The 106,735-nt window shown below is 39.9% G+C and overlaps 7 protein-coding genes across 12 annotated transcripts; 4 read left to right on the top strand and 3 right to left on the bottom strand.

Annotated features, from left to right (window-relative positions):
• The first annotated feature begins 3,199 nt into the window (after nt 1–3,199).
• On the top strand, nt 3,200–19,144 carry LOC134538953 (phospholipase A2 group XV-like). Its single transcript, XM_063380576.1, has 7 exons — nt 3,200–3,584; nt 5,208–5,350; nt 7,362–7,593; nt 8,708–8,935; nt 10,376–10,547; nt 15,690–15,812; nt 17,284–19,144. Exons 1-7 carry the CDS (start codon nt 3,473–3,475, stop codon nt 17,525–17,527), a joined length of 1,254 nt encoding a protein of 417 aa, XP_063236646.1. The 5' UTR covers nt 3,200–3,472; the 3' UTR covers nt 17,528–19,144.
• An 8,175-nt stretch (nt 19,145–27,319) lies between these two features.
• Nucleotides 27,320–51,858, bottom strand: LOC134538954 (TBC1 domain family member 20). Its single transcript, XM_063380577.1, has 8 exons — nt 51,481–51,858; nt 51,183–51,302; nt 49,873–50,022; nt 39,666–39,760; nt 35,872–36,065; nt 33,822–34,038; nt 31,815–31,924; nt 27,320–30,856 (listed from the first exon to the last, which is right to left on the bottom strand). Exons 1-8 carry the CDS (start codon nt 51,644–51,646, stop codon nt 30,661–30,663), a joined length of 1,248 nt encoding a protein of 415 aa, XP_063236647.1. The 5' UTR covers nt 51,647–51,858; the 3' UTR covers nt 27,320–30,660.
• Nucleotides 51,859–52,184: 326 nt separating this feature from the next.
• On the top strand, nt 52,185–61,868 carry LOC134538952 (eukaryotic translation initiation factor 3 subunit H). Its single transcript, XM_063380575.1, has 5 exons — nt 52,185–52,371; nt 54,518–54,671; nt 57,326–57,493; nt 58,875–59,260; nt 61,569–61,868. The coding sequence occupies exons 1-5, from the start codon at nt 52,294–52,296 to the stop codon at nt 61,797–61,799; spliced, it is 1,017 nt and encodes a 338-aa protein (XP_063236645.1). The 5' UTR covers nt 52,185–52,293; the 3' UTR covers nt 61,800–61,868.
• Nucleotides 61,869–65,100: 3,232 nt separating this feature from the next.
• On the bottom strand, nt 65,101–70,349 carry LOC134538987 (SPRY domain-containing SOCS box protein 3). Its single transcript, XM_063380648.1, has one exon. It carries the CDS (start codon nt 70,347–70,349, stop codon nt 69,645–69,647), a length of 705 nt encoding a protein of 234 aa, XP_063236718.1. The 3' UTR covers nt 65,101–69,644.
• Nucleotides 70,350–77,715: 7,366 nt separating this feature from the next.
• Nucleotides 77,716–87,425, top strand: LOC134538949 (CBY1-interacting BAR domain-containing protein 1). 3 transcript variants are annotated; one of them, XM_063380566.1, is made up of 7 exons: nt 77,716–77,835; nt 79,353–79,454; nt 79,784–79,912; nt 81,487–81,667; nt 82,264–82,488; nt 86,699–86,845; nt 87,222–87,425. In XM_063380566.1, exons 1-7 carry the CDS (start codon nt 77,804–77,806, stop codon nt 87,318–87,320), a joined length of 915 nt encoding a protein of 304 aa, XP_063236636.1. In that variant the 5' UTR covers nt 77,716–77,803; the 3' UTR covers nt 87,321–87,425. The 3 variants fall into 3 exon arrangements, with proteins under 3 accessions (XP_063236636.1, XP_063236637.1, XP_063236638.1); XM_063380567.1 differs by having other exon boundaries at nt 77,732–77,835; nt 86,699–86,849; XM_063380568.1 differs by lacking the exon at nt 81,487–81,667 and having other exon boundaries at nt 77,732–77,835; nt 82,274–82,488; nt 86,699–86,849.
• A 933-nt stretch (nt 87,426–88,358) lies between these two features.
• On the bottom strand, nt 88,359–92,374 carry LOC134538951 (heat shock factor-binding protein 1). Its single transcript, XM_063380574.1, has 3 exons — nt 92,063–92,374; nt 90,662–90,728; nt 88,359–88,578 (listed from the first exon to the last, which is right to left on the bottom strand). The coding sequence occupies exons 1-3, from the start codon at nt 92,162–92,164 to the stop codon at nt 88,490–88,492; spliced, it is 258 nt and encodes an 85-aa protein (XP_063236644.1). The 5' UTR covers nt 92,165–92,374; the 3' UTR covers nt 88,359–88,489.
• Nucleotides 92,375–94,504: 2,130 nt separating this feature from the next.
• On the top strand, nt 94,505–102,086 carry LOC134538950 (spermatogenesis-associated protein 17-like). Of its 4 annotated transcripts, none has more exons than XM_063380573.1 (7): nt 94,505–94,638; nt 96,084–96,255; nt 96,827–96,994; nt 97,079–97,221; nt 98,265–98,355; nt 98,705–98,817; nt 100,233–102,086. In XM_063380573.1, the coding sequence occupies exons 2-7, from the start codon at nt 96,175–96,177 to the stop codon at nt 100,390–100,392; spliced, it is 756 nt and encodes a 251-aa protein (XP_063236643.1). In that variant the 5' UTR covers nt 94,505–94,638; nt 96,084–96,174; the 3' UTR covers nt 100,393–102,086. The 4 variants fall into 4 exon arrangements, with proteins under 4 accessions (XP_063236643.1, XP_063236641.1, XP_063236640.1 ...); XM_063380571.1 differs by lacking the exon at nt 94,505–94,638 and adding an exon at nt 94,808–95,337 and having other exon boundaries at nt 96,025–96,255; nt 101,960–102,086; XM_063380570.1 differs by lacking the exon at nt 94,505–94,638 and adding an exon at nt 94,810–95,337 and having other exon boundaries at nt 96,025–96,255.
• Nucleotides 102,087–106,735: the final 4,649 nt, after the last annotated feature.

The following is a 106,735-nucleotide window of genomic DNA, read 5'->3' as shown; positions in this document are numbered from 1 at the left end:
TCTCCTCGTCTGCAACATGACTCTACAGGACTTTAAAAATTGACAATGTAGACTGCACTTCTCTATACCACTTACAATAAATAATATAGTATAAGCGAAAAAAAAGGGCTCTTAAATGCAGAGGTAATGAGTAGAGGCAGGCATTTTTCGCGAATAAATCTGAACGCCTATTAGACTGCAACAAGGTATGTCTGCACCAGCGGTTTCTTCCTTGTGATTGGCGGACGTCTGCGAGGGAAGTCGTTGCCTTTTTTGTCCTGAGCCACTCAGGACGCGTTTGCTTCCGCGCTGACTCACTGTGATTGGTGTTGTAACAATCGATATTGACCTGAAAACAAACTCACCCAATCACGAGACACAGACGATGCTACAGTGTTTTAACTTACAGGCTAGCCTCGGAATCTTTTCGCGAAAAACGCATGCCCCTAGTAATGAGACACTTAGAAACGTAGAGCAGCTTGTAAATGGTTCGTTGACACCCGGGTCTCTACGCGCCGTCTGGCGACCCCCTCTACCGGGCACACGCGCTGTGCGTATAGCTTCAGAACAAACACCTCACGTGGGTTGAAAACAGCTCAGCGTAACTGATCAGGGTCTGTTTACGAAAAGCTTTTAAGAATGCGCTGAGGGGCAGGTAGGTATTCTGGTTCCGTATTTATTTCTTAACTGCATTTTTTAGAAGAGTGTTGATGTCTAAAACCATGTATTTTCATAATACTTTTTAAACAAGAAACGCCCGGTAAAGATTTTTGAAAGCACCCACCTTTATCTTCATTTCTCCGCCTTCTGGTGTTCTGGTTACACCTCACGGAGAGAAGACTGCGCGCCAGCCTTGCGCATAGAGGCGACACCGCGCTAGAAGCACTAGCGACCGTCGCACTTACCATCCCGCCTCGCCGACACAGATACGCCCCTGACTTGGCGGGCCCCTTGCTGCCCTACACACGTCTATGCTCTTCCAAGTCTTTTGTGGCTGGACCATTGCCGGCAGACCTCGAGCCAATGATGGTCACTCAGCCATCGGCAGTGCTAATACTAGAGACAAAAATTCGTGAATTCATTGTGATAGGCTTGGATTCAAACACTTATGCATTTGTTCTGCTTCGACCATAGGCTGGCAGTTGAGCTGGAGTATCCTGGGCCAATAACAAACCCTCAACCAAAGAAGTATCGAATCACAGATCACACAAATGAAACGTCTCACCAGTCAGCAGCCAATGAACAGGCGACTTTTACCAGAGTAGACAGACGATAATGGAGTCAATTCTAGAGGTCTCTGAACCCGCAATTTTTTACAGTCCCTAGCTAATACCAAGAGATCAGAGAGAGACGGAGATGGCCCCCAACACAAGCAGCAGTCAATTAATGTCAATAGTACTGTGGAATCTAGCCTGACGGGCGGATACACAGAGGAATGATTGTAATAGGTAGAGACCAGAAAATTTCGAGATTTCAACTACCTCTATGATAGACTCCATGATACTCTGTGCACTCAGAAAATTATGGTACGAGTACCATAACACTGGCACAAGTACCACTATAAAGCACAAGAAAATAGCACAAGTACCATGACAATGGCACGTCTGGCACTTCGCAGGCGGCGCCATTGTTGACTCGCCCCAGTGGACTCCGCGCTGACTGCTAACAATGGCGGAGATAGCATCACGCGTCACAGCCAGGCTACCCCAGCGAGAGAATGGCTCGCTCTAGATACGAGCTGCTGCTTGCCGAGAATTCAATTAAGCGCTTGTGCCCTGCGTCGGCCACACTTACATTAGGTCGGTAGTTCGATAGTTAGGAATTGAGAACACCACACGGAGAGTTCTACCAACCAAAGCAGTAAGAATGGGCTGCGGTGTTTTCAGAAATAACGTGACACGTTTATTCTGAAAAATGTTTGTAACTCGTTCTTACTCCTTTCGTCGGTAGAACAGTTTCTTTTTTTTCGGACTTGGTAATTTCCAGACTACTCACTAGTAATGATTTTTGTTTTCCGCGGGAAATACTGCAATCAAATTGCAACATTCTTTTCTTTTTTTTTCGCATTGGCTCTAATCGGCGAGAGAAACTCGTCCGATCTTGTATGGGCCATCAAGAGCGGTGCGGTTGTGTTGTAGAACATCAGTGAATCTGCTAGAACGTTAAAAATACATCTAACAAATCTAAGGCAGGGTTATACCATACGCAAACGCAAAATGTTCAATAACGACGTTTTCAAATAAGGTTTGTAAACTACGCAAGACGTAAATACGTACCGCAACCATCGCCAAACTTTCAACATGTTGAGTTTAGGTATGCATTCCGCCTTTCATATCTGAAGAGAAGTGTTCCGAAAACATTTGAAGAGTAGATGTTACGAGCAGGGAAGGCCAATGTTGTTTTATCATAGATAATTATCCGTCATGTTTTCACCAGTGAAAGAGAATAACATTTTAAAACCAAATTATTGACAATTTTAAATGTATTCATAATAAACTCAAATTATATTTTTTTAAAAGCCCTAATTGGCAGTACAGCAGCAGAACATTGAGTTATGAACGATGCACTGTTATGCTGAGATTGTTCGATGCTTCCTGGTGCTTCTTAGGGAATTGATGCTCGAACCAAAATGCTTTATCAAATTTTTTTTCCCGTGCAGGTGATTTTAAACTCGGAGTAAAATATTACGTATGAATAGCTTTCACCCCCCCCCCTCCCTCTTTTAATAATGGGTAAGGTCATGTAGATATTTTTTGACCCCACTCGGGGCCCTTACGTAATTAATGAACGGCCCCTTAGCTCCATGTACCAAATACATACAATATTATTTGTTCAAAAAGGCACATGAAAATATATCATTTTAGTCAACTGGATTTATTTCTAAACAATATACTTAATTAAGCAGTTAAATATTGTAATTTAGTCAGATGGAAAATAAATTAGTTACGCGATTTCTTAATTTTTGATACATTTGAAATATCATGCCGACTATGATTCTTTGTTAAATTTATTTTCCATTTCGTAGCCTTTGAACGTAACCACGCCACGAGGCCTGAGCGCTACGGAGTTTAAAGTTCAGACAAAGTCTATCAGCTGTTCACCATCAGGCCATGGTCAACAGTGTTTGCGGTGTGCAAGGGCGCATTCGGAAAGTGGACTGCGATTGGTCGATCGGGAGCACGTGTTCGGACGTGAAACGGCTTTTGATTGGTGTTCGCGCATCGAACTATTTCATACGTCGTAAGGTTGCGGAGCAGGTACAATCAAAACAATGCGTCATAGGCAAAACATTTGTCGTGTCTAAAAGGTTGTGTTGTTTGTTTGTCTGCTACGGTGGTTTAAATAACAGTTTTTAAAGCGAGTGGCTTACTTCCATTGTTAGTTGAACTGCAGCAGGAGGTGTTGGTGCATACGAAGCACGATATATATATTTTTTTCATTTGGTGTATCTTATCATTACACTAAATTAATTCTGTTGTTTCCAGAATAAATAATGTGCCTCGGTGACTTTTTGTTATTTGCGTTGTTTTTTACGGGGCATTTGCATTTAACAGTTTCTATGTCCAGCGTTGTTGCTGATGTCGATGGACCTCCCTTTATTTTGGGTAAGTTTTTGAATCTAGGTAAGCGATTTTTTTCATTTGCTTTTTTTTGTTACTATGGAAACAAAAACACGCACGATTTTTTATTTTCATTTAAATTTATTATTATATCCACACACTGCGTGGCGATGTTACTTAGTTCGTGTTTATTGATTGTTAGCTCGTAAGTTTTGACCTGGTTTGGTGCTGCAGTTAAACAATGAAGCCATTAATTGCAAGTCACACGCTATCCAAAACAGTCAAATTAGAAGTAGAACGTACTGGAATGACCCACCCACATAACCCTTTGTTCTTTAGTACTGAGTTGCGCAAACACTTTTGCAACCCTATTTCTTTCAAGGTTATTATGCAATCAGTAAGCTAGAACTTCCTCTTGCTCTTTAAAAAAATTATAACATTATAGTTTATTCTTTGATTCAATACACTCTTCTTAAAATCCAGTTGGTTTTAAGTTAGAATAGTACGTCTATTTTACTTTTTTTTTTGTGTACAGGTATGCTAAAAGATTTTGGAAAAGTCATGCTATACAAAACTACAGTAATAAAATTAATGACATATTAAAACTAAAAAAAAAAAAAGTGTTTTTTGCTGTGTTTAAATTAAACAAGTATGTGTACTTACTGATCAAATAAATTTTAGGTCTACAAATTTCAGACAGACACTATGCTTGAGTTAGATGTGTTTTCTAGAGATAATTCTGGACAAATGGGGCTTATCTGTAAGAATTGAACCAACAAAATTATTTTTGTGCATTAACTTTTTAACATTGTTAATTTATTGAGGGATTTTAATTGATCATGTACATGATGCTTGCTGTTTTAATTTAGTGTTTAGAAGATTCTTAACGTAGCAAAAATATTACAATACAGCAATGTTAAAAATAAAAAAAATAATTTTCGGATTTTTAACTTTATGTAATAATACGATCATAATTCATTGTTACATCACAACTTTTGTTACTGTCAGGAGCTTTCGATCTACTAAATTAAAACAGCAAGAATCATGGAGGTACCACAGGAACAATGTATTCAAGATTCAGGGTCATGCCATTAAGAACAAGGGATAGACTTGGATACACGATAAAAAACTTTTACCTTTGATGATTTTACAAGTAGTTTTCTACCTCATGATAATGGTGAAGGTGGTGAAGTAAGAGGAGTTCTTTAAAAACTTCTCTATTTTTATATTCCACAAGAGGGTATAAACCTTTGTTCCTCATTAGTAGAAACCTGAAAAATTCACGGGTTCATTTCGTATTTTTAAAAATTTAAATAATTATACCTTAGTGCTTCTTCTGCAGTTGGTTCACTGTTAATCTGGAGGACTGAGGGCCAATTAGAGACCCTCACTCATATAAGTGTCGAATCACAGACCACCCAGTCGAGACAACTCGCAAGTCAGCAGCCAATGAACAGTTGGCATTTGCCCGAGTGTAGAAGTGTCGAATCACAGACCACCCAATCGAGACGTCTCACAAGTCAGCAGCCAATGAACAGTTGGCATTTGCCCGAGTGTCTAGAGGATATTGGAGTCTATCCTGAAGGTCATTGAACCCGCGAATTTGTCCGGTCTCTAGGCATGAGTAAAGCAGGTGTTGAGGAGCAGGGTGTGTGTGTGTATGTGCAGTGCCCGGGGACGGGGGCAGCCAGGTGGAGGCGCGCCTCAACAAGACCAGCGTGGTGCACTACGTGTGCGAGAAGACCACCGACGACTTCTTCAACATCTGGCTGAACATGGAGCTGCTGGTGCCCCTCATCATCGACTGCTGGGTGAGCAGCCTCGTGCGGGGATGTGCCACTTACTTACTTACTTACTTACTTCATGGCATCAAAGATTTTTGAGTGTTGAGTTTCACAACGGTTTGTCAAACTAACGCAGATCCACATACAGTAGCACGCTTAACCTGAAGCTGATACTCTTTCTCATAGTGTCAGGTATGCACAGAAGAGAAAGGGAAAACTTGATCTGAAACAACATTATAAATACTTACCAGACTATACCTAAAAAGATACTTCAGTTAAACGATAGCCCGGCTATGTCTCTGTGCTAGCATCAAGTGAACTGGTTACAAATTCTAGTTCACTTTTTACTGGCCCTCGAACACACGGCACTTTGTGTTGTCTGTAGCTTTCTAGTGGCATTTTCGAGGGTGAGTAGATACAAATGAAGCTGATGTGTTTTCTTCTAGAGCAACGTTAAACGTTAAAAATTGTCAGGAATATCTGTAGCATAAAAGGGAAAACCTCGAAATACCAGAAAATTACAAAATTAAAAAATAGTGCTAGCCAGATAAATAGGGGCATGTATTTTAAAAATTGGATCGCTCATTAAACTTCGCTAGCAATTGTTCCCTTGTAATTGGCTGCAGTCAGCAAGAGAAGCCATTGCCCTATTTTGAACTTTAAAAAAATATTACAAAAAGAGGCCTTGTCAGGTTAAAAGCTAGAATGCTGGGTAACCGTAGGGGATGCTTTTCATCTACACCTTAACAAATACAGAAAAGTAAAATGACCGTCATTAAGGAACAAGTTATCATTGGCTTTGTATTCTGATTCTATGATAAATTTTTCCGTGGTTTGTAATCTCGAAATAACTCCAAGCAAATTTTGAGATGGTTCCGTAATCATTATTACAGGCCATGGACAGTTCACTACCCAATGACCTAGTTCTGTATCGCCTGTGTTACCGTCTCTAATGACCTCGCTGGCGACAAGGTGTTAGATCTACAAATAAAAGAAAATGTGGGTGTGTGTACCCGTGTATGCATGTTAGAAGTTATAGCCTACTTACTTAGCGTGATAAAAAAACTAACTTTAATTATGCATGCATTAATTAATATAAGTAAAAATAAATAAAAGGACTGGAGTGATATTATTGATACAGTTGGTTGAGTATAGATTCAATCAAATTAAAACATTTAAATAAATACTCTATATTCAATATTATTATAAGCATGTGCATAAAATTATTATGGTATTTAATTTTGTTAAAATAATTTATAGATTTTAAAAACTTAATAAATAATAATTATATAATATTTAAATTATATAATATATAAATACACATGAAACAATTTATTAACAATTTCTAGTTCTGCACTAGCTGTCTCAATGTAGACACTGTGCAGGTGTGTTACAGTCAAACCTCAGTAATATACACTTGAAGGAACCATTGTTTTGTCACTTTGTAATAATGAGGTGTTAAACAAACTATAAAATAATTAATCACGATTAAATTATAATTTCTAAATGTAATTCAAATAAAGTTTAAAATATTGTTTCCTTTTAGTGCGTGCATAACATGCCTAAAAATTATAATATGCTCCAAGGAAACTTTCACACAATTTTATACAGTCCCAAATGTGTTGTACTACTACTTTTTTTAGAAGGATTTAAGACAATAATAAAGTGAAGATTAAACCATCACTTTAGATAAATATGTCATTCCTAAGCTTTGTTCAACTACACTGAACCAAAAAAATTATATCAGTATTATTTTAGTTGAAACTTCACTTTGTTTCTATACATTACTATGTAATATTTGTATTAACCATTCTTTACTGCATTTATTTGTATACATTTTGAACAAAAACCAATTTTTTATTACGTGATAACCATACTTTTGTTATTAACAAATTACTTAGCAATATGACTCCTATGTAAGTTCTACTAGCAACTGTTGCAACACTTTATATTAATGAGGTTTTTGTATCAACAGGGAGTTCATTAGTGGGGTCTCACTGCACTGTGGTCGCCGGCCGGCCGGCTGTTTGCTCGGCAGATCGACAACATGAAGCTGGTGTACGACAACGCGTCGCGCACCACTCGCAACGTGGACGGCGTGGAGACCCGCATCCCGGGCTTCGGCGCCAGCTACTCCGTCGAGTGGCTGGACCCCAGCCACGCCTCCACCGGGTCCTACTTCGCCAGCATCGTGGACGCGCTGGTGGGCATCGGCTACCGGCGCAACATCACCGTCCGCGGGGCCCCGTACGACTTCCGCAAGGCCCCCAGTGAGTCCCTGCCTGCTGCGTCGGCCCTTTTCTTGGATTGGTTTAAATCTGTGGTTTTTAATTGTCGATCCCACTCGGATATTACTCAAGCGTCTTGTTAATGCTCTTTATCCCGCGTTCTTTGGTTCGGTACATCTGTAGTCCGCTGCCAATCGAACTGCTCGCGTTCAGGATTTTCTGGGATATCGCAGCTTGGTTGCCAGGTGGCATTACTGCACCGCCTGCGTTCTTAGTTCGCTCAGAGTTCATCAACACCGTCTGCTTTCGTTTCAGTACTGTGTTTCCTGTTTTATAACTGGTTACATTTCCATATTTCAAACTTCAATGGCATACAGTTTTGATGATTCCGTCTATTCGTTCTTACGAATGAAGTTTAAACATAACAGGTCTGCATCAGACATCATGCTGTCTGGTTTTGTGACAGAAAGAACTGGTCAGCGAACTACGTTTCTACGCAGCTCGTTGTTGGTTTCGCACATGAATTTGTGTACTTACATTCTTTCTGTACATTTCATTCGGCATTTCAGGAGAACAAACAACTGCAAATTTGGTTTTCGCCAAGTCTTAACCATTTTAATTCTTGCTACCATTTTTAAAATTTTTGTTTGTGCAAAGATCTATCTGGTGATGGCTTTCATTATTTCTCCATCGTAGCACATCACAAACATGGTGACGAAAAAACCTGAAACGGTAAACAGTTCAAGGTAAGGCCATGACATACTAGATTTGTCCCCTGGTAATATGTAGATGATTCTTTAACTTTCTAAATTGTGTGAAAGAATCCTTAGGAGTAAATGTTTTTTGTTTGTTGAATTAAAAACCCAGAAGTGTCATTCATGGTGCCACACAACATCAGAGTTGTTTTCTCTATATAGTTTAACAGCGAAGTGGAATGTAATTATTTTTCAGGAATGTATTTTAAATTGGAAAATATAATCAAGCCATTGTGAATATACATAAATGTTGTTTTTATGGCAATTCAACATGATCTTCAAATATCTGTGAGAAGTGATAAACTCTGTGAAGATGGCAGGTCTGGATATGTTGCAGTCGGAGGTGGGGCGTGTGCTGGCTTCACGGCCGAGACTGGGATGTGTGCGTGCGTGTGTGGCAGACGAGAACGCGGACTACTTCGCCCGGCTCCGTGCACTGGTGGAGGAGACGTACGTGGCGAGCGGGGGCCAGCGGGTGGTGCTGCTGGCACACAGCATGGGCGCCCCCATGTGCCTGCACTTCCTTCACCTGCAGTCGCAGGCGTGGAAGGACGCCCACGTCCGGGCGCTCGTCACCCTCGCCGGCGTCTGGGGCGGCTCCATCAAGGCCCTCAAGGTCTACGCCGTTGGTGAGCAGCCGTAGCCGGGGCGATCCGGGGGCTACCTCCCCCCCCCTTCCTCTCCCCAGGGATCATGAAGCCCCCCCACTTGTGCTTGCAAAGTCGTGACTGTGAAACAGGCTTGATAAACATAAACATATTGCACGCATACAAACCAACACATGAGCAACGTACCACATACCAGAACGGTATCCAGAGATTAAACCCACGCGCAAAACGCCCAGGCCACGCGAGGTTCGATAAACATAAACATCAAAACTGGTTTTTGTGGACGACTTATGGTATAATGTTTTCTACATATTGCACGCATACAAACCAACACGTGAGCAACGTACCACGTACAAGCACGGTATCCAGAGACTAAACCCACGCGCGGGTTCCTTGAGGATCCCACAGGTTTGTGCCCTTTGGGACCGTGCAACCTTTCGCTAATAGATTTATAGACCGGATGTGCGTTAAAAACTTGGTCTTGGTTTTTTCGTGGTTGGCTGGGTTTATTTTGTGTGCAGTCAAATACACCAATCACAGGCGTCCAGTGTGGCAGCAAATGCGTCTTGAATGGCCCGGCCGAATAGGGAAATGGCCTCTCCTGCGGACGGCTGCCAATCGCAAAGGAAACAATTACTAGCACGGGCGTAGCTTATTTCAGTCTAATGGGCGATCGGGTTATTTCGCAAAAAAAAAAGACATGTTCCCTAATGATGGGTGTTGCTGTCAGCCTGTTGGTTTTTGAATGGAAACTTCTTACTGCCGGTAGGGTAAATCAGAGTGATGGCACATCAGTGTGTAACGAGAATCGCAACTCCCAGGAGTGGCCACTTGAAGCCGGGGAGTGGAAAGGGAATGTTGAGCTCTTCACTTTAGGGCAACAGTTAATGAAGACACATTACAGCGCTGCATTTTTTATTTATGGTGGAAATGACAAATGAGTTTTGTCTTTAACAATTCAATAAAACTAAAATTATTTTAAAATTTGATAAGGCTCTCTCCCTCCCTCCTCCCTTCACACACACAGAGACACACATTAGTATGTTACCTATTTTTTTACAAATTAGAAATATGTAAGTTTTTGTTTTTTATTATCGGGTATTTTAACGTTTTTTTGGTTCTTATTTTAAAAGAGATAATATAATAAAGCCGCTCTAATGAGATTTGTTTGTTTCTTGGTTAACAAAAACTGTTAATTATCAAATATTGTTAATTGTTTATATTCAATTTATTATTATTTACGCGACGTCATACTGTACGTATACGCAATACGACTCGATTCGTTGCTGTAACATAACATAGATTGTTATGCGGTATCAGAAGTAATGAGTAACGTAACGATACGATAGTAACGAGTACTAATTGTTATAGTAACGAATACATATGGGTATGCTTGTTTTCGTTACTTTTACACTTCTAATGAAGTTGCAGTACAGAGCAGTGACTGGGGGCTGGTTCCAGGCGACGACCTGGGCTCGTACGTGCTGCGCGAGAGCACGATGCGCGAGCAGCAGATCACGTCGCCCAGCCTCGCCTGGCTGCTGCCCTCGCGCCACTTCTGGGCCGACCCCGAGGTGCTGGTGCAGACCGAGGTCCGCAACTACACCGTCCGGGACTTCCGGCAGTACCTCGTGTGAGTGCCCGCCCTCCGCGCCTCGTGCTGTGTGACCGTCGCCAGGGTTCTGGGCAGTTCGTGGAGGCCCTTCATTTCCCAGTTTGTAGTCACACGGCCTTCTCCTGGCCTGATTCAAGTCCTTCAATTCATGTTTGTGAAAGTAAAATAATGATATATAACATCAAAGTGTGACAGATTGTTAGGTATTTTTGCCTTGTAAATTACTTCATGCACAGTGTATGTCAAGAGAGTAAGTACTTAGAAGCTACTCAAGCATTCAACAACTGTCCCAAGATTGCCTCTTTGTAAAAAAAAAAAATTGTGGACAATATATATATATTAACAAATGTCTTTAATACTTTATGTAATTAATATGTGCTGAAAATGAGACACTACTCTTAACTCACTACCCACTCAAACAACAAATTCCTCACTGGGACATCAGATAGTGACAAGGCAAATAAAGAAATATATACACTGTGAAGAGAGGATTTTAAATTTTAGCGTGACACAAAAAGGATCCACAAGATATCCAGGTCTCTTCCAAAGCAAAGCAGAGACTGAGTGCGTAGTCGGTGGAACTGAAGAAGAGGAGGTAAACACTAGTGACGTCCATCACTAGAGGCACGATTATATGGTAATGCGCGATAAAACGAAATAACACCGAAAACAACTTGAAAACACGAAATAAAACGAAATTGTGTGAAATCCGCGATATGTCACGAAATTTCGTCTATCCTGATTATTTACGTTTTTTTCCCATTCTGTAATGACAATTCACTATCTTCAGCACAATAAAATATTTCTGACAGTAACTAGCAGCCATATATATTATATGCGACGGTGATTCATTATAGATTTTAAAATGATGTCTCGGAATTAACGTAATATTTTCTTTAAACGGTAATACTGTGTACCATAATAATTTAAGATGTTGATAACTATGATACAATGGCCGCCGTTCACTTTCTGTAAATACAAAAATAACAAACGTCCAAAATATGTTTTTCTAAGATTACATTTTTAATAATTAAAATATTACACACTAAAGCGCATTGCTTTTACTGTTTATTTAAAATAAAGTACGTAGGGTACGAAAATAAAATTAACCCTGCTCAACGTAACGATTGTAAATAATAAATAGTACATGTTTATGTCGGTATTAATTTTCACGTACGTATGTTGGTATTCGGTATGCGTTTGTATTCACATCTATTCTCCATTGTTTTGATCTTTCCAGCACGGCAAGTTTTTGCGTATTGAGAGGTTAAATTCTTCCTATGTGATTAAAATTTTTTTGATAATGCGAATGCCTAAAACGAAGGTTTCTGCCAGTGACCGATCGAAAGAATTTTCCAGCGAAGGATTTTATTTCAGTGATAAAATTTTAATGTGCAAATTCTGTAACTGCAGGCTAGACTACGAGAGACGCGATACGCTTGTGAAACATGTCACGAGTGATAAACATAAGCGTTTGAGGCAAAACTCATCTGTTAAACGACATCCTTGTCTAAGAGTCTTCAATGCTATTAATTTGCTGTTCAACCCAAGAAATGTGAGTAAGGTTAGCATAGAAGATGCAAACCTACAGAAGTCTCTGCATAACTTGCCTTGTGTTTCCCATCTTCCCATTGATACATTCATACATGCTATGTTGCTTTCAAAAAAATAATTGAGGATGAACTTTCATTGCCAGAAACAAGTCAAATTGATGTTGCAAAGGTACTGTGCTCCCTTAAAGGGGACTACAGTGAATTTGCTCAAGCCAGTTTAAGGGCAATCTGGTTCCCAACATCAAATGTTGATGCAGAACGTTCATTTTCCAGGTACTCACTGGTAGTTAGTGACAGAAGACAACGTCTCACTCCAGAAAATGCGGAAAATTTAACTATGATAGCATTTCAATAAAACCGTCTTAATAGTAACTTTGGAAGTGCTTAATTGTGTAATTTTGTAGTGTATGTGATTGTAATTAAGTCATGAAATTTTTAGTAGTTATTTAAAAGTTTGAATTTATGAATTTGCAAATGAACTTAATTGTGATTAGATCATGAGGTTTTAGTGTTTATTAATATTTGTTTTAATAAATTTGCATGTCGTACAGAAGAGCAAGAAAATTTTGCCGTGGGTATTTTGAGCAAAAAAATAAAACCATATAACACCAAAATCTTTATTTCTTTACACCGAAATTTGTCTTAAAATAACACCACAAAATCTTGACTCTATCCATCACTTGTCCCATGCGCTGTGTCTTTTGGGCTCCTCACTGGGTTACAATCAGGTATCAGCCAATTTCTATTCATGTGCTCAGAGAAGGTTCAAAGAACAAGCGATTCATTGCTTCCAAGTAAATAAATTTACATTAAAGTTTTTTACCCCACCTTTTTTTTAATTTTTTAAACTAAAATAATAAATTATAAATAATTTACTTAGTCTGCAGTATAATTAAGTGAATCAGCAGTGACAAAAATACGTATTCAGGGTGTCCAGCGACCTGGAAAACCTTGGAAACCTGAAAAAGTCAGGGAATTTTGGTGTTCAGGGAAAAGTCAGGGAAAATTGTGAAAGTTCTGGAAATGACCAAAACCACTAACCACTTGCTTATCATGAAGGTTTTTCTCAAAGTTTTACAGAATACACTCTTTAGTTTTACTATTTGACAAATCAAATCATATTTAAACTAATGTTTTCCTTTACGTATCTGGACTTGCGACATACAAGGGTGCTGCTTTCATGAAGTCTATAAATACCTACCGTATGTATGACATGCATACCGTATTTTGATGATAATACCGCACCCAACATTAGGAAGAGGGCAGATAATACCATAGTTTGTAAACTTGTAAGCTACTGTTCATAGTTAGTCTGCCTAATATATTGCTACTGTACCATATTTTGGGTTACAACATACCATTCGTTTGGCGGTTCTTGAGTGTACCCGAAGGTTACCGAAGCTGGCTGAACCGACCACCGGCGCCATTACTGCAGTTTCCTCCGTTTGTTTACACGTTTCGTCAGTTCTCTCAGATTGCCAAACATAATTTTCTTTGAAAGATACAAATATTATTTTGGAAATTTTTGTACTCTAATCATAGCCAAAATACTTACGAATTTTAGAGCTGTGATCTTAGGAAGTTATAAAATGTAGCATATTTCTGTACACTGTATCGATGTGCATACAAACTTACGCTTTGTTTATTGCGAATATTTCGTGGTCTTTCTGCTAGATTTTACTGGAGCTGTGACTAGGCCTCTATAATTTCGGTGAATAAAGTCTAAATTCAACAAAACATTGTTGAATCCTACATGGTTACTTGACCCAGCATTTAGTTGGTGCGTGGAAGTGCCGGGCGATAAATTTTTTTTTTTTTGTAAATTATGCAAGACTGTCGTTTCCCTCAGTAATATGGGCAAACAAGCTCTTTCAAGCCACATGAAAGGCCAAAAACACCAACGTACAAATAATGCAGTGAATTCTTCCAAGTCAGTTGGTATTTTTTTCAAATCGGTTACTGCTGTGTCTTAAGTTACCACAAGCAAATTCGATGGACAAGCTTCTAATGAACAATTTCATTCGTCAGGTAACGTCAAATCATCTCAAAGCTCATAATAATGATTTGCCTAGCAGATCCCAGTCTGTGAGTTCTCGAGGTGTTGAACAATATTTCAGGAAAGACAGTGTTACAAAATCAAAAATTTTGTGGTGTTTAAATGCCATTATGCAGCATTTTTCTCTTAATGTTTCCAGATAGTGAAATAGCTGCAGGAATGCAATTACAGAAAACCAAATTAGCATACACAATTGTGTCAGGTCTTGCTCCTTACTTTCAAAAGGAAATGTTAAATAATGTTGTTGACTGTCATCATATTGTTGCTTTTGATGAAAGTTTAAACAAAGTTGCTCAAATGCAACAAATGCATATTTACATCAGATTCTGGGACAAGGAAAAGGAAGCTGTTGGTACACAATATTACAACTCTGCATTTCTGGGTCACACAACTGCAAATGATTTCTTACTTTCATTTAAGAAATCTCTGAAAGATATTAATCTGAAAATCTGAATTTTTCTGGAAAAATTTTCATTTTTGTCTGGAAAACCTGGAAAAGTCAGGGAATTTTTCTATCCTGGTTTGCTGGACACCCTGGTATTATACTTTTCCCTCAGCAGAAAGGCAAGTATTGTATGAAGAAGTGTTTCCTCTTGACAGGTTTTCTTTGTTAATCAGCTTGGATTTGTCCCTTTTTCTTTCCTTCAAAAATAATATTAGTTTTATTTTATTTCAATGAACATGCTAAATCCTCTACATCTGTCATCCTAGCCATACTCACTATTCTTTCTTAATTGTCTTTTAAATCAGTAAACCAACATAACATTTTAGAACATATGTCCATTTACTGTATTTACCTGCACATGGGTTGCACTTTTTATGCTGATTTTTAGTTTAAAAATGTAATGCAATCCTTATGTAAATTTTTAACTCAGGGTTTAAAAAAAATATATATTCCACTGTGTGGTTGAATATGTGCACAATTAAATTAACCTATGTGGTTTTTAATAAATATTTCTCCTTGATTTAGGTATAATTAATTTAATCACACTATCTCGGCAGTCGTGTGAGCTCCGAGGACAGCGCAGTTATTGTGTGTGCATCTGTGGCGCGGCCGGTCGGCACAGGCGCCGGCAGATGACGTGTGTGCTGCGCTGTGGGGCGCGGAAACGAGGGGGAAAATATAAAAATAAACCAGCTAGAGAGACACAGAGGGAAGCAAGAGAGTGTATGTCGTGTGCGTGAGGCAATAATCAGACTAAGAAGAACCGAGAATCAACGCCTGTGCTGCGTTTCTTACGCTCCATTATTACGGACAATATGCTGCGACCTGGAATACAAAGACTTCACTTGTATCCATGGAACTCTAGTGAAGACACGAAGACTGATGTATGGCGCGACCCGTCTTCAAGGGTGACCCTTACAATGAAAATGTTATATTTTTTTGCCCAAAATTAAAGGTGCGAGCAACCCTTCTGTGGTAAATAGAGTATGATTTTCATGGGCTTGGAATTTTTTTACACTTTTATTGCATTTGAAATGTGTCATGAAAGGCAGTGGATGAAAGTGAGGAGTGCAGCGACGGTAACACGGTGTGCTTGTCCGTGGCAGGGACCTGGACTACGAGGTGGGCTGGGAGATGAGGAAGGACGTGGAGCGCTACGCCGAGGACTTCTCCCCGCCCGGCGTCGAGGTGCACTGCCTCCAGGGCTACGGCGTGCCCACCGTCGACCGGTGAGTGTCCGCCTGCGTTCTGCTCACGTAGTGGTGTAATAATTACAGACATAATAATTATAATGTGAGTGACATAGTGCTCGGATCACTTGCCTCCCCACCAGTGAGGCCAACCCTGATCTGACGCAGGGACTAAACTAAGCTTTCCTGCGCCCGCGGCAGAAATCGTGGTTAACACACGCAACCCACTTCATCCCGTCCCAGCAGCAATTAACATAAATCTGATCCATTTACAACATATGTAAGATTTTTAATCTGAATTTTATTGATTTTAATGAGTAAAATCACAATACCGTGTTTTATCGCAGAATCGTCGCACGCGCGTAATCGTCGCAACCATATTTTAGGCTGTCAAAATTGGGATAAAAAAACTTCTCGTGTAAACGTCGCATGATGTTTTTGGTCCCGCTAGTAGATGCCGAACGCTTTGTGTAGGTATCTTTTCCGTATAAAACAATGTATTTTAAAGTGGAAATCTAATATTTATTCGGTCATTACCACTTACTTAATAAATTAACGGAAAAATATGACGTTGTTTGGCGTGTAAATTTTCTTATAAAGACGTTTTTAAAAGTTTTTTCCTTTATCTGATCGTCTGCGTCACTGCGGTGTAGGTATAATCTAAATCTAAAATTTAATTTCGGTCATTACCACTTATTTATTTAATTAACGGAAATACAAAGTTGTCTGGCGTGTAAATTTTCTTTTAAAGACGTTTTTAAATGGTATTTCCTTTATCTGATTGCGTTACCGCGGCGTACCGCTTATAAAAATGTAACCAGCGCATCATTTGTTGCTTCCCGTATAGAGCCCGCGCACGTAGTCGAATATCAATATCTCGCTGATTGGATGCAACGCGCGCTCTCTGTCAGGTGCCGAGTTAACTACATTTGATAGCCCGCATTCTTTCGTGGCAAGTGTGTACTACGACACGTTAGTTCACGTCAGATTCAAGCGACTTGCGTTCGCGTTAGTTTTGGTTTTTCTTTTTAAAGTTGAAGAAAGGTTTTTGTTTAAGGAATTATTAATATTGATTGTTTGGCGTGCTCTTGTATACTCCGCCTTTTTTTTTTAAATAAACGTACTTTCCATGAAAGGGTTATGTTTTTATGAATAACTTTACCTAACAAAAAAAATTTTTTCCTCACAATGGTGGCACCCCTACTTTTCAAACTTGATTTTAGAATAAAATCTGCGACAATTATGCGAGAAAACACGGTATTAGCAGATGTATAAATTTTTTTTATTTTCTATTTTCCTTTTATTTCACACTTCTTGTAGTCTGCAGAAAAATTTTTCGGCATACCTAGCGCCAGGGAAAGGCTGCCACCCTCCCTTCATATCCATCCCTGATTTGCATTACTGTGAAGTGTAGGTTATCTAGGGTTTTTCCACCCATTCATTCTATCGGCACTCTTATCATCTCGGACAGTGTGACACCGTGGTTCACTCCCCGATGTGTTGCGGGCAGGCTGGTGTTCGCCAAGGGCAAGTTCCCGGACGGCTACCCCGGCTTCGTGTACGGCGACGGGGATGGCACGGTGAACAACCGCAGCCTGGCGGGCTGCCTGCGCTGGCGGGAGCGGCAGCCCCAGCGCGTCTACCACCAGGCCTTCCCCGGCGCCGACCACATGGGCATCCTGCGGGACGCCCGCGTGCTCGCCTACGTCTCGGGCCTGGTCGCCAAGTTCCGCGCGTTCCCCCGCCGCCCGTAGCGTCGCTGTTTCCTTCTTGAGGGCTTTCCCCGTGGATTCAACAACGTGATAGCTTCCCTGCGTTTTGTGTTCTGTCCCCAGTTTTCTCATTACTGCTGTTTGAGGGCTTTCCCTGTCAATTCAACAACATGATTTTTCTTGTCATTACTGTTGTTTGAGGGCTTTTCCTGTGAATTCAACAACATGATTTTTCTTGTCATTACTGTTGTTTGAGGACTTTTCCTGTGAATTCAACAACATGATTTTTCTTGTCATTACTGTTGTTTGAGGACTTTTCCTGTGAATTCAACAACATGATTTTTCTTGTCATTACTGTTGTTTGAGGGCTTTCCCTGTGAATTCAACAACATGATTTTTCTTGTCATTACTGTTGTTTGAGGACTTTTCCTGTGAATTCAACAACATGATTTTTCTTGTCATTACTGTTGTTTGAGGACTTTTCCTGTGAATTCAACAACATGATTTTTCTTGTCATTACTGTTGTTTGAGGGCTTTCCCTGTGAATTCAACAACATGATTTTTCTTGTCATTACTGTTGTTTGAGGACTTTTCCTGTGAATTCAACAACATGATTTTTCTTGTCATTACTGTTGTTTGAGGACTTTTCCTGTGAATTCAACAACATGATTTTTCTTGTCATTACTGTTGTTTGAGGGCTTTCCCTGTGAATTCAACAGTATGATTTTTTTTGTCATTACTGTTGTTTGAGGGTTCTTCCTGTGAATTCAACAACATGATAGCTTGCTTGCATTTTATGTTTTGTCCCGAGTTTTTCTCAACAGATATTTTCTAAATACAGTAAATCCCTGTTTATAAATGTCTCAAGGTACTCAGCATTGTAGTCTTACCAACAGTGTAAAATTCTACGTATTAACAAGTCAAGTGTTAAATATGTTAAAACCTATTATGCAGGAAATGTCCTGAAGAGGGTTTAACTGTTGTATTATGTAATAGCGGTAAAAAGTCACACACATGTTAATAATCATGATTACTTCCTTGACCTTTCAAAGCATGAAAATAACACTTGGTAAGTATCTGGTGTTCTGGAAAATCCCTCCACGTGTGAAATTGAGCCAGAAGGAAAACGCAATATACGACATTTCTCTGCCAGGGTTCAACATTTTTGTAAGACGACCAATGAAGTGTTAAGTGTTACACTGCTCTACTAATCCCGTTTCATCCTTACTTCACAGGGAATTAACTGTTGTAATTGGTCAGAAATATATAATAAATGGTATCATATTTGCTGCTCCATTAATTTTTAGTTCTGATTTTGGTATCTGGTGGCATGGTTTCTTGGGTAAATTTAATTTTTATGAAAGGGATTTTTTTTATTATTTAATTATTATTTAAAAGGTTTGAAAAAATGCTAAACCCGAACTTAAAAGTAAAAATTTCATTGCCTTCCTGTGTAAGATGAGCAGTTTTGAAAATATCTCATAATTTATTAGTTACTTCATTAGAAAAAGTATTGAACTATCAAAAGTTTTAAATTCAATATTTTCACAATAATTAAAAACTTACCTTTAATTTATAAACTAGACTAAGTATGCAAGTTCAGTACATCCTTGTTAAAACTACAGATGGTGGTGGTGGGGGGGGGGGGGGGGGGGGGAAGGGCTATACTAACATCAAAAAACTTATTATTGAACTGTTTAAACCATAATTAAATGCACCCCATAACCTATTTTCACCAATTTCTAGTTAACAAACAAAATTTAGGCTTTGGAAAAAAATGTATTTTGGAACTGACAGAAATTACTCGGTGTGTTTTAATCACACAAGCACACTTTATTAAAAACTACAAGATGTAATGATAGTTGCGAATGATGTCACATGTTGTAACAGGCGGCGTAGTGTGTTTACACAGCTGTAAAATGATAGTAGTAGATCTTGAATAAACCTGAGGTTTACAACTCCGACTGCCACGACCAGTCAACATTGACGGAGAAAACACTATGAGAATTCTAAACAATGTACTAAAATAATTTTTTTTTTTTATGCATATGGTAGAAATGTATGTATACAAAACACTAAAAAGTACAGTTTTATTATACATATGAATTGTTTTATGTTACACAGTGTTTGCTGGTCTGTGATTGGTCCTTAGAAACTGTTATGAACCACCAGTAGACTATTTTTCTAACTATTTTCAAATATCTCTGTGACTTCCTTGACAAACAGTTTTTAGCTCGAGCTTAGTATTGTTTCAGTTCTGCCAACATTACATACGTAAAGTTGTAAATTAGTATTTGGGTGATTTCAAAAATACGTAAACTCCTAAGGCCTGATACCCTGATAAATTTACAAAAGCTTGCATAATTTAAAAAAAAAAAACCTGATTAATTAAAGACTTAATTTTTTTATTGGACCCCCAGTTGATCAAAAAACTTGTTAATTGAAAAATTTCTGTTTAATCTGCTGAAAATCCTAATTGAAGTTATCCACATATTAACTTTGAGGTACATATTAAAATATAACACTCATAATTTCAAGATTTTTCTGTAGTGAAAGAATTCTCATCTTTGATTTAAAAACTATTACATTCTGAATCTCTCAATCTTTTTAGAATCATTAACTTAGTTCCAGAATAAGAATTGACCCAACTATTGTAAATACGTGCTTTAGAGTTACTGTTCACTAGTAATGCATTATTCCTGAGATTTTCCATTATAGTTGTATATTTTTGTAAAAATTTCAATCCACCCACATGCCAAACATATTTGTCTTGACTGGCAAACACTGTTAACAATGACCAGAAATCATTAGAGCAAAAGGAGGAACATAGTATTTTCTGCGGTTTAAAATATACACAAGTGTACAAAATGTGTCTTCCTTGATTCAAAAAAATAATTTTTATTTTAAGATATATGCAATTTAAAGTTAGAATTTTCCTTAGGCATATTAGGTGCAGGTTTTAAGCCTAAATCCAGGTATTCCAGAAATGTAGTAGTGGTTTTTGGTATTCAAAATTTGTTTTAACAGAAATTAAATATGTAATTCTAATAGATAATTGTACATAACAAAGCTAGTTTAATATTTTTTTCTCTATTGAGCTTTGTTTGAATGCTAAATTTGAATTGACCCAGGTCTTCATGTTTATAAAGCTAGAAAGATTTTGATATTTTATTTTGACAGAGACATGGTAAGCAATGAGTAATGCTCAAAAGCGAGAGTATGTAAGTTTATGAAAGTGAAGTGCTTAGGTAGTTTTGTTAGTACATAGTAAAATGATGCATCAGTTGTGCTTCGTACGCAAAGCTGCGATATTCGTGGGGCGAGAATGCTGCTCAACCCTTCCTGGGTGTCTTCGAGTGACGTTCTTTGCCACGCTTGTTCTGAAAATATTTAATGAAGAATTTAGGGTCCCAAAGAATACTGTAGAATGTTTTTTAGGCTGTATGGTTTCAGTTCCTTATTGATTTTAACTGCTGTGTATGTGTGTCTGTTTCGTTGTGTTTTGAGAGGTTGTAACGTTTGTGACTGGGTAGAGTTACTTTGAGAGTTTATTTTTTATTATTTTTATTTTTTACTCTAATGCACTAAAAAGTTTATCAATTTTTTTCTACGGGAATGTTGATTTGTGCTACTAGAAATAAGCAGTCGAAATTTTACTGTACTAGCAACATATCTGGTATTGAATTTTAATGAAGCTTCTGAAAAGTTGCTGATTTCAATTAGTAATAACCTATTAACTAATTAGCATATGCTAACCACAGGGCTGTATATAATATGATCAAAGCCACCGTCTGAGTTATTCATAGTGTGGAGCAAATATAATGCATGGCTAAAAGAAATATGTTATGTCAAGTTTGAAGACAACACTTTTGTTAGTGAAAAACAACTCTGAATGTTACATAACATGAAGATATTCAAAATATTTGAGAGAAATGACATAAAACTCACTCTGAAAGGTGTGTGTGTTTGCACACACACACATTTACTTGTCGTGTGCAGCATGTATTGTAAACAATTTATAACATATTAATTATGTTTTTACATTGCAAACATGGATCTGGTATTTATCACACAGATTCACATATGTTAATGTTAGTATTTCACCAGCTTCATTGCGTCCATTTCCGCACGAGTGCCATTTACGAATACTCCTTTACGTGGCTAACATTTACATACAACGTGCGTGATCTGTATCTGCTTCCATGTGTAGAACGAGCCTTACTACTGTATGTATTGAAGAACCTGTATTTCTGGTTATGACCATGTGGTTAGGCTTCTTAGACACCACTAAAATATCTTCCGAACCTCCCATTCTTGCGTACCTAGTCTTTAACATTTGATCTCGGAGGCATCTTGAAATGTATACAGATTTTCGTAGAAATTTTGAAAGAATTTTTTTTTTTCAATATATAGTTCTAATTTGTGAATATGTTCCTATGTATTTTTTATTTGTTTTTATTAATTTAGTGGAAGAAACAGTTACCTCCCAACAGTTTAAGTCTTATTTGGCAGCTTGTGACCTGCAAATCCATGTCATGTTGCTTGTATATTCTGTGATTGGCTAGATGAGTAACGTGGTTACGGTCATATCCAAACCGCACTTATATATTTTACGTTTTCCGCATTTGAGAGATTTTAGGGGATCATTTTCACGGACATTGGCATTCGTTAGATTGGATACATTTTGCAACTAAGAGTTATTGCAGGATAAATTTGGAAACAGTAGTAAATTATTCTTTGCTTTGTATTCACACATTACTTAAACTTTTTTTTTTTGTAGCCGATACATATGGTGAGCATGCTGAGTTCTATAATCTTTGTTGTATTGTACGTCAACAGTATTTCCGACTGGCGACCACATGCAAGGTATTATTAAACATGCTCTAAGCAAGCACGGTCCTGGTTGTGCGAGAAATATGTCAGTGGTCAGTAATCTTCAATAGGTGTGTGTAAAGATTTACTTGCTTTAGTGACTTTATTTGTAGTAAGTGTACTCATCAAAGTTTATAGAGATTAAATTTTTAATATTTTGTGAAAATTAAAATCAAATGAGAGAAGCTGTAAGGCAATATTTTTAAAAATGTAGTGTCATGAAGTGCATTTGGTTTGTATGCCTGCGCAGTGTATAAGGACCAGTATTAACGTACTCCGTACGGAGTACCGATGGTAGAGTGACCTCTTGTGTAAATTAGTTCCAACACAAACACCAAATTAAGTACAGCAATATGCAATGGCAGTACAAATAGGAGAGAACATGTAAAGACAAGGTAGTAAGTTTTTTTTGTAACGTTTTTTTTATTATTATTTATCAAAGTATTTGTTTTAGGTTGCATGTTGGTGTTATATGGTTTATTAACACTTGCTTCAGATTCATTTTAATGCACTGTCACTTGTATGATCAATTAATTATCTTGCCATGAAGCTAACTGTATAGTTCAGCGCAGCAATACAAATTTGTGGTGGATTTTTTTTTTTTAATTTATAACTGTTTGAAATGTAAAAATAATGTATACCTATTTAAATACGTGTAAAGAGGCTGTGTTCCACTAATGGGTTTATTGCCTTCTTTTTTTTTTTATATACATATATATTTTAATGGATAGAGAAATCAAATTTATTTAAACTAAACTATTATTTTGTTTGTGTGTACAAACTGTATAATAAATATAGTAAATACAAAATTGTTTGCAGGTGTTTGTTGTCGAATGTGATCCTTCTCTCTAACCAGAACAAATGTGTTGCACATCTAAGAGCTCTCTACCGCGCAGCCTGGAGGAGCGTGAGCGGACAGTTCACTGACAGTTCCGTCCCACCCGAGCTGTGGCAGCAGTCGGCACGTCAGCTGCACTCCTGTTGGTCCCTCGACGTTACGGGAAGAGTGGTGGACCTGTGCGAATAGTAGTTTTTTGATGCGAAGCAAACATCAAATTGAATATTTAAAATGCTCATGAAGTCAAAGCAAATTGTAATTACCGTATTTAATCGCATAATGTCTGCACATTTCTTTTTAAATACTTGAAATGGAATTTTTTTTAATCCGCATAAAGTCCGCACCAGACAAAGCAACCTTGGCCACCCCTGAAAGGCACAGTAACGGGATGGAAAATTACCGACGCTGTCAACAATGCTTTGACCTTGAGTTTGCTTTGACCTTGAGTTGTTCATTTCTCCAGAGCAGTCACTGAGAGGGTTTTGTAGCGTGGTGAAACCACCCGGACTCAGAAACTCACACTCCACTGCGCAGCTGCCTGCGACGTCACGCGAGTTACAAGGGGATGGGCTATATATAGCACAAGACAGTACAGTCAACTCACACTACGTCACAAAGTAGGGGAGGTAGCGGAGAAGTGGTGGGGGTACATGCGCACGGCGGGCAAGGGACAGGGAGGGAGGCTCGCCGGCGCCGGCTAATGCAGACATTAGACATCTGCCCCGTGCCGTCAGTGGTCATCTCAATGAAAGATTAAAAAAATATCTTTTCACGCAAAGCATTTATTTTGTGTAGGCTGGCTACGGCTTCTGAAGGTAAGAGCGCACAAGCGAGTAAGAAAAAGAAAAAAATATGAGTAGTGGCTTCCACTAATCGCGGGCACCCAATTACCTCAACACCTGTCACATTTCTCACGTCTGCTGCGGAGGGTCGCCAGTCACCAGCGCTCTGCTAGTAAACTGATTATGAGAGAACAATATTTTTACTCTACACAAAACGTGAAATTTTGAGGAAAAAAATTTTTTTTCCGACTTCACCTCAATGTCAGCACCCCATTTTTTTGGTCAAAAATGTAGCCAAATTACTGCAGACATTATGCGAGTAAATAGGGTATTGTTCTCGGCAAGTATGTTACATTTATTTTATCAAATTTTAGTAAAACAATTACGTATTAATGTTTATAATGTTTGAACTAATGAGGTGATTAACCAATTGGGCCACACACACACACACACACATATATATATGTATATATATGTGTATATATATATATAAACACCATGCATGATATTAACCCCTTCCCTTACAAATAAAATCAACAGTGCTTATCCAAAAACATCAATTTTTTTTATTGCATATTCAAAAATAACTATATTTGCCTATGACATTGCACATAAGTTTGATACATTTATTTATTAATTTCATATTAATATTGAATTTTTTATTTTCCAATAGTTATTATCCCGAGTTAACTCGTGTCATAAATTTCCACGCACAAAATTGTATATATCACTAATTCTTTGTAGACTTATTCACTTCAAACACTAAGGAATAAAACACATTATACCATGTGGTTCATTCTACCTTGTGTGAGGTATGATACACACGAAAACACGGCACTACACACAGAGGAACATTGCAGTCTGCACAGAAGTAACGGCTTTCTCTGCGGATTTTCTTGCCATTTGAGTCACGTACTCTGCTGCACATAGCGCATTGCCTTGTTGGGTTGGCTTTCTTCTCAGTAGCTGGTATCAGATCAGGAAAATGCCTTCCTGTCAGTCGAAGAGGATGTGCTGTGGTACCTGGACGTCCCTGAGATGGAGATGTAACAAACGGGCGATATTTTTCAAATATATCCTGGACAATTGTCATTCTGTACTGTAGCGGAGATTTTTTGCCACCTTGTTTGCAGTACATAACGTATGAATTCCACAATGCTAATTCCATTAGGTGGAAAAAAATCTTCTTATAATATTTCTTTCCACGTTTCCTAGGAAGTGGATAAGTGGACATATGTTGATCAACTAAATCAACTCCTCCCATTGTGTTGTTGTAGTCAACTACCACCTTTGGTTTTGTTACAGTTTTAGAGGCAGTTTTCACTTCGACCGTATCTGCATTGTGGATGGTGCTGAGAAGAACGACATCCTTTTTGTCTTTCCATCGAAGAGCCATCACTTTTCCTCTCTGAAAAGCTGTAATTTCACCCCTTTTCAGTTTTTTTGTTTTAAGTTGGGCTGGCATTTCTTTTCTGTTCATTTTTACTGTGCCATAAGTGTCAGTGTTGCGAGAAATCAGAATATCTGCAAGTTGTGGTGATGTATAAAAATTGTCTGTAGTGAGACAATATCCCTTGTCTAAAAAGGGCTTCATGAGAGTCATCACAACTTGAGATGACATCGGAAGTTCTTTGAACTCTTCATTCAGTGAAGTACCTTTCCCTGTGTATATGATGGTAGAGACCACGTAGCCGCTTTTCGACTCGCATAACATGAAAGTTTTTATTCCAAATCTGGCACGCTTTTTTGGAATATACTGAACCCATCCTAGTCTCCCCTTGTACAACAGCAAACTTTCATCAATTGTAAGGTCTCTTTCGGGTGTGTAGAGACCAAAAAATTTCTTCTCTAGGTTCTGATACACTTCCCAAATTTTATTTAATTTTGGGTTGGGGTGAGTTTCAGCATTGTAAGATTCGTTGTTAGAAAAATGTAGATATTGTTTCAGTTCAACAAAACGACGGTAGGACAGTATTTTTGAAAAAACTGGCACGGAAACCAAAGGATTTTTCGACCAATAGAGCTGTTGTTCAGGCAACGTCACAATGCTCTGTAATATTATCACAGCCAAAAAAACAATAATTTCTTCTTTTGTAGTGGGACGAAACTGTTTTGATGAACCTGGTTGTTTGGCTTGAGTTTGCTCTGCAAATCGGTTTGTTTCAGAAACAATGATTTCGAGTAAATTGTCATCGAAAAACAACTTGAAATACTCCAACAAATCATTGCTTTCATCTCCTGGTAGCTGGAAATTCATTGTTGGAATACCTTTGAACGGATATCTTGGTGGTGGTGGAGGACGAGGCTGTTGTGTTTTGTCTATCTCGCACCACTGTCGCAAAGCCGACCAGTCAACAGAACTGTCGGAGTCTGAACTGCACTCACCTTCTGAACAAGATGATTCGCTACCAGATTCTTCAACATCGCCATCGATACTTACTATTTCACTATCACTGCAATTACTATCATCACTATCCATTTTAGGATGTAAGAACTGTCAAAACTTCAGTTTATTTACATTGAGTTATAAAAAAAATAAACTGTCAGTAAAAACATATATTCTAGTCACTTATAACAAACAAATAATAAAAGAAACACGTAATTATGATGATTTCAATTTTTACAATCATGGGTATTCACTTTCAATATGTAAACTGAGCACAAAACCAAATACAATTTGTCGAAAACGCGCGCAATCGAAACGGCGCAGAAGGCAACACGCAGTACACGAAAGAATAGCAGATAATACAAGCAGCACAACCTTGTGACTGCTTGCGGAAGCAAAACAAGCCAGCTTCGCTGGCTCGGTAGGCAGTAAAATTTTAGTGGAGCATTGAGTACCATTTATACAGTAAATATACGGAATATACGGGTTTATTCGGGTTAGTAAATTTTCAACCCGAAAACCACATAAAGACCGAGTTAACTCGGGATAATATATTTTTATTACGATTAATAGCCCGAGTTAACTCGGGATAATCAGGGAACGGGTTAATATTGAGCATTCATTAAGGTAAACCTGAATGCCCTATATATATAAAGTAAACAACTTTATTTGGCAGAACCTATACAACATTAAAAAAATCCTAAATATTTTCAAGAGCAAATCTTAGGCTTTCATGTTTTAAAGCTTCGCAACAGATGCCTAGCTTCACATTGCACACAATGTTTTGCATCACAACTGAAACTTCATATAAATAAAATATCAAGTTTCCTTGCTGGCCAAGTCAAGTCTATTATTATAATGAGCTTTGATTGGTTCGCCAAGTCGAAGCTTCGCACAGGCCGAGATGAGGAGACTACAACTGGTGTTACGACACAAACTGCAATCAACCCAACAACTTAACGGTACAGCGTGCGTGGTTTATTTTCAGCAACACAGTCCTGTTTGGGTAAATACACTGCAAGCAACCCCTCGCTGTTTGCAGTTCACTCAACTCTACCAATGTCGACACATTCTTGCACATAAAAAAAAATAAGGGAGACAACTGCAACAATTAACAAATATAAGAGTTTGTCCTCTGTAACTGTACATAAACATGGTCTATGACATGCACAACAATAATATAATACTGTACAAAATATGTACACAATATCACACATAAAAGCTAACTACATAACACTCTTGTTACATATGCATCATTTTATAACACCTGGGCCCTCTGTACCATAACACACATTCAAATGTCTTGTTCAACATTTTTTTGTCCATTAATGTTGCACTTTAATAGACACAATGGATGTGATTTTTTTTTATTGGTGCTTAATCAAGATTTCACGTAATCCTAAGGAAACATTTCAAAAACAATGCTGTACATTAAATGAGCACAGTCCGCTCTTGTAATGACTGGTGTTTTCATTGGTCGTCCGGAGCGACTACCGCACACTTGCCACATGACTGTGAGGGATTGCTCCCCTTTTGTTTGTTAACCCAGCCCTCTTAGCCTAAGCCCTACCGGTTTGGGGCCCCCCACGGGCATGGATACGGAATACGCCGTACACGCGTAACAGTAGAGGTGTTGGAGATCCGGCTATGACCAGAGGCCGAGGCTACCCATCCCAGCATAGACACCACCTTCACTCCCCGCCTCCCTCAGTTAACCAGACAATTGGCTGCGTCCTGAGCTCTTAGACGTTATCAGCGCTGCTGGCGCATGCCCCGATCTGGGACCCCTCAGTCACCCAGTGAACCCATGGTCCGGTGGAGGCCTAGCTGTCCAGGCTAGCACCGGAGCTGTGTCGTCGCTCACCACATCGACTCTGCATCGGGCTAGGGAACCCTCGGAGCCTGCTCCAAGCGATCGGAGCACACTTGCCACTGAATGAATCTGCAAAGGTTGGCCGCTGCCTTCTGCAGTGAGGAAGTGAAGGGATGATGCAACTCCCTGTCCCGATTAGAAATCCCGTCCGATGTAACCCAAGAAAATGATGATAGGGAGAGTACGTCCCTGAATGATTCCTGCCACGGGGAATATTGATTTGAAATATTACCATGCTGTGCCATTACTGGTTTACTCTGTTTGTCATGGAATGTACAACATGAATGCATGAACACATGGGAAACAACTGATGTCAAATGTTGTGTGCAGTGGCATAATCAGAATTTGTGTATGGGGGGTGTTAAGAAGCATGCCCCCCCCCCCCCCGTATTAAAGCGGGGGGTCCGGGGGTCCTCCCTCGGGAAAATTTGGATTTTAATGTGTAAAATAGTGCTATTGTAGCAGTTTTCGGTAATTAAATTTAAATATTGGTATGGTAAAAATTTTATTAATTTTAATATGAAATTTGTTTGTGTAATGAATAAGAAATTAATTAAATATTTGGTGCTAAGGGGTGTTTAGGGGTGTTGAACCCCTAAAACCACCCCCTGGCTACGCCCCTGGTTGTGTGCTCAGACAGCAGAGTTACACGGAAGGAGTTTAGTCAGAAATGACTGCACAGATGAACACAGTGGGGAAGTGTGTGGTTACCGCTCACACCTCACCGTTGGACAATGCACGACGAGAAGACTGTGCAACAGCTCAGAGGAGATTCCGTGCTTCGACTAGGCGTGCCCCTTGACTGCAGAGATCTGGCCACCGCGTGGACACTGGCTCCGTGCTCGTTGAAGGTAACTCGCCGAGCGGCCATCCGTGAACTGTGTGTCCGCACAGTTAGGTAGCGGCTCTTCATTAGGTGCCTAGTTGCAACCTGCTAGGGGTTCAGCTACTTGCTTCAGGCTCCTGGCTGGATGACGACACGCACGCAACCTCGCCTGCATGTGACATCAGTTCGCACTTGCATCTCGCAAACACCTCAAAACGTCGCAGGCATGCGAAGCCGATAATGCACACCACAATATAGCACTTACGTATTTTGCCACATCTAAGGACTTGACAAGCCTTCCTTTCCAATCCGTGAAACAACACGACAGGTACTCTGAGCCCCCCCCCCCCCCCCCCCCCCCCCCCCCCCCCTCCTTCCTTTTTTTTTTAAATTTATACTCCAGTAAATTGCATTACGTTCTTGGTACAGCAACTAACATACTCAGTAAGCTGGTTGCACAGTAGGTATAGTGCCAATGTTTGTTTATGCAAATAGAATAAATACGTGGGAAACATTCACACACTTTCAACATAAAAAATACAGCATCCCATTTCTTTATGCAAATTCACTTCTCACTCAATTCAGAAAACAGTGCACAATATAAAAATATGCTATAATATGTGTGCATATGAAGTGGAACTTGAGTAGTAGATAAAACTGACCCTTTTCTTTTGATTTTTTTTTTTTTTTTACATATTGGATTAATAATACCTAACATGATGAAAGATAAAATTTAAAAAAAGGATAAAAACACTGTGACAAAATCCCAACAAAGTTACAAATAACTTTAAGGCAGAGATTAAGTGTAGGTATGTATTTAAAGATGAAGAGTGGACTTCATCACAAACCACTGACCTACACATATCAAACTTGCAAGACTTGATTCGCAGGGTCCTGCTAACACCCATACCAGCGCAGTGAGTAATTCCACTATGTAACGGAAACCTAATGTTTGGTATCCTTCATGTACCTAACTAACGGACCTTTGTTCTCGACCAAGTGATCCGTGCACTGAAAGGCACCATCTCAGCTCGTCACAGGTTTCTCAAGAAATGCTTAGAAAAGGAAAATTTAATAGAGAAATTTACATACAACAGTTCATAGTACGAAAAAATAACTTGTATCGAATAAACAGCGATTGCTGCCTGACAGCTTAATTTTTTTTTTTAAATTTTGTTAACACAAAGAGTGCGGAAAATTTTTTATATGATTTTGGAACCAGTAAAAGGAGTTAAATAAAAATATAAGAAAAAAGTAAAAATGTTACTGCGCTGGTGTCCGCAGACTGGTTCAGATGAAGAGGGGAACGGCTCACAGACATAAAACACAAAAATGAGGGCAAGATAAAAGGGGAAAACTGAAAAATTAAGGCCCGTGGAAAAAAAAAAAAAAAGGTTTCTGCTGCAAGTTCATCCTCTGAAGGGTACCGGCCAGCGTCCCGATCTCTGTCCTCGAGACCGAGAGCAGAGCGTCGTCGGGTGGCCGAACCGGAACAGATCAGTTGGGAACTGTACGTCGCGTCTATTCTCGACTGAGAGCAGAGCCGGGAACGGAGCGCCGCGACCGGACGTCCGGGAGACAGCAGTCTGGCCGCGCCACTACCTGACCGCGCCGAGGGCGTCGGCCATGCGCAGGTAGGCGTAGATGCCGACGAGGGTGGCCGTGACGAGCACGTAGCGGTAGTGCAGGCGCTGGGGCAGCAGGCGGGGCAGCGCTGCCCACGCCGCCGTGGCGAGGCCCTGTCGCGCCGGCGCCGGGCGTCGCTGCGCCTCCCCGCGCCGTGCGTGCTGCTGCCTGCGGGCACACGTCACATGCTCCCTCACCACCTCTCTCCACGCCGTCACCGCTTCAAATACATTACACATGTTTATTTCTTAATCAGTCAGTTTACAGTGGCGTAGCTGAGGTGACTGGCGCCCCTGGCCAGACTTGAAAATGGCGGGCCCCCCTCTTGGATTAAAAACAGAAGGGGGGGGGGGGGGGGGGGGGGGGGGGGAAGCGTTCGGTAACCGTGAAACCGTCGCTGCAGCCTCCCTGCCACCCGCCTGCTATGCCACTGGCAGTTTGTATGTACCTTCAATCTTTCGCGCACAGTCATGATATGCAAATGTCACATTTAATAAGTTTTATATATTAAAAAAAAAAAATTAAAAACATTTTCCTCAGAAGTTTGTTTGCAATTATGAAACGGAAAACTGCATTAAAATAACTTATCGACCATTTAAAATAGGTAAAACTACGTACTTATTTAAAGGTACACATGTTAACTAAATATTTAGCGCTTAAAAGCATTTCAAAAAATTCATTAGCTAGTTTTTGGGATACATATGAGCACAGTGAAAGCACTTTCGGCCATCCAAAATTACTTATTCATAGAACATGTCTTCAGGAAGAGTATTGTGCAGGCAACAGGCGACAGGGTCTACACCCAGTACGGGCAGAGGCGGGGAGGACCGCGGGGGAACATAACAGCGTGATAGGCTGAAATTCAAACATGGGTACAATTCTGCTGGATCTGCTATTGACTCGCAGTTTAACTAGAGCTCTCTGGACCAAAGAGAGACTATCAACCAATGAAGCGTTGAATCACAAGCCACCCAGTGGAGACGCCTCACAATTTAGCACCCAATGAACACGCGTGTTTACTTGAGAAATGCAGAGGATAATGGAGGCTATCCTAGAGATCATCGAATCCGCAAATTTTTCCTGTCCCTACATATACGTATAACATATGAGCGGCGGGGACACTCACTCCCGGAGGACGCGGTCGCGCACCTCCCGCTCGATGCTCTCCGGAGGGAACTCCTGGTAGAGGCGCTCCGTCCGAACCAGCAGCCGCTCGAAGGGCAGGTCGTCCGGGATCTGCAACCAGACTCCCCCGCTTGCAGGCGCCTCCACGGTGAGGTGGAGAGGAGAACACGATGGGTAAAATCAGTGGCGTAGCCAGGATTTGTGTATGGGGGGTGTTAAGAAGCATGCCCCCCCCCCCCCCCCCCCCTCTTTAAAGCGGGGAGTGTCCGGGGATCCTCCCCCAGGAAAATTTGGATTTTAAGGTGTAAAATAGTGCTATTTTATCAGTTTTCGGTAGTTAAATTTAAATATTGTAATGGTAAAAATTTTATTAATTTTAATATGAAATTTGTTTGAATGGTGAATAAGAAATTAATTAAAGATTTGGTGCTAAGGAGGGGGGGAGGTTTGAACCCCTAACCACCCCCCCCCCCTCCTGGCTACGCCCCTGGGTAAAATGGACAGTAGTGTTGGGTGAATGAGAAAGACGAGGACTCGAATGTAGATTGCACGCTTTCATGCCTAGAGCCTCGTAACTACCTCCGAGTATCATTTGTTGGCTAGGAACAAGATTTTATGGTTTTATTTTAGGATCAATTTTATTTTCAAAAACAGGAGATTTCTGTGTTACCGTTTTTATTTTTAACATTGTCTTTATTCGTAAAAAATAATTCAACAAACATGAAATTAAGATATTTCTTCCCAAATAGTTTCGTTTTGAGTGACACAGTCATGATGCTGTTACACAACAAAATCATTATTAATAACAATGAACATGTCTAGAACTGAACTACTCAGAAAAATATATATCAGTAAATTTTTGTGTTTTTTGAAAAATCTGTTAACGTAATTAAAGTAAAAATGTGTTATTAATAAAAGGGATGCATCAAATTAGGTAATATTAACTTTTTTTTTTCCTAACTATTTAGTTCATACATTTTGGTACAAAATAATAGTTAAATAAATGAATCCAATGAATTTATCATACTAAAATATTAAATCTTTGTGGTTTGAGTTGAGTTTTGTCAAATTGCTAATCGTTTTCATAAATGTCTGAGCTAAATGGTGTATTAAATGGTATTTTGGTATGGTGTATTGTCACGCTTTGCGGTGTTATTTCGGTTTTCATCGCAATTCACCATGTAATCATGACCCTACTGATAGCGTGCCTGACATTTTGGCACGCCTTGTTTCAACAGTCTTTGAAAACAATCAACAACTGTTGTCAATCATTGTGTGAAGCTTCAACCACGCGAATCAATCGAAGCTCTATTAAATTAAAATGCATTACAACATTACAAGTAATTTTTTTTAATAATTTATAATAACATGAAATTATTCTACTACTAAAGCTTCAAGTTTCCTTATTCCATAATATTCAAACTTTGTAAATTGTATATTTCAAACCAATAATATTTTTGTGATAGATTTATGTTAAAATGCATGGCTTCTTGAAGTAATTTACAATTTTATTACCTTTTCCTGAAGTACGCATAACAGTGAGCTCGAATCGGAATGACTCCCGGAATGACCGAGGTGTACCCCAGTTCGGGCACGACTATAACATCGCAGGTCCGGTCGCATAAGGCGTCTGTGCATAACCATGCAACCAGAGACAGCCAAGGAGGCAATGTTCAGATGAAAATAGTTACCATATTGGCCCGAATATAAGTCAATTTTTTTTTTGGAGGAGTAAAAAATAAAATATTTTAAAAAAATTTATAATCGATAACTTTTGGTTTTTAATTATTTACTTAAATACTACAAACAATATAACTAGGAAACAAATTCAACTTTCCTATCTATCATTATTTTTTCTACCCAACAAAGAACTTGGCAAAATAGTTAGGTAATTGAAGTGAATCGACTATCATGCCCGCCACTGGGCGTTCCCCGGTGGCCAGGAATACCCTGAGAGCCAGCGCGGGGGGCGAGTGGAGCGGAGAGAGGGGCCGGGGGTAGTGAGCACCTGGGACAGCAGCGAGTGCACGCTCGCCATGTCGCACTCGACGGAGAAGACCTGGTCGGCGCGGTGGGCCACCAGGACCGCGGCCAGGTACAGCGGCATGAGCGGGGGCGACACCAGGAAGAAGTCGTACAGCCGCACCACGTCGCGGTACCGGTTCAGGCTGTGCCCGTACCAGGTGAGGAACCACGGCAGGCAGAACATGGTCCCCACGCCCGACCTGCGCACACGGCTCCAGTTCCGGTTCCGCCCGACACAAACCACGGACACCTAGCGAAACATAGTTTATAAGTAAAGACACGAGAAAAGCACGAAAAAAAAATAAGAATTAAAAATTCTTTCGAGCGGCAAAAAAAAGACGAGCGCATTACTACCTACCCTGGTTACTTTGAACTCTTCGTATTTTTTGGACCAATAATCACTGTACCGCCCAATTTCACGCCCTGTAAGGCTATGTGCATCGTACGTACTTGTTTTTGGATAATTAGTAGCAACACGTTTACATAATGATTTTTGATACATTCAGTAACCTGATAGGTTTTATAAATATGGTTAAATTAATGGTAAACATAAGGTAGGGTCTCTCACAACGTGATGATTTCCACCCCCTCCCCTTCAATTTCTCATCGCTACTGTTAGTTAAGAGCTATTTCTGTAAACTGAAAACCATACATCTTTTGCCTTTGTTGCTACGTTACAAATATGAATTATATAACTATTGTAAAAATTTGCGCACATGATTTTAATTACAAACACTAGCACTACTTTTTACACACATTACATAACACTTAGAAAGTATGCATAGAAACCTGGAAAACGATTAAAAACCGAGTAACAAAAAAAAATCACATCAATAATAAAGCAACAATGTAAGACAGAGAAGACAACACCAAAACACCAGACTTCAAGCTCAATACCTTTTTTGTTATTGCTTGTCTTCTTTGAAGGTATTTATTCTATAATAAATTTCCATGGTACTTTTATTTATAATTTTACCTAAGTATTTGTGCTTTTTTCAAATTATTTCTGCACATAGGTACTTGACTGTTAAGTATCTCTGCAGAATGGCATGTAACATTATTTTGTTTTGTCCTGTGTTATTTTTTATAATGTGTGTCCTTTCGCAGTGCTTAATGCTTATCGACTCATGTCAGGAAAATTACTGCTTTGGATGGCATGTCATGGTTGATATCTAACATGAACACGATACTTTACTAATCTTTACTGTACTGGAAAGGAGGAAAGTGAATCTGTGAGCATTAAGGTTGGGTCTCACACAACATATTTATTTATTTTTTTCATTCTCTTGTCATTACTAATTGAATATTAGTAATAATCGCTGTAAATTAAGCTATTTTAAAACAAAGTATCCTAACCTAGATTTCCTTTAAATTTCTGTGCAATATTTATGTAACTACTAGCTGACGTACCCAGCATTTCCTGGGCTGAACCACCTTGGAAGTCAAAATCCGAGTAGAAATATTAACCAATCGACAGATCCAACCTGAACTGCTATGGAGACGCAGGAGGTATTAACAATGAGAAAGCCAGTTACAATGGATATTTAGCATGAAAGGGGTGATTACAGAATTAGCTCCAGACCTATCCCACAGGAAGCGTGCAATTTTCCGGGATAAAAAGCGGCCTACGTCGCTCTCCAGCCCATGAACTATCATGTGGATCCGTTTGCTCTGTCACTGCGTGAAAGAAGGACCTTGAAGCAGGCAGTGGCGTAGCCAGGATTTGTGTATGGGGGGGTGTGTTAAGAAGAATGCCCCCCCCCCCCCCCCCCCGTATTAAAGCGGGGGGGTCCGGGGCTACCTCCCCCGGGAAAATTTGGAATTTAAGGTGTAAAATAGCGCTATTTTAGCAGTTTTCGGTTCTTAATTTTCAAATATTGTAAAGGTAAAATTTTTATTAATTTTAATATGAAATTTGTTTGAGTGATGAATAAGAAATTAATTAAAGATTTTGTGCTAGGGGGGGGGGGGGGGGGTTTGAACCCCTAAAACCCTCCCCTGGTTATAGGCATGCTGGTTCAGGCGGGCCGCACCTCTCGAGGTAGTCGTACAGCGCCGGGTGCAGCCTCCGCACCAGCGGGTACACATAGTTGAGGAGGTGCGAGGTCTTCTCCATCGTGGGCTCCATGCAGTCCCGCAGGTGTTCCACCGACAGCCGCTCCATGATCTGGAACGCCGCAGTCTCCCCCACCACCAGCAGGAAGGTCACCGCCACGTCGTGGTAGCCCTGCGCGACCGCCGCACTCTCTCAGCCCTGGACCGCGTCCCCATTCCCTTCCGCAACAACCGCAGCTGTCGGCGTTTCTCTGCCCGGCGATAACTTCCCGTCCATTGCTTGGATCTTGGGATTTTCATATAATTTGGTAGGCGGGAAAGTATAGCCAAAAAAATTGGTTGTCTGTAAAGTCGGTTTACGGACGATAGTTTAACGTGATGTCATAACAAAACATTGATGAAATGATTGATCCAGAAGAAAAGGAAATATCATATTCGGCCTGAGACTGAGCCATAATATGTTTTTACAACCAAACCATTTAGGCATTAAAAATATTATATTCTTTGAGGAAGAATTTTTTTTTAATTTTTCAATCTTTTGCATGATAAAATCTACCTCTGCATACTTTTATGAATAAAATTAAATCATTTTTATTGAATTATCACTATTTTGTATGGATAAAAAGGAGTGAAATGAAATGTGCAATTGAATTAATAAATTTACTTTTATTTGCATTCATTAATTCAAATATATTTATTACTTTTGAATTATTATGTGTAACTGTTGGTTCAAAACGTATTTGAATTTTCAACATTACTTTTAAATAACCGTACCTATTGTGCTGAAAATCGGTGGACGATCGTTAAATTACATAATATTAATAATTCAAACGACGAAAGCATGACTGAAAAGTCATATCGATGGTTGTTCCAATCGAGTGGAAAAGAGATGCCACGCATGCGTACAATGAGCAAACAGAACACATCCGTAGTGGGACATCCGTAGTCGGACACTTTTTTGTGCGTGCAGCCGGCGTTCATCGATTTATTAGACGTTGTCACGTCAAAAAATATCTAATTTCCTTTATGAGCAAAAACAGTGCTGGGTGTTTTCATATTTAATAAATAACCATTTAGCTTTTAAAATCAGATGCATCAGTTTTAATTTCTGGCTTGTAATCCAAACAGGTGTGTGTTCCACAGAGATCATGATTCTGCATGCCTCAAAGAACTAAAGAAAAATAACAAGCATTTAAATGTAACTTATTTATATCTACTACTTATGTGTGAATGAATTCATTGCGTTAACTATTAAAAAAAAATTGCATTAACTATCTATGTTTTGTATTATTTATTTGTTAGGGGCAATTTGCTAAGTATTTTAGTTTTACGTTCGTCGAAAACAAGGTCATTAGAGACGATCACATTCATCAGGAGCCAGGAGACCGGGGAATGAACGAACGGCCCCCGCCTGAAGTATGAACCACGCCAGCATTTGCCTCACGTGATTTCAGGGAAAAACCAGGAAATACAAAATATGAATGGATTGCCTGGAATTCGAAACCTGGTCATCTCAAGCGTGAGGCCAACATTTGCAGTTGCGCCACCTCGCTCTGTTTCACCTCAAAACTTCCCCAGTGACATCTACATGTAAAATGACTAATGAAGTAACAATGTCTGTTCAGGAAGCCCAGTCTATGAGCTAAATGCAATCTGTGACCATTGCATTAAATTTACAAAACCTAAGTATCAGACTCAATTCCTATAGCAGAATAATGTCCCACCATGCCAATCGGTGTATTGTGTCATCTGTTATGCATCAAAAACCAAATCCACTCCCCCCCCCCCCCCCCCCCCCCCATATTTCCAACCACCCAATTCTATGCATTTTTAGGTTTCTAATAGAATGTAAGTACAACCAAATCGTCTGTAGAAATTTAAAATACATCAGAACCTTGTTAACCCGGAATTATTTTACCCGGACGTCTGAATAACCCAGACCGGTTTTGGAAAAAAAAAATTCTGTTGTTAGCAAATGAAGACTTGTTTTACAGATGATAAAGTGCTATTCTCAGAGGTACATTAATCGACTGCACTTGCCAGCGGGCCAGTTCATTGGCAATTGTGTAGGCACAACATAATAATTTATAATAAATGATGAAACAAGATAGTAGGATACAATTTCATGAGCATGTGTTTTCCACAGAATATCAAATATCCCGAACTAGTGACAGCATTAACTGGGTGGCCATGACTAGCAGTTCCGCTGACTACGTTCAACTCATGATGTCCATGCTGACCCTGGCTCAGACAGGAGCGAAGCACTCCACTAATCACAATCTGCTCTTTGTTCTTCGGAGACCACACCACACGACCCATTATCTCTGCAGACACATCCCAGTGAGTCAGACGGACTTGCGACTATCAGATATGATACGTGTCAATGTTAGCTCTGCACTGTGAGATAACTTCAACGATACTAACATGACACATCACTATCTGAGGTATTAAGTATAAACAAGACATGTCATTGGATTACACATAATGCATTAAAAAAAAAATATCGGTGGTGATAATATCACAAGAAATAGCAAACTTTAGCTATAATAGAATAAATAACCCACACACGTTTACTAACAGCATGGCACATACAGTAGTTCAAGTAAACCTTTCAAGCACGGAGTTACGATATTTTAAAACACTGCTGAACTTATACACATGCAATACTATAGTAGAGACTGTGTGTTATTGCCAGTATAACATTTACTATCATTTATCTATCTCTCTTCACTATTCAACAACTGCTTGTTTTAGGCATACAAAAATACTTTAAAGCATGCTTACTGATAAAACTATTGTATCTCTATTCAGTACGGTACCTAAGGAGCATTTAAAAAGTTGATAAAAATTTTCTAACACCAACAACAGATGTGTCATAATTAATACTACCATGGAGTTTTCAATGATTAAATGCCTAAAACAATAAAACCTTTACTAATAAATATATATTGTATCTATTGTACCAATACAGTGGTACAGAGCTGCTGAAATTATATTAACACTGGTTTGTTTACATTTCGCTGGGACCGTCACCAGGTAACCTACAACCTCTGTTTTGCTGTTTACAGTCGACAAAACAATTAACTTTTGTATGTCTTTGTGTTTTATATTTTATTCAACATGCATTACATGACATTGCCAGTAAACTTTTTCAATAACAAACATTTTATTTAGAATTATTAAAGACAGACTGGCCGGAGCTTCTCAGCAGCGCAGCCATTTTAAAGTTACTACCAAATGTGAAAATTTAACTTGCTATAAACAGAGGTGCCCACCCCCCAAACACTATGACTCACCCCCCCCCCCCCTAATCTAATGATCCCCCCCCCTCCGAAATTTTTTATGCCATTTACTCAATTATTTTATAATATTATACTCTTTTAGTATTATATTTTTTCACATTTTGCATTAATTTAAACTGATTTTCTAATAATAATTTTGGTCATATCAGATAATATTTCCATCCTGAACCGACAGATGCCAAACTGCTTTTGTTGAGGAAAGTGCGCGGGATTGCCAATTTTGATTTACAGGATCCCTTTCGATTATCAAAGCACCGGAAACGTATCTTCACATTAGGAGCTATAATTACGTAAATAAAATATACATTTTTCTCGTCTTTTAACCCCCCCCCCCCCCTTGTGGGCACCCCTGCTGTAAGACACAAATGAAAAGCGAGAGTAACGATGAGCTCGAGCGCAGTAACGCGGCTGGACCGGTGCCGGACCGCGCGGTGACGTCCACGGCGAGGGAGGGGAGGAGGTCGTGGTACCTGGTAGTACCGCAGGTGCGGGTACTTGCTGATGACGCGCAGGATGAGGCGCGTCAGCTGCTCCTGGAGGGCGACGCGCTGCTCGTACGGGATACCTGCGCACACCACCACGCCCGCTGCAGAGTGCGCCCACACGCGCGGCCGCGAGTGTCCTCGCTTGAGGCCCCCCGCCTGCCCCGGGCACGCACAACGTGTGCAGAGCGTCACAAGAAACCACGCTGTTTAAAAACAGCTTAATACGTGTGAGTGGGGTCTGTTTACGAAAGCCATTTAAGAGTTCACTGAGGGCTGAAGATTAGTACCAGTTCTGTATTATGTTTGAACGTGTATTTTTATAAGAGTAAAAATGGTTGAAGTAAGTGTTTTCAGAATAATTTTTAAGGCATGAAACGCCCAGTGCAGATTCTTGAAATCACTCGAGGGATTTGCATTACATCTTTATATTAATTTCTCCGCCATATAATGTTACTGTTACTGCCCCAAGCACGACGAGATGACTGCGCGCCAGTAGCCAGGTCACAGCCTTGCACTCAGATGATATTCCACACTAGAAGCACCCAGGGGCGTAGCCAGGGGGAGGGGGGGAGGGGAGGTATAGGGGTTCAAAACCTCCCCCCCTACTTTAGCACCAAATCTTTAATTAATTTATCATTAATCACGCAAACAAATTTCATATTAAAATTAATAAAATTTTTACCATTACAATATTTAAATTTAAGAAACTGAAAACTGCTAAAATAACACTATTTTACACCTTAAAATCCAAATTTTCCCGGGGGAGGACCCCTGGACCCCCCGCTTTAATACGGGGGGGGGGGGGGGGGGGGGGGGCATGCTTCTTAACAACCCCCATACACCAATCCTGTCTACGCCACTGGAAGCACCAGACAGACTACTGACAAGGAGGGCCCCTTAACAGCTACACTTTTAATGAAGATGAGTACTTATTGCATGATTCCGTGCGCTGTTACCCCGGGAAGTGTCAAGGTGTTGCATTCGCGGCTATCACGGCAGGATGATTCTGCGGTGCTTCGCCGTTGCTTTCCACACTGCGGAGGTGGCAGGACGACCCAACACCCAGTTGCGAACCAGGGACGTCACTGGACCACCCAGAGCTTCCTCGTGGATCTCACATTACACCAGCTGAGGTCAATCTGGCGAATGCCTGACCCGAATCTTACATTCACCCCTTTCAAAAATGTTTACAGTAAAATATTTATTTCTGGAAATCTACCAGGCTGCAGGAATAAATATTCATGACAATTTCTTGATGGAAATGTTGTAAATATCTGCCCCTGATTTTTATGTCGTTCCCTTGGCAAAACAAGTTAGTTTATTTGTCTTCCAAGACTGTTTTAAACAATACACACCCTCATCAAAGCAACAAAATGTTTAAAATTCACATTTTAGTGATTTAATACCAGGGGGCACAAATTTGTATGATTCCCAACAGGGGAGGGGGGGGGGGGGAAGAATTCCCAGGGAGGGCATATAGCTCGATAGTTCTGCACGCTGGGTTAACCAACACAAGTCATCTCTGGACACGGTGCCCGTATGTTGTATAGGCCTACTTTCTGCATTCTGTCCTACATGCATGCAATAAGCAGAAAACTTTAAAATATTGTCACGTGCCACCTTCAGAGGGGGGGGCGAGAATCGTAGCTCTTTACATAGAAACAACTCGCTTGGCATCAACTAGTCTTAACTTCATAAAATACTTTACTGTACCTAGGATCATAGGTTCGTCATCCCGTACAGGATGTCTGGTGAGAGCTGAACTAAGGAGATTTTGCAAAATAACATAATACTTAATTAAAATTATTTTATTCTTAAAGTCAAATACTCAACATCATTTTAAAGAACATTTAAATAGCGGGATTACAATTTAAAACAATAATCTCTTTACTTCCTTAACGATTGAACGACCTTACAAGAGAGAGAATGAGAGAACTTCACTAAACACTTCCCTAGTCCTTCCGAATACCTCAAATCATAATTAATACTTAAAATTAAAACAAAGATAAGTCCATACTCACATTTTCCGAAAAGCCTTTCTTGATCGATTACTTAAAACTAACGTAGGGGCCTCTCCTGCCCTTAAAATCCGAACGAACATTACATTTTAAAAAATTATAACTAAACGACTAGTGACAAGGGCCATTGCCTCCGCCCGAAAGCTTGAAGATGACTACATTATGACCTAACTTAAATTAAACGACTCGTGGCCTCTGGCGTCGGCCATAGCTTCCGCCCGAAAGCTTGAATTCCTACATCACGAACGAACTAACAACTCGTGACCACAGGTGAGACGCATAGCCTCCGCCTGAGTGAGCCTGAATTCCTACATCACGAACGAACTAACAACTCGTGACCACAGGTGAGACGCATAGCCTCCGCCTGAGTGAGCCTGAATTCCTACATCACGAACGAACTAACAACTCGTGACCACAGGTGAGACGCATAGCCTCCGCCTGAGTGAGCCCCGAGTCACCAATCACTTGCGCTTAAATTCGCGCGCCCTGCCGCGCCTACCATAACAAAAGCTCGTTATTGAAGTCAAATTTACTAAACAACTAACTAGAACACCTGGGAAGACTACCCCCCCTCTACCCCAATGTGCAGGCCACACCGCGCGGCTTGTTACGACAGCGCGCCCCAGTAACTGCGGCCCGTGGCTGCGCCAGCGCGCGGCCAAACAAACAAACAAAATTCTGCAAGCCCGCAGCGCGCCGCGCCGGCCCCGTGCCCCAATTACATGGTCACGCCACTTGCGCTGACGAGTGAACAGAGCAGCCAGCCCAGAGTCCCGTCAGTAAAGTCCCTAAATTTGATTTCAACAACCCTGCAAAATTTCAACCCGCGACATAACCCTCCCCTCACAGAGCTCGAGCCCCATCGAGCTACCTCAAAATTACAAATTGTCTTTTTCCATTAAACCATAACTATAAATTCCTCATTTCACAAAAATAATAATTTTCTTAGTTCCTTGCTGTCTGAACATACATCTAGATTCTGCATAAGATTTATTTTAAAACAACAAGTATTCATAAAATTAAATGTAAAACTTTTATCTGGTTTGTTCTCACAGGAACCTTCAGAGGCTCGAGTTCTCAATTCTAAAAAAAATTGTTCTGTTAGTGAAGCTCTCTTTACAAATTAAATTACTGTTCTTAGTTTCTCAGTATTTGTTAAACAATGTGCAAATTCTTGATAATTATTATTATTTTTTTTTTTCGGTTTCTGTTTATTACCATACTTCTTTCGTTCTTCAAAAAAAATTAAGTGTCCTTACAGTGTTTCAATTAATTAAACTCTTATCTCGTGAAGGTTGGTGCAACTCCTCGAAGTCAGTGTTGTCGAGAAGAGTAGCTCCCTGGGCTGGCCATCAGCAAACACCACTCAACTCCAACAGCTACTGGACTGGCTTCCAGGGCAGCTCACAACTTCTCCCCACATCTGCTTCGGGGTTGTGCCATCCTCATCACGAACAGATTACAATTCTGAAACATCATCAACAGGCATTACCATCACGCCTGACAAATACAAAACTAACTACTAAACTGCAATCGATGGGCAAGGATGCAAACACACAAAAAAATAAAATTAATTAATACAACTGCTAACATAAAGTATCCCACCCTTAGCATAATCTAATCAGGCAAATAATTTGATAGGAAAAACTTAAGGAAGGGAAACATGACCTCCAATGATTTTCCCTAACTCTTGAGTCTTGATCTTCTCTATACAGCAAATAGTCCCCACGAAGTAACTGGGTTGAAGGTCAGTTCACATGACCCACCCATAACCTCTTCTACTCTTCTTTTCTTCTGGGGGCAACCACAATGCCCACCAATCTCTCTCCATGGTGCCGAACCAGCTATCCCATGAGAGTAAACAACGTAGTCAATAGAAGCGCAGAGGGGAAACACCAATCTCTGGCTTGTCGAGTCATAAAACTGCTTTATCTTCTTCTTCTTCTGAGTAAAAATATCTGACTAACCTTGCTTCTATTCTTCCAAACAGTAAAAGTTCATCAGGTATCTTCATGAAAGAAACATTCTAACTAATAATTCTTCATTTTTCTTCTTCTTTATTTCTGTTAGTTGTAATAGAAGGCCATGTTAGGGAGGTTATAGGGAAAAAGAGTGGCCAATTCCCACCCCATCACCCACCTAGATCATGACTAATTAACTTTTAAACTTTCTATTTCAAACAAATAAAAAAAAACATTTTTTTTTATTCAAACTTTTAAACTATAATTACTTTTACTTCATAACCTCAAAAGCTAATCAATAATTCTAAATGAAATTGTGATTTACTGCATCCTTGTTCCATCCGATCTGTTTGTTTATAACCTTTCTTGTAAAGTATAAAATTTTCAAACATTACTAATTCAAAACAAATTTACATTCTGGTGTCCTTCGAGTTACAATTAACTTTACTATTTCTTAGCTTGAAATAATTTAAGTTTTCAGAACTATTTCATTGTCTAATTCACAACACTTAAAAATCAACTCAAAACAACAAATCATCAAAATCAATAAGATCATCTGACCTACCTATCAGTACTGTGAACTTGAACTGTTCGTACACATTTATAATAAGCTATTGTATTTAAATTCCAACCTAAATAAGGTTTAAAAAAAACTACTAATCCCTCTGTAAATTAAGAAAATTAACTTTAAAAATTAAACTTAAGGTATTAGTTCTTTTTGACAGCTACCACAACTCACTAGTTCCATTACATTACTATAACCTAAAAAGTTCTGTAAATAATGTTTATAACAAAAAAAAACTCCAGTTACTGTCTTCCATAAAAAAAAATAAAACTTTACATGACCTTATTAATCTCCACTTGTAAGTCCATGGCTGCCAGCTTTCTCTTCTCTTGAATCTTCAGTCTTGGCTCTTGTTTCAGTGATCTTGTATCTTGTCTCTCGAACTCTTGTCATCTTGTAAACTGGACTGCTGCTCAGCTCATCTTAAGGAATCTGTAACAGTTTCAAAAATACATGTTAATTTAAATTACATAATTCCTGTTCTTTGGTCCTAAAAAAAAATTGTATTATTAGTACACATTACCCTGAAACAACATTATTATTCATTGTTTATTACTTAAAAAAATGCTTTACCATAAAATCCTTTTTTGTTCTTTTCATTAGGCCTATTTATTTTCCTTCTTCTTAATTAAATTCTGCTTCAAATGTTAATCCTAACTTAAGACCTACCATCTATTTATTATTCATTACCTACATTATTTATGTTACCCTAAAATTCCCATAAGTTTCTAATACTTCCTATCAAAGACATTCTCTCTCAAAAAAAATTTACTTATGACTCTTAACTTAACAAACTTAAAAAAAACTTTTACACTAGACTTAACTTATTATTCATTCTTAGTTACTAAATTTCTATTTGTAAACTTTAGTACTTACAAACAAAAACTGCCTATTTCTCTCTACCTCTTAATCTCTTTCAATTATTACAATAATAATGTTACCTTGCATCTTTAAACTTTCTTCTTTTCAATTAAATTAGACATCTCATAACAATAAAAATTCTGCCTATACTCTTCTTATGGGTGTACAAACCAACAACAAAATTTCAAATTCTCAAGTTTCCTTATATTTAAATTATGCAATGCACATAACCTCTGTGGTGCCTGTACCCTTTTAGGCCTACCACCTTCTTCTCATCATGACAACTACTATTCCTCGGGGTCTGTATTCACTGTTCCAAATCAAATATCTCAAATAAATTAAAAACAAATTTATTATTTTAAGAAAACAAAAATTTACATTGAATTTACTATGGAGCCTGGAAATCTCAATGTCTCACAGCAGCTAACATGACTAAATCCCATGGAACCCCAGGTTTACATAACCTGTGCCCAAAAATTTAAGCATACCAGGCTTTCCCTGCACTGGTTTTACAGCATCACACACTATTTAGGGCCCCTGATCTGCCATCAGTCCCAAGGAGTTTTCCCACAACCCCTCTCTACACAAGCGCCTACCGCATTCCTCTCAATTGGCTATCGGTTTTACGGCATTCTTTTGGGATCCGACCATCAAGTTAGGGCTAATCGAACACTAAACCTCCATACTTCCAAACTAATGTAAATCAATTAAATTTTCTCTGTAATTTCTTAAAATCCAAATAAAAATTATTCAAACATGCCCAAGAAACTTTCAAAAAAAAAATTCATAATCTTATCTTCAAACCCTTAAAATAAAAATAAATAGATTACTCTGTTTTCTCCTTAATAACTGTAAACTGTCAACAAATATCATGTCGTAAATTTTAACTATGCTTACTGACTCTTAATCATAAAATCTCATTTGTCCTAATTAATAAACAACCAATTTCCTTGAAATCTCACTGTATCTCTCATACTCAAACTCCACTGGCTGAATATCTCAATAAATTCAAAAACAATTATCTAAACTCTTAAAGAAATTCCTCCCCAATTATTCAAACTTCTTCACCTTATTTTATTTCATTACTTAAAACACCTTACTCAAAAAAAAATTAATTAATTATCTAGCTATCTTCCATTATTATTTATTTACCGAACAAAACTTTCTCCTAAATTAATTTAGTAACATTCAATTTCACATTAGGCAAGTACACTAACTCTCTACAGCAATGTTTCTCATTTCCCTCCTTCCTAACTGAATCCAATCTTACTTAACCTCCAGGGAATTTACCTCACAAAATAACCAAAAATTTCACTGTAGTGCCTATCTGCTATAGGCCCACTACACAGGGGGCTCTAACCCCACCAACAAACTTCATTGAAATGGTACCCTATCCCATACAGGATAGCCACTTCGGTACTACCATGGGGAACTCCTGCCCCAAACTACTCACAACTCTCAGGATTCTCCTGACCCTTAATTCCGTAGTCAGCCCATCTCCTATGGTCTGCGCTACAATTCCCTTTCTTCCCAGGGACACAACGCCTCACCTTAGGGTCCCTCGCCCTAATGAAAACATTAATTTTGTCTCTCTGTTCTTTTGGAGTAAATTCCCTCTACACACAAAATCTAGCCTTCCCAGTTTTCTCAATGCTTATCGATTTTATAGTGTACCTCCTTAATAATGTTTACAAATCCCAAAAAAATATTTTTAAAACCGAGGTAGAATTTAACTAACAAAAACATAAACAACTTACAACGAAACACTTCTAGCCTATACATCATACACTTCTTAAATTAAATTACTTACATACTGAAAGTTCCTCTTCTCCTAAAACACACTTAAATTTAAATTTATTTAACCAATAGTCTATTTTCTTATCGCTAAGTTACCGTACAGCTGATCAAAACAAGGTCACGGCCTGTCCACGTCTCCGTATGAGCCCGTGACGTCACCGAATTCCATCAGGTGCGCCAACCCTCGCTTGCGGTTCCTCCGTTCTCCGCTAGGTCTCAGCACCTCCCCGTCACGTGTTCACTCTGCCACGTCCACTGACGTGTCGTTCTGAAACAACTCTCAACATTTTTCTAATTAAAACAAAACATCACTATAAATTCTATAACTCTCTTTTACATAAACTCTCGTTTTCTCTTTAATTCCTTTCTAACGTTTATCCTTTCCTCGACTGATTTAATTCGTACGTCTCGTCTCCTACGCGCACGAAAACAAAACAAACTTCTCTTGAAAATAATTCCTATTTACGACAAAAAACTTTATTTTAAATTATAATTCTCTTAACCTACAATCTTAAAATGAACTTCAATTAAATTAAACCACTTGCATTATCTCTAATAAGCATTTAACTTATAACGTATTCTCCTCACGTAATAATCCCCGATATAAATCTACAATAAATTCAACGACTTAAAACAACTTATCACTATAAACTTTATCCTTACAAGTATCCTCAAATAAACATCTGTTACGTCAAAAAAAAAATCTCAAAGACTTCCTCCACTATAGACTAAAATTCCGTAATCCTCTCCTCAAGTAAACTCTTAATAACCTGCTATCAGAAGCTGAAACTAACTTAATAATAAACATAAAAATCTACCTCTCTCTCTCTCCAGAAATAGAACCTATCCGGCGAACTCTACCATTTCTGTCACGTGCACCTACCCGGCGCCTCCACCATTTCTGTCACGTGCCACCTTCAGAGGGGGGGGCGAGAATCGTAGCTCTTTACATAGAAACAACTCGCTTGGCATCAACTAGTCTTAACTTCATAAAATACTTTACTGTACCTAGGATCATAGGTTCGTCATCCCGTACAGGATGTCTGGTGAGAGCTGAACTAAGGAGATTTTGCAAAATAACATAATACTTAATTAAAATTATTTTATTCTTAAAGTCAAATACTCAACATCATTTTAAAGAACATTTAAATAGCGGGATTACAATTTAAAACAATAATCTCTTTACTTCCTTAACGATTGAACGACCTTACAAGAGAGAGAATGAGAGAACTTCACTAAACACTTCCCTAGTCCTTCCGAATACCTCAAATCATAATTAATACTTAAAATTAAAACAAAGATAAGTCCATACTCACATTTTCCGAAAAGCCTTTCTTGATCGATTACTTAAAACTAACGTAGGGGCCTCTCCTGCCCTTAAAATCCGAACGAACATTACATTTTAAAAAATTATAACTAAACGACTAGTGACAAGGGCCATTGCCTCCGCCCGAAAGCTTGAAGATGACTACATTATGACCTAACTTAAATTAAACGACTCGTGGCCTCTGGCGTCGGCCATAGCTTCCGCCCGAAAGCTTGAATTCCTACATCACGAACGAACTAACAACTCGTGACCACAGGTGAGACGCATAGCCTCCGCCTGAGTGAGCCTGAATTCCTACATCACGAACGAACTAACAACTCGTGACCACAGGTGAGACGCATAGCCTCCGCCTGAGTGAGCCTGAATTCCTACATCACGAACGAACTAACAACTCGTGACCACAGGTGAGACGCATAGCCTCCGCCTGAGTGAGCCCCGAGTCACCAATCACTTGCGCTTAAATTCGCGCGCCCTGCCGCGCCTACCATAACAAAAGCTCGTTATTGAAGTCAAATTTACTAAACAACTAACTAGAACACCTGGGAAGACTACCCCCCCTCTACCCCAATGTGCAGGCCACACCGCGCGGCTTGTTACGACAGCGCGCCCCAGTAACTGCGGCCCGTGGCTGCGCCAGCGCGCGGCCAAACAAACAAACAAAATTCTGCAAGCCCGCAGCGCGCCGCGCCGGCCCCGTGCCCCAATTACATGGTCACGCCACTTGCGCTGACGAGTGAACAGAGCAGCCAGCCCAGAGTCCCGTCAGTAAAGTCCCTAAATTTGATTTCAACAACCCTGCAAAATTTCAACCCGCGACAATATACAGAAAGTTTTCCATAAAACATTATTATGACATTTATGTTTCACAGTCAGCAAGTTGCAAGCACAAACGGGGTCCCTCAAGTGAGGCCACGCCCATGTTTAATACAATAAAAATTCCTGACATTCCTTGGTGATTTGTGTAAACTTTTGTACATGTCACTTATTAGGAACCAGCGAAGGTGTGTAGGCTTCGGCCTGGGACGCACTTAGAGCGGTATTCCAAGACACAAAGTAAGGGTTCATGTCGCTCATTCCTTTTAACGTCATATCTCAGAAATCTGTGATTTTAGTTACGGCTGTTTAAGGGGCCCGCCTCGTCAGGGGTGTATGTGTGTAAGTGAGGCGGGATGATAAGCGCGACGCTCGCTGGTGCTTCCAGCGCGGTATAGCCTCTAAGCGCAAGTCTCTGAACTGGCGCGCATTCGTCTCCTCGTCACAGGATAACTGTGAAATTTGAGCGGTGACCGTAACATTATATGGCGGAGAAATGAAGATAAAGGTGTTATGCAAGCTCCTTAAGTGCTTTCAAGAATCTGTAGCCTACTGATTGTTTTATGCCTAAAAATTACTCTGAAAACACGCGTTTTAGGCATTTTAACGCTTCTAAAAATACAGTTTAAACACTTAATCCGAAATTAAAAGTACTATTCGGCCCTCAGCGAACTCTTAAATGCTATTCGTAAATAGGCCCCACTCTGATATCTCGAGTAGTTTTGAAATCGTGTTGTTTTTCCTGAAGCTCTGCACACCGTATGTGTGCCCAGGTAGGCGGGACCCTTAAAGAACGTCCTGAGACAGTAGAGTATCCCTGCAATAATGGGTCGCGGCGGGGCGGACTCACCGGGCGGGAAGCGCTTCAGGGAGCGGTTGACGTCCAGCACCACCTGCTGGTATTCCGGGTGAGCCTCCAGCTCCTCCTGGCTCGGGAACCGCGTGGGCGCGCTTGCGTCCAGTCCCAGCAGCAGGGGCCAGGCGCGCCTGCGCACGCCGTCTGGCGACACCCGAGACACTTGCAACACCCTCACGCCGACTCCCGGTGGGGCCCGGCCCGTGGTTGCTCCCGTTCCTCCAGTCGATGCTCCGTTCCCCGCCTCGCCACGTCTCGTCAGCGGTAACGATACACTGAGCCCCCGTTCCTTCCTTCTATAATTTAAACATACAGCTAACAAAGTGCTTTCGTTACCTATCACGCACAGCGAAAGTTAAAGACAGTTCCTTTACATTAAAAAGTTCAGTAAAAACCTCTGTATTTGATCAAACAGCACTTAGTATCCTCAAAAACTAATGTTTTTTCCAACAACCAAGCAAAAGAATATTATTATCAGAAAAAAATATGTTTGCACAAGTTAAGCAATGCTGAAATCCTCAGAAAGACATTAAAAAAAGAATTTGGTAGAAATCAAAACTGCAAACATAAGATTGCAAAAGATTGTAACAGTTCCTACCTTTCTCAAGCAAATATATTGATTTTTAAAATCTAAATTATAATGAAATTTAAAAAAAAAGTTTTAAAATACTTGAAATACAAGTTGATGGATTTTTGTTGTGCATCTTCAAGATGATTGGCTAAGGTAAACAACTATGTAGTATCTGTCTTTAGGCCATTCTTATTCCTTTTTAGTCTTAATTGTAAACTTCCATGATTTCCACAAAACTTCCTAATGCTGAAATTTATTAATAAACTAGAAGTAATTTTCAAGAAATTCTTTTCATGAGCCATCATAAAACATTTTTGAAGAAAATAATTTTTTTCCTCACATTTTTCTAAAGATTAGTTGAACGTAAATATTATTCGTTGTAATCCTCTTTCTGGTGACCTACATATATTCCCAGTTTCTGAACAATTAAATAACTGACCGACTGTGGAAACACCAAAGGAGATTGATCACATACATACTCTGAGTAAATGAAATCAACAGCCTACTGATTGAGCCAGGCCATAGCAGAAAAGATAAAATTTTACATAGACGATTCACTTGTTATCGACCACTTCGTGTCTGTGGGGACATTCTGTCTCCTACCTCATCTTCGTAACACCCCCTTATTCCAACCTTTCCTATTACACTTTAACCTACTATTTTCCTCACAGCCTGGCTGTTTACTAACCACAGACAAAAAATTGAGCCAGACAGCAACAGCAAGGAGTCTTACCATTGATGAGCCCTCCATCAGAACGAGCAAATTCCTTCAAAGTCTCAACGTCAAGAGGTTCCCGTAAAAGAACTTCTTCTATGTCTCTAATCTTCTGGAGGTACGCTGGGCTCAAAGGTGCTGAAAATAAATACAGAAAAACATCAAGATGTAGTCAGAAGTTAGTTAAGCCCTCGAAGAGGGCTAATATACTACCTAGTCCCTAAATTACAACACTAGAACGAGGCAAAAATTAAAGACTAGTGAAGTCACTACAGTAAAGAGTTCCACTTCTAAAGATTAAAAAAGAATAACATACCTTCCTCAAATTTAAGTTCCTCCGAAGCGATATTGCCGTTTGCTTCTTTAGCACAAAGGGAGTCGCACACAGACTTAGTTTCACTTGCGTGCTCATCTGGATGTGTACAATTCTCCTCGGAATGACCATTGTTTATCCCCGACCCTAACCCCGTTCGTAATGACATGTCCGCAACTCATAGCATACAGCCGAACTAACTACTGCACTCGGTTAGCTGGGGCGTGTTTTTGAACGTAAATATTTGCTTCATCAAGCTAAAATATTTCAATTACACGAATCCGAATATATCAATAAGTAGGTACGATTAATCAACCAACACAACTCCTTGCATCCCGCATCAGCTGTTACTGAATGACAGTCAAAATCCGAACACGTGAATATCGCCTTACGTGCTGATGACGTTTTCCATTGAGTAATTTACTGACAGAGATGAACCGTACAAGTGATGATATAAACTAACGTATTAAAAACATTTCACATTGAACCAAATCCACTTAATAACATTTTGAAATATCAACCATGTGCCAGCGGTATAACCCGAGGGAAAATTTACTGTGAAGAAAAATATTTTATTTTATCTGTTGCATTTGTATCATTGTCATTTTTGCGCGATGTCTTACATTTGGATAATTATTTGTAAATCGTAATTTTTTGTTTTTCTCCATTAGTCTCAATGTAAGCAACGTCAAGGCTTATAGAAATCTATGACATTTTCTTTTACAAAAAAGGAATGGTGGACGCTTTTTAGATAACCTCGAAATTGGTGAAACTAAGGAGGACTTTCGAGTAAAAAGTTATTTAATAGTTTCTGCAATGGCAAGTGGGAGAGCAAGTGGCCGTCGGGCTCCAGATACTGAGTCTTCGATACAGCGTGTGCAGATGGATGGATTGGTAATGTTTTAAGTTTAGACCATATTGAATGTTACGTACATTGATTGAACGTTAAGTAAATATAGAATTAAATTTATACATTAGTGTGCAAAATGCTCTAAATGTGCAAATATAGTAGGAAAAAAATTATTTTACCGTGCGTTATATGGGGATATTGAAATTTGATGGAGTGGTGTTGCACATGGTGGGAGGACTTAAGGGTGGAGCAGTGGAAGAGGACAAAATGTCAACAATGTAACTATGTCAATCGTAAAAGGACAGTGGAAAATACAGCGTATGTGTAAACGGGGCAGAAGGGATACATATTTTAGGATATCACTGAATGAAAAGGGGGAGGGTTCTCATTCCATGTATTGTCTAAGATGCAGACAATTGAAGGTTTAATTTGAATCCAACAAATTTCTCTCAATAATATCTTAAAAGAAACATGCAAGCATTGATGCTTGTATGTAACAGCAAGAAACATTTTATGTACAATTGTTTAGGTGGGGTTGTATCGAGGGTACAAACCGCATGATCACAATAACACAATTTTGCCAGTCGCATCGTGCCATTGCACTATTTTGATTCCAACACTAGCCAATATATATATGTTTTATCATCTTTTAATAAAGTTAAATTTACTTGAAAAATAAATTTTTTTCAGCATTTGGAACCAATATTTTGTAAGGCTCTTTTTTTTTAACCCCAGTTTTAGCTACAGTCCTTATTTAGTAACTATGTGACCAGACAATTTTGTCAGGAAGGGAGAATATGCAAGAAACAAGTTTTTAGATTTTATTGTCTTTGATTATTATGTGTATGGTGAAACTTAATTCCTTTTTTTTGGGTTTTTTCATAACACAAGTTATAAAATGTTAATGGGTAACACAGGTTTATGCATGTTAGGGTTGCATGTCTCATTGACATTGAGGTCATTTTAGAATGACGAGGTGTCAGGGCTGCCACAGAATGCATTGGTGGGAAAACTGGAGTATTCTAAAAGCCCACTGGATAATGGCAACATCTGCTATATTTCACACTTGCAAAATATCGGGGTTTGATGTCACCAGAAATTGAACCCTCAATGGTGTGGAGGAAGGTGGATCATCTGACCACCTGATTGCTGCATCAGCCATGCTTGTGTGCGGAGTTTAGGTCGATGGGACATCTAAGATTAGAGTACGTACTTGGTGTTCGTAGATTAGTCATATCGTGGACTTGAACCCAACCTGAGAACCTTGCTGTTTGTGTATGACAAGTTAAGCTATCCGATCCACCAAGAACTCTAAATTGAAAGGGCGAACACTAAAAGAATACAGGGGCGAATGAGTTATTGCTGTCCTGGGATTCAGTTGCGTAAGCCTGGGACCTGACTTTGGTCCCAAGGGTCTCGCTTCTAATTCTCCTCCAACTAACTATGGAGTTGCGGGGCGTTTCTGAAGAAAAATTTAATGTAACTGTGTTCTTGTATGCTGCCAATGTTTCTTTTATATCCAGCAAAGGTTTTTTTAGTCTTATCGCAACTCTGCCTATGAGCGAAGCGAGGTTGAGTGGTGATGCTCATATATCTAATGCACTTGTTTACCTAGGTCTTTATAATGAGGGCTAAAGTGCTGTAGGTATAGGGTCGTACGCGCCACACTCGTTCCTCTCACACACTCTGGGAAGCATAGTTGCAGTGGGAAGAAACTTGTCGGGATTCAGAAACACGCTGTTGTTGTGGGATAGTTTAACACTGGCAACTAGAGATTTTAATGGAAAAATTTTCTATTTGAAAAAAAAAGCTTTTTTTTTCCCTTAACCTATCTAGCCTACATAACTTCAATTTAAGGCAGGTTGAGATGCACTTTAAATAATTTATTTTCTTCGGATCGGTAGGTAATCAACAATTATTTGTGTTCCTATCAGTTGGTAGTAATAGTAGTAATAGGAACTTCTACACAACTCTCAAATGAGCCATTGTGTTGTAAAGAAAGACCTAATGTATGTTTTATTTGGTTGTGTTTTGTATAAAAAGTTATCATTTTATTGTTTTTTTTTCTGTGAAAGTAATTTTCCAGAATACTTTCCCTGGAAACTAGAATCTCTACTGGCAGCACCAAAGACTGTAATAATGTTGGGAAAGTTGTCTTGTAACCAGCGGGTGTGTGTGTGTGCGGAGCAGGCGGTGATGAAGATGGTGAAGCACAGCCACGAGGAGGCGGTCGGCAACATGGAGGTGGCGCAGGGCGCGCTCCTGGGACTCGTGGTCGAGGGCTGCCTCGAGATCACCAACTGCTTCCCCTTCCCCAAGCACAACGACGACACCATGGACGAAGGTAGCGCCCGCCCCTCACTGCCCCTCACCGCCCCTCACGTCCCCTCACATCCCCTCACTGCCTCTCACTCCCCCTCACGTCCCCTCACCGCCCCTCATGTCCCCTCACAGCCCCTCACTGCCCCTCACCGCCCCTCAAGCCCCCTCACCGCCCCTCACGTCCCCTCACATCCCCTCACTGCCTCTCACTCCCCCTCACGTCCCCTCACTGCCCCTCACCGCCCCTCAAGCCCCTCACCGCCCCTCAAGCCCCCTCATCACCCCTCATGGTCCCTCACTCCCTCTCAGACCCCCTCACTCCCCCTCACTGCCCCTCGCGGCCCCTCACCACCCCTCATTGCCCCTCACCACCCCTCATTGCCCCTCACCACCCCTGTCCGCCCCTCACCACCCCTGTCCGCCCCTCACCACCCCTGTCCGCCCCTCACTGTCCCTAACCGCCCCCTCACTGCCCCTCACCGCCCCACACTGCCCCTTACCGCCCCACACTGCCCCTCACTGCTTCTCACTGCCCCTCACTGTCCCTAACCGCTCCCTACTGCCCCTCATTCCCCTCACCGCCCCTCATGCCCCTCACCGCCCCACACTGCCCCTCACTGCTTCTCACTGCCCCTCACTGCTTCTCACTGCCCCTCACCGCCCCTCAAGCCCCTCACCGCCCCTCAAGCCCCCTCATCACCCCTCATGGTCCCTCACTCCCTCTCAGACCCCCTCACTCCCCCTCACTGCCCCTCGCGGCCCCTCACCACCCCTCATTGCCCCTCACCACCCCTGTCCGCCCCTCACCACCCCTGTCCGCCCCTCACCACCCCTGTCCGCCCCTCACCACCCCTGTCCGCCCCTCACTGTCCCTAACCGCCCCCTCACTGCCCCTCACCGCCCCACACTGCCCCTTACCGCCCCACACTGCCCCTCACTGCTTCTCACTGCCCCTCACTGTCCCTAACCGCTCCCTACTGCCCCTCATTCCCCTCACCGCCCCTCATGCCCCTCACCGCCCCTCACCGCCCCACACTGCCCCTCACTGCTTCTCACTGCCCCTCACTGCTTCTCACTGCCCCTCACCGCCCCTCACAGCCCCTTGTAGCCACACCCACAGTCCGGCTGAACACAGATACCAGCGGCTGAATGTGTAGGTCTCTTGAGGGTCCCGCCGAACTGGACACACGTACGGTGTGCCGAACTTCAGGAAAAACCCACGCAATTTGAAAACTACTCAATATATCCGAGTGGGGTCTGTTTACGAAAAGCATTTAATAGTTCTCTGAGGACTGATAATTAGTTTTGTTCCTAAATTAAATTTTTTTTTTTATTATTTACAGAATAGTGAAAAATGCTAAAAAGCATGATTTCAGAGTAATTTTTAAACATAATGCAACAGTTGCAGATTCTTTAAAGCACTCAAGGGACTTGCATTACATCTTTATCTCCATTTCTCCGCCACATAATGTTATAGTCACCGCTCAAATTTTGTAGTTCTATGCCTTTTCACAGGCTTGCGCTTAGAGATGATACCACTCTAGAGAGACCAGCAAACATCACATTTTCTCAGAGCCCAACCTCATGGCATTATGCAGATATTGGTAATATCACAGTTTTTCCGTGAAGTAATAATAAAATTTAGAAAATACTTTTTCTGGCATTATACAGATATTGGTAATATTCTTACAGCACGGTTTTCCCGTGAAGTAATAATAAAATTTGGAAAATACTTTTTCTGGACACGAGACACATTTCTATATATACCTGAAAACAGCATATCTATATTCCTACTGGTTTCTGAGAAATCACTGTTAATACTTGTGGATTGTATTGATCATCGCTATTTTTTTTATTTCCTTTTCTGTGTGGGTCTGTATGTGTGTGTATGATTTAGAGAACTTTATTTAAATTGTGAAAATGGTTGAGTACGTTATGTTATCTACATTAAAAATACTTCAAAACAATGAAGATATTTTTGGGTTAGTATAGCTACATAAAAAATACTGTGAAATCACGTGTACATTTGGTTGGGAAAGGATGGTTTCATCTTAAATTGTTTTTCCCTAAGCAACCATTAGAAATATTTTATGGTATTAGCTTTTTGGTAAAGATTTACAAGTGCAAAAGGGGGAAGGGGGCAGGGCATTTGGTAGAGATGTGAGAGAAACTTTACCAGAAAAAAATAACAATGTATATTTCCAGAAAATTTTCCTTTACAATAACAAAATAGTTTTGATTATTTAAGATAGGTTGCTGTACTAAGATAATAGTACTATATTTCTGTGCTGTATTTTGTATGCGTGTATAGTGTTTAATATTCATGCTCTATTACAGAAATTTTATACCACTTGTAAAATTTTACGTTACAGTGCAGGGGAAAAAACTTTGAAGTTAAAAAGTAGGTATAGAATCGTGTAGTACGCCCATATGTATGTAGTGTATGTTGTCTTTATTTGCCACCTTATCACTAACTTGTTTTTTTTATTCGTTTATGTTTGTATAAAACTGTTAATAACATTTTTTTGTGTTTTTTTGTGTAAGAATAAATTGTTGAAACATTTTCTGGTGTAGCAGAATTACCTGAAAATTTTCCCTTGATTACTTTTCGGGGGAAAGTAACGTCTTGAGCAGTCGCGAAAGGTGCCGTCGCCAACGTGTCTGGCGTGCTTGCAGAGGAGTACCAGCTGGCGATGATGCGCCGGCTGCGACGCGTCAACGTGGACCACTTCCACGTGGGCTGGTACCAGAGCGCCGACGTGGGCAACTTCCTTAGCCTGCCCCTGCTGGAGTCCCAGTACCACTACCAGACCTCCATCGAGGAGTCGGTGGTCGTCATCTACGGTGAGCGCTGGTACCCGCTCCCTCCCTCTTCGTGGCGTCTGCGTGACAACCCTGTCACACGAACCTTAAACACGACAATCCTTGCATCAGAATTTTGTTTTACGATTTTTATTTATTTTTTCGTAATTTCTCACATGCCCACCAACAGTCGTGGACATTTGTGGTGGGCACTACATGCAATAACGGGAACACAGTTATCACTACCGGTGTATGAACTTCCACCTCCGTCGGTACCATAGGAGGAAAACATCTACAGATGGCCAGCCAACGAGAGCAAGAGTACCACACACTAGCAGTGATGATAACAAATTTTGCTACGTACACTGTGCCTTTCAGATCTGCGACACGTCTGGGGAAAGTCACTGATAACGCTTGATGGTCAAGTTAAATAATTAAGGAAGCTGGAAATTTTAATCCGATGACTTTTTCAGCATATTTTGGACTTGAAAAAGCTTTATGTTTCTTTTCTTAGTGTACATATTATTAACGCCACAATTGACTAGTATTTTTTTTGTCAGGCAATCCTGAAAAAGTGAGGGAAATTTTACCCAGACCTGTTCTTTAGCATTTCAACTTGTTACCTTAATTTTTCGAGCTTCTCCCTAAAGTACTATTGGCTCTGGGTTCAATTCCCAACTGGGGTCAAGATTTTTGCACTTGTGAAAAAGTCTTCTCTGTGTCCAGGAGTAGGTGCTGTTTCACTACTTCACCTCCGTACTGCAGAAGTGAAGGATCTATTCCTGGGTGCCAGGTTGCCAGGTTGCCATGCCGGCGTTCACATCTGGCAACTTTTACAGATTTCCCATAATTTGTTCGGAAAATACATTACGGTTGTGCGAAATTTCTGAATATCTTACGCTTTTCAAGCTTATGATTAATTCCAGCCTTTTCCAGTAGTGGAAATGTTTTTTAATGTTTGCGTTTCGTTTTTGTGACAATATGGCAGCTCATCTTGACGTTAACAAGAAAAATTGAAAAATACTGAATGGAACTAAATCGAGCTAACCAACTGTACAATTTCCCCCCCCCCCCCCCCCCCCCCCTTCCCAACCTCTTTTTTTTATCTCCGTTAAATAAACTGAAACTTATCCATATAACGTCTGCTCCGTGGCGGAAATGGCGGCGTGTGTTGTCAGGTTGTTCTTTTTTTTGTACTTGTTAATTCTTGGTGTGGAGATGTTTATTGCTCAGCAAGGTTTGCTTGTGCTGTCGTAACTTTTAATGATCACTAAAAAACAGTATGGACATGTGTCTAGGTTGGCATGTTCATAACTGTTTCCATGTATCAGAGTGAGAAAGCCGCAGCGAGTGCTGTAGTGATTGAGGAACGTGAAGTGTGGGAGATGTTGCGGAGGCAATGAGCGAGTGCGTGGGCCGGCAGACACGCAGAAGACGGCGCGGGGGTTCCTGGCGCTGAAGGCGTACCGCCTCACGCCGCAGGCCATCGCCATGTACAAGGAGAGCGACTTCACGCCGGAGGCGCTGCGCACCCTCAAGGTGGGCTACGAGACGTTGTTCGCGGAGGTTCCCGTGGCGGTGCGCAACTCGCAGCTGACCGGCATCCTGCTGAGCGAGCTGGGGGAGCTGGTGCCCGAGGAGCAGGGGGCTCGCTTCCTGGACCTGGGCACGGCGTCCGTGCTGGAGGCGCAGCTGCGCAGCCTCATGGAGCGCGTAGACGAGCTCAACCAGGAGGCCATCAAGTTCAACCGCCACCAGCAGCAGGTGGTGCGCCAGCAGCAGGACAAGCACCGCTACCTCATGAAGCGGGTGAGCTTGTCGACCTTCCCCCTGGTCTGGCGCTACATTGCTGTGTCCGAGTCCGTGGCTATTCCCAGTAGCCGTGTACCTGTCCAACAGAGACGACACATTTTTTTTTTCATAGCACTGTTTAACTTTTAGAGAATTAAAAAGTAACAAAGAAAATACATCAAAAATGTATACTAGAGGTGGGACGATACCACACTTTCGATACTCGATTCTGTATTGTTTTTTCAGTTTGATACTTTCGATACTCGAGGGACAAATATTTTCCCATTAAGAAACAATTATTACAAATAACATAAATTAGTTTTAAACTATATAAATTCAATCTATCATACCAGCATTATGTCAGATTAAACTTAAATACATAATGTGTAAATAATTGCATTATATTAATGAAAGATTGAATTCATCATTATATAGACATATAATAAAACCACCAGAAATGTAAAATACAGTCCATAATCAAGTAAAGCAGTCCTTTCTTGGAGGGGGGAAAAGTCACCAAGCCTAAATTAGAAATAAAAAAATTAGGCTATTGTAAATAGAAAATCAGAAATTTTTGCTTGTTTGTTTCATTTTACAAACAACTTTATGCAACAGAACAATTTTCAATAAAATTTTAACTTGAAATACGTAAAATACAAAACAATCCAATCGTAAGAAAACAATAACAAACTGGTATATTCAGTTCAAAGATTAATGAATGCACAAAATATGAGATCCGTGCCTTGGTAAAGCGCGTGCACCATTTTCATAATCATTGCTAGTTTGCGCCACTAGTCTCGCTTGGTGCTGGCCATAGATGCTACTAGCGAAGTGCACAGTCTTCCTGATACTATCCATATCTATGGTGCTATAAAGTTATTTTCTTACGTTTGCAAAGGTAAACAATGAACGTTTTTCAAAATAAAAGCATTAATTAAAACGTAATTTATCAGGAGGAATATATCTAACAAAAAAAATTGTGAGTTTTAGGACTTTTCGCTTCGTAAAAACATATGAAACGAGAAATTAATAAATTTATAAGTGTATGTTCCGGGAAAGTAAATCATTGTAAATATAGTAGTACTTTCGGCGGGACCAAAATTAATCGGCGTATGACACGGGAAAATGTGTAAAACGGGAACGTATCGAGGTTCTACTGTAGTTATATTTTGTACGATGGCAACTCAAAACTTAATTTAATACAAATGAACAAGCATTCTGGTATCGAAAAAATGTATTGAACTTACAGTTTCGATACTCGATACTTTGCGATACCGTCAAGTATCGAAGTATCGAAAATCCCATCACTAATGTATACTGACAGCAATTTATCATGTCTACATATATAGCGTAATATTTTTAAATAACATTTTGTCGTGTACGTGTATTTGACTTCTCACCTTAAACAAGCAGCAGGTTTATCTTGCGAACCGATTGGTTTGCACCAGTTTGCACTCATCTTGCTTAAAATCAGCAGCAATAATATTGCGACGGTCTTCAAACTGGGACCTGCTTGGTCTGAAATAGTTCTTAAAAATTGTTTTTCAGTTAGATCACTCACTAATGTGTATAGAACTACCCCAAAAAAATTCTCTTTGTCTTACGTATGCAGTTAACCAAATCCTTTTATCATTCGCTAGTAACACACTACTAAATGAAAATTATCGCTTCCTGATTCTGATTCTGAACCGAGATCCAGAAGCACGCGTCTGTCACGCTAAGAGCTCGCCCTGCATTATAACGTGCAACATGCATCTCTGCTGTGAGGAGGATATATGCATTGCACGTTACACTACAATTGCCTGCTGATTTTTATCTGAGAGGTCATCCCTCGGGATGAAGTGCCGTCTCCTGGCTCGTGTTGGCTCGGGCTTTGAATATATATACTGTATAGAAGTCGCGAGTGGATAGGATTTACTCTACGTTTTTCAGAAGCGTATGAAGAGCAGTTTGGGAACTTCCACCGCTGCAGTGCGCTGCCGTGACGCCCCGGTATTGTCTTAGTTGTTATCTACACGTTAAGAGCGCAGCACTGTCGCCCGCTGTCATTCCCCCGCGCACCCCCCATCCATCATTCACTGCAGCTCGAGGTCGTTCGACGGGAGGGGGAAGGGGTGACACTTGTCCACTAGGGACCACCACAAGTCGATGCCCTAGAGATGGCGGCGGTGAATTAACCAACTACCTCAAAACCGTGTTAGAAATGTTAACCTGGGCTGGCGACTTCTATACGGTGTATATATTCAAAGGCTCGGGTCTGGCGGCTGTGTCGCACCGTCAGGGTGCTCCGAGGATGAGGACGACGGTCGGAGCGTGGTGCCCACAGGCCCAGGAGAACGCGGCCCGCCTGGCCAAGGACGAGCCGCCGCTGCCCGAGGAGGACCCCAGCAAGCTGTTCCGCCCCATCCCGGTGCCACACCGCCTCAACCCCATGATCGTGTCGGGCCAGATCAGCGCCTACAGCCAGCACGTGTCCCAGTTCTGCTCCCAGGCGCTGGCCAAGCTGTACATCACGCAGGCGCTGCAGGGCGCCAAGGAGGGGGCCGCCGCGCCCTGACGCCCCGTCTCTTGTTTGGTTACATTTCAGTAACGGTGATGTTAAATACAGTTTCTGTTGTGGCTCATATATGTTGAACCCGTCTTTTTTTTTCCCCCGCAACCCTTTTTCGAGCAACTGTGAAAAAAATTTGTGTTGAATTAAAAATTTCAAGGAAACCTGCCGAAAATTTGTTGAAGCATGTTGCGCTGCATTTTTTCTCGGCGACCACTGTACTATACGTGGTGCAGCAGACGCCACTGTTTTATCCCCTTCATCTTCCTACCACAGATGGCAGTTCCACGGGGTCAGACATGTCTTCCTGTCGCGCCTGGCAACCAACTATTGTGATATCACCTGCTTCTGTTATTACTAGAGACCTGGAAGATTTTTAGATCGAAATAAATTTGAAAAAATAACTTGGATTTTTTTTGGTGCTTTGAAGTTGCAATGCTATGCTTCTTTTACGTAAATACCTACACAAATAGGCTCTTACTCTTCAAATGTTAAGTTTCACGATTTTCTCATCAAAAGTACCTGGAAAACAGAGCATCATGAAAAATAATTGGAATATAGCTTGTTGCAGATAGTATTGGTAAATCTCTATATGCCCTGCTGTCCTGTTGTTTGTACTCCAAGCCCTTCTGACCAACGAAGGGGGGTTGGAGGGGGAGAACAAAAGAGCGCTGATGGCGGTGGTCACAGTACAGTGGTCACAGCTGACAGCGAAGGCTGCGCACTCCCCCTCTTCAGTCTCACGCCAGAAGACAGCCGCCGTGCCAGCAATGCGCTGAACCTTCCGTACCTCTCTGGTGTGCTATAATGTTAGGACCTCTAATAAATCAATGTTTTAATGAAAAAACCTTACATTTTCCTTACTTGGAGCTCGTTGAATAATACCACTGTGCTGCGCATTTCACTGTGGGCATGCTTGTTTCGGTGACGTGAGATGGTTGAGTGTTAATCTATTGGGTATCTTTTCTTTCCGTAAAACTTATACTATTATAATAAATTCATATTTAATTTTTGAAAACATTTAAATTTCTTTCCAGAGATGACTGAACACGGACTTTGGGGTTGGGTCAGTGTCCAGAATGTTTATTAACAATCCCTTCTCTAGTACGACCCAATTGCCAGGAATTGTGGTGTAACACCCGGCCTTCACTCTACTTCCTTTCAGACAATGGACCACATCCATTGAGAATTTTGCTTATGTAATTGCTTTAAATGGGTAGTCTCTTTATTTAACATTGTTTCTGTGTAGTTTACATTTTTTTTTAATTTTATTTTTACAGTCTTATCCTTTGAATATTGTAAAACATTGGTTAACAAACAGTGTAACTTCAGTTACACTTAATAAGAGTTTGCCGAAAATGTGGTTTTGATTTTTTATTTTGTTTTTGTTGTAATCATCTCCAAGTTAATTAATTGCAAGTTCATATTGTTTCCAGCCACGTAAGTGTACTGTTTGGAGGGGCAACATTTTTCTGTGAAAACCTGTGGAAATGAAATAGTTTTTAGGCCTGTGCGAAGCTTCGACTAAGCGAATCAACCGAAGCTCTTTTCAACAGTCAATTTGACTTGGCAAGGATATTTGTTATTTGTTTTATTTGAAGATTTGTTTGTGATGCAAGCTTAACGTCTGATGTTGAATCTTCGCATTTGTTGCATAGCTTTGAAACATTGCAAACATAAGCTTTCTTCATGAAAAAAATATATATATATTTTTGTATATGTTTTGATAAATAAAGTTGGTTACTTCAGAAAACAGTAGAAGGCACTTGTTTGCTTTTATAATTGTTCAATATTAATATTATTCATAGCTATTTTATAATTATTATCAAACCATTTTTGTTATTACTTCACTTCAAACCTGTATTTTGTAAAATAAGTGTATTATAGCTTCGCTGAGAACAATATTCGCAGTTTGATTCGACTTTGTGAATATTTTTAATATTCAATTTGATATTCGCAATCAAAAAACTAGTATCGCACGGGCCTAATAATTGGTGATAAAAAATGCAAAAAAAAAAAATGTGGACAAGTTTTGTAATCAAGTAAACCGAATAAATATGCATCGACTATATTTTTTGTATTACTCAGTTTTATAGTTTTTAATCAGGGATTTTGTATAGCTAGTTCAAAAATCTACGGTACGTATGTTTTTGTTTACAATCACTGTTATGCCATAGAATGTATTGTATGTGAAAACAACTGTAGCGCTGGTTAACCTGGTGTACTATTTGACATTGGAAGTACACACACACACACAGTTAAGTTACATGTCTGTTAGCATCTTCTCATTGGAAAACAAGATGATAAATCCTTGCCATTCTAGTGCGTTTTCAGGTGCACGTATGTAGTTCTACAATATTTTAGTTTGCCATCCGTTCCACAGTGGCACAAGGAACATAAAGCATTTTCTGTTGCCGATAAAAGAGTTGAGAATTTATTTCATTCGTTGATAGGAATCCACAAAAAAAATTCAATCTTCTCAAATCGTGAGTCAATTTTACAGAAATGTGGCAGTGTTGATGAAAAAAAAATGTTGGGTTGGTTTAAACAAATCTAAGCATGAGTTTGCATAGCAAGATGAGTCCATCGCTGGAAAGTTCAAATTTTTTCAAGTGCTAATTATTTTCAAATTGCCTGCTTATATATTTTTTATTTTTTCTTTCTTTCGCCCATTGAGAAAAATAACGGTTCTACTATATTGCGTAAGCTTGTGCAAAGCTTTGACTAAGCAAAATAAATTTAAGCTCTTTTTAATATTCTATTTGATTTTGCCAGGAAACTTGCTATTCGTTTTATTCGAAGCTTTAGTTGTGATGCAAAGCTTCGCATCTGATGTGAAACTTCGCTTTTGTTGGAAGCTTAAAATTTATATGAATTTTTTTTTGTACGTGTTTTGCTTTAATAAAGAATGCTCAATATTAATATTACCCGTGGTTATTTTATAACTTTATTTAAAAATGTTATATTTAGGTTCCAATTGGTTAATTACTTAATCAGTTCAAACATTACAAACGATTATGTTTGTACTTCAATCCTATATTTTATCAAATAAGTGTAATACAGTTTTGCCGAGAACAATATTTACAATCCAATTTTGACTTTGCGAATATTTGGAACATTTTATTTGATATTTTCTTTGCATCAAAAAACTAGTATTTGCTCAGGCTTATAAATGAGTATGTAAAGTGCAGTTAAATAATTGCTTTAAGAGTGTCTCTCAAAGTACGAACTGTGTGTTTGTGTGGGTTAGTCTGGAATGGGGTGAGGCAGCATCCAGATAGTATCATTGGGCAGAAAAACAGCTATGAAAACAAAGCCAAAGATTTATTGACTCACTTCTGCTTATTGCACATACCTGGCCTGTAGAAGACATAAAACATTTAAACATCAAACAGTGATACAACAGAAAAACATTGCTTATGTATAGTGATATGGCACAAACGAAGAAATCCACGGCAATATGGACTCTTATGTTATGTACAACTCGTTAAAGCAACCACAAGAATGCAAGCTTAGTTTGAAGTTCAAATACAACAGTCGGTTACGTAGCATGTGGTGATGTGTGTCATTTGAGCTTCAAATTGAACTAATAATGCTCGCTTGATTATTATCTTTATTTTGAGCTAGTTAGGGTTTTTTTCTGCTTGCATTTTTGTGGTATTGTGCAAGTTGTTCTAATTGTCTATAGTTACTGTAACATTACGAAGTGCTTTTACCAACTCTGAAGTTTGCTTTGGTCTCAATTTTTTTTTTGTGGTATAATAACCAATAGTTATATTCACTATCCAATGATATAACCAATAGTTATATCATGCTGCATTGAATGATTTTATTTTTATTATTTTAACTGCATTCAGCATATAAATTTTTTGAAGTTTATCCTGTTTTTATACAAGTGAGCATTACACATCAAGAGATGGTGTCTCTACTATGCCAAATCATCAAAGTTCAGGAAATCAGTTTCAGGATAAAAGGTGGTTACCAAACCACAGAACCAACAGTAGTGAATGGTACCTACAGCAACCGCAACTCTGTCGTATTAGTGATTTTTACTGATTTATCGAAAGTCAGTATATAGTTTGAAGGGGAATTTAAAAATGTGTAATGTGACTAATTAAAAAACTGAATGCACTGTTTAAATAAAAATCAACTGTAATCATCAATTCAGAGCGACTAACACTGCCAGCAGCACGGTAATGCGGCTGGAATCGACTTGAAAACACGTGAAGCGACTGGATTGGTGCCGATTGCAGACTGGCCGAACCATAGAAGTAGGAGTAAACACCTTTCATTGTAATTTTAACTAAACAGCATATGTAAGCTGTCATGTAGGTCGTAAAAAACTTTCAAATGAAAAAGGAATACATATTAATTTTTAAATGATTATTTGTACGTTGATTAGCAAGAGGAAGACACCATTTCTTAGTGTGATGTTGGCATTGTCTTTTATACACGTCGTAATGCCACAGCGTTTGGACGCTGATCCAGCTACTAATTAACAACACCAAATATCTACCTACACTTCAACACTGTAACATAAACACATCGGATAACCATGTAACGGTCACATCACGTACACTTGCGGTATAAAAGCTAGCTCCACACGAAGAAACAGTCGTTCCTTGTCTCTTGACAACTTTAAACAAAGCACCAAGTCTCAAACTTGCACAACGAAAGTGTCTGAATGTTTTTGAACCAAACGTCTGTGTCACGTTGACGTCAGTGTGACCACACAGACATCCTCATACTGTCCTTCACATGTCTGTTCATGATTCTTATTAGTGCATCCGAGAAGTACTTTATAAAAAAATTCACTTAGTCTGGCCATCGAGAAAGATACTTGGCCAGAAGGGGGGAGTGATTATTTGTCAGACTCCTTGCCCATTACTTTATGTACATTTTTCAAAACCCACACTTAAAAAATATATCTGAATGCTTAAAGTTACAGTGGCCATATCGTTTATCTGGAAAAATTGCGTAACTTGTAAGGTTTACAATAAATTTTATTAGCAATAGAATTGTAATTTTTGTCCCACTGTCAGGTAGAAACACACACATTTAAAGCTGAAAGAAAAACCAGGTATTGACATTAGGTGCTTCTGAATTTGATTTTGCTTTGGGAGTTGCAGTATGTTCAACAGAAACAGCAAGTGAGAACAACTATCTCATCCAGGGACAAGATCACCTCGGTTTGGTTGGTAATTGTGGAGCTCGGTGAGACAGTGGTAACGCGCTGGTCTCACTTTACGGAGGACTCTTGTCGGAATCCCGATCATTCCGCCCTGATTTTGGTTTTGCAGGGTTTCTCAAAATCAGCTGAGAGGAATTCTAGGAGGTTTCGGTACATGGCTGATTTCTACCTGAACATCCGGGTTGTGTGTTGCGTGTTGCCATCTCTGACTACTATCATGGCAATGAAGCATCCAACATAACTAAAAAAAACATCTGATATCTCGTGATAGACAAGATTTTATTATTTAATTTTCAGGCCAATTTTGTTTTTAAAACAGGAGATTTCGGTGTTATCAGTTTTATCTTTTATGAAATCTGTTTATTAAAAAAAATATGACACTTAAACATTCCACGATACTAATTTCTCTAAAGCAGTGTGTTTTTGACTGATACCTACATGCTGCACTTTTACAATGTAATGATTTGTAATAAGCAAGACTAACTTTTCAGAACAAATAAAGTAAATCTGTTAAGTATTTCTGTGTGTAAACATTGGGAGTTCTGAGTCCACTATTCCCTAAGATTTCAGTGTGACAGTCAAACTTCTTTTATAATTTGATCGTAACAAGCTCATGGAAGGAATGATAGACCTCTCCCTCGCGCAGTCGAGGCTGTGTCCCTACTGGCGTGAGGGGAGGCTGGGCTGGCCCACGCCTTAGCCCGGCCCGAGGGAGGACAGCCGTGGAGTCAGGTGCTAGCAGAACCTCAAACGAATCCAACCAACGTCTTTCTTCTGTGCACTTGCGAGAAGATCATTACTCGCCATGGGGAACATGAGAAATGTGTACTATAGGTTGTAGTTCTCACGACTTCTAACAAATGATACAGTGTCTGTGTTTTGTGATTAATATCTTTCAAGTAGTTGAAATACCAACAATTTGCATGTTAAATTCCTAAGAAATTTGTTGTTTACAAATAAAAGGAAAGGGGGGAGGGGCGCAAATATCCCTGCCCCCCTCTGGTACACACCCATGCAGTGTGTTCCTGGTCTTTGCCGTTGACTTGTGCGGGGCCTAATCCTCCCAGGAGTCTGGTGGATATGGAGCGGTCCACAGAGCGACGGGGTGTTTGCCTCTCCTCCAATCCTCTCCAAACAAATTAAAAAATATAAACTCTTTAATATGACATTTTTAAGCCAACCGGGAACTTAAATGTCAACAGTGTTTTATTTTTTCTTTAATTTTTTTGTGTGTTAAAAGTATAACAAATGAATAATGAGAGTAATAAAAATGATTTTAGCCTATTAAAAATTTGACTAAATTATTTTCACTTTATTATAAATAGAGGTATCAAATTTGATGACAAAAATTATACATGAAGGTGTGTCCTTGATAGAAGGACCTGTGTGGGGTCTTGCTAGATGCTGTTGCCCGGTCTGGCCCTGTCTCTGTGCCGAGTACTAATTAATGTTTCGAGTTATGAATGGTGTTTTATATTAACCAACATCTCTCATTAAATAACCTCATAACTAATCACTGTTAATGCTGTTACTGTACTTCTAAGACAAACTTAATATCCTAATTGTCAAAAAAATTTTATTACCATTGAGCTTTATGTGTTCATCACATTCGTCCAATTTACTTAGCATTCCTTGTAGCTCTATCAAGCGCGGCTTCAGAAGGGGGGGGGGGGGATAGCCCCTCCCGAGACCAATTTTATTGATTAGTGTACATTTATGTTTACTTGAATATTTAATTTCACATGTTAAACTTTTATCTCATCAAAAGTTGCATGGAGCAACCAAGGTTCTGTATTTGAAACCTGTAATTATTTGTAAATAATATTCCAAGGCCAAAATCTGACCACTTTCATTTTTTTTGCAACTACGACCTTTCTTTTTGTGTGATAGCCCCTCCCGAAAAGTCATCCTGAAGCCGCCATTGAGCTCTGTTGTGCATTTTCAATTTTTCATATTTTCTAATGTTTGTTACATACTGAGATATAAAGTTAAGTAGCGCTCCCCTTGTGATTGTTCTGTGTTCTCACAATAAGTCGAAGTTTATAATGTGAGGAAACTTGTCGCACACCAGTGTACGGGAGACCTAAGATGCACATAAAAGTTATGCCATTCCCGATTACACCCGAACAAATTCACATTCGGCCAACTTCGGGATTTTTTTATTTTTGCGCAGGAAAAATGAATTCAAATGTTAAAAGTGGTCGGTTAGGTTAGCTGCATTAAAACACTTCAAAACACTATGAACGGTCAGTGGCGTAGCCAGGATTTGTGTATGGGGGGTGTTAAGAAGCATGCCCCCCCCCCCCCCCCCCCCACCGTATTAAAGCAGGGGGTCCGGGTGTCGTCCCCCGGGAAAATTTTGATTTTAAAGTGTAAAATAGTGCTATTGTAGCAGTTTTCAGTTCTTAAATTTTAAATAATGTAATGGTAAAAATTTTATTAACTTTAATATGGTATTTGTTTGAGTGATGAATAAGAAATTAATTAAAGATTTGGTGCTAAGGGGGGGGGGTGGTGGTGGTTTGAACCCCTAAACCCCACCCACCCTGGCTACGCCCCTGTGGACATATAAATAAAGGCGAGGTCGGCCGAAGGTGAATTGCTCGGGTGTGACCGGGCAGGGACAGAACTCGAGGGACATGTTGGGCTCCCCCGATGCCTCACACGGGGTCGCGCAGCAGGGCAGGCGCCGGCACCAGGGGCTCGCGCAGGTACGCCCTGAGGGCCGCGGGCAGGCTGAGACCCTCCAGGCGCCCCTGGCAGCGCACGGCCCGCAGGATGACCACGCGGCAGCGGTCCTGCAGACTCTCGAAGTCGCGCCGCGCCTCGGCCAGCGTCATCTGCGTCTTGGCGGCCGTGGAGCAGACGGCCGGGTACAGCGGCTCGCGCACGCGGTCCAGCCCGCTGAAGGCCACGCCCAGGCACGCGCCGTCCTTGTAGAAGGTGACCGTGCCGGCGGCGCCGTCGAACAGCACGCCCACCGTGGTGGCCTGGTTCTCGCGGAACGGCCTGGCGTAGCGCGCGCTGCGCCCCGCGTGCCACAGCTCGCCCTTGTGCGACAGCCCCCAGCCGTGCTCGTCCTCGCCCAGCAGGCTGGTGAAGGCGTCGGCGTGCAGCCGCGCGCGCCGGGTCGCCACGCCGAACATCATGGCCGTGCCGAACACTCGCTGGGACACGCGCAGCTCCCAGTAGTGGCGGCCGCGGCCCAGCGCCGTGTCCCCGCGCACCCCGGCGGTGCCGGAGCTCCAGTCGGGGTGGAAGTAGGCGGTGCGCGGGCCGGGCCCGTACAGCCGCACCTCAGGGCTGCGGTCCCGCCGGTTCCAGGCCCAGCAGTCCTCGCAGCCGTGGCGCAGCGGCGCCGCCATGCCTAGCTGCAACCACCGCTCCGCTCTGTAGCCCCCCTAGAGCCTTAGCCAAATGCAATAAATACATACATACTTTTCCCACAACTTGCACCACCCCCCCCCCCCCCCCAACCACTAGGCCATCGGCTGGCGACGCCCTTGGATTGGCAGTAATTTAATATAATTCCTTGTCAAAAATACGCTGCAGGGAAGGGGTGTAGTATATTTTTTTGACGTGACAACGTCTAATAAATCGATGAACACCGGCTGCACGCACGAAAAAAAGTGCCTCGTTACGCACATTGTCCCGTTACGCTCATTGTACGCTTGCGCCGCATCTGTCTCTCTTCCACTCGATTGGAACAAACCATCGATTTGACTTTTTTCGAGGCGCATTAAACTTGAAAACACTCCCATTCGTTTCCTACTTTTCCTATCATCGTCCTATCCTTAACAGAATAACACAGATTGGAAGAAGTTAAATAGCAAACATGTATAGAAGTTATAGTTGAAATAATCTCTTCGTTAAAGTAACAAACATATTTGAATTAATGAGTGCAAATAAAAGTAAATTTATCAATTAAATTTTGGTATAATTCATTTCACTCCTTCTTTGTATCCATACAAAATAGAGATAATTCAATAAAAAATGATTCAATTTTATTCATAAAAGTATGAAATCATTTCATCAATGTTTTGTTATGATGTTGTCATGTTAAACTATCCTCCGTAAACCAACGACCAGGTCGTTGGTAAACCGACTTCACAGACAAACGTTTTTTTTTTTGTTTTAAAGTATTTATATATTATATCAGAGTATTTACATTATATAGTAAAGAAATTTCTCTCTGCAAATCGAATGATTCGACTGTTCACTTGGGTGTTCCGGCAACGCAGTTCTAGCGTCGGTGAATTATTCGCCGATGACGCGGCTACAACCCAGAATCCAAGCTACTTTTTTTTGGTTTTATCGTGATGCCCAAGGTAATCTTGTACCCTATTTCTGCTAACCAGAGTGGCCTAATGACTCAATGGTGGACCCGGTATTTCATTCCCAGTTTCTGTGTGGTGACATTGTTGCGATGGTTGAGTGTAGCGTGTGACGCGTCAGCGCCTGCGAGCAGGCCACCCGATGTGCACCGGACAAGGCGGGTTGCATGAGCTCCAGGGGCCAGCATGCAGGTGTACATACGCCAGGAACGCAAGAAAATCGCGGTCGCTATGAAGCACCGTTTTACCTTAAAATTAATACTTTTCGTATATTTATCACGCTCGGCATTATTTCAAATAATTCTACGTTAAACTTCGTGTCCGAGTTTCGTATTACAAGTGTATTTGCAACTCACTTGAAGGTGCTCGTTACCGGGGTTAGATGTTTTACATTTCACTGGCGAGTACTCAAATACTCGCCCGCGTTTTTTTTTTTTTTTTTTTTTTTTTTTTTCCCCGCTAATTTCCGACAGGAAATTGAAAGTGTTTAATCTTAGGTTGAGGATTCGACACCGCTCAAAACTCTTTTAAACCATGAAAGCTACAGAGTTGAAGCGAATATATCTCAGCAGAGCAGACTTTTCTCGTGGTCGTTACGTGTGACTCGCCCGGTTAACATTTGCAGTGATGACGTAATGACAGTTCGTTGGGGAGCGTCGAATCAAAGTCAGTGAGAGCTGTCACTCAGAGAGTAATATACCGATTTGCTTGATTTAAACTTTGATTTTCTCGTAAGTGAGCATATAGCGGTTTTAGTTAAGTGGAATAACTATAAAGTTACTAACTTTGGTTTCGAAGCCATTAATTGCAAAAAGCTTAAGCGCAGACATGTTGTGTTGGAGGAGAGAAAGGAAACAAGAGAGGGCAGGTAGTGGAACGAGAGAGGTCGCGAGGCGTGCGACGAGTGTGTTCCCAACCCGGACCTGCAGGGGCGCCCGAGGGGCTGGTTGCCTAGCGACCAGGGGGCGCAGCGCGGGGAGGGAGCGGTGACTCAGGCTCGCGAAGAATCAATAGCAGCGCCGTGACTCGCCCCTGCCTCTGCGTGTTGCCGTCGGCCTGAATGCCCTGTCAGAGCCAACCACTGTCCACTGGGTCGAGCCCTGCTCCATCAGACAACACTGCGCCGCAGTTGTCGTCGTAGCCAGGGACGTCGGAACATTTTCATGAGTGGGGGGGGGGGGGGGGGGGGGGCGAAAATATGTATCACACTTACCTCAGTCCTAGAGCGGGAAATTTGGAATTTTAGATGCAAAATTGTGCTATTTAATGAGTTCCCGAACCAAAATATTAAATACACCATTCCAAGAATTTGATGACGTAGTATGTATTAAATACTACTCTGACAGTAGATGTAGTACAATTTAAATAAAATACCATCTAGGAATTTGCAATCATTTTACAGTATATTGACAATCATAAATTTGATTTTATAATCAATGTGATCACCAATGGAACGTTTGTAACTACTGGTTGAGAAAAATAATACTAGGACCAAACATTTATTCTGGGAAAAGGAGGGGGGCGAAATGCTACTCTCGCCCCCCCTTTCCCATGCATAACAGCACGGGGGCAACTCGCCCCTGCTGCCCCCCCCCCCCCCCCCCTGTTCCGACGTCCCTGTGTCGGGCCTCGTGGTCCGCATGCCAGAACCGAGAACCGAACCCAGGGCCGCTATAGCTGCCTCTTGTTGCGCGGATGTCTGTGGAAGTGGCGATAGCTTGTTTCTCCGGCGGCGGTGCGGTCGGGATACGAACCACGCACCTGGCTGAGACGAGTCAGCGAAATTTCCGGGTCTCTAACAATAACACACGTGGAACTAATGGCACGTAAAGGTGTTTCAAGACGTTAGAAATGCGTTAAACTAGACTTTTACGTAACTATTATATTTCAAATTTTTGGACCTCCCGTTTGATTGGGGGAGGTATTTCGTACCACGGAAACCTCTGCCGAGTTTGCCATTAACCGCACTGACGTCATTAACAGCTTTTTTACACGCTTTATATTAGCTTCACCTGTATGTTTGTAACGGACTCCTTTGGGTGCGGTTTTGACCCACTTTAAACGGCAGATTTCATTCAGACTTTGTAGATTTATCGAGGACCGATGACAATACACTAATTTGTTAAGATTATTCCATTATTCAATTTGTAAAATAAGATTTTTGTCATTTTATATAATTTCACAATATTTAGTCGGCTTTGTTTATATCGCGCCAAAGACAAACTGAAAGAAAATAATTCGCACATTGTAAAGAAAACCATTTCGCTCATGTGGGGTACATGGTGTCAATAGTTATAAATATTTTATTGACATGTATGAGTAGAAGGATTATAATTTCGATAATATTTTAAAAAGCACCCCACGCTTTTTTTTAAAATAAAATACATTTTTTCTTATATACACTATTATTAATTTATATTTATTTAAAATGTTTACACTATACTTAATTCAAATTTATTAAAATTTATTTTCTATTTTTTAGTTTGGTTTTTTATATAAAGCGTGTTTTTTTTTAGTTTTCTTAAACTATTATTTATTTTCTATTTGGTCGGTGGTTCGCCCGCAGAAAACTCAGGTTGAACGAGCTTATCGCTCCTCCGTCATATGGCCGTGTCCAGATAAAGGGTTAATGCAACTTCCCAGATAACAACTGCCCTAAACCAGTGCCGCAGCCAGGATTCTGTGAAGGTGCGGGTCCAGTATAACCATTATATATATTTTTTATGAGTTTTAAGTGGCTTTTTTGTTATTAAGTAAATTGACTTTCACAATCAATTCTCAGGGAGCAGAGAACTTATAGAATTTGAACGTTGACATATACACATTTAAGTGATGATTTTGTGTGAGAAAAAGAAAACGACATTTATTATTTCGGTTTTCATTTTATTGTTTTTTTTTTTTTTTAATTCTTTGTTCCACTATCAAATCTTTTGAGTATTTCGTAAAAACAATTTGTAAATACTGCTGTTAAATGAATGAAACACACAAATGAAGCTTGTGTGACAGATACTTGGAGAAATACGTGTGCAAACCGGCATAAAAAAATCTGCTTGGAAACACTATTCCGGTGGCTTCTTTGTATGATGGAGAGAGGAAAAAAACATTCCTGTAGCCAGCGGTGGCCATGTCTGCATGATAGCATTCTAACTTCGTGGAGACGTTTTATTCCGTCAGCTCATTGTTGCGCCATATTGGTTAAATGCCCAAAAACATTGGCTGGAGTGCATTGTTTGCAGTGTGGAAACAGTTTTAAAGTGCCTTTTATTTTTAATGAAAGTGACTGTTTTCAATGACGGGGAGTCTAATTCATATTTAATAAACATCATCAGACGTGATCAAGCACCACTTTTGCAATGTTCTTGGCGTATACAATATTGAGATGGCGAGGTTAATGAGTGACTTCACCTACGTCACGGTAGCCGTCACCTGGCAGTTCCTGACTCAGCTGTGAAACATCACGCAAGAGATCACAATTAAAAACTTTTGTGGGCCATTTTACAGCTAATGATAATATTTGATAAATTATAGTGATAAAATTAGATACTAAACACAAAGAAAATGAGTGCTGCCGTAATAAATCGACAGGATAATGCTTAGTTCATAGCACTGACACGAAAATGAAATAAGCAAGGCACTGATGCAAGCGAGCGCGTACCATAGTTTTCAACAAAGTAAAATATGCACTGTAATTTTTTTTTTATTTTAAAGTTCCTAAACATGTCGGGCAAGTTATTAATCTATGCAATTGTTTGAGAAATTACCATGAATCCATTGTCTGCTACCTAAATTTGGGAGAATGTCATGTGAATATGGATGAATTGTCCACGTTGAAAACCTGGAGTGCATGTCCCGGGACATCGCCGAGTGCACAGGCAGGCGAGGAAGCGGCGAGTGCGATGGGACAGTTGGAGGCAGGACCTTGTGTTGACCCCTGAAGGCCGTGTTACACGCAGCGGCGCTTCAACGTGATTGGGTGGCAGACCGAAACCTTCAGTGAGCTATTGTAAATTACTCATTTCAGCTCCATTTGGGCCAATTTCCCTTCCCCGGTCCAATTTTTTTTGTAGGGTTTATTTATGTTTACTTATATAATTTAATTCATCAGAAGTTGTATAAAACAATTAAAAATTATTTAATGTCATGTTTTGCAACTGCGTCATATATTAAAGCCTATCTCCCAAAATGGTCTTCCTCCAAAGCTGAAACCAGGATGTTGTGAAGGATTTGACCATCATACGATGGCTTAGAATGAAAACTTTGTACCTACCTCATAAAATGCAAATTTTACAGCAGAGACAAAAAACCGTTCTTTCGCCTCCCCCCCCCCCCCCCCCTCAATTAATGGTTGTACAATTATTTTATGTGATTTCCCGATAGAAAGCAGTAGGATGCACATTTTATTTATTTCAGCCAAACATTTTGTGAGATACGAGGTTTTCCAGCCAAAAACATAAAAAAAAACGTATTTTCGTCCAAAAATTGAGATACGATGTTTTCATTCTTTTAAATCCTGGAAGGGAGGGTTGTTCCGGACCACATACAACCCCCCCCCCCCCCCCCCTTTTTTTTCCCAGGCTACGTCACTGCACATTTGAAAACACGACAAAAATGTGAGAGAGAAAATGTGTTTGCAACGTGAATGGCAGGCTTCTCCTGTGTTCGCGAGAGGACTATGACAGGATGCGTGAGGGTGGCCGTCTCACCTGGGCTGTGAGGCGAGGGCGCCGCCCCCAGGCGCTGCCGGCGCCATCTTGCCGCGCCGCGCCGCCGCCAGCGACTGCCTCCACGCGCCCCGAGCAGGCCCCGGTCGATACCCGCCCCCCTCTAGCCCGCGCCGCGGTGTCTCATTGGCGCAGATCAGCCGTCAGACGTGAAGCCTTTTCGGCGTGATAACGTCTTGTAAATCGATTAACGCCGGCTGCACGCACGAAAAATTGTCAACGTTCCGCCTGAGCCGAGTGTGCAAGAAACCGGCCAGCCACCGTGCGAGAAAATCTTCTATAATATCGAAACAGGTTAAGGCGGGCTTTTTAACTAATTGTTCGTGATTATATTTAAACAAATTATTTAAATTAAATTTGCAAAAACTGTATAGAGGCATTTTGAAGTAAGTGGCCCGGATTGGATGTTGGGCCTGTTGGTGAGGGATCTTAGTGAAATCATAACTATATATATATATATATATATATATATATATATATATATATATATATATATATATATATATAGTAGTTTTATACCAATAATATATCTATAAATCCTATTTCCTGGAATTTTTGTTCTGATACTGTGCATTTTCAGAGTACAAAATTTGGACCTATCACAATGGCAAGCTGCAAATTTCTGATATAAAAAACCTGTGTTTGTCATAGAATTTTTAAAACAAATTATATGTAACATTTTAAACACTGTCAAAAAGTGTTAGCAATTGACTTTTTGAATGTTTCACTTCAGAGTTTTGAATTATGTCTGCATAAATTATTTCATATTAAATATATGAATCATAAATAAACACGAAAAATAATGTAGTACATAAATAAAATAACAGAAATTTATAGTTTTTCTTAATTGATACAACTTTAAAATTGGATGCCATTTGCTCAGGGTTTCAGGATGGTTAACGCACAAAGAATAAATTTTTTGTGTGCTGTAGACAAAATGACAGTCGTACACACTTCCGCATATTGGACTGTAAAGAGTGAAGAAAATACTTGGTGATGGTAGCCCTATGGTACTAAAAATGTTACAAAAACTAGTTGAATATGTAAAATGGATCTTTGGTCTTTAAGTCTCCGTTTTAAATGTTGAGAACGTTGTGTTATCCAATCAGAATGGAGCGCGCGGAAATTTCCCGTCAAGCGTACAAGCTAAGGCTACTCTCCGAAACTGCCTCATTGGTACTAACATTCATGATCAAGAAATTTAACAACCTTACTTTTTAAGTTTAGTCTGACTCTTCATTAAAAAAAATAACGAAATGTGACAACTGATATTATTTGTTTTGAGGAGAAGAGGTGAAATAGAATGGTGCCATACTAGATACAACAGTGTAATTAAAATTATATATAGATTGTTTTAAAAGAATGATAACTCATTATTTCGAACTAAATAATAAAGATAACCGCCTGAAGTTGGCAATCATGGATGGTAACCAATATATTTCCCTTTGAAATCGTTGACGCTTCTAAATTTAATAGTTAAGCAAAAAAAAAATGTAAATATCTAAAATTAATTTCTGTTTTACACTCACGAAAACCTAAAAATGTGTGCTATATGTCTTAACGGTCGCTTGTCTAAAAATAAATTGTATCAAATTATTAAACAAGTTTTAAAACCAAATTGGTGTATTTCGTATGCTATCGCTTTTTCGTAGTTGGCAACGTAATATTTTGTCCTTATTTTGGCAAAGCTGGCAATGGTTGTTATTATATTATAAATTTTGTTTTGTTGTGACTTTTTTCGCTGTTCGTTTTCAAATTCGAATAATGAAGGCGAATCGTCCTCAGAACAGAACTTGGTATGTAGTTGAGTAATGTTGAGTTATATGATTTAATTTATTTCGTGTAACCTCTGAATAAGTTCATGAATATTTGTAGGCTACAGTGAATCGATAATAATGTCGAAAACAGTGAGGGGTGATTATTTGAGAACATTAACAAAATGAATGGAACCGGCCCCAGGCAACTCTACAACGTATTGCCGGAATTATAATAGCCCGTCGCGTCTGTTCTTTCCATCCTCGTTCGTCAGTCGTGGAGCGATTTACAGCTCCGTTCTTCCGTCGTAATATTTTCCCTTATATGGGCTGCCTACTGTTGAAACTTAAATTTCGGCGAAAATTTATATTTATTTATTTTCTTAGCACCCAATAGATTCAGTTGATGAGCAGTGGCTCTTAGAATATAGGGCTTGTCAACATGGTTACAATTTTTATGAAATACATGTATATGATTATATACACTATTTCTAATGTATGTACAATATATACATTAGCTAGCATAAAAGTTATATTACAACTTTCTAATAATGGATATTATGTTAAACAATTAAAATAAGTATGAATTAGCAGAGGTCACATCATAGTTAAAATTCACAATTATTTTCTTATTAGGTTGGTTTGACAGTCATGTAAGCCATGCAATAACTCATTAAACTCTTAATTAAACTCATGCAATAACTCATCTGACGTGGGTTTTTAGAACGGATAGAAAACATGGTTTTCACATACTACACAAGTCCCTAAATTTACCTCGAAGGGTAATGTGTCAAACTGTTCTTTTTCATAAACCAGTAGGAATTATACCATGTATAAAAGGTAAATTTAGAGACGTCTCTAGTACTTCAAAAACATATTTTCCGTTTTTATTTACTTTTCGTTCCCGAAGCCGAGACATCCAATTATGGTATACGAATGTAAGCTATAAACTATTATTTTTTTACAAACTAGTAGGAATTATGAAACATCCCTTCAGGGTAAATTCAGGGACGTGTTTAGTGTGTGAAAACCGTTTTTACAGATTTTTTTTTATCCGTTCTATAGAGCCAAGAAGTCCAATAATTATCTAAAATGTGTTCAAACTTAAACTATCAAATAATTATGTAAGCTTCTAAAGATTTAAATAAGCTTCAAAAAATTAAAACTTAATACAATTTTGGCACACAAAAATCTCGAAACCATTTGGAGGTTATAATTATTTCTGGCTTGTTCCACTTGCGAAAAATATAGAGTGCAGTACACAACCCTCCATCAAACTAGCATGACACATGATGTGACCACTCAACCTTCAGCAAGTCTCCAGTAATGCTTTGTCTGTTTATTCCAAAATATTCTCTGTTCAAAAAAAAATTAACTCCACGATTATTTAAATCTGTAATGTTCAAATATACAATTTTTGGAATCCCATTATTATTTTTACGGAAATCAGTGACTTTAAAACTTTGTTGTGCTATGGGTAACAGCTATTTTAGGGTCTATAAAAGACCCATTGTTAATTGTCAAAATAAGCCAGTCTGGTTGTGGATGTGTGGTTGCAGCGAGCAGCAGGCTCGGTTCATACAGGAGCGTATATCCACGGTGGAGAAGCACTTTGCCGAACTCTGCACGTCGTTCGCGGCATACACGCGTAAGGCCTCCAGGTATGTTCATTGACGGTGTGCTTCTCTGATAGTTGTGAAACTGTACATTAGCACAATTATTTTTTATGATCTGGATTTTTCAACATAGTAAATTAAAACAGCAAGCATCTACCGCAAGATCGGTGTATACAGGTTTATGACATCATATCAGGATCAATGGAGAAACTCAGATATGTGGCACACAGCTATGACTGTGTTGTAATATTGTGTGCGGGTTTCTGTCGTGTTTGCAGGCTGAGATGTGTTGTTATGTTGTGTGCGGGTTTCTGTCGTCTTGGCAGGCCGAGATGTGTTGTAATATTGTGTGCGGGTTTCTGTCGTGTTGGCAGGCTGAGAGACAAGGGGGATGAGCTGTCGCAGACGGTCCAGAGCTACGCGGAGGCTGAGAGCGTGAACAGGTCGCTGAAGACCGGCCTGCTCAGTTTCTCTGCCGTCATGGCCGCCATTGGAGACTACAGGTGAGGGCCTGCACCTCTGGCAGGCCCCCGAGCTTGCCTGAGTGGCTGCTACAGGAGGAGGGAACTCTAAATGCAGCAGGAAATTCAAGCACCAATTCACAATTGCAGTTACAAAGCCAATATCCCATACCGAACTTAGCTTGTTTGTTTTTTAAAACAGTGATCGTTAGGATGAGAAAGTTGTCTGGAAAAATATAACCACATATTTTCATGTAAATTTTTTCCTATTTTCCATTACTAACATTGACTTACATAGCTGATTTTTTTAAAATTATTTATTACAATTTTTTTTGATACCACATGTATAGTCTCTGGGATGTGTGTCAGTTGAAAATGTATAATACTGGTACAAGTACTGAAACACAATTAAATTTGTTAAAGATTAAATACATGTATCAACAAAATTAAAAAAAATATATCAGAAATTTAACAGAAAGAACAAAATTTGTTCAACACTAAAAATATAATAAATATGGTTCCAAGAAAGAAAATATAAATGATAAGCACCAAAATATGTCACAATAATTAAAACAGCATCAGAACTTTCTTAATAACAACCGGCGGCTATCACACGGTTGTACATCTACATTATTGTTTAGTTAGGTGTATTTTTTGAAGTGAAAATGATTCACAGGTGGCGGGGTAATGCGAGGCTCCAGGGTTGGAGGGGATACATATAACGAATAACGTAAAGTCAGAAAAATCTGTATGCTGGTTTTTTGTTGCCATGTTCGTTGAAGTAGCTCGGCTTCTGGGTTGTAGCTGCGTCCTCGGCGAATAATTCACCGACGTTTTGGTCGACATTGCAGTCACCATTATCAGGGAGCAGTTACCTACTGTAGGTAGCTGTAGGTAACTGCTCACTGATGATGGTGACTGCAATGTCGACCGAAACGTCGGTGAATTATTCGCCGAGGACGCAGCTACAACCCAGAAGCCGAGCTACTTCAGACAATGGCTGTGGAAAGCCTGCGAACGTTATTGCCACGTTCGTCACAAGGAATCGGTTTTGCGGGCACTTTCCCAATAGTACGCCATGTCGGAGAAAGGTTCATTCGAAAGAAGAAGCAAGTCAAATTTTTGGCGTGACGACTCGCAGCACATTTAACTGGATTCAGGGCCACAACTAGAGTCTCTGGCACCCGGGGCATGAATGGATTCATGCGCCCCCCCACCACCACCCCCCTCTTTTTTTGCACATACCACACAAAAAAAGCGGGGGGGGGGGACCTCCCACGGGAAAAATGGTGCTATTTAAGCGCATTTTCCATACCTACATGTAACAGTTTCTGTGCTACTGTAACTTCCATGCATCAACCCACTACCAGTTGTAGTAGGGAATTACAATGCAAGCCGGCGATTTCGGCGCCCCCCCACAGCTTTGCGCCCGGGGCGTATGCCCTGCTTGCCCCCCCCCCCCCCCCACCCCTTAGTTGCATCCCTGACTGGATTAACATGCTTTTGACGAGTTGAGCACATTTCCATATAATATGCTTCCAGTTTTCCTTAAACAACAGTAACCATTGTTCACGCTACGGAACGCAGGGCTCGAGCGGCGCCGGGCTGTGTCGCAGGGACGCCCACGTGCAGCGCCTGGAGGCCAAGGTGGCGGGGGAGCTGGGGCAGTATGACGCGCTGTGCCGCCGTGTGCGCCAGGAGGTGAAGGAGGCTCTGGCCGTGCGAGACCGCGAGCTGGCACGGCGGCGCCAGCTGGACCGCCTGCGCCAGCGCAACCCGCACAACCGGCACCAGATCGTATCCTCGTGGCGTGTCCCGTACCTAGCACAGTGGCGCACGGTTTCACATTTCTAATTCAATATATGCTTTTCATGTATTTTCTTCATAAACAGATTACACTTGCAACCCCTTTTGTCACAAGGAAAAATTTAAAAAAAAATCATCTCGCAACCCCTTTTGTCACAAGGAGTAATTTAAAAAAAAAAAAATCATCCAATTGCCTGAGACTTCTATCTTGTGGGAAGCCTGTCGAATTAACTTAAAACCACAGGCAGCCGTGTGAGCAGGTGTGGAATCTTCCATAGTGGCATGAGCCTGGTTGTTACCTACGATCAAAAATTGAGAATCAGTAGTATACTTAAGCTATGACTCTGAAAATACTAGTGAAATGGTTTACGATTGTCGTGCAAGAGTTTTGGCCGGTTGTGTGGTAACCGAAAGTTTAGTTTAAGAATCAACAGAGATGGTTATATATTGTGTTAGTTATTCATAACCGTTATTCATGATCTAGAATGCACAAAACAGGTCACTGGATGGTGTAAGCTCCAGCAAAGTTGTTGGAACGTCGAGCGCTGGTATTCCACGGTCCGGGTGTGGTCCTTGACGCGCGACAGTCGCTGGCAGAGTCGGAGCTGCTGAAGGCGAGCGCGGACGTGTCGCGCACCGTCAAGGCGCTGGAGGAGCAGACGAGCGCCTTCGAGAGACGCAAGCTGCGCGACGCCCGCACGGTGCTGCTGGACTTCATCACCGCGGAGATGAGCCTGCACGCCAAGGAGCTGGAGCTGTTCACGGCCGCGTACCGCGACGTGGCGGCCGTCAACGAGGACGCCGACCTCCAGGTGACCTGCCCCCCCGCCCCTGTTCTACCCTATCCACACCTATCCTCCCCTATCCTCACCTATCCTCCCCTATCCTCACCTATCCTCACCTATCCACACCTATCCTCCCCCCTTTGTTCCCCCCGCCAGGGGTCGGCGGTGCACTTCAAATGGACCTACTTATGCAAAAAGGAACCAACCCACAATTTTATTATATTTTATTTGGAAAATAAATAAAATAGTATAAGGTTGATCGTACCGCCGTTGCTATTATTATATCTGTTTTTATACTAGACCATTAAAATTATACCCACATTATGTTATCAATAGGAGAATTACAATTTATAATTAACTTTAACTTCAAAATACTCAGAATAGGTTTCATGTGGGTTGGTTCCTTTTTGCATAACTACGTCCAAATATGCTTGATAAATACTGGACGCTTTGCAACTAAAGCAAAAAATAATTACAGGTGGTCGGGAATGACATTTTTTGGCTTCGGGGCGGGATTGGACTTGTGTATGATTGGACTTGCGATGTTTTTTAAATTTGTGTAAATATGTTGGGACACTGAGACATTCCTTGTATCAAGACTGTGTTTGAACTTCCCGCGCTGCTGGCCGAGGTAGCGCCACTATATGGCAGTGCTGGCAACTAGTAGGTCTTTGTTATTGCGCCGCCGCGGTGAGTCGTTCCGTCAGGAAGATGGTGTTATCAGTCCACAGTCAAAACGGGACGGGATTTCGCTCGGGAAAGATATTTGATTTTCAATGACAGGATCGGGAGCAACAGCATTAAAATTATGTCGCTTAACTTGGTATGCAGGAAAAAAAAACATTTACGTATTATTAAAATTTCTCTCAAACCAGCTAATCCATCCCATAAACCATTAATAGTCCCAATTGATTTCAAGTTCACAAAAAAAAATATTGATATACAAGGACAAATAATAATTAGGTAACACATAATTCCCTGTTCTGTTCCGTAAATTTTCATGATACGAAAGAATTACTAACTCATTTGTAGCTTTAGGATGTATAATGTGTCTGTGTGTGCCTGTTGTTGAACCATACTCAGTTTTTAGAACAGAAGGGCAGAAGTGAATTGCATCCTGTTATCAGGTAATTTCTTTAAGAATTTACAAATAGGTGCTTAATTAACACCTGGATATATTTTGCCACTACTGCTAGGAATGTCATATTTAGAAACCACACATTTTTAAATCATAAAATTTACTGTAAACATGTTATTACGTCCACTTTTGAATTACATTCTCATTTGCTGTAATTTACTTTTGATCATACATGATGACCAACTGCAAAAACTTAAAACATCATTGCTGATGTTCTGAAAATCCAACAGAAAATTGTGGCATAAATATTTGCAACCAAAACGGTTTCTTTTGGTTTATTTGTTAAAAATTAAGTTTATGTCATTTTGAAAGTGAAATGTTTGGCAACATTTTTCATTGCTGCTCTCGTGAAGTTTACAATGAGATGAGACCTAAAGATAACGGTAAAGTTGTTTACGTTCGTCAAATGTAAAACAAAAAATTAAAAATAAGTTTGATCACATTGATTACTTAATTAATTCTGAGTTTTTACGTTTAACAGCGTTTATGATTGAGTGTTGAATGTGATATCTGTACGGTTTTTTTTTTGCAAAGTTGCTGTTTGTTACGTGACACAGATTGTGACGAAAACAAAGTACATAATATTTTTTTTTTGTAACATAAATATTAGTTTGTTGGTGATTTTATTATGAAAAAAAAAATGGTTTTCCCAAAGTATTATTAGAGGAGAAAAATTATTTTCCAGGAGTTCGGGAATGGTCTCTTTCCCAACTGTTATCAAGTTTCGGGACACCATCCAACTCAAAAAATAATTATGATAAAACAAAATAAACGTAGTACTGATTCAATCATTTGGATTTAACGAACAGAAATGCTTGTTAAAATATGAATATTTGGGTGTATTAGGGTTGTGTGAACATGGTATGCTGAAACTTCAAATAATTGGGACTTTTGAAATGAACTGAAAAAAGTGCAAACTGGGCAGAAGCGATGTTGGCGCACCTGTGCGCTCGTGTTGCAGGACTTCCTGCAGGTCAGGGGCGGCCTCCACGCGGTAACTCTCTCGCTCATTCCCTCACGGTCTCGTCGTGTTGCACGCTGCATGTCCGCACTGTGTTTGCTTGCTTTCTCGTGCTGTCGACGCTGTCATAGGTACTGTTCCCCTTGGTGCTTGTTGCTCGGCGACTGACTGGCCTAGAGTACCAGTTGTGGATAAATACCATCAAATTTACATCACATACATGATAGCGAGAGATAAATCTGTAGTGGGAGAGAGAATATTAGAAGGCTGAAACATTTTTACAGATAATATTCATGTGATTTAAATGGTCAGTCTCCATAAATACCTATTTATATTTGAATGTGAGGAAAAATATAATAAAACGCAAGTTGGCTAAAGGTTGCTAGGAATTATTTCATGACTTGCAGTTTGATCCAGGACTTGTTAGCAGACCAGACCTTGACTTTGGCGGTTTTCCTGAGGAAGTTACTGGTTGTGCTTTGCATGGCTGTGAATGTGTGTTTTACATTACAGCGTGGGTTTGAGTTATCTTCACAGATGAGTGTGGTGATGCTTCAAGCCTGACTCATATCACATGAGCACAGGACAAGTGCTGACCGCTCATTGTCGCAAGCCTGTCCGTGCGTTGCCGAACGTTGCTCAGCTCCTGATAACACTCGGTGCACAGTGTGTTGTTGTTGGTTGATTAACTGTGTTAGCACAACCACGTAGTTATGATTTCATCACTTGGATGTAATATGCATTATTTGCACTTCAGTTTGTGTTAAATTGATTCTAATATCAATGGAAAACAGCACCCTAATCTTTTATTTAATGTCACCTCTTTATAAGATGTACTAGTCTTTTTAATTATCACTTGCAGGCATTTTTTCAATAAACATTATATTTCTGGCTGAACAACAAATGCGAAGGATGTATTGAGTTAAAATTTAAGAAATAGCTCTTTAAAAAAATAGTAATGACTAAAAAATTCTACATGGCATATGAGATTGAGCTTCAAACTTTTTTTATATATGCATTAGTTTTATTTTAGCCTAAGGCTGCAGCAAAACCCTGTTAAGAATTTCCTTGAAAATTTTAAACATATTAAAAGGATAAAGTAGTATGTATTTGTAGGTCAAGTGCTAAATTTTCTACAACTTAGGCAGGAAATTTTATTAAAAGGGTTTTACTATGTGTGTGTATAAAATGCCTTTCACAAACCTTTTATGGATGAATTAAAAAAAAAATTAATGTTACATTCCAGTAAATACAAATATTTGAAAATCGATTTTAACTCTTCGACCAGCCATTGCAAGATGGCAGCTGAAGCACTTCAGGTGAAGGTAAAAATGCATAATCTAGGGAGAAATCACTGTGACTTGCAACACTTGTTTAATTTTTAAATGTTTCATGCAGTGATACATTAATTATATATGTAAACAAAGCTGCCACTATAAATATTGGTAGGCAAGTAGCTGATGTCTCCACCTTTAATAAATGTCGGGGAAAGCTCTAGGATCGCTCAACATGACATATAAAAAGAGATGCAAAATTACTAAAAATAAAAATCCTGGTTAACTTGAGATTCTCTACTTTGAATTCATAATTTGTTGCCACCCTTAAGTAATGAAATTTCTTGAGTAGTGGGGAAGGGCTAGCACCATTTTAGCAACTGTGTGGAAGGTAATGTGTGTTGAGTAACAGGAAGTTCGTGGGTAATAACTTGTGCTATCACTGTGCACGTGAGCGTAGATCGCAGGACAGAATTGAGTAGCCCCTTACTGAAGGGGTCCAGCTGTGTTTGCAAAATAGTGACTGAAAAGGGGTTTGTAAATGTATATGTCAAAAATATATTTAATGGAAAAACATTCCATTCATTTTAATTTTTTTTTTAATTTATTGCACACATTTAGGCCGACATATGGGCAGTATACAACATACAATCACCCATCCAACGATGATTTGTCAGTTAAAACCAACGCACAAAACTCTAGGGCCATAACGTGTTTCCCTTGCAAATCCCGCAGATTTGCGCTCCCTCGATTTCAAACACACTTAGCTAACCAACCAGTGCAAACCTAGCGAGGCAGTGGCCAGGGCTGGAGGGGTTCCCGCGGGTGAGGGGCGGAGAGGTGCGAAGAGCGGACTGCTTGCAGGAGTTCCAGGCAGCCATGCGCGTGCCGGAGACGCTGGCACGCCTCGACACGGTCAAGAGGATGTCCTTGCGGGACTCCACCTCCTTCCTGGCGAACCTGTTCAGCACGCCCACGCCGCCGGCGCGCCTCGCGCGGAGTCCCCCTGCGGTGGGTACGCACGCTCTCGCCTGTACCGTCCGTGCTTCCCTGATCATGCCTGCACAATCAGGGAAGCTAGAGATTCACCATCTCAGATGCATGTCGTACTGCTTTTTGGGAGAGAGATCAGTTCAATATTCTTAATGTGGTTGACATGTTGACTTAATCCATCCTCTTCACAAGTTTGCAGGGGGGGAGGGGGAGCAGGCAGATGACTAATCACCTGTAAATTCTGGGCTACTTACTGTTACAGCTGTTTCACAGTCATTAGCAACAAAGAGAGGACAAATTTTGAGACAGCCATAATTTTGTTTGAAATCTTAGTTTTGCTATGATTGGTTGGCTGCTTGTAGCCGTGATGTTAACTCTGCTCTGCGGTGTCCAGGAGTCTCCGAGACGCGACCACGACTTCGCTGCGGACGACGTCTCCTCCGCCACGTCAGAGGAGACGCAGCGTAGGCACGAGAGTGGTTTCTTCAAGTGACGAGTGTCTGCATGCCTGAAGCTGCTTGTTTTTATATAAGGAATATTTATTATATCTATCTGTAGTTCAGTTTTTTTTTATACAAAAAATAAAATTTATCCTTGACTAGTTTAGATTCTCTGACCGCCTACATAACTTACATAAACCATGTTGTCATTTACTACATACCTACAAAGAGAATTGGTGCCTGGAAAATGCAGTGTTTGATCTGATAGTTTTTGAAAGATGCACTGACTATGCAATGAGTATGTGAAGACTGAAAGCCACAGCAGCTGGACATAGTCACTAAATTACAATGGCCTTGGTTATGCCATCCACTTTTAAAGCATATGCTCTGCCTTTCCTAGATCCTTCTCAATCCATGCCTGTAAACCAAAGACCATCACCTCACCATCAGTCTAGGTATCCACACAGTATCTAGTCTGAATATTGGTCAGACTGTATTCTATCCTCGGCCAATACTCGTTAGCAAGTCGTAATACAATTGCGAGATTTTTCTACATGCAATGTTTAGAGTTGTATTGTTCCTTATTGCTTCACTACACTAGAGAAACCCTTGCGGATTCCTGACAACAGAAACTGGCTATCCCAATTAACTTAGTTTCAGTTGCAATAATTTGATGCGGCAAGTTACTTGATGAGCTCTCACTAACCCTTAAGAGTCTGATGATTTTTTTTTACTTGTATTCTTGTGGACAAGATCGTTAGACGGACACACACCATACAAGTAAGACAAGTTATAGAGGAAGTCGCCCATGATTATGACCGACAGTATTGTACCATCCCGGCACCTGCCAGGAAGCCATTGCAACAAACTCAGGTTCTCCCAGACGCAAGTGCATTTCATCACAGCGTCACCTCGCCGATGCCGTAAATAGTGCATTGGTTTGAACCTGGATAAAGGCTTCCTTGGAACACCAACACAAAGGACTGGGTCGATAAGTCACACGCGCTGTACATGGAAATAATAGCGAACTTCCATGTCAACACTTTACCAAACCTTACTGCGCATCGCAAATCTTTCGAGTAAAACACACCTTAAAAACTGTAAAAATTACATTTTATTGCATCAAAGTTACTCTAGGAATCGCAAGAGTTCGCTGCTCATTAACGTGAGAAACACAATACAAAGAAATACACAAAAACAATTATTTGGTGAGAGAGCGGGTCTACTTGTCCGGTCCCTCGACGCCCGCCTGGGTCATGAGGTCGGCTATGTTCTTCTCCAGGTCGTCTATCCGGTTGCCCATCTCGTCGAGTGGCTGCAGTTGAGGAAGCACTCCGCAACAGTTGCCTCAATCGGGGGTTAAACTACATGATGTGAACATACAGACATTGACTTCCAACAGCCAGGCCTTGATTTATAAACGGGCCAACCGGGCATTTGCCCAGTGAGCCAGTTTTTGAAGTGTGTGAAAAAAAAATCTGACAATAATGCAGGGACTGGAAAAAATAATTTTTTTTTTTTTCACATGTAATGATTTGATTTTCAAAAATACATGTCAAAGGAAATATAAGTTTGTGCACTATTGCAGTACGCTTAAAAATACTAGGCCTTAAATCAACTACTTTGTAAAAATTGATTTTAAAATCATTAAAAAAAATACACAGTATAATATAACTCATTATTACGGTAGTTATAACAGCCATATAAAATCAAGAACCATTTATCTTGTATCTTTCAACGAGCAATTCTTGTATGTATGTATATATAACCTGAATCTTGGAAACCACTCCAACTATTTTCATGAAATTTAGTATGCAGGGCAATAAATCGATCTAGCTAGGATTCATTTTGAGAAAATGTCATTTCATCCGTGTTTTCATCAATCAACTTTATCGATTATCAACTTAAACATAAATGACTCTTCCTGACATCTATTGGTGAGTAATAATACCATTTTTTTTCTTATTGGGAGTAACTACTTTAACGACACAACAGTCATCCAGGTACTTAAATTTAAATAAGGAAAAATTCAAACAGCCTATGCATTTCAACAACCTTTGTATTTAGTTGCAGAGGTGGTGTTTTAAAAGTGATGATAAATAATCTTGAATTTGTACTTTTGTATGATCTTTGAGGGAGATGGAAAAAAGTGGAGGAGGGGGGGGGGGGGTGCCCAGAGCGTCGTAAGTCGGGGCCTGGCAACTGCCATTCCTGCAGATGACTTCACAGAATTACAATCAATGGGTAGAGATCGGCAAAATTCGCGGTTTCAATGGCCTTCAGGATAGACTGCACATACCCCTGTACACTCGGGCAAATAACGCAAGTTCATTGGCTGCCGACTTGTAAGTCGTCTCAGCTGGTTTGTCTGTGATTCGATCCTTCTTTGGTTGAGGGTTTATAACTGGTTGAGATTCGTCCAGATGAACAGTATGCCAATAGCAAAATTATCTAGGAGGTGTATGTGTTTGAATTCTAGCCTATCACCGAATGAATCCGCGAATTTTGCAGGTCTCTATCAATGGGGTATTATCCTAAATTATCTTGTGTTCATTAATTTGTTTTTGTGCAAGATTTTTAATAAATTCACATTATAACCATACCTAACTAAACGTCTCCCTTGGACAAGACAAGTACCACTTCCTGTCCACACTTTTGTTCACTTTGCACTCAATTTCTTTTGCTATCATTACAACTATAGTATATGCCATGAACAAGTACACTTTTCTGTAAAGTAACTTTTTATCATAATTCCTAGTTTGACATGTCATTTCCAAGGGGGAGGAGAAAAGGTAAATGGTTGAACATACTAGTTCTTTGAAGAACACGGTACTTTTCTCTAGTAAATAGAATAATTTAAGTGGCTTTCCAAGAAGTGCCTCATGTGAATAATTAATTTAAAAAAAAAGTGCATGCACTTGGGACAGACTATACTTTTGGAATCATGTTTCTGCAATGGACTTCCTTACATATCTGCAGCTATAGTACATGCAGAATTTATTAAATAGTTCTATGCACAGCAACTGCCACTCCTCAAATTATTTTTCTTGTGTATAACAACATGATGTGTTTTACGTAACACCGAAGGCCATTCCATTACAATATGTTTAGCCAACACTTAAAATATATAATAATGTATAAAATTTATTTTCTAAGCATAGTTTAGGTGTGTTTATATTCTAAACAAATCTCTAATCTCCAGTGAGCTTTGAAAAAATATTAAGCGCCAAATACTGTTTTTCACTTTATGAAAATCGAAGTTGACTTTTGTCTACATGCAAGAACTGTGTGTGTATAAAAGAAGGTGGTTAATCGTGCGGATCTAATTTGCTGACGCAAGCACCGATCTCAACTGGGGAGCGTGTTTGTGCCAGGCGCAAGTGTAAAAGGATATTTCTGGTGATGATCTGGTCAGACATGGTCTGGAACTTGTCTTGCATGCCCTGAAGCAGTGTCTGCACCTGGAACATCACAAGGGAAGTGCACAAGACGGCAGCTAGGTCTAGTGTTAAGTGTGAGCGCTCTGGGCTTCAGAACTTTGTACATACCATCCATCATACTTTATAACCCGTCCTACATGCGAAATATTCCATGGAAACTAAGTCACCCAACTTTTAAAACAAACATGGCTACCCTAAAGACGTTTTCCGGTGACGTCACAACCTTCCAATTTTTATCTGACATAAGGTGTTGGAAGCGAAAGTTTGAGTATTTAAGCGGGAAATGGCTGTCTCATTGGTGTTACAAAAAAAAATACCACAGACCAAAACATATTTATTAAAAAATAAAGAGGCGGTAAGAGACTGGACTCGCATTCCAGAATTACTCGCTCAACCTGATTTCGGTTTCTAAATGTGAATGGAAAAGAAAGGTGAATTTCGCAGGTTATCTAACCAAGACACGAAAGGCTGTTAACCAGCAGCACTAAATAATGTTAAATAATAAGTGTTTACACGTAATACACACACAATCATATATTTCTGTGGGTTTGAGGTGAAGAGAGGGTGACAGTTCCATTCGCTCTTCCGTAAGACCACCACTGCTGTTTAGCATGACTACTAAACCATACCCTACCTAATTAATATTGTTATTACTATTGCAGTTAAGGGAAACATTGTAGCTTATTTAAAAGTACGTGAAACAAAAAAATTCCCGTTCCAGCAGTTGAAGTATCTACAGGGTCTTTTAAACAAAATATGAGTACGAGGAGTCCAAGCTCGACAGAGGTGAAACTTCTTGCTTATTGGTACAGATAGAGATATTAATAGCATTTTTTTTATTGAAAAAGATTTAATAATTGAGAATATCAAGGATCAGGTATGATCACAAATGAAAAAATGCCTTTTTCTGCATCCTGTACTTTCAAATTCGTTTATTGGCACCAGTGGCGTAGCCAGGATTTGTGTATGGGGGGTGTTAAGAAGCATGCCCCCCCCCCCCCCCCCCCCCCGGAGTAAAGCGGTGGGTCCGGGAAAATTTGGATTTTAATGTGTAAAATAGTGCTATTTTAGCAGTTTTCAGTACTTAAATTTAAATATTGTAATGGTAAAAATTTTATTAATTTTAATATGAAATTTGTTTGAGTGATGAATAAGAAATTAATGGTGCAAATTGGGGGGCGGGGGGGGGGTTTGAACCCCTTAACCCCCCTCCCCTGGCTACGCCCCTGATTGGCACTAATCTACCAATATTACCAGTACACATTGGCGGTGAAACAAAGAATATGTATTGCTTTAATTGTATCATTTAATTCACTTAGATAAACATAAATGTACTGTAAATGGTTGTTTCTTACGTATTGGGTTAACTCCTGCACATTTTTTGGATCATTGCTGTTACTTCCCGCGTAGTTTTGTTGATCGTCGGCACTTTTCAATTCCTGTTTAATGTCAGCCATTATTTACTCTACAAACTTCATGCAAAACTGACGATCCAAATAAAAAATTATAAGTCCGTCAAGTGCGCCTAGAAATTATGTTTCAATAGTATAAACACAGCGCGTTAGCAGCAAAGATATATCCGCCTACCGTACAGCCGTACCACTCGGGGAATGGCACAAGGCCGTCAATCACACGCAATTTAGCGCCTGGTACACAACGGTACGGGTTTATGGAAACAAAATATATAGCGTTCAAAATACGTTTTAATAAACTACCTCTTATATAATTCCCGTATGATTAAAAAAAAAATTACCTATTTAAAATTACTATAACTAATACGTGAAGTTAATCTATAAAATTTTAAATTAAATCAGAAGTAACATTGGATTTAATTTCTCTTGATGACGTTTATATTGTTTTACAATTGTTACTCCGCGGTTTTACTTAACACTAGAAAACATAGTAAATAATAACAATGTTAAGGACTTTCATTACAGTTTATCAATATTTATAACTTTGAAATGGCATCAATTGCTTTTCTGCTAGAGGATGCTTCAAATTTACTTCTCGAAATACAGTTACGAGAAGAGTAAGTATTTTCAAATTTTAATGTTTTTATAACCCAAATTTTTATATAAATATTTCCTGCATAACGACATAGACGTACAGCAACAAAGAAGGATATTTACCAAATGTAACCATGTTAATGGGCACAATTCCCAAAAAATAATTATTTTTTTCCTGTAAAAAATTAAGGAATATAAAAAAGAGTGTATTCCTACGACACACAAACCATCACAAAACTCATTCAAATTAGTCTAAGGTGCGAAACTAACAGGGGCGGATGCGGGAGAAGAGGGGGGTTATTGAGGAGTCAAAGTTATAAAACTCTTTTCTAAATATTTGAAGACAGTATGTTATTGTGTAAAAGCTACATCGCGTATGGCTACTACTGGAGATCCATACACCAGTGTGTATTCTAGTGTCAATAGTCAAGTAAGTTATTTTAATTATGTTGATTTAAATTTTGAATTATTTATTTATTGTTCAAAATCCCCCTACTAACAAAAAAAAATACATGTATCAAGCACTAGAAACTGTTACCCAGGAAACTTGATATAAGTACAAAAAATATCCAATTTTGTATTTTAAGTCATCTTCGATTTTTATAAATGTGCTCCCTGCACCACAGCACAGAATTTTCTACATGTAAATATAAAAATACAGCTTATAGGCTTATATAGTATCGAGATTTTGTGGTCCACATCTACAGTCCCTAAACATAAATTATATTTATCTATCTCGTGTTCATATCGGAACTATGTCACAGAAAGCATGCCTTCATTACAGTGATATATACCTTGACAAGGTACTGTTCTAGACATTATGCAAAGACGAGGTACCAGTACTATCCACAGCTGTAATAGCGTGTCCTGTCAGAATGACAGGAAACGAAGGAAATTCTATGGGAAAATGTGTGCCCATGCAGGATTGATGGAAAATTACGTACGGAACGAATATATAGGTTCCAGAGTGTAGGCAAAAATATGGTTGAATATGTAACTGACATTTGTGAGCAGGTAAATGCGATGAACATTACTTTAAATAATGATGATTTTATTTTACTATTTGTTGAGAACATGCTGCCGGAGGTGCGGTGGGAATGCGCGTTCATTGAAAAGCTTAGAACGTTAAGAGACGTCTGCAAGTGGGCTACCGAAGTAGACAATATTTGGTGCGCCGTGCAGGAGTGTGAAAATAATAAACAATTTTTAGGGACAACAATAGTTGTTTCGCGGGGTAAGAAATGCTATAATTGTGAAGACAATAATAATAAATGTGGTAAACAATTGAGAAGATAAATTAAGGTATCACTTGTTTTACACGTGGAAAGGTATGGCATTATGCCACGCAATGTGAAAGTGGTACTAACGGTAGTCCGGAGATTTCAGACAAAAATAACTAAAAATTTACGTATTTATAATTAGGGAAATAGTTGTGGAAAATCGCTATGAACGTGGAGTTCAAGTTGAGATCAAAATAAAGTTTAAAAATAATATCAAAGGTCAAGGCGTTTTCAATGGTGAAAAATAAACACACACACAAAAGGGAAATGTGAAGTTGAAAAGTTAGACACTTTACATGACAGGGAATTATTTTGTTGCCACTGCCTGGAGGTTGGTCATATGAAAACAGTATGATAAACATGTTAAATGAGAATGTCAATAAAAAATATTTTAGTCACAAAAAATCAAGAAATAAGCAGAGGGTATTTTTGTTTAGGGATTGGTCATTCTGAATTAATGTTATTACACAAAACCGTTCGAGAAAAAAATTAATCCCATTGATTTTGTCAATTGAAAATTGTAATTTATTTCAAGCGAAGTTTAATCCAGCAGCAATGATGATTAAAAGAGAATTATTCCAAAAACCGACCTCCGTAGCGCAGTCGGAGGCTTGCGGTGCGAGGGGTTCTGGGTTCAAGTCCCGGGTAAGACATGGGTGTCAATTTACATTCAGAGATTTGATTGATAAGATATGATAATGCTTCGAATAAGGACACATTACCCTATGGTCGTGGGCTTCAGGCTGTTGGCCACTATCAACTACAAAAAAAAAAAATTCCAAAACTCCTGATCACAGAGCTATCTCTTGTTCCTATGATCCTCTGCTGCTCTCTTGTTTACATTGAGAGTTTGCAGGTTATGTTGGTTATAATTGCTGTTATGTTGGTTGTCAAATGTGTTTATAGTTAATTATTATTATTAAAACTAAAAATTAGTGACATTGAAGACAATTTAGTGTCTGTTGGCGTGAGCAATGAAGGCAGCCGAAAAAGGAAGAAAAATAGGGTTGATGAAAAGAGTACTTGCAATTCAAAGGCTTCAACACATACAATCCTTGTCGACACAATAGTAAGCACTTTCAAGTGCAATAAGTTTTCACCTAATGACTAAGTACTTTAGGAACAAACTTTTAGTGTCGGATAAAGTAGCTCAGGGTAACTTCAGTTCTAGTTTTATTGATGTTCTCGCAGTAAAACGGCGCAGACCATTGGCCACAAGCAATAACAGCTGACCAAAATCTGGTTCGACCAAATATCGCTTAATAACGTCCAAGGAAAAAAATGTTGCCTGTTGCAAGAAGCTTTTCATGCAAGTAATGTGTGTGAAATCTGCCAAGTCTGAAGGTGAGCATCTTTATGAAAAAATAAGTGGAGACCGAAAGTCTCATAAAAATACAGCAAAACGCCTTGTCAGAATTTATCAATAAGATAAGGGGAACAGAAAGCCACTACTGCAGGAAAAAGTCTAAAAGGATTTATCTCAGTGAAAACGTAAACATAAATATACTGTACAAGTTATACAACGATGCCCAACAGGATGACAGCCTCAAAGTCCCAAAATATCTATTTAGAAGAGAGTTTTAAAAATTCAACATTGGATTTAGGTCACCTGTGTCTGATGTCTTCAGTTATCGTACAAAGTTCAAACATTTAATTGGCACATAGGACGGTCGCAACCAATGAGAGTAGAGTAGGAAACCATTTTGGTGGGACTAGAGAAATGTTCATATTTATCAATCATTTTGGAGCAAGAAATTGTTGAGATAGTACAATGCTGAGGTGTAATTCCTGCTTTAAAAATGAATTAATGCTATTACTTATAAGTCCCTAGCAAAAATTGTAAATAAAAAAAAGTGTCGTGGTTAGAATAGTTAACTCAAAAATTACATAAATTGCTGGTCAGATGTCACGGGATAATCATTTGGTAGTAAATATAGTTACTTGCACTGCCAGCAGATGTCGGATACATTGCAAAATTTCATTGGCTGAAATTAACAGTTAAGATTTCAGTTGTGAACCCACTTGTCACAGGTGGTGCACATGGCCTGTTGTGCGTTCGCCTGTGTTAAACACACATGGTCTGCCTGCAGCGATGCCGAGCAGAACAGACTCGGAGAGTTCCTGGCCGCCCGCTGCATACAGAGCTGCTACCGAGGCTGGCTCGCCAGGAAGCACTTCTGGATGCTGCACGAAGCTGCCACGAGAATACAGAAGGTCTGGAGGGGATACTCAGGCAGGAAGCTGTTCGTGTCGCTCCTTATTGTGAGTTCACTCACTCTCGTGTTAGTAATTTTTTATTTTATATTTCCAGACTCATGTAAGCAAATTTCAATAGTAAAAAGCAATTATTTTTTATTGTCTGTCTGTTTGCAATGCATGTTACTTAATAATTCAGAAATTTCTGCATTTATTTAGGTAATATAATTTGTTAACAAAAAAATAACTTTTAAAAAAATTATATAGGTATTCAAATCTGACAATAACATTTTAAGAACAGCTGATAAGAGTCAAATTATAATTTTTTTTGTCTATCCTACAAAATCATAATATTACTACCTATGTAGACTCCGTAGAGCAAAATTGACAATAGAAATACTGTCAGTGAGTTTGGTACTTGAAGATAAAGAGACATTAAATCAGCTGAAATGCCAAACCAGAGTCACCCATTGTGCTTCTGTACTTCCAGCTAGATGACTTTAGTGCTATAATAAATTGATATATTTGGGGATGTCAATGTAAAAAAAATATCTTTTTCCCAAATCAAGCAGTAATATAGTCCATCAACATTCAAAGAGCAGCACTGAAATGTAAATCCAAGCACGACGCCCCACAGGCGCGGGTGGAGGAACTGAGTCGTCGCCACTTCGACACCATGGCCACCATCATCCAGAAGACATGGCGGGGGCACGTGGTCAGGACTCGCGTCTTCGACTACTACTTGTTACGGTCCTGGATCCGTGGTGTCCTCGGCAAGAACGGCGAACTCGCCCAGCGGATGATGGTGAGCACCCCTGCAGATGCTGCAGATGCAGTAGGAGCGTGTAAGCTGGGTTCGTGCGCTCACGGGCGAGGTGAATGCTTCCAGGTGTTCAAGGCAGAAGTGGAGGACCGCATGAAGGATGAGCTGGAGGAGGAGGCCCGGGAATGGGTCCTGTTCGTGCTCTTCAAGCTGCACCACCTGCTCAGGACTCACTCGCAGCCCGGCATATACAGTCTCCAGGGGAGCATGTGAGTCCTCGTGTGCTGGACACTCATTCAGCCGTCCCCTGCAAGTCAGTGTATAGTACATTTCATTACATCTCGTCAGCTAATCAATGCTATTCAACAGCAACAGGGATGTGGTAATGTCCGGTGCTAAAGGGCCATGCTGCATTTTCTTTTGACTTCTTTTGGGAAAACAGGGAACATTTAAATCAAGATGGCTGGCCTGAATTCAGAAACTAGGTAACTTCGAGTTCAAGTCCGTTGCGCTGTGTGTAGAGGCATGAGTGGGTAATTATTGTGGCATAATTATTTCCGTTAAGAATATGTTTCTTGAAAATTTTAAGTTATTGGGTACCAAGCTGCAACCCTTGGTAATTTAAGATACCAGCCTCGAAATTAAAAACATGTACAGCATGTCCTGCTATAGGCAAGGGCACATTGATCAGGCTAACTGCGAATCTTGTCCCTACCTCTGCTGTCTCCTGCAACTTAGATCAAGTCACTTGCCCCTTCATCCGCTACTTGGAAAATTCACGTGCGACATAGAAGTTTCTGTCACACAACAGGGTACAACTAAGTTATGAGCTGCGTTGACTGTGTATGTGTAAGTGTTTGACTGTTATGAGAAACTGTTTAAGTTAGAACCCAAGGGGAGACAGGGATTGTGGATTCTAGGTAATTTTTCCGATGCCTTATGGCCATCCTTTCTTCAAGCTGGTTTTCCTTTGAACGGATCGAGAATTCCATCTGCGACATCTGCCTCCAGATGCTTTCTCAATAAAACCCTAAGAGCACAATGAAAGAAAAATATGTTTTGGTGTAGGTTCCAGAGCAATATGTTAGAAGGAATCCTGGAAGCATCTATACCTCACCTGCACTCCCAGAGTGTGTCACCTCCATTGCGAGTTGCGGTGCACCTATGGCATATTCCGTACATCAGAACTACGCCGGTGCAAGTCTGGGAGTGGTCTGTAGTGGTTCTACCTTGGAGCCTCAGCCCTGAACTCCGCAGGAAGGATGTGTTTCACGGGGCTGTGGCGCTAGGGTGGAGCGTCCCTCTGTTGCAGGGAACTGTCCGACCTGGAGCGACAGCTCGCGCACGTCGCCGACCACATGAAGGCAGTGCGCAAGAAGCGGATGTCACTGCGCAAGTGCCAGGTTCGTGCCCTGGTATGTCAGTCTATTACTCTGAACACTTTACGTCAACTTGTGAGGATCATCTTTATTCAAGGCTGTTTGGACTCTTTAACAGGCACATTGCCTACCTTACAGCATAATATAAGGAGTAAAAACTTTTCTTTTAATTTAATATCCAACAGACCGGGGAAAAAAAAACCTTTGTCAAGAATTTAAAGGAGTGAACAGATATGCTAGGATGCATTATCACCATACCTGGGAAACATCTACTGGTCGAGAGGGTGTATTTTAGTGTAGATTTGTAACACTAGTCTGCGGAGCTGGTGGCAACGGCCAGCGACAGCAGTGATGCAGTGATCTGTCCTTGCAGGGCCGCTGCCTGGCTCACTGGTGGAGGAGCGGCGACTGCGGTGACTCCCCGAGGCTGCTGGTGGAGGAGCCCCGCCGAGACGACGTGACGGGGACTCCTCCACAGCACAGCCCGTAATGACGCATTGTGTAGCACCACCGAGCACTCGTACTGCCGTCACTCAGAGTAGTTTACAACTTGTTCCCTTTCAGTAGTGAAACTGGAAAAAATATTATTAATGGACTCATTACCTATGAATAAACAAAACATCGTAATAGCTGATATTCTAACATGCATTCCAGTGTAAAACATATTGCTTTGTAACACTGTGCTCATGACAACTACACTATATTTATATTGTCAAAATAGAGTACCCATTAAATGTTTGGATGGTTATCAAATGCATAGATCATCTATGTATGTGTGTGTGTATATACACATATATATTCATATAGCGATATAATAGCTGTTAATGACTTCATGGGTCACCACAATACATGTTCTCCCGGTAATAATACATTTGCTATAAATACCTTTTTAAAGTGATTTCTAGCAAATATATGCCTAAATGATGACCTAAACACATAATTTTTATCATATTTATCTACAGGTTGTTTTAGTTTGAGAACAAAAATATTTTTAATTTAAGCTCAATTCTTTTGTGGTGAATTAGGGAGTTTTGTTTTCATTATTTGCTGTTCAAATGTATGCATAATGAATTAGCTTATACAGTCAATATCTTGAACTTGGAATAATGCAAAGATTTTTGTTGTTTGGAGCAAAGCTCCTATCCCGTATGACATATCTGAGCATGAAGTATTAGAAAGTACATACCTATTTGTGAACTTAAATTATTTTGATATTTGTATCAAATTAAAAAAAAATCACAAGTGCCTCCTGTACATTTAAACTAGCACCAGTGTTCCAATGCGATTCCTATTATCCTCACGTAAGAAACCAACATTTTCTTACTTCTGGCGATATGTTGTCATGTGTCCATGCTGTGTGAGGTTCTCTGCTATATTGCTTGAAACACATCACAGCAGAGTCAGGGGTGAAGGTCATGGAATATAGCAGATGGAGCCTTTGTACTAGACTCGGCTTTCTCTCGCCAACAGTGGATTTCTCATGGTGTTCCCAATTTCAAAGAGTAACGTTTTTCCACCTTATTGTGGTGGTGCATATCGAGCCACGTTCTCTTTTAAACTGCCAGCTGTTGAGATCACCGACGTGTGTTCCTCTTCATCCCGAGGCTGGGTTGGAGGCTAGAAGTCCTGCCGAGACTGTTGGAGTGCAGGAGAACATGCGGTCTCGGAAGTTGTAGACAGAAGTGTAAAATGTTGTTTGAATGTTTCAAAGAAACACGTCACCCTATAATTGCTATCAAAATTGAAATTTGATTTCTATGTCTGAACAATAAGTATCAGTTGAGTAATGGTTACCACCTGATGGGCGAGGCAAGCGGAAGAGGGAACACGGCGGGATGGAAGACGGGAGATCCCTCCGGTGGACCGGCCACTGAGCAGGCGGCACGGTGTGTCCCCCGCAGCATGAGGTTCCCGCTGGTGCGCCACGATGACGGAGACCTGCGGCTGCCGCCCGGGCCCTTCCCGACCCCGCGTCCCGTGCTCAGGCAGCGCCACCCCTCGGGCGACCTCGGGCCCGAGTTCGTGACCCGCGTCGGGCGGGGCGGCTGCCGCTACCAGTGACCTCGGTGCTCCAGATACATGCATGGTCGTCCACATTTACATTTACATTTACAACTGATTGATTTATCAGCCGTACACCATTACATTATCTTTGAAAGATTTGTGCAATGGGAGTGCATGACTTGATGTAAGCTTTTGGACATACGCCATTGCTTAGCACACATATGTCTGTAGAAGAAAACTACAAAAAAAAAAAAAACAACAATTTTTTGCTTAATTAGTGTTTTTTTGTCATTTTTTTTTGTAGTTTTCTTCTACAGACATACATGTACTAAGCAATGGCGTATGTCCAAAAGCTTACATCAAGTCATGCACTCCCATCGCACAAATCTTTCAAAGATAACATCAATGCCCGGTATGCATATTTCTCTGAGGAAGTTGGAAAATATAACGATTGATCTATCACAATGTTCCAATAACTTGACTTTTCTCTGTAAATGTCAGCAGTAAGGGAGTCAGTCATTCCTAGGGGACTCGCAGTCAAATCCCCGGTCAACAGCAAACAGGCTCAACAAATAACCCGGAAAGCCAGCCATTAGCTAATGAGTGAAAGAATTGCCGCATATCACTGTCAAAAATCACTTAAATGCTTAGCAATGGCGTATGTCCAAAAGCTTACATCAAGTCATACACCATTACAGTTTTGCACTCTTTGTCATGAAAAAAATTCAAAAACGTAAATTAAGAAATAAAAATGAAGAAATAAACCCACACAGGACAAGCCTAAATCAGCTATGTCAAACAGATAAACCAGTGTACCTAAGCAGGTTAAGGACAACACAATACAACAGCACAGATGAACACATTTAAAACATAAATATCAGACAGCACAAGAATTCCGTGAAAGGAATTTAGTCATGAAAAAAATAATAAAAGCACAGATGAACACTGGGATAGCAACAGGCCTGTACTTTGTGGGCATGGTTTCATTTTTATTTCTTTATTTTTTTCTTCTTCTTGAAGTTATCCATGACAAACAGTGCAAAACTGCAATGGCGTATGTCCAAGAATTGGACTAAATCAAAATTCCTCGTTGCATTAATAATATAAAGAATGTTTCAATTAATTATTTAAATCCCAGAAAAATTGTTAATCTTAATTCTCATTTACGAACACAAGAATTTATGGTAATCTATACTTACTTAGTTTAGTTACATTTGGTATATGTGCATGTATTCGTTGAAACTTTTTTTTTACAAAATTGTTTTTTTTTTATTATATATGTGTGTGTGTGTATATGTTAATGTTCCTGGTTAAGTATAAAGTGGGAATTACAGTATGAGCTTGCAGATGTAATTAGACCATGAAAGATCTTTATAATTCAATAATTTATGAACGTGTTTCCACAAACTCGTTTGGAGAGAAATATTCCGGTCGCAGTAAGTCCAGTTTGACGTAATGACCAACCATGTGAAGTTCATTCAATCTGTGTGTATGTATGATGCACTTAACAACAAACTTGGTTACTTCAATCAGTTCAATATTGTTTCAAGACAGTGAGGTAAGCCTGTGAAACCCCACAATGTTTTTCCAGGCTGGTTTATTTTTTTAAATTTTTCTTTTCCAGGATAAAAAAGAAGACATTTGAAGATATCCAGGATGGTGATTTGTCATTGTAATTAAATTCATGTATGATGTATGCTAGATTTATGTCCAAATAAAAAGAAAAAATAAATCAGACTAGCACAAAGGTATATCAGTAACAGTTGTGTGTGTTTGTGTGTCTCTCTCTCTATAGAGTTAAGAGGTCACCATCATTGTTGGTGGACAATCTGCTTCTACTTAGTTCGTGGGTTTTTGGTGGCAATGGTGATCACTAGATGACTCGCTCGTCGTGTGGGAACTTGTAGCGAAGCAATACCGACTGATCTGCGACTTCAGTGAGACCAGACAAGCAAGTCCGATCAGTTCCTGTGATAGACTGGTATTTCTATGCCCAGCATTTGAAACAGAGTGGCGGGAGATGAGTTCCCGAAGCGTAGAAGCTAGTGCTGGAGTCTGCGATGACAGACTGGATAGTTTCGCTAACTGCCAGCATTCTTTCACTGGCGACAGGCGACCTGTCGCTCGGTCCCTTATGGAGTGAGATTCAATGTGAGAGCTCGCGATTAATTAACGTAATTAACTCATTAAAATTGTTCTAACACTAACTTCTTTACATAGTACACATGTTGACTGGAGTCTGTGGGTACGAGTGCTATCGCCCGCCACCAGGGGCGCATGTGCCGCTGTCACGGTCCAGACGCGTTCAAACTCGTTGCGGACAGAAACGTCCGAGATCCTGAACTTGCTCAGTAGTTCTTTCTACCGCTACCAACTCTTCTTCCTGGACCATCCTTCTGTTTCCTGTAACGAACATGCCTGCGTAATGCATGATTTTTGCACCCGCATGAAAGAGCATGTTTTACCTGAACCCAACTTATTTAGTTCTAGAATAATCAGTGAGGGGAGTTAGCCACGGTGCTTATCGCTGCCATGGCTCCCCTACTAGCACATGATACATGCGACCCCTTGTGCATGGCTTAAACCCTGCATGATTAGAGCATATGGGCTTCGGCCTGAGACACACTTAGTCTTCCCTGCCCAGACCCCTCCCGAACACACTTAGTTTAAGTTAGGTTAGGGAAAAATATATTAAATTGATTCTTTAAAGTAGTTTTTTTTACAAAACCAACTAGCTTCATGGGAATTGTAAACTTTTAGATTTCTAGCATTTACACTTAAGAAATATAAGAAATGATTTTTCTTGAGAAAAGATAACTAAAGCTTTTATATTTGGGTTTCAATTGTTTTTAATACTTCAAATTGTTTAACGATTAATATGTATAATTAAATGTCAACATTGTATGGAAGACATAGGTAATACTTACAGAAATGCATATGAAAGCTACATTGAACATTGACTACTTGGAAATACAATTGCTGTGGCTTCTGTGTAAAGGGCACATCGGGATATAATGAGTAAATAGTATCAATAAGGACTGATTTAAGCCAGTGAAAATTGTCTCTTTGTAACCTTAAGTTGCTATATTTTTTCTGTTCTGTCCGCTTATTTATTTCCACTTTCACCCCCTGGAAGGGATGGGTCCGAACACCAGGGACAACCCTCCCCCCTCCTCATCCCCCCAAATGCAGACAAAGTGCCTGCTGGATGATAAATGCAGTATTTTTCCAAAAAGGAAATCATTGACAATCATATCTTGACTGGAACAATTTCATACCAATGTTATAAGAGTGGACTTTAATGCTAAATATTTTTGAAACCAAGTTTTTTTTTTTAAAGGATCAAAAAATAATCCTGGTGTTTAAGATAAGTAACATGAAAAATGCATTTTAGCTTTTACTTCTGTGAAAGGAAATATGTTTTTATAACCATAAAGCCAAGTAAGTTCATTCTTAGTTTCTTACCGGGTGTTCTGGTAGAATTGTGAATTAAAACTGCCCCGCTTACACCCTTATGGTAGGTAGTAAATTAAAAAAAAATTTTAAATGTTATAATGAAGTTGGTAATTATTGTATAATTAATACCTACTTGTAACTAATAACCTAAATTTTGCTTGATAACTATAACATATTGTGTACCCTTTTTTTTGTTATTTGAGGGATGGAATTTCGTAATTACATAAAGTCTACTGTTTTAAGATAGTGAAAGTTCTCACTAACAAATAACGTTAGTTTTTTTTAAATCCAGTACCTACTGTTATAGTCATGCCAAAAAAAACAAACCCAAAACGTTTTAAAAATTTTACATTTTACATACCATATGTAAATTTTTGTCCATATTTTTACATACTGGATATACGTTTTCCAAACAATTTTACTACCAGATTAAATCAGTAAAATTCAACCCATATTTAGAATAAAAAATTGCTACCTCTCATATTCTTATAATCTCCTGATACAATTGGACCAATTAATACAATAAATAACAAACAAACTGGCCGTTCCGAAACACTGTATTACACATTTACCAAGCTGTTATGATTAGCGAGAAGGTGTATATTAACCAACATATTAACACATAAACACCAACACCACCTCTCGTAATGTTATAATCCCCGGATAGCACGCCGGCACAAACGACAATATTTTAACCACTTTAAAAACGTCATGTTCCGATATTCTCAAGCGTGACTGGTCAGAAATAACATTACCGAGTGTTCCGGAAAGAATGATAAAAGTCAGAGTTTCCTTTTAATTGCATCGTCATCAATGTTTTCTGTGTTTATAAACAATATCGGAACTTACTCGTCCTAAGCTAAGCTTTTTGAACGAGGAGAATGACATGAAAGTATTAGGCTGTTATGAACCGCGAGGAGGTATATATAATTACCACTAACTACATCACCTCTCGGACTCTTATAATCCCCGGATACTTCGCTGGCAAAAACCACAATTTAAACCAATCTAACAATTTAAGGTTCCGATATTCTCATGTGTTACTGGTCAGAAATAACATTACTAAGCGTTCCGGAAAGAAATATAATTGTCACGTCAATATTGTCAGTGCTTATATGCAGTATCCGAAGCCACTCATTCTAAGATAAGCTTTTTGAGCGAGCTGTAAGACATGAAAGTATCAGGCTGTTATGATACGAGAGGAGGTGTATATTATTGTTCCTCTGATGGATCGATGTTCTCAGTAAACATACTCCTTGTAAAATACGTTTTTTGCGTGAGCCGTGTCATATAGTATTAGGCTATTAGGACTAGGGAGGAAGTATTAGAATTATTGAATTTGTCAGCTTAATGCTGCTATAAGTGTACATTAACTGACTGCAATCCTTAAGTTTTTTCTTGTTAATATTTCTAGTTTTTTTAACATAGTTCTAAATATACTCTTTATATAACACCCATTTAATTCTTTTAAAAAGGCTTTTATACTACATGTCAGGGGCGTAGCCAGGGGGGGGGGGGTTTAGGGTTTCAAACCCCCCCCCCCCTAGCACCAAATCTTTAATTAATATCTTATTCATCACTCAAACAAATTTCATATTAAAATGAATAAAATTTTTACCATTACACTAATTAAATTTAAGTACCGAAAACTGCTAAAATAGCACTATTTTACACCTTAAAATCCAAATTTTCCCGGACCCCCCACTTTAAAAAGGGGGGGGGGGGGGGGGGGCATGCCTCTTAACACCCCCCATACACAAATCCTGGCTACGCAACCGCTACATGTTACCATTTTCCGTAAAAGTTTTTTCTTGTTAATATTTCGAGTTTTTTTTAACATGGTCTAAATATACTCTTTATATAACACCCATTTAATTCTTTTAAAAAGGCTGTTACATTTTACCATTTTCTGTAATTTAAACCCTAAGAGTAAAAAGAGATCTCGGTTTTATGATAATTAATTTCTTTTAATCCGTTACAATAGGAGATAAGTATCTATGCACTATTAATGTAAGTGAATCACATAGTTTTTCAAAATTTAACCATTTTGGGAATGAAAATACAGTAAAATTATTAATTTTACCATAAAATTCCATCTCTCTGAAGTAAATGAAATGGTTTGCAAGAAACTAAAGAAAAATAAATTATACGTAAAATGTAGTATAGATATATTTGATCAAATATGTTCATAAAGAATTGAAAGTGGAGTGAGCTAAGTGATGAATTCATATATTTGAATTTAACAAAGCTGATGTTAAAATAAGGGGCCTCTCTCTGTTTAGAAAGCAGGCCTGAGAGTCCAGATGGTTTGGCCTTACTGAAAGGGAAAAATAGGTTATGGAATAGGTGCAGGGCCCGGGGCTAGGGGCATGTCCTGGTCATTTTCCCAGCCCTGGAACCGTCCTGTTCGTGACTACACTATCTACACTAACAACTCCACCCATGCACTTCATGAAGTGTTTTAGTCAGGGGCACAACAACTAAATTTCCAAAAGTGGGGGGGGGGGGGGGGGGGGAATATACATTTTTTTATAAAGAATCATCAATCCCCCCGGGAAAATTTGTATTTCAAGGTGGAAAATGGTGCTATTTAAGCAGTTTTGTTATTTAAAAATTGATTACACAGCACTTTCTGTGCCCCCGTTTGCCCCCACTTCAAGGTTTCAGAAGGGGGGGGGGGGGGGGGCAAAATACCCTTGCCCCCCCCCGCCTCCCCGGTTGTTGCGCCCCTGGTTTTAGTGGCTGCTTTCAAACCTCCGATTCAGGACAGCCAAGTACGAAATTAGCTAAAAAACTGTAAATGATCCCATTACCACTTTTCCAGGAATGAGATTTCTGGAAATGGTCGTGACCTCATAACACAGCTAAAACACAGACACTTGGAAATGAAGAACGTAAACAAATTGAAGATTGTGAACTGAGAGTTGGAAAAAAAAATAAAATT

Source organism: Bacillus rossius, chromosome 14 (genome assembly GCF_032445375.1).
Source record: "Bacillus rossius redtenbacheri isolate Brsri chromosome 14, Brsri_v3, whole genome shotgun sequence".
NCBI lineage: Eukaryota > Metazoa > Arthropoda > Insecta > Phasmatodea > Bacillidae > Bacillus > Bacillus rossius.
This window is presented reverse-complemented; position numbering and strand designations above follow the sequence as displayed.

Excerpts from the sequence above, each read along its gene's own strand:
- LOC134538953 (XM_063380576.1), top strand. The coding sequence starts at position 3,473 with ATGTGCCTCGGTGACTTTTTGTTATTTGCGTTGTTTTTTACGGGGCAT. Across the intron at positions 3,585-5,207 it reads TGGACCTCCCTTTATTTTGG|TGCCCGGGGACGGGGGCAGC; the intron begins GTAAGTTTTTGA and ends GTGTATGTGCAG. Across the intron at positions 7,594-8,707 it reads CGACTTCCGCAAGGCCCCCA|ACGAGAACGCGGACTACTTC; the intron begins GTGAGTCCCTGC and ends CGTGTGTGGCAG.
- LOC134538954 (XM_063380577.1), bottom strand. The coding sequence starts at position 51,646 with ATGTCATTACGAACGGGGTTAGGGTCGGGGATAAACAATGGTCATTCC. Across the intron at positions 39,761-49,872 it reads CCTGAAGCGCTTCCCGCCCG|GTATCCCGTACGAGCAGCGC; the intron begins GTGAGTCCGCCC and ends TGGTGTGCGCAG. Across the intron at positions 30,857-31,814 it reads CGCGACCGCGTCCTCCGGGA|GCAGCAGCACGCACGGCGCG; the intron begins GTGAGTGTCCCC and ends GTGTGCCCGCAG.
- LOC134538952 (XM_063380575.1), top strand. The coding sequence starts at position 52,294 with ATGGCAAGTGGGAGAGCAAGTGGCCGTCGGGCTCCAGATACTGAGTCT. Across the intron at positions 54,672-57,325 it reads CGACGACACCATGGACGAAG|AGGAGTACCAGCTGGCGATG; the intron begins GTAGCGCCCGCC and ends GCGTGCTTGCAG. Across the intron at positions 57,494-58,874 it reads GTCGGTGGTCGTCATCTACG|ACACGCAGAAGACGGCGCGG; the intron begins GTGAGCGCTGGT and ends GTGGGCCGGCAG.
- LOC134538987 (XM_063380648.1), bottom strand. The coding sequence starts at position 70,349 with ATGGCGGCGCCGCTGCGCCACGGCTGCGAGGACTGCTGGGCCTGGAAC.
- LOC134538949 (XM_063380566.1), top strand. The coding sequence starts at position 77,804 with ATGAAGGCGAATCGTCCTCAGAACAGAACTTG. Across the intron at positions 79,455-79,783 it reads TACACGCGTAAGGCCTCCAG|GCTGAGAGACAAGGGGGATG; the intron begins GTATGTTCATTG and ends TCGTGTTGGCAG. Across the intron at positions 81,668-82,263 it reads CGCACAACCGGCACCAGATC|TCGCTGGCAGAGTCGGAGCT; the intron begins GTATCCTCGTGG and ends GACGCGCGACAG.
- LOC134538951 (XM_063380574.1), bottom strand. The coding sequence starts at position 92,164 with ATGGCTGACATTAAACAGGAATTGAAAAGTGCCGACGATCAACAAAAC. Across the intron at positions 90,729-92,062 it reads TGCAGGAGTTAACCCAATAC|GTGCAGACACTGCTTCAGGG; the intron begins GTAAGAAACAAC and ends GTGATGTTCCAG. Across the intron at positions 88,579-90,661 it reads TGACCAGATCATCACCAGAA|TCGACGAGATGGGCAACCGG; the intron begins ATATCCTTTTAC and ends AACTGCAGCCAC.
- LOC134538950 (XM_063380570.1), top strand. The coding sequence starts at position 96,034 with ATGGCCTGTTGTGCGTTCGCCTGTGTTAAACACACATGGTCTGCCTGC. Across the intron at positions 97,222-98,264 it reads TACAGTCTCCAGGGGAGCAT|GGAACTGTCCGACCTGGAGC; the intron begins GTGAGTCCTCGT and ends CCTCTGTTGCAG. Across the intron at positions 98,818-100,232 it reads ACTCCTCCACAGCACAGCCC|CATGAGGTTCCCGCTGGTGC; the intron begins GTAATGACGCAT and ends TGTCCCCCGCAG.